Below are 121968 nucleotides of genomic sequence, written 5' to 3' on the forward strand. Positions count from 1 at the left end.
GTACTATCACAGTGGTCACGCATCCTAAATTCTAAGCTCAGGGCGACAGAATGAAACTAAAATAGTTTTTGACTTGACATACTCCACGTCGGTGCCAAGCAGCTATGCGAAAATGTCTATTTTTTATTAGCATCGATCTCAAAAAGATTTCTCTTGGTATACAGGTCTACGGCATGGACAAGCGGTATTCAAAATAGAAAATGACATTATAGCCGTCGCTTAAACCACGTCAAGAAATATCTAAAAAGGTACTATAAATGGGGAGCCGGGCCCCCTGACCACGTCGGTGCCAAGCAGCTATGTGAAAATGTTTCTTTTTTATTAGCATCTATCTCGAAAAGATGTTTCTTGGTATACAGGTCTATGGCATGGACAAACGGTATTCAAAATACAAAATGACATCCCGTCCCGTAAACCACCTGAAATAGTTGATAAGCATAAAGAGAACATCACGAGAGTGAAGATTGACACCAATGTATTTTTGCAATAAAAAGCAAAACCTCCAAATGTGTGTCAGTGGAATTCCAAATCTCCAAATGCATTAAACCACAAGAGAAATCAAACACACATCTGATATAGTTGAGGCCTTGTCCGATTACGCCCGTGCTGGCTTAAGAGATAATATTCAATTTCGCTCATGGATTCAAAGACCAAATGGGATTGTTCAGAGCTAAATTTTAAATTATTTTAAATAAGAACTCCATTAGAATTTTTATACAAATTCTAATAAAATTTGCCTATAATTATTTTAAAATTTCCTCTCCGAACACTTCAACATTGGCCACAAAGTTGTTGAAAAAAAAAGAAAAAAACTAAAATAAATTTTCAAAAGAAAATAACTAAACTTGTTTTAGATATATTGGTTTGTTTTTTTTTTTTCTCATTTATCCTTTATTATTATTTAGGATGATGTTAAAATTTTTTATTTTTGTGTTTCGCTTTGTTTAAATTTACATTTCTTGTTTCACGGGTGTTATGTGTTTTTGCTGGTGGTGGTGAAAACAAACAAGATTTGTTGTTTTGCGATATTTATATATATTTTTTTGCATTCAAGTCTAAACAAAAATGTTGATAATTGTTTTAACTCAAATGAATTTTAGATGTTTTTTTTTACATTTTCAATAGTTTTTTTGGGAGGGGCATAAAAAGAAGGCGAAATGGACACAAGATTTAAGAAAAAAAAAAAAAAACTAAGAAAAAAGAGAAAAAATAAATTAACAAATTTTGAAAATTTGCTAAATGTATAATAATAAACAAGTTGGTATATTTAAAAATAAAAAAAGATATCAGTAAATGAAATTTATACACTGAAAATCATATTTTTGTAAGCTAAGGTATTTCTCTGCAAATTTTCCTTTTTTTGGGGGGTGTTGGGTTTTTTGTTTTTGCTTTATACTGAGAAATTGTTGTTTTATAAACTACAAAGATTTTTAACATTTAAACAAAAACAAAAAATAAACAGAATAGTTTCAATATACATGGTGGAGAAAGGGGGTGAGCTAAGGATAAAAGGGGATGATGTATAATGAAATAAAGGTTTTCTTTTTTGAAGACAGGCGCATGAAAGAAATGGGGGATAGTGGTGTTGTAAACTTTTTTTGTAGCAATATTTTTTTTATAGTTTTTTTTTTTTTATTTTTTATTGTTTATCTAAACACACTGTTTGTTTTGAAATCTTTTTGGAAAATTGAATGTAAATGGGGATTATTGTCACAAGTGAGAGGGATAATGAGCAGGAGGAGTTTGGATTTATTCTGAATTTCAAACGGGAATATACATATATTTTTGCAAGTGTGTGTTCATTTTTTTTGTTAATTTTTTTAATATTTTTTTAAGGGGAATCTCAAAATTTTCTTCATTTTGTGTATTGGTTTCTTTGATTGAATTACATTTACATTTATTTTATAGTTTTGTTTTCCCTCTCAAACTTGTGCATTCATAACTTCTTCTTCTCTACTTCGTTTTTGTGGAAAATGGAATTTCACATTCATTTCATTTTTTTTTCTTTCTTTTGGAGTTTAGCGTGTAAGGGGCCGTGTCATCATGGTTACATGTTTCAATATTGAGGCATTTTTATCGATTAGACAAGAAAAGGTATTACCAAATGTGTTATCTTCCAACATGATACCTTCATCGTTTGTATCCTCATCGTATTGGGAGTTGGCGGTGGTCATTATATCTACTCCATCACTGCCATCTATGATAGTGGTTTTGTTTGCAGCGGCAGCCAATAGCATCATGGCTGCCGCAGCCGAATCCATAGAAGCCTGAGTGCCATTTGTGCTGGTAGTCCAATATTTGCAAGTGATAATGGTTTGCTTGGGAGTTGCCTCATTCTGGTTGGTGTGGCCAGTCAAAGGCATTTCGTTGGCTGCAATCATTTTCTCTTCGAATTTATAACGATTTAAATCGGTAATAGCATCATTGTTGTTATTGTTGCTATTGCTATTATGATTATTATTATTAGTGTGGAGACTGTGATTCTTGTAGAAATTCTGAGAAGCAGAATGGCGTCGCTTACGATTTGCTGCCAATTTCAATTTTGCGGCAGAACTATTTAAGAATTGTTGGACCCTTTTGTAGGCAGCTGAATTGTTTGTAGCCAATGTGGAAGATGCTGCTGATGATGGGGGTGTGGTATTATTGATATTTTGCAAGTTTTTCAAATTATTCTTTTCCACAAGACCTTGGCTTAGTTCAATATTCTCCTCTTCTTTCACTTCATGCTCAATGTTGTTACCTTCAACGGCACTAGTTTTGATTTCTTCATTTCCAGCTAGGCTTGTGGTTACCACTTCGTCTCTTTGCCATATTTTAGCTAAATGGTCATGTTCCCAATTCAATTTGTCTACATACAAATCCTCTTCGTTAAGAGAACCGCCAACTTGGCGCAATAGTTTCATGGGTTTAATGGCAACAAATTTCGAATTTTCTTTCTCCACATTTTCACTGGCATCATGTTGCCAAATATTGTGTAATGCTTGTGTTTGTTGATGGTTACCAACACCACCGCCACCAAAGTGCCAAGAGTTCGAATTATCCACAGCATCATCATCCACTGTCATTGGCCAATCATTATTGGCAGTTGGGACATTTTCAGCAAATGTTTGCTCTTCAAATTTCGCTCTAATTAATTTACCCGTTTGCTCGGGCCTTAACAAATCTTCGATTAATTGATTGACTTTTAGCAACATAATGGCCTGAACAGCACTATCGTTGGGATTCTGCAAATTTGCCACATTATAATCTTGCTGCTTCATTCCATCACCCAGTGATGTTTGATGTTTGTCTGCCTCGCGACGACCACCATCCACATTAGCATCATCACCATCGTTAACATTCTCGGCGACCGAATCACTCTCTCCAATATACAAGTCTTGCATGTAACGCAAATCGCTCATTATTTCATCGGCTTCCAATTTTAATTCATCGCGCAGTAAGCGATTGGCCGGCAAAGACTTTCCATAATCACAACTATTACAAACGGCACACATGCCCCACAGGGTATGTGAAGAGTTATCCAATGAACTATCCTCATTTCTATCCATGTCGACCCTGGCAAAATTTGCCCTTGGAGGAAGACGGCGTTTGTGGCATTGCTTTTCCACTTCCTGCATAGACCAAAATTGGCTAAGTTGCTTAGCCGATGCAGCCGTGGCACGACAAAAGTCGACTTCATCACTTAGCGAGGCCTCCTGCACCCATGATTGTGTGCACTCCGAGCGTGTGGCTGCTGGTACCCATGCTTGTGCTAGGCGGCCAGAGCTCTGATGAAGAGCTGTTGTATTTAAACCTTGATGTTCAGCAGCCGCTTTAGCAGCTGCTGCCACCGCCTGGGTTACTGCAGCCATGATGGCCTCATTATTGGCCTGTCTGCTAAGACTCAACGAATTGTCGAGAGAGAACATGGACATTTCCATGGAGTCGATGCCCGCCATTTGATGTTGATTGGACATTTTGGCTGTCGCCAACTGGAAGTCAATTTCTTCCGTTTGGCAGGCTATTTCTCCCGTACGCTTCAACTTGAACTTCAATACAAACATTTCCCTATTTTCTGGCTTTTCCTTTGCCGCATGAACCCTTCCATCGGCCACTTGAGAAGAAGCAGTGGCTGAGAAATTCATTAAATTTGTATTGGACACCTCCTCATCGGCCAGATATATATCGTTTCTTGTGTATTCCAAATACTCATTGGAATCATAGCACAAATAGCCGCTGGCACTACGCTCAAACTCAACACAATCCAAAGCACTGCTTATGTCGAAAGTGTAGCCATCTACATAGGTCTCGATGGGATGAAAATGAGTACGTTCAGAAGTCAAAAGATTCTCTTCCTCGCCACCTCGAAAATAGTCACTGGCCATGTTGTGGGTAACCTGTTGCGATTGCAATGGCTTAGTTTGGGGTTGGATCACACTGCCGCTTGCCTTGATGCGGGCATAGGCGATAAAACCGCTGGTAGCCGCACAATGATTGGGTAGGGTAATTTCTGGCCCAGATGCAACATAAATGGCTGACTCAGGGACATCTTGAGTAATGCTGTCACAAACATCACTGCCATACATTTCGGTCAAGGACACGGGGTTGGAGGCACACCAGGATTTCAAATCCGGTTGAGTATTTTGACCATATATGGGAGCTTCCCAATTTGCACCAGTTGAAGTAATTATGGCTGCTGAATTATAGGCAGCCGCATATTTACTTGCCTCACCACAACTATCTATGACATCCCCAGATGTGCCGGTGGTAACGACATTAGAACGTAGACTATTATATGCTGGGCCAGCATTTATGCCCTCGGACCATTTCAAGTTGTTGTAGGGAGTAAAACCTAGTTTAGCACCATTTCCTCCCTCTAACTGGCTGTCATTGCCTTTATGATATATAACAGAGGCACAATCTAAGTCCCCCACACTCTCAGCAATCTAAAATTATGAAGGAGAAATTATTAAGGGTCTCAAATAATTAGATGGCGAAATTTTCCTACCTTTTCATTTTTATTTTTGGCAGCCATATCTATCTGACTTAACTTCTTGTTTGAATGCCAAACTTTGTACAGGAAACTCTCATCAGTTTCACTGGCAGCACCCACAGCATCAACACAATCTCCCGACGAAGACCAAATCGAATTCTGCAAGAAAAGATTTATGGACGGTGTGTGTGCACCGCCACCACCACCAACGCCCCCAACACCCAGAGAAGCACCAGCTTCATTAATGCGACGCATTGCACCCACCGACTTATCGAAATCATCCAAATTACTGGGCATAGAGTAGTAATCACTTGAATTAGCAATATCGGCGCCAGCGCCAGAACTAGCGCTACTGTCGTCTAAACGTTGTGTTTTAGTCGTTGTAATCATGGATGATGTGGTATTGGAGTGGGTGTTGTTGGGGAATTTTGCCACTTGATCGTAGGCCGTTTGAGGCGGTTGATTGTTGTAGTTAGACCAGAAATTCCATAGGTCCTGCTTAAAGGGAGCCAAAGCATTTAGTGATGTTGTGGCATAGAATGCCGACGAAATGCCAATCGGAGTGACATCTGTGCCAGTTTTGACAGCACCCTCAAAGACAGTTTGTTGTTGTGGTGGTGCTGCAGCTGGCTCTACATCTTTCCACAGAGCTTCAACGCTGCTATTGAATTTTGCCTTAAAATTGGCAAAATCCAAATGATCAACTGATTCAGAACTATCGTCCAAATATCTATCCTCGCCAGTATTGCAAACTAGGAAAGGTCTTTGCAAAGTTCCCTCACGTTGATACAAACGTCGGGCATTGATGACATTGTTGCCACTGGCACTGGACAGCTCTTCTATGGAGGCCAGGGTATTATCATCATCATAATCCTCATCGACATAATCGACACCATCGTCTGTCACCACTTCATAGTGTTGGCGATCATCTGAATCGTCACAACAAAATGAAATGTCAACGTAGCGTTTCATCAGTGGCCGCTCAATGCCGCTGAGCAGTTCATCACGTTTTGGAATCTCACTAATCATTTTGTATTCATTGCGTGCATCGGCATCCATGCTATCCGAGTTGCTGCGACTACGTTTGGTGGCTGCTGCCGTTCCTTTTTGACGTGCCAAAAACTCCTTAATCAGATCGGGACCCATTTCCCAGCAGCCTTTAAAATCCGTATCCCAAGCAGGCGAAGTGTTGCGGTGATGTGTTGATTTACCAGTGTTCGAGTTGGAGTTGCCTGTAGCCGTTGTTATGGGTTTGCGTATATTTGGAATTTGCTTGCCTTTAGACAAAGCTGAAGATAAAATTTAAATTAAATGAAATAAAAGAAAATCGATTTTGTTGTGGATACCTACCTTGATTTCGGCGACGCTTAGATTTCTTTTTTGCACTTGCCGCTGCTCCTAACGATGTTACTATTGCTCCTTGTTGTTGTTGTTGCTGTTGTTGTACGTCACCACACAAACTAGATCCGGAACGGCCAATGGCACTATCTCCAGTGAATTCTGCTTTTAATTGATCAACCCCACCTCCTGATTTCGGTTTCTTTTCAACGCTTTTACTATCGGCAATAGACGATTCACTTGATGCTGTCGTGCTGTTATTAGAATTATCAGCAGCAGTACGATTTTGATTTTCAGTAACAATTAGCGACGAACGTCCCACAATTGGCCAAGTTAAAGATTTTGCATTACGACGCCATATGCGAAACGAGTCTTCCATTTCCTTTGACAAGGCAGGGAAAGCGCGAAAATAACGCTTCTTGGGATCGTTTTCGTTATCGTTTAAAGCATTTTCGTTAGCATGTGGCCCGGAACGACGTGAATGGTGGGAATCACAGTGAGAAGCCGAGGAAATAAGGTGCTGTTGTGCTGATGCAGAAGATGACGAAGTGGCGGAAGAGGATGCCGAGGATGATGATAATGATTGATTATGATATAAATTGTGATGGTGTTGTTGTTGTTGTTGCTGCTGATGATGATGATTATTGTTAACGCCAGTAGCAGTAGTAGCTGAACTAGATAGTGAATCAATTTTCAATTGTGTATCGATTAGAAAACGTTCTTCATCATTTAATTCTTGGCTACGTTTTTCGATGTCCTTTAATTTTTCACACAATTCATCAACAAGTCTTTCGATAGCAGCAGTCTAGACAAAGAAGAGAACCGAGAACATAATTATAACAACGAATATAAATAATCGCTCTAGACTTACCTCCTGTTCATTTGAAACAATCTCCCTTAAACACTGTACGGCATTTAGTTTCTTCAATGTCTCTGTATCGGAGGGCAAGTGGAAACGTTTGCTGTGGCCTCCTTTGCGATTGGCAAAAAATGCCTAAATTTGGAAAAATGAAAAAAATACGTTGTTAGAAATTGTCCTTAGATTTGTAAAACAAAAAAAATTGAAAACGTAAACAAATAATAAATACATGTATATACTAAAATATCGGAACATTAGAATTTTGAATTACTTCCAAGTTGCTGAATTCAATTGGATCGTTCACTTGAACTGACGATTGTAAGAGAGATAGTAGTAGTCTTGTATAGATCTGGGGTGATTCAACGCCTAATTGCTCCAAACGTGATACTAACCAATCAGAGATGGCGTTCACGGCACGAGGCGATACTAGTTGAGGATACTTCATACCTGTGTGAATGTGTTTTATTTTTTATGTTTTCATTTGTTTTTCGAAGATCATTTGTAAATGAAAAGAGCAGAAAGACACATAATAAGAAAAGTAAATCATTTTATTTCACATGTTGTCAATCAAAAAGGGAGTAAAAGGGTGTACAGAGGCGGGGAACATATGGTGTTGTAGTGTGTGATAAATTTTGGGAAACAAAGAGAAACAGAGATTTATTCTTTATATCGATCGAATCAACGTTACATAGAAAATGACGTTCAAAACAAAGTCGTAACAATGTTTACATAACAAATAGACCTATTGCTGTTTATTTTTAGTGAGAAGATGTCAGATTTTGAATAAAAGATTAGGTAAAAGGATGGATATGTCCATTGTCAAATAAATTGTTTCAATGCATTTGAAATTAAACCTCGAAATATGTTCCATTCCATTATTAGGGAATATAGATAGCAGAACTGTGGATGAACCCTCATCTATATAATGTATCAAAATGAGGAAAACGAACGTCTTAGGTTGCTCTACTAAATGCGATTCTCAATTTACAATCCCTGTATGGTTTACCCAAACATCGAGAAGTTCTTTGAGGCTCTGTGAATTTATATGAATGGATATGCCTGCATCCTGCAGAAGGCCTGTCTCCAAATAAAAGTTTAAAACGAATACCGCGTTTGACTAGAGGTGACACAGATGACTCAAATATAGACAACGCAACAGGCCAACTTTGTGTATGCTAAAGACTCTGGTATTGGTAAGAGAACAGACAGACCATAAAGGTCGGGCCTTCACGATCAATGTAGATAGAAGCCCTTAAGGCAACGAAGTTATTCTCCATATAATCTAGCACATTTAGCAGGTTTATAACTGCTTTGTAGGATAGTGAAAGGGTCATTAAATTGCGTAGGATACCAGAAAACTCCAATATCATGGGTAATGGAGTCAATGGAGGGTCAGGAGCCAGCACAACGGGGCTCTCTATCTACCGAGTAGAAAAAGGAGGATTGTGTTAAACCACCGCTCTGCTGTTATGCCAATAAAAATGATCTGGTGTGGTCAAGCTAGTATAATCGGTTCACTCCTTCTGGTATCTCCATGAAGCTCATAAAACGCCAAATTAACATCCGATTCCATTTAGACTTGGTACATCCCAATATTTCTATCAACACAAGGTCTGTTATAAAGATGGCGGAGATCAGACCATTCCTAGTGGTACCTCTCACACAAAGAGTCCAAGTTTTTAATAACCAAAACGATCATAAAATCCGAAATAAGTACCCGGTTCTCTTCATATTTCACGCATCCCATTATTTCTACGAATACAATATCTGCTATGAAGATTGGATGTATCGGTCCACTGCTTCTGGTACCTCCCCCCCACAAACAGTCAACATTTTGAATATCCATGAAGCTCATAAAACGCGAAATTAAGATCCGATTCTATTCAGACTTGGTTCGTCTTAATATTTCTATCAACACAAGATCTGTTGTAAATGAGTTAGAGATCGGACAATTTCTTTTGGTACCTCCCCAATATAGGGTTCAAGATTTTGAAAAACAAAACGCTCAAAGATAGCGAAATAAGCATTCAACTCTTTTCAAATTTCGAACATCCAAATAATTTTGCTAACGTAAGATCTCTTGTGAAGATGATATATATTTGCCAACCCCTTCTATGGTACCCACAAAGGGTCACAATTTCCAATCTGATGCATTTCCAATTCCCACAGTCTGGCAACCTATCTTCCGTAGTATTTATCATAACTTTGATATATGTTTTGAGAGACATTGCCATCATAACGTTGATTCAATACGAAACTAAAGAAAACATCATCCGATCGGCCAAAAAAATTGAAAACATAAAAATGAGTAATTAATAACAAGAAACAAAAACAAATCGATACACTTGAATACAACAAACATTTAGGTCCTTTGCAATTTATTCAAATTAAAATCCAGAAATATTTAACGAAAAACAAACCATCCTATCAACTCTTAACAATAGCCAAAGATCAAATGAAAGCAAAAACTTAGTTAAAACTTAATACAAAAAAACAATGTTACAATTTTGAAAACAAATTTTGCTTTAATAATATTTGATATCGGATTAGAAAAGCAAAATTCCAATTGTATTTTTGCTGGTTATTAGATTTTTAACATTACACGATTTTACAACCAAAAGTTCCAGACAAGTGGCAGTTAAAAAAATTAAGTTCACATATAAGGTCAGACAAGAAAACCACTTTTTGCGATGTGCAGAACATCCCTTTTGAGACTGGACTTAGAGGCAGAACCCGATTGAGTAGTCAGATCGAACACAGCAGTATGAGCTGCTACAACAACAACTTTTGACAAAAATTTGACAATAAATGGCCTGTTCCAGAACCAGCAAGAATCTACTAGTTTTACGATTTCTTAAAGGGAAAATCGGTTATCGTAGTTAAAAGTTTTACATTCTCGCAGTTCTGGAACAGCGCAATACTTAGTAGTTTTTGCACTATTGTGATTTGAATTTCAAATAATAATTACTTGTTTTTGACAGCAAACTTGGCTGCCAAATGAGCCTACTAGGCGAACTTATGTAGACCAAATAACATTTAAAATAAAAACATCAAAGAAAATTGTGTTTTTCTAAATTTACAATATTTTAAAAAAAGTTTTCAACGAATCCTGTCACTTGAATGGTAAAATAATTTTGGTTGCACCGTGTAATGCAATAATTTGGAAAAACAACAAATGGCAAAGGGGACCTTAAGTGTTTTTTTAGATTAGAATCACATTTTTAAGGATTAAATACAGAGGGAGATAAGTAAAAGACAAATAAGGATGTTGTGTTAGGAGGGGAGAACATAGGCGGATTGTAGTAACAATATTTACTATGGGCCAGCCAAAACTTACCGTTTTAGTTTAACTAGAATTGATGATATCGGGTGGTTGGTATTTTTCTACTGGTGCTGATGATATATAGATAGTAATAATGACTTTTTGTTACTTCTTCTTCTTCCACTTCTAACTAATACCACAAAAAAAGAACAATTAGCTGGTTGCATGCAACAAAATCATATGTTCCTGACGTTGCCACTCATTCGTCGTTGCAAGGTCATCTATGATTTTTTTTGTTCCTTCAACAAATTGTAGTTCTTTGGCGAGTGAAAAGTAGTAAAGGTGTACGATGAGGGCGGTGATGTGGGGGCGTTTTCTTTCTTCTTCCTTAATGATGTGAGTGTGTGTGGGTGGGGGGAGGATGTTATATTTATTAAATTGCACTAGATTTTCTTTTATTTCCTTTAAGGGGAGATTAATGGCTAATTTTTCTTTCTTTCTTTCTTTCCGCTTCTTCTGCGCTTTGCCTTTTCTTATTTGTTCGATGATCCACAATCCAGATGTAGAGGGATTTCTCCTTTATTTTTTAAAGAGTTTAAACTATATGTAGATGTAGTAGAGATGTTTTACACGTAGTTTTGGCTTTCAAATAAAACAAAACAAAAGAAAACTTTTACAGTTATATACAGTTTTACAGGATTGCGTTAATTCTGCTTCAAGGATGCTGTGGTTATTTGTTGTAATGTATTATTTTATATTTGATTTTTTTTGTTTCTTTATTTCCTCTTGTTTCCTCTTGGATACAATCGCTTTTTGATGTTGTTAATTTTCTTCTTCTTCTTCTTTTTGTTGTTGTTGTTTAATAGTATTCTTCTTTTATCGTTGAATGATGTTGTTCTTAATATTGTTGTTGTTGTTGTTGGCTTCTTATTGTTGATCTTGTTGAATGTTGTTGTGGACGCTGTTGTTAGCAACAATATCTGCAACACTTTGTGGAGCAACGGCAACACTTGTTGGCAGCAGGCGAGCTTTTGCCAAATGTAAAGCAGCAACACCAGCAGTCGGATTAGCCGATACAGTTACAGCTGCAGCAAAGCTGAACGATGGCCCAAAATCTATCGTTTCCATGTCGTTTAGCAAATCATTTTTCAAATTATGCGACAGCATTGTTCCTAGACATACAAAAGCAACAAATTGGCTTTTCTTCCCGAACGACTTTGAATATTCCTCTTGGATTGAATTGGATTTGCTGATGTGATTGTTGTTTGCCACCTGGTGCTGGGGTGTTGCCCAAAAACAAAAATAAAGATGGTGTTGTTGATTTTTAATTGAATTGCATTTGGAGAAATAAAAACTTGGGTTTGTTTCCCCTATCTGTTCTCAGGGGTTCTCAAGGGCCGGTTCAACAAAAAATTAGGGTTTCCAACAAAATAACAAATCAAGTGTAAATGAAACTTAGAACAAAAAACAAAAGTCTAAAGAAACAACAACATTTAACGTTATGTTTTTGTTGTGGTTGGCTGTTGTGTTTTGCTGTACATTGCTTGCTGGGAGTGTTGGCGGCAAACTGCTTTCTACAACTTCCTAGTTTTGTTGTACACCAATGTCTAGCTGACTGCTTCTTGGCTACTGCTGTTCAATTCTCAAGGTAAACCCCAAAAGAATAATTTATTTACTGCATGTGACTTTGGTGGTGTTTAGTTGAATTGGTTTCACAAATTTGTTGCCGGCTTTCAGGAAAAAACAAAAACCAATTATTGCTGTTGTTGTGTTGCTGTAGTTTTGTGTTGTATTTGCAAATTACTTGATGTTGTTGTTATGGGTTTTGCATTTGTTTAGAATCGTGTGTTGGTGTTTGTTAGTTAATAATTTCCATTTTCCATTAATTGTTGTTTGTTTTTTGCTTTTCTTAATTATCCATTTTTTGCTCGTGTTTTATTTTGTTTGTTTGTTTAACTCCTGAAGTTGTTTCCTTCTCTGGCTTTGATGTTGTAGTTGTTGTTGTTTTGTATCGCTTGTTGTATTCAGTATTGGATTAACTGAATTTCCCAAGAGTGTCTCTTCCAACTTCTATTTGATGGTTAATTCTTTTAGATTTCTGCAAATGAAAGAAGAAGAAAAAAGAAAATGAAGTTAATTAAATTGAACTTTTTGAAAATAGAAATGGGAAGATTTTAAGATTAGAAATTGAAGGATTTAAGAAAAATTGGATCGAAATTCTTTAATTTGGGAAGGGAAATAAAACTTTAAGCCAAATTAGTTTTGTTATGCAAACACATTAGAATTTGGACTTTTGGATCAAGAAAATATGAATTGGTGAAAATTGGCTACATAACAGGCATAATTGGCAGTCCATTGTTGTCTAAAGCTTAGGTCGTTTAGCAGGGTTAATCAAGAATCTAGATGTGTTTGGTCTTTGACTTTTCGGCAGTCTATTTACATAAAAAGGTAGTGAAATAACTGACTGACTGAGAGTCAACGTCCAGACGAAACGGTTAAAGCTAGAATCCTGAAATTTTGCACGAGGATCAGTCTTTGTGGGTAGGCGTGTGACAAAAATGGGTACGAAAATTTACTCAAAAGTAGAATATTTTATATTCCCAAAAGAAATGACCTTTAACAATTGCAATGAGAGTCACTGATGCAGTGCAGGATAGATGCACCAAAGGATTTTTGGAAATTCGAACCTTAAGGTTACGAAAAGTTCTTAAATGGTACTTAACTTCTAAAATGGTACCATTTTATGTTATGTGATCGAAAAGAGCTATATTTAGAAAACGAGTGCTAAGCTAAGTGTGGAAACTGTACTAAATGTATTAAATTTGGTACAATTAAGTTTTAGGGTGAACAGATGAGGCTAGAATTTGGACATTTTGTATTGGGCTCCTAGTTGGTGGTAGAGAGTTGTTTTTTTGGGGAAATGTGTACCACTAGTGCACGAAAAGTACTGAGCAGTCCTATATTTGGTTCAATTTGGCATTGGGTGAACAGATAGCGCTTGGAATCCTGAAATTTGGTATTAAGGTCGCTTTTCATGTGTATCGTGGGCATATACAGGGTTAGATGAAAAAACTGGAACCAACTGCTGTCATTTCTAAGCCACTTGACCGACAGCTGTAAAAATTATTCCAGTGACAGTGGCATTATATTGTTTACAAGCGTACAAAAGCATTTTGTTGAGAATTTTCCAGAAAAAAATTATTCCTGGCGGAATTAGAGCGTGATAGTGTGATTTATTTATATTTGGCCGGAAAACCACAAGTGGATATCGTTAGAGCACTCCAGCATTTAAATGTGAATAAATCTTTTGTGTCTCGTACCATCGCTCGTTACCGTGGGAAGTAAAGAAGCGACTTGATCGGAACCCGCGTCGCAGTGACCGAAAAATGGCTCGTGAGCTGAACATATCGCAATATTCCATTCGGCAAATATTGAAAAATGAGTTCGGGGTTAAGCCATTGAAATTCCAAAAAGTGCAAGAACCGCAACCGCACCGCAACAGAAAGAAAATAGACTTAAAAGAGCTAAAGAGTTGCTTCACTTGCTCTGAAAGTGGTGAACTGCCGAATTTGGTTTTCTCCGGTGAGAAAAAATTCGGTGTCCAGATGCGTGTAAACAAACAAAATGAACATGTGAACCATCGGTTTGCCACCAGAACTCAAGCGCCGGCCATGGTGATGGTGTGGGCCGCCATAACAGCCGATGGTCGCTCTCCGCTCGTATTAATCGACCGTGGCATCAGAATAAATGCCGAATATTATCGCGAAAATATTCTGGAGGGTGTATTAAAGCCTTGGGCACGCAAAAATTTCAGCCGCAGACCTTGGACATTCCAATAGGACTCAGCACCATCACACTCAGCACGCGCCACCCAAGAATGGTTGCAAAATGAGGTTCCTCGCTTAATTTCCAGCGCACAATGGCCACCAAAATCTTCGGATACCTATCCGTTGGACTATTGTGTCTGGAGTATTTTGGAAAGCAAGGTTGGCACTAAAAAATACCAAGGTGTCGGTCACCTCAAGCAAGCGCTTCGCCGGAAATGGGTCAAAATACCGCAGAGCAACATTCGGGCAGCGTGTGACGGTTTCATTGGCCGTTTGAATTCGAACAAATCTAAACTTATTCTAAAATTTGATGCCATTTCCGTATGTTTCCTTTCATTCAATAAAATTAAAAAAATGTAAAAATTATGGCGTTTGACTTTGTTGCAGTTTTTTATGTCACCCTGTATACTAGTTTGGGTTACCCTGAAAAATCTGGAAATTTCGATTGCCATGATATCATTTTCATTTCCCACAAGGTCTTACTTTTTTTTTTAATTGAAATGTGAAAACATTCTCAATGACGTAGGTAGTTATTATTACTTCTGTTGCCATTCCTAAAAATACCAACCCGAAACCATATGCAATTACCCATATTTGTGTGATAACCTATTTTTGTTTCTCTTATCAAAAAAAAAATAGAAGTTGACTTTGCAACATATCGAGAAAAAAATTCGAACTTGATACCAACACTTGAGAATACAATGCAATACCCAATACCGATACAGATACAGATACAATGCAATCTAATCTGTAAAGCAAACTATGGGCGTCATTATTGTTTGAAATTGAAAAAACCGAAAACGGAAAAAAATAAATGATCGACGTTAATTTATCAGCTTTTGTGGCAGGGCTTGTTGCTTTAATAAAAAACAAAAGCAAATATAAAATGTAAAACAACAACAACAGCAACATCATTAAAAATTATCATAACAATTTACAGCAACCACACAATGAGATTCTAATGTTTACAGAGCATGGCGATGATGTGAATGATGAGGATGACGGTGATGGCGAACGTCAAATGTAAACTAACATCATCGAAAACTTCAAATCGGCCTCTCTCCAAATTGCCGATTTCATTCAAAGGCCAAAGGTACTTCAAAACATTTTACTTTTGAGTTCAAATTCATTTTTTTGTTCATCATTATAATGGAAATGAATTGAAAATTAGGTTTTGAAAATAAATAAACGGAAGTAGGTAGACCTAACAAAGCGAAACGTTCAAACCGTTTAGTAAATCGAAACAAAATTGATGAATAATTTCAAAAATATTACATGGTACTTTTGTTTTGTGGGGCGGTGTGTTTTTTTTTTTAATGTTTTTAAAGGTGGTTTCGATGTTTATTATAATGAATGGGTTGTGGTATGCATGTAGTATTTTCGATATGGATGGTCAATTGGATAATTTCGACACTTGGGAAGTTTGAAATGAGATTCTGCGATCAGCTATGAACTTGAAATCGCTGATATCAGCCAATATGTGAGATGTACACGGGTAGGTGTAATCTGGCCCTTCAGTTCATTTGTGAAGAGTTTTGCCATTCTGATCATCTGTGAGGAATCTCCTATCAGTATTTCTGTGAAGACTCTCTGGCCAAGCTGTAAGGTCAGAGATTCTTCACAGAGAATTCTTCTATTTTTCAAAAAATGTAATAAATCATCCTCAGTCTATGGGGGCTTGTGTGGAGTACCTATTTTACGGTGCCCCCTGATTTTCGGTTTTTTTAATGTTCCAGCCACAACATCCAACTAAATGAGTTGTAATTACACATTTAGTGTTTCAAGCAAGTTTATTTGCACAAGATGTGTAGATAACAGCATATGCAGGACATACGGGAAAGACGATGAAACGTTGGAGTATATTCTCTGTCAATGCCCAGCGTTTCAGATGTTCAGAACTTGCTCTAATTTGGAAACTGTGATCCTCATTATATGGACTCACAGTAAGAAAAATTTTAAATATCGGTCCACATTTCAACATGACCCCATGTAGCATTAGCAAACGATTTTAAGTATTTTGGAGTTCCTGGATACGTTTTTGAGTTGTAGTGGTTATCATTAGTTACATATTTGGATATCTACCGATATCTTCGATAATTTAACATTAGTGTTTGCATACATCCAAATTTATTATAAATTAAATCATTTATTTTAAAATAATTTCTAAGAAAAAAAAAGAAATGAAATCACTTGACACAAATAGCTCAACACAAGTGTAACCGCAGATAAAAGATGATTTCATAAAATAAAATATTTTTAATACAACAAGCATCTTAGAGCATCCACATCATCGTTAGAAAATGTAAAACGTAAAACAGCATCCATCTTTGTTAATAAATCACACATCGTGATATGACGCATTTGTTGCATAACCTCAATTTTTATACCCTCAGCCATATGGCTAAAAAGGGTATATAGGCCATTTGATACGGCCAAAAACGTGTCTTATCGATATAACGGTTTTAGACCCTAGGTCTCTTTGGACCAAATCTATTTCAGGAAAGTTGGAGTCGATCGACCGTCTGTCTCTGCGTCTGCTTCCTGATGCGTACGATAACTCTCGAAGGCAGTATCCAATTTTGTCCAAACTTGATACATCGTAATATTATTATTAAACTTAGATCGAGTTCGGAGATGGACAATATCGGTCCACTCCTTATGGAACCTACCCCACAAAAGTTCGAAATTTTCCAAAAAAAAAAAAAAATATTTTGCTGAACAGAAAGAGAAGGGATAATCCGATTTTGTTCCAACTTTGCAAATCCTAATATTTGTATCAGAGCTAGGTCAGCTGCGAAAACGAACAATATCGGTCCACTTCATCAAGTAACACCCCACAAAGAGGGAAAAAAATTGAATAATTATAACTCTTATAAAATAGTCCGATTATCTTTAAATAATACACATCACAATATTCTTATAAGCCCAAGGTCTGGTGTTAAGATGGAATATATCGGTTTACTCCCTCTGGTACATCCCTCACAAAGGGTTAAAATTTGAATAAGCACGAAGTCCATAAAACGTGAAATTATGATCCGATTCCATTCTTCCTTTGGCACATCTCAATATTTCTACCATTCCTTCTGGCATCTCAAACACAAAAGGTCAACATTTCGAATAACCTAAACCTAAAATCCAAAAAAAAAAAAAAAAAAACATCCGGTTCTCTTCATATTTCACAAATCACAAAATTTCTACTAATACAAGATCTGCTGTGAAGATGGAATATTTCGGTTCACTACTTCTGGTACCTCCCCCATATAGAGTCAAAATTTTGAATATCCATAAAACTCATAAAACGCGAAATTAAAATCCGATTCCAATCAGACTTGAACATCTCAATATTTCCATCAATGCAAGATCTGCTTTCAAGGTGGTAGAGATCGGACCATTTCTTTTGCTACCTGCCCCACATAGGGTTCAAGGTTTTGAAAAACAAAAGCGAAATAACCATTCAACACTCTTCAAATTTCACACATACAAACATTTTTTACGAAACAAGTCAGCTATTCTTTACAACTTGCTATATCTAAATATTTCTCTCAGTCAGAAGCCTGAGATGAATATTGAATTTATGATTCCGCATAAAATGTTCGATTTTCTTGTAATTTTTCACATATCAATATTTTTACCTGTATTAGATGGGGTATGAAAATGAAATACCTCCATCGACTATATCTGGTACCACACGCACATTTCCTAAAAATTATCATATATCTCATATAAAGTCAATATAGTCCAAACCTGGCATATCGCAATATTGATATCATATTTATTTAGGTCCAATACGAAATTGACATATTGGCCCATTCCTTCGGAACGTACTGCATAGAGGGTCAACAATTTGAATAATCATAACAGAAGGCAAAATATGTTTAAATAATCGAACATTAGCTGAGGGTATACATCTGTCGGCAAACCCGACTGATACTTTTTAACATGTTGAATTAGACCTTTTACGATTTTTGAAACGAGTTATTAATGAAAATCCCCATTTGAGGTGAACTTAATCATAGACATATGTGTGTGTAATATATAAATGATATTGACATTTTTCTTTATAAATATCACAAAGCGAGATTGCATTATAATATAAGAAATCGTTAAAATTATCTAAATCCCAACACTATCAAAGAAGACCCTATTTTAACCCATATGTGCACATTTCGGCATAAAAATACATGATTTGAAAATCCATACTACTCAAGAGCTTTTAACAACATGAAAATTAAATTGAATTTCTTTGTTTCCTTTATCACATCAACAAATCAAATTTTATGCATCTATTTCATTATTTTATTTTAAAAAAAAAATATTTTAAGACAATATAAATACGTAAAAAGTTCATAAAACATTGAACAAAAATCAATTGTAGTCTTCCCTAAATAATCCCCTTTATGGATTTTCTATTCTCCTAACTATGAGGTTTAAAAGAGAACGCACGACAGAGAGAGAGAGAGAGAGAGAGCTAACACATCAAACAACTGTTATCAGCGGTGCCAGCGGCATAGACAAATTAAGATATAGACAACGAAAAGTTAGTTTGGTCTTTTTTTCCAGGTGGCTCTCATCATGTTTTGCATAGTCAACATGCTCATTTACGCATTCAAGCCACTCGACTTCGAAAACACATTTCATCGTTTTTCAAGAATTTCACTTGATTATTCCGGAATTTTTTGATGTCATCTCGTAATTTTCACATTTATTTTATTATGGAACAATTTCCAACTGACAAATATCCTACAGTTTTTGTTATTTTTAACGTTTTAGAATTGAGTGACTTCAATATTCCCACTCAAACCCCTGAAACGATATAGACGACATCTGCTGATTCGATTTTTTTCGAAGATAAACGGTGAGAGCATTTCGTTGTCTATATTTTCATTTGTCTATGCCAGCGGTGCCCAAAAAGAAATATCTCTTTTCATTCAAATTTCTCTTTTCTTATTTAAATCAAGAACAAAACAGTGTTAAGTCATTATTTATACAAATATTATTTATACATTTGCTTTATTAATTATTTTGGCAAACATTCGTGTTTAAAAACAATTAAATAGAACCGTAAAATATAAAGAAAAACAAAGTTTTAATTTTCTCTTAAATTATCTCTTTTTTCTCTTCATGTTCTAGAACACGGTTTTGAGCACCACTGACTGTTATACTCTTGCATACAATTTTCCAGCCACAAAATTTAATAATGGAAACACCCAAATAAACGAATGCATTTATGTTCCACTACGACGAAATTAGGCAGAGCAACAGACAAAAATACTATAAAACTACTACTACCAACTACAATAGCAACAACACCAACAACTAAAAACACAACAGAATAATAGTAGGTCGGCCGTAACAAATAATTTGGGTCAACTTGTGCAAAATCAAATCAACAGCAACTGCAACAGTAAAACAAACAAAAGATGAAAGGCGTCGAAACATTACAAAGCCTTTACCCCATATTGACACACCGAGTCACCCACCGACCGACCAGCCGACAAACTAATTGACAGCAAGCAGCTTGATTATTTTACTCATCAATAGAGGGTATGGACGAAGAGAATAATGTAAATGACTGGCAGTCTGTATTTGTCTTTTTTGCTACCTATTATCGGTTGAGAGAGAGGAAGAGGACGGACAACAGCGGAAAACAAGACTAATAACGGCATTTGCAATTTTCGTCTTCATCGTCGTCGTTATTGTTGTTATCAGTGTCACACAGACGAAATATGTACAAAAAAATTATTAGCAACAACAAAAAGATAATAAATTAAAATCAGCTGCTTTGGCTTGCCCGCTCATTGTTGAATCATTTGGCTTTTCTTTTTGCTTCCCTTAAAAATAGTTTGTGGAATCCAAAATGAAAATATTAAAGAAACATGGATAACAACTCTGACCAAAGTGCAGCAAGAACAAGAAACATGGCATTAAAATTGCATTACTCTTTGTTTGTGATAAAAGAGAACAAGAGAGAAAAACTGAACAGCTGATTTTCAAAGTCCCAAAAGTGCCAGGATGGAAGCAGAGAGCGTGTGTTAGAAACCACCAAGAAAAATAGAGCAAAGCGAAATTAAATTAAGAAAGTGTAGAAGGAAGGGTGGTAATAGAAAACCAAAAAAAAAAGAGAAGATTTCCGCCATCAAAAAGTGGGCTGGTTGGCTCTGTGATCTAGGAGGTGGCGGGCGGGTGAAACTAGGTGGCACATGTGCAATTTCCTAGCCGTGTACCCACCACAAACGAAGACAAACTCATGACACAAATATATTTTAAATAACAATAAATATAAATCAAATTATACTACAATAGAGATAGTACTTATGATGACATAGTCGTAGTCGTTGTCTTATAACAACAAAAACAACAACAGCACCAACTTTAACAAATACCAACTAATAATGAGAACATCAGGCAATGGCAGCAAGTGTAGAGAGAATGCAATGAAGGCATCAGAGATGGGAAAGTTAATGTAATTTAATTGATAAAAAGAATTGAGTGGTTAACTTATGAATGGGAATTAAAGGTGGTGATACATAAGCAAATTGGCATCATGGCTTGAGCATATTTATTGACATATTTAACTGATTGAACAAAATCGATTGAAGACATAAGTCAAAAGACTTATTTGGCCCATTGATCAAAATAAAATGATCTGAAATCGAAATCAATTTTAATCAGCTTAGTTTTGAATAATTAGAACTTTTAAAATGAGATGTAAGAGTCCGATTGTCCTTAAATTACACACCTCACAATTTTTTTTTATTAACCCAAGGTCTGGTGTGAAGATGGAATATATTAGTCCACTTCTTCCGGTACCTCCCCCACAAAGGGTAAAAATTTTGAATATCTATTAAGCTCATAAGAAATCAACATCCGATTCCATTCAGATTTGGCACATCTCAATATATCTATCAAGGCAAAGATCGAAGCATTCCTTCTGGTACCTCCCCCACAAAGAGTCAATGTTTTGAATAACCAAAACGATCATGAAATCCAAAATAAGCATCCGGTTCTCTACATATTTCACACATCCCATTATTTCTACGAACACAAGATTTGCTGTGGGATATATCGGTCCACTCCTTCTGGTTCCTCCCCCACAAGGGTTAAAATTTTGAATATCCATGATGCTCATACAGCACGAAATTAACATCCGATCCCAATCAGACTTGGTACATCTCAATATTTCCAAAAAAACAGGATCTTATATAAAGATGGTAAAGATCGGACCATTCCTTCTGGTATCTCCCTCACAAAGGGTCAAAGTTTTGAATTACCATAAAATCCCAAATAATCATCTGGTTCTTTTCTAATTACAAACATCACAAAATTTTTTAATCTGGTGTGGAAACGGGATATATCGGTCCACTCCTGGTACCTCCCCCCACAAAGGCCCAAAATGTTGAATATCTATTAAGCTCATAAGACTCGGTACATCTCAATATTTCCATCAACACAAGATCAGATATAAAGATGGTATGGATCGGGCCATTCCTTCTGGTACTTCCCACACATACAAAATGCTCGAAGAAAGCAAAATAAGCATCTAAATCTCTTCAAATTTAAGACATGCAAACATTTTTGCTCACACAAGATCTGTTGTGAAGGTGGTATATAATTGGAAACCCCTTTCTGGTACCTCACTCACAAAGGTTCACAATTTTCCAATACTTATATCTGTCATAGCTTCCGAAACAAGTCAGTGATTCTTTACAAATTGATTTATCTAAATATTTCTCTCAACTACAAATCTGATCTCAATATTCATTTTATCGAAATTTATTTCGATATTTATTTTTCACATAAAATTGGATATAAATGTCAAATTTTGCATGTACCAATATTTTTATCTGTATTTTCATACTTCATAATGGAATACTTCCGTCCGTTATATCTGTTACCCCAAGCATATTTCCACATTTTCCCAAAACTTGCATATATTTCATATAAAGCATAAGAAGTAGTCGATATTGTCCAAATCTGGCATGTTGTAATATTTATATCTGCTTCGGAAGGGTGAACAGTTGGGCAAACCCGGATGAACAGTTCGGTAAAACCGAATGATAGTATTTTACTTGTTTAAGAATCAATATATAAAATGAATAAATGATTGATTTGTTGCTGAATTAAAAAAAGTTTAAAGAAATTGGAGCTTAATAGCGAAAACAGCACTAATTATTATTGCACACAAGTTTGATTAGATGGGCAATAGATTAGTTTTAAGCTATGGAATATTTTAGGTATAGTATAGTATCTTTCTTCTGTGACAAAATACCTATATTGAATATAATCTCAATTTATTATTTGTTTTCGGATTATTATTTGTTTACGAAATATTCGTATAAAGGGACATTGTTTTATATTTTCACACCATTTTTGCAATTGCAAGTTTCCAACTCCGGGAAGTAGATTGTTGACAAATACTCGTGCCTGCTACGTTTATTTCCCTTTCTTCCTCTCCCAACTATCTATCTCTCACACATTTTCTGTGGGTACACATAATTTGCAATTTCTCACTGGCATTGTAGTTGTTTTTGTTGTTGTTAACAACACAAGTACTTGCATTGTAAATGCATGTTGCACGAGTATGACAAAAGGAAAAAAGCAAAAAACAACAACGGCAAACATTTTGCATTACATTTTCCAACAATAGAAAGAAAAACTGTAAAGAATAATTTGCAATAATTCAAAAATGGCATAAGAAAATTGCATAAAACAACGAAAGCGAAGAGTAAATGTGAAGCAGGTAAAGTAAGTGAAACTCAGTTTCCATTGTGGAAAGAAAAGAAACAACACAAACAAACAAAAAAATGGGGAAGTCCACAAAATCAAGAAGAAAAATAAAAGCAGTGAATTTTTACACGACATAATGTCATACATTTTAATTGCACTGGTGTGAGAAAGGAGGCTCATAAGAGGAGAGAGGGAAATGGAGGAAGAGACGGCGAAAGAAATAAATTCGAGTTCTACGTTTTAGCACACATATGATAAAATGGAATACTAGTGAGGCCACAGAGGGTTCTTCAGTTCGAACTCGTTAATCCTAGCTTATGTAAAAATGTAAGCAAGTTATTCTCTTAAAATCACACTCGATTTAACTTAATTATCGAAGATTATAATATGTTTACATTATAGCTTTTTTACTGGGTCAATCTTCTTTTTTGAGGATTTATCAATTGCCAATTTAAATTAACTGTAACATTCCATAACTTTGCATACACCCTATTATTATACTTATTATATAAATATATGTTCGTAGGTAGGTACAAACAAAAAATAATCGTCAATTTGTTAAAACAATTTATCTATGCTTTCAAAATTCCCCGATAAGATAGACCGCAAACAAATTTCATTCCGCCTAATTGATCCACAGTTGCTTTATTACGCCAATGACCTTGAATTTTTACGCTGAAGTAAAAGTAAACAACTTTTACAATAACGGTGTTTTCAGTTTAGTTTGGCTTTTTTGGGTCAATCATAAAATTGTTTGGTGGTATCATAAACCTGATGGGTATCTATCTGTCAGAAAAAATAAAGAAAGAGAACCCATTTTAAACAGCTGTTACTGGGGTGCTAAGCAGCTATTCTTTGTTTTCATTAGTAATAAACAAAATGAATCACAATTATTATTATCAAGTAATACCAATATAAAAAACACCACAAACCTACTAACAATTAACACCAATTCAATAAATCAAAATGATAACGAAGTGACTTTGTTGCAAACGAAGAGAAATTAAAGTATTTTGTGAATTTCAAAGAGAACGAGAGAGGCCGTACCACAAGGCCCAATCATTCTAAGGCAAATTATAAAAAACATTCAACAAGTTTTTAACAAAAAGAACTGAAATTAATAAGGTAAACAAATTAATTGTGTATAACAACAAAGGACAAACACAGTAAACAAAAATATCATAATAACATAATTCGATATTATAAATAATACAGAGAATATATTTGTTGAGAGAAAATATATAAATGAGATCATTATTCTCAAAATGAATTTGTATTGATTTACTAAGGCTTCTTTGTCAAATGGCAATACAAAAGAGTTGCCAAGTTATCATAAAAAATAACATTCTGAAAATATTTAAAAATGTATAATTTCGACAAGGGATGATCCCCAGGCCGCCCACCTGCTTCTATTGGTGGGGTTAAAGCATTAATAGAGATGAACAGGGGGAAAATACTTATTGGGAAAATAGCCGGTAAAACTGAAATCAAGGAAACAGTTAAAAACACCAGTAAAATTATATTAAAGGCCGACACCACTTTGCATATTTAGTAGAGCCTCACATAGCAAATAAGTTTTTATGGGGAATTTGTGAAAATTAAATCATACCAACTATGATTATAGTTATAATTTAATGTCCAAAAGAACTAATATGTGAGAGGACTATCCACCTCTGAATCGATTTCTACCAAATTTGCCGAGGCATTTGTGCCTTTTAAATTCGGACTTGTATTACCCATTTGGTGCACAATTAACTTGAAATCGGATAAAGATATGTATGGGAACTATATCCAAATCTGAACCTAATTATATAAAATTTGGCAAAGGTATTTTTGAGCTGTATTTGATATATTTCCCCGAATGTCGTTGTAACGGAGTGCATATTATGGCTGTGGAGAACATATATAACAAATCGGATGAACATTATATATGGTAGCTATAGCTTTATCTGAACCGATTTTCACCAAATTTGAAATACTTGTTTCTAGACTCAACTTGGTCGTAATTGCTAAATTCTATCAATTATATCTATAGTCTATCTCATTTCCTTTTGCCTGTATACAAACAAATGCACAAAGATCTATACCAAAACTTGGATCCATGCAAGCATGATTCCTAAATACTGGAACACATATTCCCAATTTACAGAAAATACGGTTTAACATTCCGACTATAACACTCAAAAAAATTCTACCAAAACTTCCCATTTTCATACCAGAAGATTGGTGCGGTTTATGGCCTGGCCGTATCTGCCAGAGAAAATAGTATGTATTACGAACTCTAAATACCAAATTTGAGATAACTTCATTGAAAATTTAGCTAAAATCATTAAAATGTCGCATATAGGGTAGGGTAGTGTTGTATGGGGGCTTTACGAAGGCGTGGATCTGCATTGGAATATTTTTGTCATAAGAGGTTGTGCCTATTACGAACTCCAAATACCAAATTTGAAACAAATCCGATGAAAAATGTGACACAAATCATAAAAATAACGAATATTTTTCAACAGACGGATATAATAAGAATTTTATGCGGATCAAGAATATATTCTGAGTAGGGGCTAAAATGTATACTTCGTGGTGTTACAAACGGAATGACAAACTTTATATGCCCTCCATATTTTGGTGGATTGTATAAAAAAGTAAATAAAAAAGAAATTAATAAAAATAAATAACAAAAAAAAATAAAAAAAAAATAAAATATAAATATAAATAAAAATAAATAGAAATATATAAAAATAAAAAATATATAAAAATAAAAAATATATAAAAATAATTTGCAAATAAATAAATGTAAATAAATAAAAATAAATGAATAAAAATAAAAATAAATAAATAAAAAATAGAACAATAGATTTTTTATTGAATTATTATTATTTTTTTTTTCTTACTAAACATATAACAAGTTATAATTTTGACGTAGCTCTAAATTTTAGAATCTGAAAATTTTGAGCTAATTTAAACATCCTGGCAAAATTTTCTCGACAAAGAGGCTGTGATTCGATTTTTAGAATTTCAAACTCCTCAACAAAACTTGCAATGTTGGTTTAGGCTTTAATAACGATGAGGCAGAAATGTTGGTATTTTTTTAGATATTTCAGCTTATTTTTATCAAACCTAAGCATTTTTATAGAAACTGTAATCAAGTTTTTTTTCCTTCAAACAGCACATATGTGCGAAAATTGTTTAATTTTTAAAATCTTAATCCCTCAGCCTGAGGTTTTCCAATTGGAAATTATTCTTTCATTCAAATATAAAGTTCGTCATTGATTCTGATTCTAATTGAGCAAAAATGGCAACACTTTGTATATTCCAATAACCAGTTTATTGGAATGTTTGATGTTTGCAGTGTGAATGAGAATACCAATTGCAAATATTTCTCAGAACTGATTAGTCACTTAGCTAAACAAACCGAAAAGCAATAGCATTGATTTTTAAAAGTTTCTGGCGACTTGTCAATGATAGAGGAACAGTATTATCAATAATGGAATGATATTTTTAAAGCCTATTTTCTTCGAAGAAATCCTAACTTAAATTTTTAATGGAAAATATTTTAATTGGTAGGGAAAAAGTAAATTTGCAAATTATTGAGGTATTTTCAGATGAAAATAATAAGATCTAACATTCAAACTGTGATTTGGCAACTCTGTTGTAGCTACCTATTAAAATCAAAGAGAATTCACAAATAAACTAACAGAAGAGAACAAATTGAAAAACTGAGTAAAATTGAATTTCGTTCCTAACTGGTTGTCATTTTTACTTTTGTTTTTGTTTTTGCTGCTATTATTCAAAAAAACAAAAACTATAAAAGAAAATCGGTAGTAGAAATGTAATCGGAATACTCTACTTACTCAACGCACTCTATTATCAGAACAAGAAAAGGAGAAGAGTAACAGTAACAAAAACAACAAGAACAATAAATAAAAACATAATTACATAATGGGGGAAAATTGAATTAGAAACGTAAGAAGACAAAAAAAAATAAATAAATGAAAACACGAAAAAATGAACTGAACATAAAGAAGAGAGAAAAAAAACACACAATTTTACACAACACATGGAAATTCAGTGTGAGGGACGGACGGATGGAGGGACGAGAGGTGAGATGAGGAGAGGAAGAAACACAACATCACACACGTCAATAAATGTTTAAAAATAATTAATATAGAAAAAAGAGGGAAAAATAGTAAGAGTAAATAGTGTGATAACATACATTTCATGTTCAGGAATAACAACAACAATAGAAATCTCTGTCGATTTTGTTGTGGTTAATAACAATTTAATTTTTTTTTTAATTTGTTGGTTAGTTTTCGTCGTTTGAATTTTTTTCGTCGTTTAAATTCTGTTTCGTTTTATTTTCATTTCTTTCATTCTTTTCGTTGAAAGTCGTTAAAGAAAAGTAAAATTTCCTTTTAATATCTTTTCTTTTTTTCTTAAAATTGGCACTTTTCTTTGCTTACATCAAATTGAAATGATTTAAATATTTTTTGTGATGAGCTCTAGGAAAGAAGAGAGAAAGAGAAAAAAAAGAACGGCAAGATAAATAAAAAATTAAATCACTTCACAAAACAAAAACACACATTTTGGGCTGAAAAGTGCAAGCCCTAATATGCAGTTTTCCAAAAAACAACCCTTCAAAACTGCAATCAACTTAATTAAGACCGGGACTTTTCAGCCAAAATAATTTTAATTTTTTTTTTTTTTTTTCAATTTTTATAAATTTCTTAAATATTTTTTCGATTCACTTGTTTGTTTGATTTGTTAATCAATCCCATTTTTTTCAAATTTTTTCCGAAGTTTTCTATTTTTATTACTAATTCAAAAAATAAATAAACACTATTTTTCTCAAACCTCGTTCAATTTGTTTAGATTCGTCGTGGTCGTTCAATTTGTTTAAATATTTGATATTTATTTATTTTTTTGGTGTGTGTTTTGTTTTTTCTAAAACAATAGAGCCGAGCAACAGAAAAAATCAAAATCATTTATTTGTTGTATTGAATATCTTTTTAATTTTTTTTGGTTGTGTGTGAGAGTGTGTTGTTGCTGTTGTTGTTTCTTTTTTTCACTCTATCAAAAAAGCTCCGCGTGCATGTTTTTTTTTCGTTACATTTTCTTTTAACAATTTTCTCGTGTTTTTTTTTTATTTGTTAAAAAAATCAAAAAATATTTAGACTAGTGAGCACACAATTAATAGTAGAGCAATAATAATAGTTAAGTGAGTGAGCGAGCAGCGGGCGGGCGGGCGAACAAACGGAGCGAGCGCAGTGTGAGTGCATGCACCACAGCACAACTGAATTGAAATTGATTTTCAAAAACAGAACGCAACTACTCTACACGACTCGAACACGAGACTGAGACTATCCCTATCGCGATGGCAATGGTTGTCGTTGGTGTTGTCTTCGTTGGCGACTACATAATACGCGCGCACATGCACACACACACAGTCATATACATTGTCAGATATTTTCATTTTCTCTTCAATTGACACACACACAGATACTCGACACTGAGTTTCAGATACGCGTTTTCATTGTTGGTATTGGTGTTGTGAGATTTCAATTTTATATTGGTGTAAGTGCATTGTTTTTTATTTGTTTTTCTTTTTGGATCAATTTCAATTTGCTTTCCCCTACTCATTCTTCTTGTTCAGCTGTGTTTCGTAATTTATACGAGAAAACATAGGCCGATGGCCACACCACATTGTAGAAGTCATGTTCGCCTCCTCTCTTTGGCCAATTGGTTGTATTACTTTTACTCTCTTCTAAGTTTTTATTTATCAAAACAATGGTTGTAGGGTTGCCAAGCGGCGTACAAAATGTGTGATTTTTTTGGGAAATCATTTCGTGATGGGGAAATCATCATTTGAGAGACTAGCCGAGCTCCTCTGTGGAATAATGGAACTTAAATAAAATAAATTGGCACCTTTAAATAGGAGAAATATTTATTTATTTAGAAATTTAATTTGTCCGCGTTAAATGGATTATTGGATTAAAAATAAAAAAATATAAAACATTTATATATTACGCTTTCCCTAAAAAAGTTGGTATGCCGACTATATGAACATATCATGCCGGCAATTGAACAGTAGTGTCAAAAACCACAATTTTATTTAATTTAAACAAGTAAATTAGTATCAGTCGGTTTTGCCGACCTCCAGCCTCGAGTTATGATTATTCAAACTGTTTTCCCTTTATGGGGGGGGGGAGTTTTCGAAGCAGTTGGACAATATTGACCAATACTGATAAAAATATTACAACGTGCCTTATCGACTATATCGTCTTTTCCAATACTTTATATAAGATATGTGAAATTTTTGGAAAATGCGGGAAAATGCGTGAGGTAACAGGTATAGCGGACCGAAGTATTCCATTTACATACTTCATCTAATACAGATAAAAATATTGATATTTGCAAAATTTGAAGGAAATCCATATCCAATTTTATGCGTAATCATAAATTCCATATTTATCTCAGGTTTTTGATTGAGGGAAAAATTTAGACATAGCAAGTTGTAAAGAATCAACGACTTTTTTCGCAAGTTATGACAGATATAAATATTGGAAATTGTGACCCTTTGTGGGTATGGTACCAGAAGGGCTTGGCAGATATCTATCATATTCACAACAGATTTTGCGTTAGCAAAAATGTTTGGATTTGCAAAATTTAAAGACAGTTGGATGCTGATTTCGCGTTTTATGAGCATTTTGTTTTTCAAAATTTTGCATCCTTTGTGGGGAAAGTAATTTTCACAACACATCTTAAGTTGGGAAAAATATTGGCATGTGTGGAATTTGTAGAGAAGCGGATTTTTATTTAGGATTTTATGATCGTTTTGGTTATTAAAAATGTTGACCCTTTGTGGGGGATTTTACAATCGTGTTAGTTATTCAAAACTTCGACCCTTTGGGGGGAGGTACCAGAAGAAATGGTCCCATCTCTACCATCTTTATAATAGATCTTGTGTTGACGGAGATATTGAGATGTACCATGTCTGAATGGAATGTTAATTTCGCGTATTATGAGCTTTATGCTGTTGCTTCAAAATGTTGATCCTTTTTGGGGGAGGTACCAGAAGGAGTTTAGAATTGGTTGAAACGTTTTTGCGACCATTGTTTTGGAAAATGTGGCTAGGTGTTCTTGCAATACCTTCATTGAAAATGGCGCTCAATTTTTTTTGTGGACTCCTTCCAGAGATTCTGGAATCTTTTTATACCCTGCGCCATCATTTGGAGGGTATTTTAAGTTTGTACTTCCCTTTGTAACAGCTCGAAATATACATTTAGGACCCCAGCATCGACCAGCATACAATGCTACGTCGAGTTGGCGATGTCCATCCATCTGTGAAAATAACTCTAGCTTCTGCTCCTGCAGATATTTTGTTTCCCGCAGAACGGTACACCCCCCCCCCCCCCCCAGCATTCGATATTTTGACGTTTTTAGCTACACTTCTCACCGGAATTATTTTAAATTTGCAATATGGTGTTCGGAGTTGGGGCAGAAAATTGCCCTGTAGATCTACGTCTTCGGTGGTGTTTGGAGTTCGTAATAGACACCACCTTTTCAGGGGGATAACTGACTGTAGAGCATAGCACCATATAAATGTAACACCATATGTTCGGCATTTTTTTAAATTAAAACGTTTTTTTAACTATTTTTTTATATTTTAGTGGAAGGTATTTATATATTTTGGTGAAGGGTATTAAAAGTTCTTCTCGGTCGAAATTAACTCTTTATACCCTACACCACATAGTGGTAAGGGTATTATGTCTTTGTGCAGCATTTGTTGGTATCATTAACAAGGAAGCAAGATAGACCCATAGTTACTTTTGAGGATCTTCATAGAATCACATTCTGAGTAGATTTATGCATGTCGGTCCGTCTGTCCGGCCGTCTGTCCATGTATTATTGTGAACAAAATGCAGATCGCATTTATTATCCGATTGAGATTAAATTTTTTAAACAATATTTGTTTGCCCTTAAGTACGAACCCTATTGAAATTGGTGATAATCGGATCAGATTTAAATGTAGCTCCTAATATATCTTCAACAGATTTTGGGTTAATTGTGTACCAAATGGAGAACATCAGTCCAAATGACCTGAATTTTGGCACATTCGTCCGAATTTAATATAGAAGCAAGTACTTAAAAATTGTTGAAAATCGGTTCAAATATAGCCATAGCTCCCATATTTATGTCTTATCCGTAATATGCATTAGACAACAATGATATTTAGTACTAGATATTTTATAGAGCTCGGAAATACATTTGCCAAATTTTATCGAGATCGGTTAAGGTTTGGATATAACTTATATATACTTAATCCGATTTATTCGGATATATTAGTCGGAAACGCACTCTTTGTGCCACCGTTAAGATTTGCCTGGTAATGAGAAAAATAAGTTATTTTGTTTTGTATTTTTTAGGAAATAACTAATTATTTTCATTCTTCTTGTAAGGCAAAATGTATTTTATTGGCATTACATTGTAATAAGTTTTTCGACTAAATGGCTCACATTTTTTGCGGCATTTTAATATAAAAATACTATCCCACTTTACAACTTCTGCACATGGCAACACTGTATTTTCTCCTCTCCGAATGCTCTCAATAACGTGGTACACAGCAACAATCATAGAGTCGGGTGGCAAGAAACTTTTTTGGCATAAACGGAAGAAAACACCAATAAATTGCATTTGAAAAACATTAGTTTGTTTTTGAAATGACTAAAATTCAGCTGCTCTTCTCCCTCCTCTACCTTCCAACACTTCCTCACTAACCAAAAATCATAAACCCCTCAAAATAGTGAGCAATAACAAATGAATATGACAACAATAGAACAGATACGAATGTAAAAGTTGACTACCACCAAAAAGGTAGGTAATCGAAAATAAAATTATAGCAAAAACAACAACTACTTGCCCAAAAATAGCAAAAACAACAGTGACACGAGAAGCAGCAGCAGCTACACACAGCAACAACAACAACACCACCATAATACATCTCAAGGACGTTTCTACTACACCAGAGTAAGGTGAGCTAAGCCGTTCGTACTAGTCGTAACCATCGTAAACATACTATCTATCGTCATAGTTGTTGGTTTTGTTGCCGCTTGCTGGTTATGATGTTGTTGTTGCTGTGGTGTCGTCGTCATCATCATCGTCATTGGTTATTATGAATAACATAATAATGTTCATCTGTTGTTGCTATCATCATCGTTTTTACTATGTTTTCCATGTGCATATTAGAATAATTACAATACAAGTAAAGAGAGGAGGAGAGAAAGAGAGTATTTCTCTTTTATAAATTTAAAATTAAAGAGCATAACAAGAGTTTCATTATGATTGCATGCCCCGCTAGCAATGTGGACTAGTTCGGCACCGTATACTCGTCGATTCTTAGGGTTACAGTAACTAGTTCCACTTAAGACCCCTCACAGTGCAAACAACTGTAAACTTTAACATGGGGATGTCATACGAGGTAACCAATTGACTCCTTTTGCATTACCTGTAGATGGTACTGTACCAGTTCCAGGTTTACAGTCATATACCAGAGACAAAAGACTAACCCCTAACTATTCAAAGTGATTCTTGTTCGTAGAGATCTCATTCAAATGTTCGTTTAACTTGTCTGTTGGTTGGTTTTTTGGTGTTGGTTTTTTATTTATGCACAACTGTCGCCTCTTCGTTTACTTGGGGACGAAAAGGTGTCAATTGGTTCCATTCGCATTACTTGGGGACACATTTGGTACTAGTACGGCTTATAACTAGTACAAGACTGACGAAATTTAGTTAATTGGAATTTTCATTGCTAGCGGGGCATAAGACGACGTCAGAAACATTGCATTATTATTTTTTATTGGATATTCTTCCTTGGTGCTTGTGCTTATGTCTGTCCGTCTGGTGTGTGTGGTGGTCTGTCAAATTGTTGTTTTTGGAATTGTTGTTTTGGTTAGTGGTAATGGGATGCGATGGGATAATAAACAGGATTTGTGGAAACACGTGGTTGTCAATGGTAACAACAGCAACAATAACAACAACAACTAAGTATGCGTCGTTCTTATCACATATTATGACTGCCACGGAACGAAGAGAATGAGAGATACTAAATTTACTCTTAAGGAAATTGAATTTGTGTGTGATAAAAATCCACAAAAAGGTTAAATATTTCAAAGATAACAATAAAATTTCCACAAGTGTTGAGGCGATTTTGTAATGGCATAGAAGTCAAAAGGAAGGATGTCCCATTTTTTATTATTTTAAATAAAAAAATCAATAGATACGTTTCTATCTCTATCATCAATATTTTCGTTTTGCTAATGTCAAAAGGAAAGGAAGGCGAATGCGATTTAGTAATTAGATAGAAATAAAATTGAAATTTTTATTTAATAAGAAACCCGATTCTAATCAAACCAGTAGGTGACCTCATTACCTATGATAAAATCGTATCTACCCAACAAAAATTTGGTAGTCCCATGTGACACTTTTCGCATTTGTTTTCGTGATTTTATTTCACTGTCAAACATTTTCAGTTTGGTCTACGATTTAACCATGCATCGTCTTGTGAACAAACAATGCTTGCAAATAATTGAATTTTACTATCAAATATCACTTTTACTATGAACTTAAAATTATATGTTTTTTAAACTTGCCTTAACTCTTAAAAAATTATCCTTTTTTACATAGACTTTAACTCAATATATAGCTTACCTGAAAAGAGAGAGAGAGAGAAATGTTTGATTAAAAATCGATGTAAATATTTTTTTGATTTATAATGAAATCAGATATTCCACTTTCTAGGTAACTTATCGTGAAATTTGATTAAGAATATTTTTGTCTTTGACGTCATCTTTTTAAGATGAGCTTTCCTGGAGATTTTTTATAAACTCAAATAACAAAAATCTGTTTTAATATCTTATCCAATAATAATAATAATAATATATATCCAAAAATTTGCGATATAAACGTCGATACACGCGTTTTCTTTTTATACCATCAGTCATATGGGTATACATGGTGAGAAAAAAACTGCAACAAAGTCAAACATCATAATGTCGGAAATAGCATCAAATTTTAGAATATGTTTAGATTTGTCCATCAAACGGCCTATGAAACCGAATTTTGCTCTGCGTATTTTGACCCACTTCCGGCGAAGCGCTTGCTTGAGGCGAACTTCAATTGCTTTAACCCGAGCTCATTTTTCAATATTTGCCGAATTTGGCCCTTTCTCGGCCACAGCGACGAGGGTTTCATCAAGTCGCTCCTTTACTTTTCAAACCATTTCTGCTGATATTGCTGTCGGGCTACGCGGTAACGGTAACGAGCGATGATACGAGTCACAAAAGATTTGATGCTGGAGTGCTCTAACGATAGCCACTTGTGGTTTTCCAGCCAGATATAAAGGAATCACACTATCACGCTTGAATTCCATCACGAATAACTTTTTTTTTGGAAAATTCTCACCAAAGTGCTTTTGTACGCTTGTAAACAATATAATGAGCTGTCACTGGAATAATTTTAACAGATGCAGGGCGAGTGGCTCAGAAATGATAGCATCTCACCCTGTATATCATTTGATACGGTCAAAACGTGTATCATCGAAATAACGGTGTTTGACCTTAGGTCTCTTTGTACCTAATGCGCTTCAGGACATTTGGAGCCGATCTAGCTATGTCCGTTCGTCTGTCTGTCTGGCTGGTGCGCACGATAACTCTCGAAGGAAGCATTCGATTTGATCCAAATTTGGTACATCGTAATATTATTATCAAACGAAGATGGAGTTCGGAGATGGGCAATATCGGTCCACTCCTTCTGGTACTTCCCCCACAAAATATCAACATTTTCAAAGAAAATAATTTACCGCACAAAAGGAAAGAGGATAATCCGATTTTGCCCCAACTTTGCAAAATCTTATATTTGCATCAGTGCTACGTCAGGTGCGAAAATGGACAACATCGGTCCACGCCATCCAGTACAACCCCACAAAGGGTAACAATTATGAATAATTATAACTTTTATAAAATGTGATGTAAGTGTCCGATTGTCTTCAAATTACACACATCACAATACATAATACATCAAACCACTCCTACTGGCACCTCCCCCACAATGGGCCAAAATTTTGAATGTTCATAAAGCTCATAAAACACGGAAGTAACATCCGATTCCATTTAGACTTGGCACATCTCAATATTTCCATAAACACAAGATCTTATATAAAAATAGTAGAGATCGGACTTTTCCTTCAGGTACCTCCCCACAAAAGTTCAAAGTTTTGTATAACAAAAACGATCATAAAATCCGAAATAAGCGTACGATTCTCTTCAAGTTACACACATCACAATATTTTTATTGACCCAAGGTCTGGTGTGAAGATGAGATAAATCGGCCACCCCTTCTGATACCTCCCCCACAAAGGGTCAAAATTTTGATTATCCATGAAGCTCATAAAACGGGAATTAACATCCGACTCTATTCAAACTTAGTACATTACAATATTTCATTCAACACAAGAACTATTATAAAGATGGTAGAGATCGGACCAATTCTTCTGATACCTCCCCCACACATAGGCTTAAAGATTTTGAAAAAATAACAAAACGCTCAAAAAAGCGAAATAAGCATCCAACTCTCCTCCAATTTCACACATCGCAACATCTATTATGAAGATTTGTATATATCTGTAAACCCCTCATGGTACCTCCCCCACGAAGGGTCACAATTTCCAATGCTTATATCATAAATTGCCATAACTTGCGAAACAAGTCGGCGATTCTTTACAACTTGTTTTATCTACATATGTCTCTTAACCAGAAATGTGATATGAATATGTTATTTATCGAAATTTATGATTTCGCATAAAATTGAATATAAATGTTACATTTCCTTAAAATTTTGCACATACCAATATTTTAATCTGAATTAGATGAAATATGAAAATGAAATACTTCTGTTCGCTATATTGTTACTGTCACCTCACGCATTTTTCCACATTTTGCACATATCTCATATAAGGTATCGGAAGTGGTCGGTATAGTCCAAACCTGGCACGTTGTAATATATATATCAGCCTTAGGTGAGATACGAATTGGTCAATATTGCCCAACTTAGGAACCTCCTCCATAAAGTGTCAACAGTTTGAATAATCATAGCTCAAGGCTGGGGGTATACGTCTGTCGGCAAAACCGACCGATACAATTTTAATTGTTTTCTCCAGAAATCATAAAAAATTCTAATAAAATAATAATCTTTATCAATTCACAACCACACCAAGGCCAAACCTACTGATCCAATTTTGAAAGTTTTTTTTTTTTTTGATGACAAAAATGTGCACTTTTTTCCTCAATTTCATGTTAAATATCTCAAATATATGTCATTATTTATTTTCAAAACAAGTGTTTTTCCTCTGTGAAAACTTCTAATCGCATGTCTTGAAAAGCAAACGATTAATTTTCTTTAAAACAGCTGCCATCTGAAAACAAAAAAAAAAATCAGGAAATTTCACAAAGCCATGATGAAAGCATACGGCAGCAAGCAACATATGAAAAATCATATGACTTTGTTAATTACACCTCTCTTCTGCAACCCCTACCCCCACCCACCCACTCGATGCATTGATTATTACTCATACAAAATCTATATTTCGCATCTTCTTATTTGAAATCACACCAATCGTAATAAATATTTCAAGGTTCTGTTCTGTGCTTGGGGCTTGTGTACGCGGCGATGGCGATGGTGACGACTACAAAAACAATGAGTATAACAACAACAACAAAACCAGCAATGATTTTGATGATGTAGCGATGACGGTTGCAAAAAAAAAAAGTTCTACAAAAAAACCATAACCGAAAATAAGTTATGGTAGTTATCATCAGATAGTTTTTTTTGTAGATTGCATCCTCACGCGCTGGATGGAGGGATGACATGCTCCCGAAGTTCTGATGGGGATTTTATGACCACAATTTTGTTGTTGAGTTTTAACAATTGCAAATAAATATAATTTGCACTTCCTTTCCTAAACCGCAACATGTCACACGCAAGCAAATTCACGGCGACTCAATGGCTCTCCCGCTTTTCAATCCCTAACCGCATATGTCAAAATAAAATAAAAAAATATTTATTCTATTTTTTGAGTGACCGCGCCAACGCCTTCGCACAGTTAAGATAATTCTCTGTGCCAGTAGCTAATGAAATGAAAAACAACAAGAAATCACAAGTTGTAGTGAAACATTAGAGACATGCATGCAATTTGGATTTTTTTTATGACATTGGCAATGAAATGAAGCATTAAATGCTCAAAACTGGTTGGTCGGTAGAGGAAATTGAAATGATTGGAAACGATTCTTAGAACATGGAATCGATAGAAATATTTGAGAAATGTGACATTTTTACCAGATCGAAAAATCGTGTTTAATTGTTCAATTCCTAATTTCTCAGAAACTACTCACTCACATCAGGTAAAGTCATTATTAAACGACGAATTCAGGCAAATCCAGAATTTTTAATTTAAATATAATACGACTGCATAGGAGTTAATTGATTGAAGATATCAAATTGGCATTTATATACTAGAGCACAGATTTGTTCGTTTAACTCGGGAGTGAAACTTGTTCGAGAGCGGAATTGCTCGAAGAGAGGGAGTTTCAAACGGAGTTTACACTTCTCTTCATAGATTTATGTGGGAGCGCTCCCGACTCACTCCTCTCTAAAAATTAGAGAGGCAGCGGAATCGCTCGAAATAGAATCGGAATTGCTCGAATAAGATTGAAATCGAGTGGAAAAAAATTTTTTGTTTGCTGATTTGTGTGTAACAGCAAATCGGCTTTTATGTTGCTGTGAACTGAGGAAGATGGTGGTGAACGTGTAGACCCCCAGCCTTGAGTTATGATTATTCAAACTGTCGACCCTCCGAGGGTTATCGTGAGCACCAGCCAGACAGCCAGACGGGCGGACGGGCGGACATCGCTAGATCGACTCCAAATGGTCTGAAACGGATTTGTCCCAAGAGACCTAGGGTCTAAAACCTTTATACCGACTAGGCACGTTTTGATCCTTTTATCAAATTATATATACCCTCTCTAGCCATATGGCTAAGGTTATAAAAGCAGTAGAAACAAGGAGCCGGTGGATTTTGGGTACAAAGCTGTGGTTTGAGAAAATACAAATAGTCTGCAAGAGTAGAATCTGCTCGTTTTCGAACGAATTTTGCTCCCACTCTAAAACAAGCAAAGTATGTTCGCTCTTATACGAGCATAGGGGTAGGTGTGAGATAGGGTTCGGTTTTTGGAAATTCGGACTAGGAGTGTACTAAAAGACTAAAAAGCACCTGATTTTGTACCTTTGGGTATTTTGTGAGCGGCTGCAGCTAAAATCGTGATATTTGGTATAAAAATTATGTTTGGGAAATAAAATGGGCACAATTTGGTTTTGGTTGAACTGATTGATCTGAAGGTTTAAAATGTTGGTACATTTGGTATTTGGGTAAGGGATGGTGTTGAAAGTCTAAAATATGACATTGGGATACCTACGTTCTGAAAAGAACCAAAAGTGCTAAATAGTAGCTGAAAATCTGAATTTTGGACTAAGAGTCTTTGATGTTTTGTTGGATAGGCAAACTTAAGTTTTTTTTCTAAATTCGAAAAAAAGTGTGCCAAAAGTACTAAAATGAACTAAATTTGTTGAAATCGGGTTAAGTGAAAGGATGGAGATAACAATTTTGAAATTTGGTATGAGAAACAAGTCTGGGGAAACAGGGTTGATGTATGGAGATGGGTTTGAAAATGTGTACTAAGTGTAAGAACTGTACTAAATGGTACTGAATTTAGTACATTTCCGTTTTCGGAAGAAGCTGATAATTTGAAATGTTAATATTTGTGTCCCTGTTGATGGTAGGATTATGATAAAGAGGTGGTTTATGGAATATTTACTACATTTGGTACAATTTAGTATTGGGTGAATAGATAGTGGATGAAATCCTAAAATTTGGTATTAGCCTGGAGGTGGTTTCGGGAATGTGTCCCATAAATGTGCCAAAAGCACTGAATGGTCCTATATTTGGTATTGGATGAAGGGATAGAGATAAAATCTGAAATTTGATATTGGGATTACTGATGGTATCTGTATTTGAGATTTGGCGGTGGTTTAGAAATGCGTCCTATATTTGTACGAAAAGTACTAAATGAGGTAGTCGGTAAAGGAAAGATATTGGATATTGAGGTCACTGTTGGTTTCTAGGATTTATATATGAACACGTTGAAGTCGTTTGGATATGGGTCAATTGCGTCATGACAAATTATCCTTTTGAATACTAAAATTGCCTAACACGAACTGTTGGAACGAATGGAACTTTTAGTTGACGAAGTCGTTAGTTCAAAATAAAGGCACTTCTAGGGGGAATGTACTTTCGCCACTGACCAAAGTCTGAGGCAGATCTAACGTTGCACGAAGTTTCAATCAAAGGGGACACTCGTTGTGCGATAAGGTTCCGATTGAATGGAATATTGATTTTGAAGGTTTACAATTTATTTTTGATTTATCACAGCATATTTATATCAAATCAAATATTGATCTCTATGGCCAGGAAATATATGGAGTTCTTTTACTAACAAATCTATCCTTCCAAAATTTTTTAAAACAAATATTAGCAAAGAACTCAATTTATAACTCCAAACAATCAAACTTTGTTTCAATGTCAATTGGAGATATTTATTATTTTAAAATTCTGTCTACCAATCACCCAACCACACACACAATTTCTCTCCGTGTACTTGTTGTATCACACTCGAAAATCTCTTCCTGATTTTTTCATTTGTATGTTTGCCATTCGACAAAAAAAAACATTCTAAATGGCATAATTAGAACTGGACCGGACGGACTACATTCGTTGACATTCAGCTACAGGTGGTTCGGTCAGTGGAGGTCCCCCCAAATACTGCTATAGTTCTCAATTTTTGCATTTGTCTCTCACTCAGTCGCTGCTCTTCCACTAAATACATGGTTGATTTAGCTGCTGCTCTACTTGTGTTTGATGTTGAGACGATATGTTTGCGGAAAAAACAGAAAACACAACAAATAGAATGCAGAAAGAGATTTTGGAGAGAGAGAGAGAGAGTGAGAGGGAATGCAAACAATAATAAATAAAACAAACACAAAATATAGGTACGTACCCAAATGACAAATACAAAAATGTTTGCTGCAACAACAAATGAATGATATCTAAAAATAAAGAATTTCGTATCGACTGAAATGTTTTTAATAGCCACAACCAACCAATGAAGTGTCAACAACAACAGTCGAGTGTGCTGATGACAAGACGTTGGCGGTGTTGGCGGGGTATGTTTTGCGAGAGAGGTACGTGATCTCACATCGCCAGCGTTTGGTTGGTTGCTTGGTTAACAAGCTAAAACAACAGAAAATGAAAACACCGCGCCAAATCGAGAACAAGACAAGAAAAATGATTAATTTGATGAACACTACTGTCGCTGCTGTCTCGTTAATGGTTCGTTTGTTCGTTGGTTGTTCGGTCGTTTTTATTGTTTCTATTATTATATTTATTATTGTTTATTTTTATATAGCTGCTGATGTTATTTTAATTTTCTATTTATTGTTACAGTATCGAACAAAACAAAATAACTACTGGAATATGGGTTAGTGCTACCCTCATTATTGGAGAATTTCCATGAGTAAGAGAGAAATACAATGAAAAACGTTTTGGGATTAAGTTAAAACTGGATTCCATTGTGGCAATATGGAGAATATATGGGAAGTTTTACTACGGCCCATAATATTCGATAGATGTTTTGTTTAACATCCTATTCAATAGTTTTACACTAGTTTCGTGGTTTATTTTCCATATAAATGTTCTCATATTTGCTCAACACTGTAATATTAGGTTTGTCTGCTTACTTATCATAAAAAAAAAAATTATTCAGCTACTTTTTTCTCAGAGAGTATGATAGTTATAATCTCTCAACATGCAAGCAATCAGCTGATAGAAAGAAACAGAACCCGCATGTATTTTATTAAGAGTAAAAATAAAATAAAAAACAAACAGGCATAGGTTTGCGATTTAAATAACAAAAATGTTTTCGTGTCGACTTTCAATTAACCGATTATTCGGCTTTTGGCATTAAAAAGTAGAGATCTTAAAATTGCAGAAACGAATTCTTCTAATCGATTTTTAGATGACAAAATCAGTTAAATATTCTACTAAATTCTTAAAAATACCGAATATAGCCGTTATTGGGGTCTATACAAAGACGTGGACCTGCCTAGGCAACTTTTGACATATACTATTAAAATATTCAAGTACGAAACTTGAAGAAAAAAATATTGCTAAAATCATGAAAATACGGAATATAGGGAGACACCGTAATATCGGGGCTATACGAAGACCTGACCTTCATAGACAATTTTCTCTCACATGCTGTAGTACCACCTATTAGGAACTTCAAATACGACATTTCAAACAATTTCGGTGAATATTGTACCTAAAATCATCGAATATAGGGAGGTACTGATGTATGGGGCCTATATATAGGATCAGGACCTGCACAGACAATTTTTGGCTGTAGTTCCCATTACGAACTCTACATTCGAAATTTGAAACAACTCCGGTGAATAATGTCGCTAAAATCATCAAAATACAGAATATTGGGAGGTACCCTCCACACTAAGTATGGTATAGGGTATAAAAATTTGGTTGTTATACGTGTGTCTTCCAGCATTTTTGCTATAGACAACAACAAACCTTCTTCATTCCCAGCTGGTAAAAATAACGACTATTACTTATCCTCTGCATTACCAGGAAGCTAGAAAATAATGAGTTATTTCAAAAACAATAAAATAACTTTTTTTAACGCCTGACCCTGAAGGGTCTATGTTAAAGCAAATGTCCATAAAGACGAGCACGATTTAAATGTTTAAAAGAGTGCAGTCGCTTTCAACAGCTGCATGAAGTAATCTTCAAACTTTGGATATGGGCCGTACTATCAATTCAAATAAAGATTTAATGTTTTTATACTTCACCATAGTATATAGGGTATATTAAGTTTGTCATTCCGTTTGTTACACCTCGAAATGTCTACAGGACTTTTGGTATTGAAAATGGGCCATGTAGGTCCACGTTTCCATATAATGGTACCTTCCTATTTTCGGTATTTTGGTGATTTGAGCGTCATTATTCACTAGATTTGTTTCAAATTTGATATTCGAAGTTCGTAATGGATAATACAGCCTATGACAGAAAATTGTCTGTGCTGGTCCAAGCCTTCGTATAGCCCCCATACAACGACACCTCCAGATATTCGATATTTTGATAATTTCAGCGACTTTATTCACCGAAAGTGTTTCAATTTTGATATTTGAAGTTCGTAATGGATACTACAGCCTAAGACAGAAAATTGTCTTTATAGGTCCACATTTTTATATAGCCCCCATATTATGGTACCTACCTATATTCAGTATTTTGATGATTTTAGCTACATTATTCTTCGGATTTTTTTCAAGCCTTATATTTGAATATTCTAATGGTTTATGACAAAAGTTGCGTATGCAGGTTGACGTCTTCGTATAGACAGCAATATAAACGGTACATTCGGTATTTTTGAGATCTTAACAGAATTTTTAACTGATTTTATTGATTTACTTATTTTATTTTTTAATTTTATTTATTTATTTATTTATTTTTTTTTTTTTTTTTTTGAAAATTACCAAATTCGTTGCAAATGGTGGAGCGTATTAATAGTTCGGCCGGGACGAACTTACTGCTTTTTACTTGTTATTTTTAAATTTTACCACAGCTCTCAAACAACACCCTTTAATTTCAGCAAACTGCTAGTCAACCTCGCTGACTTCCTCAACCAGCATTTGATTGTTTCAATATTTATTTTCAAATTATATTTTTGTAGAACTGTTTATTTATTGAAATTTAATGCAATTCAAATTAATTTTCTCGCTCTGTGTGTTTATATTTTATCATCTTCACTCATACATATACCCAAGCACCTACAAATGTGAACCTAAAAGTCGTGAAAACTCATCAAATTTCATTCATTTATTCATTCGTTTGAGTAGTAGGCATCACTCATACGCACAGAGAACACAACACACACATGTACTGTTCTCCCACTCACTCACTCATTCGCTCTCACATACAATAATATTGTACACAACAGTTTACAATAAAAGAAAGGTCCTTGACTTTTGTTCAACAAATAAAATAATAATTCAATTCAACTTCCACACCAACAAAAACAACTACAGCACAGCAGATATGTATGTTCTCGTGAATCACTAATTTACATTTACACAGACAGACGAGCAACAACAACAAGAATGTAAATTTATTATTCACGATAAATTCACAATTGAATGTTACATAGGTTTCAACAGGCGACCGTACCGGACCGGCCCGAAAACACACACAACCAGCAGCATTGCATATATCAGCAGCTCCCACTTACTTCCTCCGTTCTCTCTTTGTCTGCCGACTGCCCGCCCGCTATTGTAATTTCATTGACAGGACCTCTTTTGTTGGTTATCTTCATCAATACTTATCAGCATCACAAAGTTTTATCACACATTTCTTCTTCTTCTTTCATTGTTCAACAAAATGAGTGACGACATTGGTTGGCATTCAGTACGGGATGCTACACATACACAACGCATACATTCATGTCCACATATGTATAAATTTGTGTTAGTGTGTTTTTAATCGTATTTTAATATTGATACCAAATAGATTGTGGTTTAGTTTATCAAACAAACAATTTAAATTTGTAATATATGAAGAGAGAGAGAAGCCACAGAGAAAAAGAGAGAGTGAGAAATTCATTTTGTGTTACATTACCATTATTATGGAAATATTTGTTGTTGTTGTTACTTTTTGTTATTTATGGAAAAATAACATATAGCAAAACAAATAAAAAACACGGCAACAAGTTTATCTGCGGAAACATCCGTCGAATGGTTAGTTAACAGCCACAGAGAGTAAGCGATACTGAGCCAGTCAGCCATATAGAAAACACCAACAAAGCACACAAAAGCAAAAGCACCAACGATGCTGCCGTAGAGTAGAGCGTGTGTTGTGTGTTTCCGAGTTCCAAGTCTAACAAAAGATATTAGTAATAATTCGTATTCGAGAGGAAAAAAAGTAATAATAACAATAATAATCTCACATGAATGAATGAAAAATATTATTGAATTCTATAGAGAGGCAGAAGAGCAGAGACATATGAGAATGTCATCAGGGTTGGGAGGTGTGATCTCAACGATTTTTACTTGACAAAAATATGTGATTTACACATAATTGATGTAATACACCCAAGCAAAAGCTGGGGAGCTGCATAAACCGAATAAAACATTAAAAAATAAAGTAAATAAACTACCTTCTGCATTACCGGTTTTGCCTTCAGTTTTAAACCCCCAGCCTCAAACTCAAACTGTTAACCCTTTTATGGGCGAGGTTCCGAAGCAGTTGGCCAATATTGACCAACTCGTATCTGACCTAAGACAGATATAAATATTACAATGTGCCAGATTTGAACTATATCGACTACTTCCCATACTTTATTTGAGATATGTGCAAATTTTTGGAAAATGTGGAAATATGCGTAAAGTAACAAATATAGCGGACAGAAGCATTCCATTTTCATACTTCATCTAATGTACAAAAATTTGAAGGAAAATATCTAATTTTTTGCGAAATCATAAATTCCGATAAGTGGAGTGGAGTGGACCGATATATCTTATCATCACCCAATGTCTTGATTTAGTAGAAATAATGAGACGGGTGATATGAAGAGAACCGGATGTTTTTTTCGGACTTTATGATCGTTTAGGTTATTCAAACCTTTGACCCTTTGTGGAGGAGGTAACAGAAGGAATGGTTCGATATCTACCATCCTTATAACAGATCTTGTGCTGATGGAAATATTGAGATGTACCAAGTCTGAATTGAATCGGATGTTAATTTTGCGTTTTATGAGCTTCATGCATACCCAAAATTTTGAACCTTTATGGGGGAGGTACCAGAAGGAGTGGACGGATATATCCCATTCTTACACCAGACCTTGGGTTAATAAAAATATTGTGAGGTGTGAAATATAAATAGAACCGGATGCTTATTTCGGATATTATGATAGTTTTGGTTATTCAAAACTTTGACCCATTGTCGGTCGGAGAGGATGGTCCGATCTCTACCATCTTTATAACAGATCTTGTGCTAATGGAAATATTGAGATGTACCAAGTCTGAATTGAATCGGATGTTAATTCTAGGTTTTATGAGCTTCATGGGTATTCAAAATTGTGAGCCTTTGTGGGGGAGGTACCAGAAGGAGTGGACCGATATGTTCCATCTTCAGATCAGATCTTGTGTTAGTAGAAATAATTGGATGTGTGAAATATGTAGAGTACCGGATACTTATTTCCGATTTTATAATCGTTTTGGTTATTCAAAACTTTGACTCTTTGTGAGCGAAGTTCCGGAAGAAATGGTCCTATCACTCCCATCTTTTTAACAGATCTTGTGCTAATGTAAATATTGAGATGTACCAAATCTGAATTGAATCGGATGTTAATTCTACGTTTTATGAGCTTCATGGGTATTCAAAATTGAACCTTTGCGTTGGAGGGACAAGAGGGACTGGACCGGTATATCCCATGTTTACATCAGACCTTGGATCAATAACAATATTGTGATGTGTGTAATTTGAAGACAATCAGGCTCGTACATTACATTTTATAAAGTTTGAAATTATTCAAAATGTTAACCCTTTGTGGGGTAGGTACTGGATGGAGTGGACCGATTATCGTCCATTTTCTGACATAGCATTGATGCAAATATAAGGATTAGCAAAGTTGGATCAAAATCGGATTATCCTTTCTCTTTCTGTGCAGTAAAATATTTGTTTTTGAAAATTTCGAACTTTTATGGGGGAGGTGGAAGAAGATTTGGACCGATATTGCTCATCTCCAAACTCGATCTAAGTTTGACAATAATATTACGATGTACCAAGTTTGGATCAAATCGGATACTCCCTTCGAGAGTTATCGTGCACAATAGCCAGCCAGACAGGTGGACTGACATCTTTAGATCGACTCCAAATATCCTGAAACGGATTTGTCCCAAAGAGACCTAGTGTCTAAAGCGTTTTGTCGTTTGGGATCTTCAGGCTTATTTCTTAAAACAAAACCTTTTAAAGAGTGCTCTATTTCAAATAATTCCAACTATCCATCTCTGCAAATAAGATCTAATTCGAATTGTGAGAACACACAATACAAAAAAAAGACAATCAAAAAACAAACGAAGGAGAGTAAAAGTTAGTTATTCATACAGTTGCATTTGCAAAAACAAAAAAACAAAATTGTGATCAAATTTTTTTTTATAAGAGCGAAGAATATTAAGGGAGTTAGATGGGTGGAGCGACGCACACGGGGGCAGACTAAATTAATTTATATTTCGATCACATAACAGCAGCATAGCAGTAGTGCATACCACACATGACAACATGTCTTGTCGATACTACACCTCAATTACTCGCTCCCTGCTCATACATCACTTTGTTTCTTTTTTTTTTGTTGCTGCAGATTTCATTGATTCGAGTGGGAGGAGGGGAAACCAAACACGTCAGATAAAACAGTAGTGTCAACTACAAATAAATTTATTTATGCAAATATATGTAATCTATTTACGAGAAAGGCAGTTTAGACAAATTGACAGCAAACAACACAGCCGGGTGTAAAGAACAGGTGAACTACTTTCTAGGTTAGGGCCGCCATCAATCATAGTTACAGTTATTTTATTTTTCTATAGAAAATAGTAATAATTGTTAAAAAAAATACTGTTTAAATAATATTAAGCGAATTCTCCTCTCCTCTATTGCTTTTCAGATGGGAGCATATCGATTTAAAACCACCTCGAACCTATTGGTAAAAACAAAAAAAATAATAAAAATAAATGTCATTTTCAGTTTCACTGATAATGAATTCTGTGACACATTTTCTATGGAATTTTGTCAATGAAATTTCAAATAAAGGGGAAATCCCATTACATTTCCCGCATTCTAGAAAAACCAAACAAATACTTATTAACAAAGTGTTTTTGTGTATTTGTTTAGAAGTATCAAATAACAAGTAAAATAGTATCAGTCGGTTTTGCCGACAGAAGTATACCCCTAGCCTTGAATTATGATTATTCAAAATCCTAACCCTTTATGGGTGAGGTTCCGATGCAGTTGGCCAATATCGACCAATTCGTATACGACCTAAGACTGATATAAATATAAATATTACAACGTGTCAGATTTGGACTATATTGACTACCTTCTGTACTTTATATGAGATATGTGCGAATTTTTGGTAAATGTGGAAATATACGTAAAGTAACCATATAGAGCGGAACGAAGTATTCCATTCTTATACTTAATCTAATACAGATAAAAATATTGGTACGTGCAAAGTTTGAAGGAAATCGAACATGTATATCCAATTCAATGCGAAATTATAAATTCCGATAAATTATCAAATTTCTGGTTAAGAGAAATATGTAGATATAGTAAGTTGTAGAGGACCGCGGACTTGTTTTGCAAGTTATGACAGATAAAAGTATTGGAAATTGTGACCCTTTGTGGGTGAGGTACCAGAAGGGGTTGGCAGATGTGAATCATCTCCACAACAGATCTTGCGTTAGCAAAAAGGTTTGCATGTGTGAAATTTGAAGAGAGTTGGATGCTTATTTCGCTTTCTTTAAGCGTTCTGTTTTTCAAAATCTTGAACTCTATGTAGGGAAGGTAAAAGAAGAAATGGTGCGATGTCTACCATCTTTATAACATATCTTGTGTTGATGGAAATATTGAGATGGAATCGGACGTTATTTTCGCGATTATTGAACTTCATGGATACTCAAAATGTTGACCCTTGTGGGGGAGTTACCAGAAGGAGTGGACCGATATATCCCATTTTAAGACCAGACCTTGGGTTAATAAAAATATTGCAATGTGTGTAATATGAATAGAACCGGATTTTTTTTTTCGGATTTTATTATCGTTTTGATTTTTCAAAATTTTGAACGTTGTAGTGGAAGTACCTGTAGGAATGGTCCGATCTCTACTAACTTTACAACAGATCTTGTGTTGATGGAGATATTCGAGATGTGTCAAGTCTGAATGGAATCGGATGTTAATTTCGTGTTTTATGAGCCTAATGAATATTCAAAATATTGACCCTTTGTGAGGGAGGTACCCGATGGAGTGGACCGATATATCCCACATCCACACCTAACCTCGGGTTAATAAATATAATGTGATGTGTGTAATTTGAAGACAATCGGACTCTTACATTAAAATTTAATAGAGTCATAATTATTCCAAATTCTGACCCTTTGTGGGGGAGGTACTTGATTGAGTGTACCCATATTGTCAATTTTCGCACCTGTCCTAGCACTAATGCAAATGTTAGGATGCGTTTGAGCAAAATCGAATTATCCTTTCTCTTTCTGTGCAGTAAATTATTTTCTTTGAAAATATTGACATTTTGACATTTTGAGTGGACCGATATTGCCCATCTCCGAACTCGATCTAATTTTGACAATGATATTACGATGTACCAAATTTGGATCAAATCGGATATTTCATTCGAGAGTGCGTGAGCACTATCCAGCGAGACAGACGGATGGACGCACATCACTAGATCGATTCCAAATGGCCTGAAACGGATTTGGTTCAAAGAGACCTAGAGTCTAAAACCGTTATTCCTATGAGGCACGTTTTGGCCGTATTAAATGATAAATACCCTCTGTAGCCAAATGGCTGAAGGCATAAACCGTTTTAATAAGATCAAGGATGGGAGGAGTAATGCGATAAGGAATAAAATTCGAAGTAAAAGAAAATAAATAAAATTAAGAGTTTAATATTTTGGATACTGAAAAAGCCGTTGTTGACAATTTGAGTATTTCGAGGAGTTATAAAAACGGAATGACAAACTTAAATACCGTCCATAGTATGGTGGAGGGTATAAAAAGCTGCAGACGACATAGTATAAAATAAACGCAGCATGAAAATAGCGTGCGGACTCAATCCCTACTTCATTACGTCTGAAGAACTTCGAAAGAATGGACAATAGGTGGAAATTTTAGCCCAACTACGTTCAGGGTAATAAAAATCTCAAGTCGGATTCGTAGCGGTTCAATAGTTTATTCAATGTTCGGTGCTAGGTACAGAAAATGTAGCATCATTTCAATTGTTATGAGTTTACCCATTACTTGGTAATAAGAAAAGGTAGCTTGTTTAAATTACCTTGTGATGAGCAATTCGTCTCATGTAGCCAAAAATGTTTGGTATTAGTGCTGAAAGCGCAAATTCGCCTACTAAATTTTTCCTGGGATATTTGGTTCGAATTCTTGATTTCGACTATATATGGGTCAAACAATGTCCGGTTAATTACAAAAAAAACTCAAATATATTTGCATGAACACAATTTCTCCACTGTAATCGGTAATACCTATGTAACCATTCACAAAATCAAATCTTATTGAGAATTTAATTGAAGGGAAACACATCGCACATTGTTGAAGTGGGCGTTTTCACAAAGGCGACTTTGTTGTAAAAAGAAAGAACAAAAGCCCCTGCCTCATTGTTTGTTTTTTTCTACCATTATTCTCCACTGAGCTGCCTGTACTTTCATTGTCGTCATTTATTGTCGCCGAGACATTAAATACTCGATATCTGAAAAAATATATCGAAAAGGAAAACACAAGACATAATAGCGAACAGCGAGCGATAATATAGAGGCAAAAAGAAAGATCACCCGCAAAACAACACAGAATTCGAACAGAACATAGAAGATATCGATCGCCGCCAGCACATTTTTGTTTGTTTGCCGCCCGTTTTCTCTCTCGCGGCACTTCTGGCACCGAGTAGAACCGGCAGCAACAGGGTGTCAATTTTATCAACAAATTTAAATTGCCGCCTCCTCTTTTGCTGTTTTCTGCCTTCCCTTTCCTACTAACGCATCATACGTTTGTATGTACGTTTATTTTACGATCATGGCTACACGTGGCAACATTTGCCCGTTGACGTTCAACATCATTCACAGCATTTACACAGACGTTTATTTAGTTTTTCGCTTCCATCCATTATTTATTTACATTTGACATGAGCAGAGAAAGAGAAGCACAGACACTCACTCTCAAACTCAAATGAACAAGAATGTGTACAAAACGCACGAAAAGAAAAATTACCGCTATAAACGGAAGTAAAACGAAGAGACACACATACCTACTAACACTGTTGTAAACATTGTCCTCTTCCCAGTGATCTCTCCTTCAATAGATGCCGTTACACATATGTAGCATTGCAGAGAAAAAGAGAACCAATCTCAAATGCATGAAACCAAGGTAGTTGATACCTTTAAAGGAATCAATTGCAATCGGAGAATACATTACTTCAGGATGAGTTTAATTATGGATTCACCCCAAATTGTGGAAGGTCATTGTACTTCTCCTCATTCTCCATAGCTACTACTCGCACACGTAAAATAAACATTTACACACGTGATATATGAAATACAGCAACAGATGCCTTTTGGGTGGGTGATCGACCAAAAATGTTGTTTAAATACATTTTTGTTTAAATTACCCCAAACGAACAAGGGGGGAGAGACACACCACCCAACAAGAGCAGGGGGAATTTATACACAATTTTTAAGAATTTTAGATTATGACTTCAAGGTTTAAGAGACCCTTTCAGCATCTATGTACGTAATATTGACGATGAATTAAAATTTTTACGCGTGATAGTGTGATTTCTTTATATTTGGCTGGAAAACCACAAGTGGCTATCGTTAGAGCACTCCAGCATTTAAATGTGAATAACTCTTTTGTGTCTCCTACCATTGCTCGTTAACGTGATACTGGTAGCGTATCCCAACGTCAAGGAAGTGGACGGAAGAAAACAGCAACATCAGCAAAAATGTAAAGAGGCGACTTGATCGAAACCCGCGTTGCAGTGGCCGAAAAATGGCTCGTGACCTGAACATATCGCAACATTCGAAACCCGCGTTGCAGTGGCCGAAAAATGGCTCGTGACCTGAACATATCGCAACATTCCATTCAGCAAATATTGAAAAATGAGCCTGGAGGTAATGCCATTGTAATTCCAAGGACTTCAAGGACTTACACCGCAACGGAAAGAAAATAGACTCAAAAGAGCTAAAGAGTTGCTTCGTTTGGCCGAAAGTGGTGAACTGCCGAATTTGGATTTCTCCTATGAGAAAACATTTGTTGTCCAGCAGTTTGTAAACAAACAAAATGATCGTGTTTACTTGCCAAAGAGGTCAGCTGAAAATGAGCACCTTCGGATGGCCACCAGAACTCAAACGCCGGCCATGGTGATGGTGTGAGCCGCCACAACAGCCGATGATCGCTCTCCGCTCGTATTAATCGACCGTGGCATCAGCAAAAATGGCGAATATTATCGCGAAAATATTCTGGAGGGTGTATTAAAGCCTTGGGCAAGCAAACATTTTGGCCGCAGATCTTGGATATTCCAACAGAACTCAGCACCATCGCGCTCAGTACGCGCCACCCAAGAATAGTTACAAAATGAGGTTCCTCGCTTCATTTCCAGCGCACAATGTCCACCAAAATCTCCGGATGCCAATCCGTTGGACTATTGTTTCTAGAGTATTTTGGAAAGCAATCACCTTAAGCAAGCGCTTCTCCAGGAAGGGTCAAAATACCGCAGAGCAACATTCGGGCTGCGTGTGACGGTTTCATTGGCCGTTTGAAGGTCATAATTCGTGCCAAAGGTGACCAATTCGATCAAAGCTAAACTTATTCTAAAATTTGATGCTATTTCGGACATTTTTAGCTTTCATTCAATAAAATTTAAAATAAAAATGTAAAAATTATTGTGTTTGACTTTGTTGCCGTTTTTTTATCTCACCCTTTACTTCGGCCTGCTACATCTTTTACATCACACATTTTCCATAAATTTGTGTATATCTCATATAAGGTATAAGAATTAGTCGATATAGTCCAAATCCTGCACGTTGCAATATTTTTATCAATCTTGAGTCAGATATGAATTGGTCAATATTGGCCAACTGCTTCGGAACCTCTCCCATAAAGGGTCAACAGTTTGAATAATCATAACTTAAGGCTGGGGGTATAAATCTGTCGGCAAACCCGACTGTTACTATTTTACTTGTTATTCCAGAACTCGACGTAGGAGTAGTGACCACACATTCAATTCACAATCCAGCTTTTCTAATTTGTCCGAGAGGTAGCTTTAAGATTTTCCCGCACGGTGTGCGTGGCTGACTTTATCAACGTTTTTCAACAACTCATTCAATCCTGTAGCTTCATCATTAAATCCTCAATATGGAGGGTCACGCAATGGAAAAACAATATCTTGTCATGGGTAGGGGTAATGAATTTAGTACTGGCGACAAACGGCATATCGGCCTATATAGTTCACCTTTGCTGATATCCTTAACTGACTTTAGAACCAGGTATTATGTTCAAAGTTTTGAAAGGCCAGGCCATTAACGACTTTGTTTCTAGGCTCAACCATTTTAATATTATGCTTGTTGGTGCTCAACGCCATAAATGACAACGACAGGTTATACGCAAATTTGGTCAGCCACCAGAATCAATTTGAAATTAGCACAAGTTTGACGTTTTTAAGAATCCTTAAATGCTGACTTCACCGTAAACAATGCCCATTTAGCTCAAAATAAGAAATTTCTGAAGTCATTATTAGACTTTTCCATAAATAAATACCTCCATGTCTTCCGATACATTGGTACAGTTTTGTAGTTCTTCTTAGTTTGGTTCTTACCTGAAAGAAAGAAAAAGAGAAAATTATTTAGATTATGATCATCTTCTTTAAGTATAAAAATATATCACTTGAGAGAGTGTGACTTTTAATAATTGTGGAAGCTGTACTTATCAAAAACAACAAACCAAAACAAAATTTTAAAATTAATGAAAACCAAATTCAACCCCCCAAATTTCCCTTGTTGTCAAGAGCCCCACCTATAAAGCGGGATGTCACAAAAACAAAACAAAGTAACATCGACAATTCCATCACACGTGCTAACATTTGTTACATGACATTCAACAGCTACTCCACTCAGGAAGAAAAATTTCATAAACAAACCCCCACGACAACAACATTCAAAGGAAATGTGACAAAAAGGTCAAACAAAATGTGAATCTGATGCCTAGAAGTAAAGAGAAGTGGCGGAACAAACACGTCGGTTGTGATTAGTTACATTCAATTACTCGTTTCCTCCCCCAAAAAACGCACACATTCCTCCTTCGCTACCCCACAAAATTTACACTGTCGAGCTAATCTCAAACAACACCTTAGAAATTTAAAACCTAGACGACAAAGGCTCAATTCAATGGCGTGTCATTATTCTTTCAATTTAATTAGTTTGTTTAAGGATCTTCAAGTTGGAGACATGTAAGAGAAGATGATGATAGTCCTATCATGATGGGGGGAGGAAAGGTCATTGCACCGACAAAGACAAACAAAGACAGGGAACAATTACACACGTGATGCGTTAAACAAAGACATCCCCCCAATCCTCACAAAAAAAAAAAAAAAAAAAAAACAACAACTGCAATGGAAATGGAAAACTGAATCACCAATTCTTTGTATTTCCAATTGAAATACGGTGTCTTTATCCTCATCCTCTTTTATGGGGAAAAACTCTGTCTCTCTCTTCAGGCATCCGTAAAATATACAATAACCGTCCGAACATGACAGGCGGACATAAAGTGATGTATGATCATAAACATACACACGCACACCACAAAAATCGTTAAAGACTTCTTTGTTTTGTGGATGATGCACCACTCAAAGACAACTTAAATGAGGTGCGACCAGAAATTGGACCACACCAAATAAATATTAAATCAAAAAATCTGAAAATCTTCATAAATTTGGCCAAACAAAAGATAAAGGTTTAATTCTGTAATTTAGTCATAGATGAATACATTCATTCATCGTCACTACCATGGCTTTTGGTGATAAATGGTATATTAAAGGATCTGGAACGAAAGTCGTGGCATATGCAGAGGACGTGGTTGCGTTGATTGCAGGAAAATCCGAGCAAACTTTCTCAGATCAGGGCACAGATTTGCTCGAATTCGTGAGTGAGTTTCTATCTTTGAACAAATTCGAGTGAGTTTTTCGGTGGCTTGTCTCAGATCGAATGCAAGGAGCTTTTGTTAAGCTATCAAGGTGGACACATGGCAACGGCTTACGTGTGAACGCATCAACCGAGCACGTCCTCTTCATGAGCAAATGAAAACTTTCCGATTTTTCGCCACCTATGTTAGATGGAGCCATGTTAAGCCTATCTTCGGAAACCAAATATCTCGGCACTTTTCTCGACTAACTACGAATTTGCAACAAAATTATGGTGGAGTGTGCAAAGAGGGACTTAATCGCACTCCATTCTTGCAAGGACCCTATAAGTAAGAGCTGAGAGCTAAAACCGCATATAATTGAAAATGTAATGGATGTATGAGTCAATTGTATGTCCGATTCTAATATAAGAAGCTCTTGTTTGGTGGCATTCGTTAGGGAAAAACATTTTACAAGAGAAACAGCAATAAGGTTCAAAGAGAAGCATGTCTTCTGATTACGGGTGCATTTGGGAGTTAACCCCCTAACATAAATGACTTAAGTCTATTTGTAGAGGAACAGGCAGCTAGGCAAACCTCCGAAAAACTCGCTCGAATGAAACCCATTTAAATAGGAGCGAATGCGCTCCTGGGAGCAGAAAAAATCGAACAAACTCAACTTTTAGCTCGAATATGAGTGAGCACGTTGTCCTCATTATTCAGTGAGAGCAAAACTAGTTCAAAATCGGGCAGACTCTACTCTTGCCGAACACTCTTAGTTTTTGTTACACAGTTGTTGTAATTCTATGTACATGTCGACCCTCCTATCCCTCTTCCCACCTTGGCAAGTCGTGGAGCCGAGTCAACCGATTTGGAGATTGACAACTCGGTGAAACACTTGTGTAACTTCTTCTGAAGGATATACAGGGGGTGAGATAAAAAAAGTGCCACAAAGGCAAACGCCATAATTTTTACATTTTTTTGAATTTCATTAAATGAAAACAAAAAATGTCGGAAATAGCATCAAATTCTAGAATAAGTTTAGATCTGTTCGAATTGGTCACCTTTGGCATGAATTGTGGCCTTCAAACGGCCAATGAAACCGTCATACGCTGCCCGAATGTTGCTCTGCGCTGTTTTGGCCCATTCCCGGGGAAGCGCTTGCTTTAGGTGATTGACACTTTGGTATTTTTTAGTGCAAACCTTGCTTTCCAAAATACTCCAGACACAATAGTCCAACGGATTGGTATCCGGAGATTTTGGTCGCCATTGTGCGCTGGAAATTAAGGGAGGAATCTCATTTTGTAACCATTCTTGGGTGGCGCGTGCTGAGTGCGATGGTGCTGAGTCCTGTTGGAATGTCCAAGGTCTGCGGCCAAAATGTTTGCGTGTCCAAGTCTTTAATACAACCTCCAGAATATTTTCGCGATAATATTCGGCATTTATTCTGATGCCACGGTCGATTAATACGAGCGGAGAGCGGCCATCGGCTGTTATGGCGGTCCACATCATGGCCGGCGCTTGAGTTCTGGTGGCCAACCGAAGGTTGACATTTTCAGCTGACCTCTTTGGCAAGTAAACACGATCATTTTGTTTGTTTACAAACTGCTGGACAACTAATGTTTTCTCATCGAAGCGGAGAAAACCAAATTCGGCAGTTAACCACTCTCGGCCAAGCGAAGCAACTCTTTAGCTCTTTTGAGTCTATTTTTTTCTGTTGCGGTGTAAGTTCTTGCACTTTTTGGAATTTCAATGGCTCTACCCCGAGCTATTTTTTTAATATTTGCCGAATGGAATATTGCGATATGTTCTGCTCACGAGCCATTTTTCGGACACTGTGACGCGGGTTTCTATCAAGTCACTTCTTTACTTTTCGAACCATTTCTGCTGATGTTGCTGTTTTCTTCCGTCCAGTTACTTCCTTGACGTCGGGCTACGCTAACAGTTTCACGGTAACGAGCGATGGTACGAGACACAAAAGATTTGTTCACATTTAAATGGAATGCTCTACCAATAGCCACTTGTGGTTTTCCAGCCAAATATAAAGAAATCACACTATCACCCTTGAATTCCATCACGAATAACCTTTTTTTCTGAAAAATTCTTACCAAAATGCCTTTGTACGCTTGTTAACAATATAATGAGCTGTCACTGGAATAATTTCAACATTTGTCGGACGAGTGGCTTAGAAATGACCGCCAATACAAACTTTCAAAATTCCAACTTCATCCGTTCAAATTTAACCTAACTGTTCTAAATATAGTACCATTTAGTACACGTCGCACACTTAGTACACATTTCCAAAAGCTCTATAATATATCAAATTTATTTTCCATCTTTGGTTCTTATACCAAAATTCAAGTGTTTACCTCTATTTGTTCACATAATGTCAAATGGTACCATTTTTGAAGTTAAGTACCATTTTAGAAGTTTTCATAGCTTTAAAGTCCGAATTTCCCAAAATCCTTTGGTACATCTATCCTGCACTCTATCAGTGACTCTCATTCCAAATTTCAGAATTCTAGCTCTTTCCGTTTGTTCAATACAAATATTAAATTATTAGTACATTTTCATACTTTTCGTATCATTTCCCCTTATCACATGCCTACACACCAAGGCTTACCTTCGTACACAATTTTCTCACAATTCTAGCTTCAGCCGTTTCGTCTGGGCGTTGATTCTCAGTCACTATTCTTTTAGATATAGATTATTTTACAATTTCACTTTTGTGAAATAAAATTACGTTCAAAATCCATATTTTCGAAGAGAATGTTACAACCCGCCTCTCTGCAATTTAACCATTTACATCACTGAGAAATCTTACACGCACACATAGTTAAAATAACGTAATTCACTCGAAACACATTCATCACTTTCGCAGAATTCGGCAAAACCTCACAAACATACATACGCACACACACATTCACAAATTTTCGTAATAACAATAACAACAACGACGGCAACAAGTAAAAAGGTCATTGGCTATTTGCGAATACAAAAATGAAATTTTCAGAAATGGGTGAGGAGAGAAGTTTCGTCTGTTTAAATTTGATATTATTGCTCACAGGTCGGTCCGTCCCAAGCCCCCCGCCGTCCCACCAAAGTCTGGTTGATTGTCTGGCCGACTTGTAAGACTGGAAGGCAACAACAGACTTTGTATGTCTGCGAAATACGCAGCGCATTTAAGAGCGAGACAGTGTTGAGTGGCTGTGTGTGTGTGTGTCGCGGCATGCGTCTGCTGTTGATTTGAGTTGATTGGACTCACAACAGTTTCGGCTTAGTAAAAGTGCGGATTCTCCCAGACGTGCGAGCAAACGAAATGAAATGAATGAAAGTGTAACTTTTTTATGAATATTCACAACAACAGCAATAACCTTTAGAGCCAGTCAGCCAACCAACCAGCCAGTAGCAAAAAGCCAGTCAACGAACGGCCCATTAAACTCCCAAACCAAAAGGAAGAACCCAATTTTCATTTCTGAAATGTAACAACGAAACAATTGAACCAGGCTAGCAGCAGTGGTTCACTGACATATCCCCCAAATTCAGTTCACTAAACCCATTTCTCAAACAAACAGCAACAATAACAGCAACAAAAATGTCATAAAAAGGAAAAGTTCAGACGAGAAGATAGCCAAAATAAAACAACAGCAACAAGGTCTTTGTTCTATTTTCTACAACTATTCCTTGGAAAATTTTTATGGAGAACTTTGCAATGCAATGATTGTTGGTTGGGTTTTCTTTTTTCCAAAAATATCCAGCGGGCTAACTTCCTTTGTTGTCGTTGCATTAATCGCAGGATTTGTTTGTGGGAAGGAGGAGAGAAGAAGGACCACCACACACCATTAAATCAGGCCACACACACTCCAAAGGCAAATGCATGGCATGGCATCGAAAAGGCACGGCAAATAAGTTTAACGACACCTAACAAGGAGCAGCATTTCATTCAGAATGGTTACGGGTTCAATAAACCTCCCACACACACACACACACATCAGAGAGCAAGAGAGCTTTCCCGAAAAAATCAAAGACCTCATTTATATATTTTGCCGGCTGAATTAAATGTACAATGATTCCAAAGCCAATAACCTGCAACGAGAGGTTGTGTCAAGCTAAACACACATTTCGTAATATATAAAAGATTATTTACACTTCTAAGGGAAGGGGAGGTTTCCATTTTTTTGGTTGAATCTATATTACATTTTCGATGTGTTTGTATGTGTGTGTTTGTAAGGTCATTTGGGTTTGAGACATGAATAAATTTTCGAAACTCCCACAAGAAAAGCTTTGAACTCATCCAAAAGAGGTCAAACAGTTTGAAGATTTACAATTTTTTGACAATGTTAGATGATGTTACATTGGAGTTAATTGATGGTGTTCTGAGGTTATCAGGTGTCCCTAAATTAGCTAAATTTACATAAGGTAACGGTGACAAAATAGGATGGGATTAATGGTGGTTTAGTATAATCAACATGTTGATATTGACTAGAACATTGTTTATACTAAACAGATATTACAAGATATTTACCCTCAGCATTTAGTCATTAATGTATATCCTCTTCGGCGTAGAATCGATTATAAAACATTTGGGCCCTTTGGGGGTGTGGTACCAGAAGAAGTAGACCAACTCATATTTATTCAATATCTAATGGTATCTTCCTAGAATATACTAAACTTGAAGAAAAATTGCCACTAGTAACACAAGTCTATAACGGATCAAGTTCAAATTATATGAGGTACTCCACTTTTTATATCATATATATATTCTTGATCAGCAAAAAAATCCTATGTCGATTTAGCGATGTCCGTCCGTCTGCCTGTCGGTTCGTCTATCCGTCTGTGGAAATCGCTCTAGCTTCCGAATGAAATGAAGTAATTTGATAAAAATTTTACTCCAACGTATATTATGTCTGCAGGACTTTTGGTATTGAAAATGGGTCATGTAGGTCTACATTTTGGTATAGCCCCCATATAATGGTACCTCGCCCATTTTCGGTATTTCGGTGATTTAACTGACATTATTCACCGGAAATGTTTCAAATTTTGGTATTTGAAGTACGTAATGGATACTACAGCCTTTGACCAAAAACTGTCTTGCAGGTCCACGTCTTCGTATGGCCCCCCTATAACGGTACATTCCGATATGATGATTTTAGCGACATTATTCACCGGGAATGTGTAAAATTTTGGTATTTAAAATTCGTAATGGATGCTACAGCCAAATTGTCTGTGCAGATCCATGTCTTCGTATAGCCTCCATACAACGGTACCTCGATATTCCGTATTTTGATGATTTTAGAAAAATTATTCACCGGAAATGTTTCAAATATTGGTATTTGAAGTTCGTAATGGATACTACAAACTTAGACAGAAAATTGTCTGTGCAGATCCACGTCTTCGTATAGCCCCCATATAACGATAACTCTCGATATTCGGTATTTTAAGGATTTTAGCGTCATTATTCTCCGGAATTGTTTCAAGTTTCGCATTTGAATATTGTAATGGCTTATGAACGGAATTTTTAACGGATTTTATTTTTTTGAAAATTGCCAAATTCGTTCCAAATGGTGAAGGGTATTCAAAGTTCGGCCCTGCCGAACTTACAGCTTTTTTACTTGTTTATATGAGAAATTTTTGTATCAGATTAGCAAGTGCACGCTTTTCAGCGAAAATGCAATTTAAAGATTTAGATTTATTTCCACAGGTCGTGTTAGGCCTTTTTATAACCTTAGCCATATGGCTAGAGAGGGTATATATGCCATTTAATACGGTCAAAAGGTGCCTCATCGGAAAGAGAAAGGATAAACGGATTTTGCTCCAACTTTGCAAATCCTAATATTTGCGTCAGTGCTAGGTCAGGTGCGAAAATGGACAATATCGGTCCACTTCACTCAAAACGGCTCGTGAGCTGAACATATCACAATATTCTATTCGTCAAATATTGAAAAATAAACTCGGGGTAAAGCTATTAAAACTCCAAAAAATGCAAGAACTTACACCGCAACAGAAAGAAAATAGACTCAAAAGGGCTAAAGAATTGCTTCGCTTGACCGGAATTTGGTTTTCTTCGATGAGAAAACATTCGTTGTCCAACAGTTTGTAAACAAACCAAATGTTCGTGTTTACTTGGGAAAGAGGTCGGCTGAAAATGTGCACCTTCGGTTGGCCACCAAGCGCCTTCGGAACTCATTTTGGAACTGGAGTATTTTGGAAAGCACTAAAAAATATCAAAGTGTCGACCACCTCAAGTAAGCGCTTCGCCGGGAATGGGCCAAAATACCGCAGAGCAACATTCGGGCAGCGTGTGGCGGTTTCATTGGCCGTTTGGTAGCCATAATTCGTGCCAAAGGTGACCAATTTGAAATCAATTTTGTATTTTTGATCCCTCCTCACAGGTAAAAAAGTAACTATCTGACAAACAAATTCATTTTTAATTACAACAGGCTGTCGAACGGACTTCTTTCAAACGATATTGAATGGTATTTTAATCAAAAAAGTATATCCGTTACCAGGTTTTCCAAGAATTTTCATTTTTTGGAGGAGGGCATAAAACGCAAGCACATTATGGAAAGCTCCAAAGATATGGTCACTTTTTCACACACATTTCAAATCATTAATAATAAAACAATTGTTACTCTCCTAGAAAGTGTGATTACAAAAACAAAATTTAACTTCCTAACCTAAAAAATAATACCTACCTACAAAACAAACAAAAAACTGAAAAACAATCCAAAAATGACTGATTACAGACAGTTGCAGTTCAAAAATGTTTGCACGCCTCTATCATTCGCTCACTTATTATGCATCATTGTTCGTTGGTTCCACTGAGGTTTTTAACCCCCGACAAGGTCGTATGCAGATACGCAGAGTATATCTCCGTAGGAAATACAACACAACAACAAGTCGAAGACACTCAACTAAAGCCGTAATGGAACGGTAATGGAAATGGTGACTGGTAAAATGGTTGGTGAAAAGCAAACCAAAAACAAACAGAAGGAGAGAGAGAGCGACCGGCAACAGTTGGAAGGCCAACATTTCTCTTCACCTGCTGCTGCTTTCTATCGATTGATCTCTGCAGAAAAACAGAAAAATTCGCATTGATTTGGAAAATATCTCTAAAAATAGATCTTTTTTGCTTTGGGAAAAATAAAGGTGGAAAAGAAGAAACACAACACAACAAAAAAACGAATCATAGGAGAAACAAAAACAGCTAACAACCGAATGCAGTTATTGTCCGGGGTCCGTTGGCCAGACTGCCAACCATTGATGACTGGAATTTTAAACAAGACAAAAAAAGGAAAAGAAAATTGAGAGTGAGAGAGAAGTTATTTTAGAGGTGACCATTGGCATTTGTATGTGTGTAGCTTGGTGCCAAGACTCCCAAATAAAATCAGAGTGATCGGCAAGTAACGCTAGCTCAACCTCAAAAATTTGCAAGAGATAAAACCTAGAAAAGCAATAAAAAAAATTAACAGATAAAACGACAAGTCCAGAAAGAGAGTGAGAGAGAGACGAGTGTTGCAGAGGCGAGACCATTCACAACAGACCAATCAACTAACGAACCCAGCAGCAATCGTTGCAGGACAATGACCGCGAAATTGCAAAGGAATGCATATAATATGACGACGACGACGATGATGATGCTGAACGAACGAAATGGTTACATGGCGGCGGGTGAAGAAAGCAAGCAGGCGGTAGCATGGTGGTAATGATGAGATTGCGTTGCATCTATTGCTGCATAGACTTCCACCAAATCGACTTTACCGCCACCAGACACATTGAGGCATTTAAGGCACTAAACCGGAGAAATAGTTATGTGTTAGTCGCGTTTTGTTTTTCTTTCTTTCTTTTCGTTATGGTCACTGTGATTTTCCCTAATCACCTAATGCTCAGTGTAACGGTATAGGTAACAGATGCAAAAAAAAGGTGGGGGGAAAATGGAATAATATAATCTGCCTAGATTGAAGTAGGCATCAAATTATTTAGAGGAAATAAACAAATTTTTACTACTGCAAAAATAATTCGGTAATACTAGATATTACACAGATATCTCGTCAGAATTGCTCCTTAAAGTGTGATGAATAAGAAAGAAAATACAAAGATTTTCAGTATAAACTCAATGGACCTTTGATTTTAAGAAAACGAACTATTCCGACTAAAAACTTAATCTGAATTAGATTTGAAGGCGTTGAAAAAGCTTTATAGAGGATAGATAGGTAATATGGGTGCCTCTGAGTTTGGTTCTCCAGTCGAATTTCATCTCTTCAAAATGATGCCGTGGATGAGAGGGAGGGTTCAGTCTACTTGGGTCCCACTGGCAGAGGGGTCAAATCTAACATCTTTCCAATGCAAATTATGTCCTGACGTTGGACCTGCAACACGACGTTAGAGAAAGACCCTCCTATTTTCATTTGAGGGTGTTTTCCACACTTGCCTCCTTGGCAGATGGAATGTTTCTTTCGGAACACCACCTTGAGTGTAATCTTCATGAGGATTATAATATTGAAGAATTTTATGCAGAATTATGGACTTTCTGTAAAATGTCACCAATTTTTAAAGGAACTTCATGATGTTGCCTCCTTGATATCGACACAGTCGGAGGCAGTGGGCGAATAGTGTCAAAGGTATACTCCTTCAGTTTTTCAACCCCAATGGCAGTTTACAATTGGAAAACGGATTTACACATGCGTCCTTAAGAGCATATGGGTTGAGATGAAAAAAACTGCAATCAATTTCAGACTGCTGTCATTTCTAAGCCACTCGTCCGACAGCTGTTAAAATTATTCCAGTGACAGCTCATTACATCGTTTACAAGCGTACGAAAGCATTTTGATGAGAATTTTCCAGAAAAAAAAGTTATTTGTGATGGAATTCAAGCGTGATAGTGTGATTTCTTTATATTTGCCCGGAAAACCACAAGTGGCTAACGTTAGAGCACTCCAGCATTTAAATGTGAATAAATCTTTTGTGTCTCGTACCATCGCTCGTTACCGTGATACTGGTAGCGTAGCCCGACGTCAAGGAAGTGGACGGAAGAAAACACCAACATCAGCAGAAATGGTTCGAAAAGTAAAGAAGCGACTTGATTGAAACCCGCATCGCATTGGCCCGTGAGCTGAACATATCGCAATATTTCATTCGGTAAATATTGAAAAATGAGCTCGGGGTAAAGCCATTGAAATTCCAAAAAGTGCAAGAAATTACACCGCAACAGAAAGAAAATAGTCTCAAAAGAGGTAAAGAGTTGCTTCGCTTGGCCGAAAGTGGTGAACTACCGATGAGAAAAGATTCGCTGTCCAACAGTTTGTAAACAAACAAAATGATCGTGTTTACTTGCCAAAGAGGTCAGCTGAAAATGTGCACCTTCGGTTGGCCACCAGATCTCAAGCGCCGGCCATGGTGATGGTGTAGGCCGCCGATGGTCGAATCAGAATAGATACCGAATATTATTACGAAAAAAAGCCTTGGGCACGCAAACATTTTGGCCGCAGATCTTGGACATTCCAACAGGACTCTATCTAGCATCATCGCACTCAGCACGTGCCACCCAAGAATGGTTACAAAATGCGGTTCCACGCTTCATTTCCAGCGCACAATGGCCACCAAAATCTCCGGATACCAATCCGCTGGACTGTTGGGTCTGGAGTATTTTGGAAAACAATGTACTAAAAAATACCAAAGTGTCGATCACCTCAAGCAAGCGCTTCGCCGGGAATGGGCCAAAATACCGCAGAGAAACATTCGGGCATCGTGTGACGGTTTCATTGGCCGTTTGAAGGCCATAATTCGTGCCAAAGGTGACCAATTCGAACATATCTAAACTTATTCTAAAATTTGATGCTTTTTCCGACATTTTTTGTTTTAATTCAAAAAAATTTTAAAAAAAAATGTAAAAATTATGACGTTTAACTTTGTTGCAGTTTTTTATCTCACCCTGTATTTTTATTCCATAAAAAAATATTCTTCGATAACTAATATATTTGACTCGTTTTGATTTTAATCGCCATCAAATTCAGAAGCCAATTTTTTTTCCAATATGTTTTGTTTTCTTTTCAAACACCTCACAATGGGTTAATATAGGCTGCTTTGATTCTTATTACCCAAAACAAGCAATGCAAAAATTTACTACGCCAAATAAAAATGACCAGTGATGGATGAACGAAAATTGAGAGAATCATGCATGAACATACACACATTGTATGTATGTGTAAATATGTTTGTGTAGTGATGGACATGGATCATGAATGAATGAATTTCACAATTAATTGGAATTTTACAAAAACAAAAAATAATTTCAATTAAGGCATGTTTATGGAGACCACACAAAGGAGCTGGCGGGGGCAAGGAGGTTCTTTTTTTGGGAAATATTCATTCACCTTATTGTAATCTAAACTGGACAAGTGCAACAACGCATTTCATCACATCTGAAGTAAAATTCAAGTGGTGGTGTTGTTGTTGATGTTTTTGGTAGTGTTTATATTTATGTTTTTTTTTTTTTTTTTTCAAAAATACTACAATATTCTATTGTTGTCTTTGTTTTTGCAACTATGTATGCCTTTTCCAGTCACTTAATTAACACAACACAGTTAACACATTTAACATTTGTCAACCACAAAATAGTTATGTTTATTTTTTTAATGTTTTTTCGCTCTCTGTTGAGTAGGTAGTTTTTTTTTTATTTTAGTTAATTTTGTTTTATTATTTTTTCGTTAGTTTTGCATCCAAACCGTCTTCACAACTGCGTTATAATGAAATTAAAGACAACAAAGAGAAACTCAAAATCCCTCACAAAAAATAACGCAAAAAATTGCAAAGAAAATAAACAAAACACACAATGAAAATAATAATGGACAACAACAACAACGATAAAAAAATAAACAGCCAGCCAATGCAAAAAAAAAAAAAAATAATAATGAAAATCACAACAACTTTGGAAACTGCAAAAAGTCACGAGTGGAAGAGAAGAAAGGAAACAGCACAAGTAAAATACAACAAAAGCAACAAAGACCCATTTAAATCCAAAGGCCAACAGAAAAAAACATTAGCGCGAACGAGTACAGTGGGTTGGTTGGTCGCTCGGTTTGGATACCAACCCACCAGCAACACAACCACGATGAGTGTTGGCGAGGAAACATGAGGGGGACAATGGAAATGCATTGCTATGTCATGCAACTACAGCTGGTGTTAGATGGTGCTCTCTCCATCACATAAATGTGGTTCTCAAATAAAGCCATTCAGAGAGTGGCAAATAAACAACCCCCCTTATTTTGTGTTTGTGTTTTGAGAGCCATGCAAATTTTGCCGAGAGAGCCCGAGAGATGGAGAACAATATGTGGCTAGCAATGACATATCTCGAATGATTTTGCAAATTTTGTTTTCAAAACAAAAACAGAAAAAACAACGATAAAATTTAGGAAACATTCTCGTACATTGACTAGACGAATGGTCGTTTGGTCGGCCGTTCGTCGTTGATACGAATGACCAGACAGACATACAATTATTGCAAAATATCTATTGCAAGCCTGAACATAAACTTGGAAAGAGGAAGACGTGTTATGGCCACATAAAAAAGCAAAAACAAAAAACGACAACAACAACGGTACCGAGAGAAACTCACTTGCCTTGCGAATTGTACGACTGCCAAAACAAACCAGTCACTTAGTCAGTCAGTCACTTGCACATTTTATTTTCTAGTTGCATCAACATGTCGAAAGCGAAAATCACAAGTGGTGAACAACAACGATGCAAGCACACACACAGACACAAATGAACATACCTACACATATACTATTATTTTACAAATGCAGAAAATAATAAGCTTGCAAAAGTTGTATAGTGGGACAGAGTTGCCATTTCCCTTTTCTATTCTTTTAAAGTAGCACAGCAAGAGATACATTACAATATAATGTAAACAAGCAACCCTCTGCATTTTCAAGTTTCAATCAAATCAGTTGGCAAAATAGCTTGTATCCCCCATCGAAGAGATTGTTGAGTGTTACACCAAACTAGGCTAAATTTGGACCGACCATAGGTAAGGAAGCCTTTCGGTCCAGCAAAAAATTGGTTAGGAAATGTTACCCATTCAACTTTACTAGTACTAGAGGTTACTTTCAAAAAAATATTCTTTTAATTATCTTGTAATGAAATTAGTTAATTTATATATTTTTTTTTTTTTTTTTTTTTTTTGAGATAGAGTTCTTTCGTAATGCGAGTATTAAACCGCTTCAAGACGCGATAGTAGAGTAGAAGCGATCGACTCACGGCAAGATAATCACAAAAGAGAATATATATGTTCAGAATTGTAAATAAGGATGCCCCTACCCGACTGTGTCGCAGTATGCCAGACTTAAGCAGTCTGTTTAGCAAATGACGTCAAATCGCTTGGGCCAGAACATCTCTCCATTATTGTATCCATAAGTTCGTCTAATTTCATAAACTCCGCACTTTTCTAACCACCGTTTCGGAAAAATTGCCCAACCCTTTCTATGTTTGTGTAGCAGAGAGGATATTTCTAGACATCATGAAAGCTGCAGCCGATCGTTATATAATATACCTGCCGGTCGATTACCCGAAATATTACCAAATTCACCAACAGGGATAGTAGGACTAGGGAATAAGGAAGATTCTAACCCTACTGATCTCAATGTCAGGTTGGTACAAGAACACAAGGGGAAAAAGTGGCTAGACCATCTGAAGTAACCGGTGTGACCAACGGTTAAATAGCTCTCGAACCCTGGAGAAAAAGGCTGATAGGACCGCGATCACGTTTAACGACGTAAGAGTGACTAACCCGAAGCAGTGCACTGGCCAGAGAGAGAGAGAGAGTAATAGGGCGAACAAAGGAGTATTGCGGTACATAAGATCGCTCGATAAGGCACCACCAATAAAAGCGCCGTAACAACATTAAAATCATTGACCAGTTACTGAATCCAGAAAGGGATACAAGCAAAGGCGGTTCATACAGGCCAATTGTATTTTTGTCGCCATTAGCGAAGGCTGTTGAGGTTTTACTCATCGCCATCCTTAAAGGAAGCGAGTTGCGAACAAATCAACATGGATTCAGTATACAACATGGTTCCAACATATTTACATGTCATATTAACACATATTAGTCGAAGAATAAACGCAGAAAAAGCAGTGTCATTGAACAGTGTTAGTAGTCCTTGACCTATCAAAGGCATTTGATACAGTCACAGATAATAGTAGAAACAAGGTCCTCAAAGCGCTAGCCGACAGCATTTGGATCGCGGAAAAAAGACGATGTAGGGAGAACCTGTATGATCTAAAAAGGGAGGTCCAACGTTATAACAAAGAAAAGATTTTTTTAAATTTAGACTTAGAGGAAGAACCAGATTAGCAGAATTCAACAGGAAGCATTTATTGTTGTCCCAACGTCAACATAAGTTGATATTTTAAAATATGGGGAGTTAAAACAATGCCATTGGAAAAATGCTCAGCCTTATCCCACTTTTAGCGTTTTAAATATCCCAACCACACTCTCCAAATAAATGGTCTTAAAATTGTAACCCATTGTATAATAAGGAGGTAGAACAGCTTCGTAAAACTACAGAAATACAGCCCTGAGGCTATGCCCCCTTCCTGTCAGACTCATACAACTCATTTTTTTCATATTTGTATGAAATGAAAATATGATCTAAACTATCATATCATTCAATTTCATGGCTAAACTGGTTAATAGCTCTAATGCGCGAGCCGCAATTTAAGTGTCTTCCAATCATTGGTTTTGAAAATATTTTGTTTTCATTTTTTTTTTTTTTCAAAACAATAAATACATACACAAAATTGACAGAAGTCGGGCACACTTAGAAAAAAACTTGTAATCAGCTGGTAGCTCTACCTTACCTTCTTATTGTACCATGTTGTAACCTAAAAATTTATCAGCCAAAATATTTTAACTTAGGTCTGTGGTGTGGAATGGAATTTTTTTTTTACATTTTGTGCCCATTCATTTTTGTGTGTTAACAAACTTTTTAATCCTAAATCTAATAAAAAAGCGAAATATTTCATTCGCTTTGAGACAACTCGTTTGCCCAGAAAGTACAGGATCATAAATCTAGTAAAAATGTCAACATTTGATGGCTACTAATTTTTATTCGAACAAATTCACCTAGGAAACGGTTTTAGAAAATAACGCCATATTGCCTGCTAGTTTTCTTAGTTTGTGCGCTAACGGGTTTCACGTAAAAAATCACGTAAAACTAGACAATATAGTACTATATTGCAAGTTCTGGAACACAAGTCATATTTCATTCTTTGTCCGATTATTCATGTCCCGATCACGCTTTTTCAATTTTAGATAGATGTGAATTGGATTAATTGCGTTTTATCGTTCCATCAAACTACATGGTTTATGAACTGCACAAGTCTGCCATGTTCCCGCACCTTTTTTCGGAATTATTTTGTAATTTCAGTTTTTTTTTGAGGAATCAAGTATTAAAAAGCTTTGAGTCGCATTTATCAATCAACTGGAAATAAATGGTCCAAAGCTTCGTAGTCAATTGTTTAATTTAAAGACCGATGGTAACTCTGTAAACGACGCTATCAAAAAGAGTGCCATATGCAACAAACGACACGAGAATCGCAAATACAGAAAAAAAATCCATGTTGAAAGAAAATCAAATTGCGCGCGCAATAATACATCACCATCATTCAACGAAAAACAACAACGCAACACTTTTATGTATGTATGTATGTGCTGCATATAAAGAAGAAGACTACATAGTTGTAGTTGATGAACAAAATGAAGGTAAAATATTGAAAAATCAAAAAATAGCAACAATACCGAAACATACACTCGCAATAACGAAAAACGTAAAATAAGAAATACGCCAAGTAAAAGATTTGAACAAAACAAAAGACCGCCACAATATTGTGCTGCACATTGCACACACACGTTAGGTCCATATATACGTCCATATGTATTTGGGGGGATGGACGGACATGCCTTCGGTATTGGCGAATGACTTTTTTTGTGTATTAGCAGTATGTCGGAAGTCTATTCGTCGCTGTCGCCAGCGTCGTAGTAAAGTCATTTGCTATGGAGGTAGTAATTGTGATTATTACTGTGAAAACATGTATCTACGGCAGCAGCAGCGACAGCAAGCAGTGGCTTACACTCGTAGACATGTTGCGCGATGCAACGAAAACGTATCTACATGATGATGACAAACTTATTACGATGTTTGAAATCCGATTCACGAATGCATACTACTACGCATCAGCCAGCCAGTCAATGTGGTGATGCGTACGAAGTTATTTCATTTTCGCTTGTGCATTCACAGATGAGGTGTTCTTGTTGTTGTTTGTGCAAAAGAGTGTGAGTTGCATTCCTCTACTACAGAGAGCGCGAGAGAGAGAGGGAAATAAAATCTGTACAGCATAGCCAGTGTGACCGCTGGAAATTTTCAAAAAGTATCACAAAAAGTATCACTTCTTAAAAAAAGTGGCACATATCACTTTAAATGGTGGCACAGAAAGTGGCACAATTTATTTCACATTTTATTTAAAAATTATTATTTATTATTTATAAAAAAATTTGGCAATTTTCACAAAAAAAAAAAAAAAAAAAATAAATAAATAAAATAAAATCGGTTAAAAATGCTGTTAAAATCTTAAAAATACCGAATGTAACCGTATATTAGGGTCTATACGACAACGTGGACCTGCATAGGCAAATTTTGTCATAAGACAATTTTCCGGCATAGGCTGTAGTATCCATTACGAAGTTCAAATACAGAATTTGAAATAGTTCCCGTAAATAATGTCGCTAAAATCATCAAAATACCGAATATCGGGGTAGCGTTGTATAGGGGCTATAAGAAGACGTGAACCTACACAAACAATCTCCTGTCATATGCTTTACTATCTATTACGAACTTCAAATACCAAGTTTGAAACAATTCCGATAAAAAATGTCTCTAAAATCATCCAAATGCCGAATATCGGGGGTACCTTTATATGGGGGTTATACGAAGACGTAGACCTGCACTTACTTCAACTTACTTCATTTCGTTCGGAAGCTAGAGTGATTTCCACAGACGGACAGACAGATAGACGGACGGACATTGATAAATCGCCCAAAAAAAGTGGCAAAATTGATACTTTAGTGGCATAACGGTCACGCTGAGCATAGCTTTGTTAACTTTTGAAATTCAAAAGTTTTTTTGCTTTGCAGTCTTGTTGGCGCTTAACTGACTTACACTGCCTTTACACGGTGCAATTTTTAGCTGGCACTTTTATCAATTCTCTTTTAAAATTTCTGCGTAAATCTTCGCGCCTTTACACGGTGGCATTTTACGGTAATAGTGCTTGGCATTTTTTCTGACATTTTATTTTATTCAGTATTTCGTATAGAGCTAATTGTTTGTAACAGATATTTATAAAGAAGTGATTTAAAATTAAATGTGTGAATCTAAAGAAGAAATGATGGAAAAAGTTATTGAGGTGTTAAATATTGCATTATTAACTTTCTTTTTTTACTTTTTAATACTTCCAATTAATTTTCATATAATTCACTATACATTTCAATCACTAAAAACATAACATCACAATAAAAGAAACGCATCAAAAATTACAATAAAGAAATGATATGAAATGTCAAAATCATAAAAAATTCGGAAGAAGCAAAAAGAGAAATGCAAAGAAAATGGCATGTAACCCTGTGCGTTGGCTTATCGTGCCATTTTTTCTTCTATCCTTGTCTCTCTACACCTTTTACCAACAAAAAAAATGGCATGGGTAAAAATGTCACCGTGTAAAGGCAGTGTTAGATTTCAATTGAGAGCAGCAGGTATTAGCTCTCAATAGAAATCCACCTGCGTGCAGCCAGAGGCTAATGCATTAGTGATAAGATCGAATAATATTTATCATAAATTATGAATACTCAGAAACAGTATGTCAGAAATAACTTTATACGCATTTGAATTAAATCAGGTGCACGCATTTTCGTAGTTAACAGTACAGAAGATAGGAAGAAACCTAAAATAAAACAAGTTAAAAAACATTAAGTTAGGCAAGGCCGAACTTTGAATACCCTCCACCATTGGGTAAAGAAAACATTTTCACATAAAAGTATCTGATTTGAAGAGAGAGTTCCGCTTTAAACTACACACACCAGTAAGGCCGTAAGACAAATCCATGGAAAATGAGGCAAAAATAACCAAAATACCGAATATAGGAGGGATCTTTATATGGGAGCTATACGAAAACGAGGACTATTACATACAATGTTCCGCTACCGGAGCTAAAACCCATTATGACCTAAATATTCCATACATATAAGACAAATCCATGGAAAATGTGGCGAAAATCATCAAGATACCGAATATCGGGAGGTACCGTTATATGGCGGCTATACCAAAACCTGGACCGATATATCTCATTTTCAATACCAACCATCCTAGATACAATACAAATTGTTATGCCAAATTTTGAAGCTCTACGTCAAATAATATGGGCTGTATCGTGATTTCAACAGACAGACATACGGACATCGTTAAATCGACTTAGAATATTTTGCTGATCATGAATATATGTATATATACTTTTATGGGGTCTATGACTAGTATTTACGGATGTTACACACGAAATGACGAAGTTAATATACCCTCCTTTCAAGGTGGAGGCTATGAAGAGGCTGGTCCATACATCCTTGTTGGGGTAATATGCAAAGCGACTTTTCCACATTTTTGTAGCATAATTTTAGGCGTACATGCATTTATTTTAATATACGGTCGATCATCGTTAAGCCGACTTAGAACTTTATGCTGATGCCGAATGTAGTTTATGGGGTTAACGACGAACATTTCGAGATGTTGTAAAGGGAATGAAAAAAAGTCTATAGTTATAAATCCCATATAAAGTGAAGGAAGAATCGGATTTGGTAAATCGAAATTTTCTTTTTCGGGAGCGAAAATTAACAACTTCGGCCTACTGCTTTATCCCAGAATTTTCAATATTCACTCTAATAAAATATGAAACTAGTATCTCATTCAAATTTTGAAATATTTCCGCCAAGATTGGACATGATGTCGTATACCGCAACTTCAAAGGCCAACATTTTGAAAAATCATAACGGAATCATTCATAAAAGGTTAAAATTTTGAGAAGTGAGAAGTTTTTCAAGGTATTAAAGCTCTTGAAATGTCAGCGTCGAAGCTCCTTTTTGGCTCAATCGGGACGTAATTAAGCAAATTTGGCGATTTTGGACTCAAGATCAGCCAGAAGTGTTGTAAAAGCAACCAATTCGTGTATATAAAGTTACAGTTTGGTGGTGTTTATGCGCTGGTGGCAAAATTGGACCGTACTTCTTCTGCGAATAGTAAAGAAACTTTCAATGGAGAGCGCTGCCGAGATATGATATCCAACATTGTTTTGCCCAAAAATGCAAGGTATTGACTTGCATGACATATGGATTCAACAGGAACTTCTCTCAAGGTACACAGAACTCGTAACAACGGATTTATTGGAAGGCAAGTTCGTTGACCGAGATTTAAAGCTTAGAAGACAACATTGAAGAATTTATGCGGGAGTTACCGGCCGAAAGGTTGGGAAGAATATGGCATAATTGTACATAACCAATCAACCGGGTCCAAACGATTTAAGGTGTTTTGAGAGTTCCAGCCAATTTTTTTTTCTTTCAGAAATGGCTAGCTCTTCGCAATAAATTCAATACAGGTTCGAATTTTAGAATGACTTCCACTTTAAGATTCGTATTTTTATGGTATTGGTATTTTAAAGGTATCCTGGTAAAGTTTTCCAACCGAATGGGATATATAATTTGATATTCTTGATTCGTGGGCATTTTTCAAAAAGTTACCATATGTCGGAGTCCTCATGCATATTTTTTCATGGTTTGGTATATTATAAACCAAACTTGGACTTCATGGATTTTTTGACAATTTTTTGTTGTTATTCGGGTATTTTTAGAAAATGTTCAATCATTTTAAAGAAGGACGAAAAGGACAATTTATATGGATATAATATTATTAAACCCTACAATACTGCGTGTGGGTATTATAAGTTTGATTTGGCCAAAAAGTTTGTAACCTTGGTCCTAGACCCGCGATGTTACATATCGATCTTTTTATCTTGCCGAGCTGAGTCTGAGTATGTATCCGTCCGTCTGTAAAGGTTGCAATTGTGGTAGGATCCTCGCTATTAGATGTAGGGTTAGATATTAAAAGAATAAAATGGCCTACAAACCGATTTTTTTGTATTCGTCCTATAGGTCACTGTTGTAGGCCAATTGAAGCGTAATTTTGCGTGGGATTTTAATTTAGGACACGGAATAAGTGTGTCTTTAGGGGACGCTCATCGGATAAAAATTATCCGATAAATATACAACATTTCCATTCAATCACGAATATTTTTAATACCTAATATCACTCTTCGACGAAATCTGAAATTAAAAAAGGATGAATGAATCAACATTTTCCAATGTTTCAGATCTACGGAAACTTTACCGTAAATTTGTATGTTGTAGGGTATCCCGGTCCCGCTCGACTGTAGCCTTTGTTAAGCTCGTCCATCAAACTGTGTTGGGTTTAAGGCTATTGTAATATTCTAGGTACTGAGACAGCAGATGAATTAGCAAGGCTGGATTTCGAATCAATTGACATTGAAGTCGAGGGTTACGCATGGTCGTTCCCACTGCAGCCTTTGTTAAGCTCGTCAATCATACTGTGTTGGGTTTAGGCCATTGCAATATTCTTGGTAATGAAGCTGCAGATGAATTAGCAAGACTGGATTGCGAATCGATTGACATTGAAGTCGAGAACTCGGTTAGACCACTTTTGTGCCGATGACTAGATGAAAGGGGATGTAATGTCCCTAAGAAAATTTGGTCCTTAATCTCAGGGAGGAGAACAAGTTCGCTCATCCACAAGATGAAACCTGACCTAAAAATTGTGATGGATATCATCACAGGTCACTGCAGCGTGACTTCTAAGTGGATTGACAATGATACTAGTATCCTATTCTAATTCTAATATGAGACACAGGCTTATGGGAGAGCAAATCACACACGATCTGGCTTCATTCTCTAAAAACATATCCATAATTCTTCAGTTAGCCAGAAGATTCAAGCGGTTGAAGACGGCACAATAAATTCTGGATTACAATTTTTTTTAAATATATTTCTTTCGTTTCTCCTTTTTTCAAATTTAGGAATTACATTGTGTTCCAGCAGTTCTCCGATTGTAGCGGATATTTTGTTAGCAAAATCATAAAATAAGTATTAATGTTCATTTTTGCAGTACGTACTTTAATTATTCAATTGCAATGTCTTTTTCGTGCAAAAACGTTATGTTACTATAACTTACATATCTCCAGTGTTCCAAAGACATTCGCGACAGACTGCATTGTGCGGGGAAGGAAAACCCGAATAACTTGACAAGTTAAGTTTAATTTTTATTGAGCGGAATTAAAATTGTTAAATCGTTGTACATGTTAACGTTATAATGTTTCGAATTTATGTTTACCAGACCAAAGTGCCAAAATAATAAACAATTTTATTTTATGGAATGTCTAGTGTTTTGAAACTTTACGCCATGATATTTCACATAAGTGTATTTTGAGGTAGAAAGCAAAAAAATGTTAAGTTCGATTGCATGTTATTTGTTAGAGCCTTCAATAAGAGGAAAAATAATGCAAAATATTAGTGGTGGGTGCCCGATAAGTGGGAAAATTTCAAAATAAGCATTCCAATTTTTCAAGTCTTTGCAAGTGTCTCCAACGCAGGTTTAACCATACGTTCGTCGATGAAACAGAAGCCTGGAATTATTTGTAAGGGTCATTCTAAAATAAACGATCGCTGGGGAATCAACCTATTTTGTGACTTAGAATTTCATGTAAATTAGCGGCCAATCTAAACTCCTTTAGAGATGGAATGACACTTTCACGTCATAGGTATTCCTGGCCATGAAAATCACATTTATTTCAGCCAGATTTGTATACATATATAGGGTGAGATGAAAAAATTGCAACCTACTTCAGACTGCTGTAATTTCTAAGCTATTCGTCCGACAGCTGTTAAAATTATTCCAGTGACAGTTCATTATATTGTTTACAAGCGTACAAAAGCATTTTGGTGAGAATTTTTCAGAAAAAATGTTATTCGTGATGGAATTCAAGCGTGATAGTGTGATTTCTTCATATTTGGCTGGAAAAACCACAAGTGGCCATCGTTAGAGCACTCCAACATTTAAATGTGAATAAATAGTTTGTGTCTCGTACCATCGCTCGTTACCGTGATACTAGTAGCGTAACCCGACGTCAAGGAAGTGGACGGAAGAAAACAGCAACATCAGGAGAAATGGTTCGAAAAGAAATGGTTCGAAACCCGCGTCGCAGTGGCCGAAAAATGGCTCGTGAGCTGAACATATCGCAATATCCCATTCGGCAAATATTGAAAAATAATCTCGGGGTAAAGCCATTCAGTCCAAGAACTTTCACCGCGACTGAAAGAAAATAGCCTCAAAAGAGCTAGAGCTGCTTCGCTTGGCCGAAAGTGGTGAACTGCCGAATTCGGGTTTCTCCGATGAGAAAACATTCGTTGTCCAGCAGTTTGTAAACAAACAAAATGATCGTGTTTACTTGCCAAAGAGGTCAGCTGAAAATGTGCATCTTCGGTTGGCCACCAGAACTCAAGCGCCAGCCATGGTGATGGCGTGGGCCGTTATAACAACCGATGGTCGTTCTCCGCTCGTATTAATTGATCGTGGCATCAGAATAAGTGCCGAATATTAGCGCGAAAATATTCTGGAGGGATTATTAAATCCTTGAGCACGCAAACATTTTGGCCGCAGACCTTGGACATTCCAACAGGACTCAGCACGCGCCATCCAAGAATGGTTACAAAATGAGGTTCCTCGCTTCATTTCCAGGCCACAATGACCACCAAAATCTCCGGATACCAATCCGTTGGACTATTGTGTCTGGAGTATTTTGGAAAGAAAGGTTGGCAATACAAATTCCAAAGTGTCGATCACCTCAAGCAAGCACTTCGCCGGGAATGACCAAAATACCGCAAAGTAACATTCGGGCAATGTGTGACGCTTTCATTGGCTGTTTGAAGGTTAAATTTCGTACCAAAGGTGACCAATTCGAATATCATTTAAACTTATTTTAAAATTGGATGCTATTTCCGAATTTTTTTGCTTTCATTCCATAAAATTAAAAAAAAGATTGTAAAAATTCGACTTTGTTGCAGTTTTTATCTCACCTTGTATTAATGGTGGGTGCCCAATATGTGGGAAAATTTCAATAAGCATTACAATTTGTGAAGTCGTTACAAGTGCTTTAACCAATATAACAGAAGGCTGGAGTCATTTGTAACGGTCATTCTAAAATTAAGATCGCTGCAGACTTAAGATTCAACCTATCTTAGAATTCCATGTAAATTAATGAGCTATCTAAACTTCTTTAGACTCGGGACCTACAAAATGATGGAATGACATTTTCACGTCAAAGGTATCCCTGGCAAAGAGAAACTTATTTCATTCATTACAACTACAACAAAAACTAAGTAGCTCTAATGTAGATGAAAAAATCCATAAACCAAACATTAACACTGTAAATTTCAACTCCGCGGCCAAAGTCGAAGAAAGGTAAACCAAACGAAAGGGAGATTAATATTGACATCTGTCCATTGTAAAATTCTTAAAAATTGCACACGGAAAATTATGACGTGTGCCAAAAAAGGGAGTAACAGATGTGACTCATAAACAGTCACGTCGTAGTACATACAAAATTGCATGTACACAAAGACACACCCAAATATACTTGCACGTGCATCTCAATACAAACTGCACATACTACACAGAACTAAAATTAAGAAAACCAAAAAAAAAAAAAAAAAACACGAAAGACCACATTCTTAAGCATCCCAAATTGAAACGGCCAACCAGATGCACCATTGCAGGCAAAGATGCTGCAGCCACCAGTTTGCCCGCCTGATTGCCTGCTTGCAAACACACACACACACATTATTAGCAGTCATTCACCAACAACAACAGCAACACCACAGCAGATAACTCCAACAACAAGAACCCGCAACAAGAAACATAAAAAAGGCCTTGAAAGGAATTTCAAAAATGTCATCTAATAAAAATGAAAGAAGTGGCCAAAAGAATACAACGACAAAAGAAAACCAGTAAGGAAAGCTCAAAAGTCGGGCGGGGCCGACTATATGATACCCTACACCACTATGCATATTTAGTAGAGCTCTCGTAAAAAGGTTTATATAGGGCATTTCAGAGCTCTATGAGATATTTGGTACAAAATCAAAATCTATCTAATTCTATCGTGCATTTTACGAACTATAGCTATCTCTTAACCGGGTTTCTCCAAATTTTACGTATTAGCTTCTAGACTGGTGATTTGGGCTGATATTGACCATTTAGTGCACATTTAACCCGAAATCGGATGAAGATATATATGAGAGCTATATCCAAATCTGAACCGATTTCGATAAAATTTAAAACAGCTATTTCTGTGCTCCATCTAATACCTGGTACCAAATATCACGGTTGTGGAGTGAATATTACGAATGTATGGGACTAAAACTCTAAATCGGATGAAACATATATATGGTTGCTATATCTATATCTAAACCGATTTTCACTAAATTTGATATACTTGCTTCTAGGCTGAATTTGGTCCGATGTACTAAAATTCAGTCCATTTGAACTTATATCGGCCATTTGGTGCACAATTAACCCGAAATCGTATGAAGATATATATGGGAGCTATATCCAAATCTGAACCGATTTCGATAAAATTACAAACATCCATTTCTGGGCTGCATCTTATATCTGGTACCAAATATCATTCTTGTGGAGTGCATATTACGAATGTGAGAGGCTTAAACACCATGGGAGCTATAGCTATATCTGAACCGATTTTCTCCAAATTTGATATACTTGCTTCTAGGCCGAACTCGGTTGGGTGTGCCAAAATTCAGGTAATTTGGACTGATAGTGGACATTTGGTGCACATTTAACCCGAAATCGGATGAAGATATATATGGGAGCTATAGCTGTTTCTGAACCGATTTTCTCCAAATTTGTTGTATATGCTTTAAGGCTAATCTCGGTCACATGTGCCAAAATTCGGGCCATTTGGGCTGATATTGGTCATTTGGTGGTCAATTAACCCGAAATCGGATGAAGATATATATGGGAGCTATATCCAAATCTGAACCGATTTCAATAAAATTTAAAACAGCTATTTCTGTGCTCCATCTAATACCTGGTACCAAATAACACGGTTGTGGAGTGCATAGTAGGAATGTGAGGAACTTAAAGATCAAATCGGATGAAAGATATATATGGGAGCTATAGCTATATCTGAACCGATTTTCTCCAAATTTGATATACTTGCTTCTAGGCCGAACTCGGTTGGGTGTGGCAAAATTCAGGTAATTTGGACTGATAGTGGATATTTGGTGCACATTTAACCCGAAATCGGATGAAGATATATATGGGAGCTATATCTAAATTTGATCCGATTCTCACCAATTTCAATAGGGTTCGTCCTTGGGCCAAAAAAATATTGTTTGGAAAATTTCATCTCAATCGGATAATAAATGCGACCTGCATTTTGTTCACAAGAATACATGGACAGACGGACGGACATGCATAAATCGACTCAGAAAGTGATTCTATGAAGGTTCTCAAAAGTAACTATGGGTCTATCTCGTTTCCTTCTCCATGTTACAAACAAATGCACAAAGACATAATACCCTTACCACTATGTGGTGTAGGGTATAAAAAAAAAAAACAATATTTAAGAATGAAACAAGAAAAACATGAATTCAATCAATAAATGTTGGTCCAAACCGAGAGAAACTTTCCGGTTATGATGGCATAGAACATTCGAGTGATGTTGGACATCTAGATTTCGGCTAATACAATTTTGTTACACTTTTTATAGGTAGGTGATAGTGTTCTGCTTTGCAAAAGATTTTGAAAATTACAATTATAAAATGAGGTCGAAATTAAAAATAAAATTTGGAAGTTATGGTGATGTGAGACAATAATGGTTAGAGAACTCCTATCATGTTTTGAAAGAAATTTCTGAGTTGTAGCACAGAGACTATTTTAGTAAAGACAAGTAAAAAATCAACTAAGAAGAAACCTTTGAAAAATTTAGCGTCGAGATCAAGTTCTCATTCCCTTTAAAAATTAAACTTCAGAGATACTTCCAAGTGTAGTATTGGGGCGACACAACAGAAAGGATCTTTTTATGGAGGCCTGGCTTCTAATTTTTGAAAAAAAAAATAATTGAAATTGATTTGAAAAATTGAATTCATTTAAAAAAATACTGGACAGTACCACTGTATTAAGGCCATATCAAAATTTCCAACATTTTTCGTACGGAGTTGACGTATACAATCTTTTTTTCGCGGGGCGATGTTATGAATCCAGAGAGCGACTCCGGTTAAACCCGGTTGCTAGACTACAGCTAAAGGATTACGTTGGAACGTACTGCAAAAACGTGGTTCCAAACACGCCAGAGTAAAACTCTCCAGAATCATCCTCTGAGGCTTTGTCGACGATGTAGGATCTTCCCCGTAGTTCCTGAACAACAGCCTCGCATCTCACGCCTCATATTGCGTGACTCTGTATCATATTTGCAATTCAATCGCAACAGCCTCCGAGTTAAGATAGTTGATTTAATGATGCATCAACTTAATCAGGAAGAACCCCGCCAGAAATGGAGATGAGGGGTTATATATATATATATATATATATATATATAAGGAGGAAGGACGTCATGGTTTTGTTGCCGCTTTGTTGACCAAGACCCAGTCGATACCGCATAAAATGAATCACGGGATCTTACCTTGATCATATCGACATCAGCGGTTTTTCTTTTGAACAATTTTAAAAAACACATGCTTCCATAAGCAATGTAAGTATGGAAGTCACGAAATAGAGTCTGCACATGACACGTTCTAATAAATCCGTGACGATAGAAAGTAGTACTTTTCCTGCAGAAATTGTCCAGCAACATCTTTCTGAGAGAGAAAGGTAGTTTTATTCTCTTTTGCAAGGAAATTGCGAAAAGTAAACAGACGGTATTCCTGCAGAAGCTTGCAACTAATCAGCTGATTTGTCAAAACAATCCATTTTGTCCCCCATTAAAAAAAATTAAACGGAAGGAACCACCACCAATTTCACAAGTTTTATAAATAAAAAGGAAATTGAAAATAAAATAAAAATATGAGCAATAAAAGGAAGATAGATATGATGTGTTCCGCAGAATCTTTTAAACCTGTTGCTAATGGCATTTGTCTAAAAATGTTGGAAATAGTCTTTTATTTTCTTATTACATATTAATATTTATGTTTTTCACATTTTGTAAAGTTGTTCTCCAAAAACAATTAGTCTTGCTAATTCCAAAATAATATTTTCAAATTAAAATCACAAAAAGAAATAAATAAACAATAGAAAACATCTGATTGAATGTCGATGAATGAGAAGAAGAAGAGTTGCAAGAGATTGCAAGAAGAAATTTGTCCAGCAAGAATTTGCAAACTCTCACTGAAAGAACTGTCAAAATTTCTCTCTCCAACCGCTCTCTTTTGCACAACTTTTGGGTTAACAGACGACTTCCAGTAACAATTTGTAACAATTGTTACAAATTTTAGGGTAACCAGACACACCTAATAGTAACTCACTTCCAAACGCTTGCTATTATAGCGGCTTTTAAGCCGATTCTTATTTTGCTTGTGTTATAAATATGCAACGTGGGTTTCAGAATTTAGCAGCTTGCGTAAATAGGTGTGTCTGGTTACTTTTCCTGCAGGAATTGTCCAGTAACTTCTTTCTGAGAGAGTAAGGTAGTTTTATTCTCTTTTGCAAGGAAAATGCGAAAAGTAAACAGACGGTATTCCTGCAGAAGCTTGCAACTAATCAGCTGATCAAATCAAAACAAACCAATTTGTCCCCCATAAGGAGAATTAAAACAAAGGAAGCAATACTAATTTTACAAGTTTTTTAAATAAAAATGTTAGAAATAGTCTTTTATTTTCTTATTACATATTAACATTTACGTTTTTCACATTTTGTAAAGTTTTTCTCCAAAAACTATTAGTCTTGCTAATTCCAAAAAAAAGTTTTCAAATTGAAAGCACAAAAATAAATAAACAAACAATAGAAAACATCTGATTGAATGTCGATGAATGAGAAGAAGAAGAGTTGCAAGTGATTGCAAGAAGAAATTTTTCCAGCAAGAATTTGCAAACTCTCGCTGAAAGAACTGTCAAAATTTCTCTCTCCAACCGCTCTCTTTTGCAGAACTTTTGGGTTAACAGACGACTTCCAGTAACAATTTGTAACAATTGTTACAAATTTTAGGGTAACCAGACACACCTAATATCGTAAAAGCGTATTGGAACAGGATGCCAGTCGAACTTCTGATTATAAACATTAACGATTATAAACATAATCGAAAGTCATTTATTGTATTTTTATTTAGCCGAGTGTATTTGAGAAAGTATTGATATTTTTTTCTCAATATCAATCAATATTTCAGAAAATCAAAACTAAAACCCAGCAAAAAAAACCACAACATGGCTCTTATGATTCAATTGTTTAAACATGAATGAACAACACAACAAAAACAATCAAAACATCAACATACCATGCCATGTTGTGATGTGATGATGCGTGTGTGAAATCAAAAACAAACCAAAAACTGTTAACAAAGAACAGGTGAAGCGTAGAATGGAAATTAGGTTAAATTATGATTATCCAAATGATGTTAATCAACCTGCTGCCGCTGCTCGCATCGTATACAGTCGTAGTTGTAAATTTTTATTTGGATTCCCCCCAAAAAACCGTATTCGGCATCGTTTTAAGTCATAACAATTTTTGTTTTGTCCAATCTCTTCAGATTAAGGAATTTAACATCGACTACGACAAACCAACACAACACAACCCAACCCAATACAAATCGTACACCACCATCGCATGAACGAACGAGCCAACGAACGTAGTCATCAGTTCAAAAACAAGTTTTGAGTTAGCATCACAACGAAAAAGCTTCGAATACTCTGCCAAAATGACAGCATATCATTATAAAATTCCATTGTAAGTGGGCAGAAGGGAGGTGGACGCCATACACAGAGGGAATCGATGATGGCCTGTCATAAAATCCATTAAAAGATGTTGGTATGATGATCATATTTACACAGATGTGTTTAATAAAGTAGCATGGATCTATTAGACTTGGAAGATAAATGGCGTTAAGAAGTAATGGACTGAACTTTTTAGCCTTTCTAAAATAAGAAAAATTAGAGATCGATAAGATCAAGAATATGTCGCAATATATTTGATTTATTTGTAGATGGAAATTTTTTCAAATTTCAATTTCCAGAACTACCTTGTTAAATTTCAGTATGCATTATAGTCGGCAACTGCTTAACTCTCGGACCATTGATACATTGTGTTCATCCAAAGAAAAATTAGTTACGATAGGAGAAATACAGGGTGAGATAAAAAACTGTAACCAACTTCAGACTGCTGTCATATCTAAGCAACTCATCCGACAGATGTTACAATTATTCCAGTGACAGCTCATTGTTTAAAAGCATACAGAAGCATTTTGGTAAGAATTTTCCAGAAAAAGAGTTATTCGTGATGGAATTCAAGCGTGGTAGTGTGATTTCTTTATATTTGGCTGGCAAACCACAAGTGGCTATCGTTGGAGCACTCCACTATTGCATCGGCATCGGGCATCGTGTGACGGTTTTATTGGCCGTTTAAAGGCCAAAATTCTTGCCTAACTTATTTGAAAATTTGATGCTATTTTGGACATTTTTTGCTTTCATTCAATAAAATTAAAAAATTAAAAATTATGGCGTTTGACTTTGTTGCAGTTTTTTTCTCACCCTGTATAAATAGGGAAAGATAGAAGAGATAGAGTTATTTAGTTATGCGTATTCTTGGCCAACAGCAATATGCTTTAGCAAGGTGTTGATGATAATGGGATCTACGTCTAAGAAGAACGTCAGACGAGTGCTTTCTCATGACACCAGTGAACCATCTGCATGATAAGGCCAAGGTCTTTCCTGTGGATCAACATAACCATATGCTTTCCTTGCAGTGCATGTTTGGGTTCTATCGTGCGAGCCATCCAAACCATATCGTGCATAAAACTCTTTGCCAAGGCATGTTGGGAAGAACGTAGAGGGCCAAGGGTGATCAAAAAGCCTATGAGGCAGACCTGAGTGTCATTCATTCTGATGCACAGTCACTGGTGCCACCAACAAGTACAGTATAAATGCCGTCCAGAATTTTTTACTTTTACTCAGCATTTGTCCCAAACATTTTTTTAATAAGTTTGAAACTTGTATTATATTTCGATATTCTGTTGTTTCAATCGACCTAACATTGGAAAGCACTGTCGCTCTTTCCATTTTTGATTTGTTCTGAAATTGGCCTTCTCAGTAAATTTTCCTCAATTACATTTCCATATCTGATGCAATTGGGGACTGCTACTTTTTTGGTCCCTCATGCAGGCGGCCAATGAATTTAGCTCAGCTGACGACTTTCGGATGGAATTTTATTAAATTCCAAACATGCCAAGCTTAAATACACATATACATATACAATGAATCTCGGTCGGCGTCTTAATACTTCTCCACTCGAATCTACAAATATTTAAATAGCATCAAACAATAAATGATTCAAATTCAAATAAAATTGCTATACTTGTTCATTTTGTTTTTGCCAAAAATTTGGGCTGGAGTAAACAAAGGCCGCCAGGTCACCGTACTTGACACAACAACCCTTGTAAAGTTCCAGAATTTTTGGATGCAAAAATTTTGTCACTTTCAATGAGCAAAACGCACCACCACCATCGCCAACACATTTATCCATCCACCCAAAAAAATATTGGCACCGTTTTCTCCCAATTCTTCTTCTTTTCATCATTTTCGTCTTCTTTTTATTCGTCATTGTTCCCTTTCAAAACTAAAAACAAACGTTTTCGCTGTACTGTTTTTTTTCCTCACATTCTCACTTTACATTGACTTTCGTATGCTAACGCTACTCGTTGCTGTTTGGTTGGCTACTCGCTACTATGTTTTTCTTGTTACTTTGGCAATTTCCAATAAAAGCGCGCCTACCAGCCAACCAATGGAGAGAAAAAAACATAGTTTGTGTATGAGAATGGAGTGTGAATAGGAAAACAAGTATAAAGCACAACGAATGGAAAGAGAGAAACAGTAGCTGCTGCAGCACCACGTACAATAACCTTGTACCTATAACACACAAAATAGCAAACACTCAAAAAATAGGAAAAACACCAAAAATGCACAAAACACCCAATTCCGCAAACTTAATTCTTGGCGTTCATCGTAGGGTTCAAAAATGATCTTTCTTATCCAATTCATGTTCTCTGAAGATTGCATCAATTTATTCAACACAAAACCACCTTCACCATCATCATCAATAAACATTTTTTCTTCCTTTTTCCCAGTTGGAACGACGCGATTCACTTGTATCAGGTGAAAATGTTCCTCCACAATTCTTGTATATCTCGTACACTGACACACGCACACACACTGTACAACGCTAAACAAGCAGAACGACACCAAGTTTGGGAAATTTTTCACCATCTATTTTTGCACATTTAACCTTTAACAATTTCATGAAATTCAAGTTTGTCCATTTCTATACGTTAGTTTGTCCATGGTTTTATTGAATAATTACCTTTTAAACACAAAAAAATAATAAATTTCTACGCGATCGATTTGTGAATCGCGACTCCCGATTGCATAGTCGAGCAAATTATAACGAATGAAGAGAAAAATCCATTTATTTTGCCAATAAGAAAAAATTCACAACAACGAGTGAGAAACGCTGCGATGCCAGATGGGAATGTTATGGTAGCAGTGGTGCCAACTACATCGATTTCGTGTGAATGAGTGGCAACATTGAACAGAGTTGCACCAAGGTCGTTTTTAACTGCATGACTTTAAATTCATTAAGCAGCTTTACACCAAAAATTTTAAATCGTTTTGTTTCGCGAAATCTTATAAGTAATTTTAAGCGACAATCAGCGGATTTTTGTTTTTATTTGTTCGCGCACACTAATGCTTCCATTATTTTAAATGAATACGAAATTATAATCATAGCAATAAATATAAACGCAAATTATGGCACCAGGGACTGGATTCCAGTTCTATAAAAACCTTTACAAAGGAGAGTTACGTAAATTGAAACATTTAAGAAAGGCAATATTTTTAATTTTAAATTTTTATAAAACAAGTACTTTTTATGACTAGATATGTAAACAACATCTTTACCATTTCTGCATTTTGTTATTTCATTAGACACACGATGACACCGAAATTGTTTCACATTTCGTATTTGTAGTTTGTTGTGGGTACTACAGTCTGTGACAGGAAATTGACTATGCGGGTCCACGTCTTTGTGTAGCCCCCATATAACGATATCGGTTCGTTATTTTGATAAGTTTTGATTATTATTCATCGGAATTGTTTCAAATTTCGAATTTGCATTTCGTATCAAATATTATCAAATATAGTGATATTTAGTACTTTTCGTGCAATTGTTGTACACATTTTCAAAACCACATCTTTATCACAAAATCAACTACCAACAGAAACCACAATACAAAATTTCAGCTTCATCCGTTCACCATAAACCAAACTGTTTCAAATTTGGTACTACACTTAGTTCACACACTTAAGGTGAGAATACATAAAACGCTTTTCCGACTGGCTTAAGTCATCGGCTGGCTTCTTCGGATAAGAACAAATGAGCCTAGGGCCGAAATCGAATTAAGTCAACCTAAAACTTCTTTGACAAAGAAGCCAGCTGATGACATAAGCCAGTCAGAAATGCCTTTTATGTACTTTCACCTTTAGTGCACATTTCCAAAACGATCTTCCTGTGTCAAACTTACTTTCCAACCTTGACTCTCATACCAAGTTCTTACCTCTATCTGTTCATATAATACCAAATGGTACCATTTTAGAAGTTTAATACCATTTTAGAACTTTAATGTTCGATTTTAACAAAAGCCCTTTGGTACATCTATCCTGCACTCCATCAATTGCTCTCATTCTAAATTTCAAATGTCATTCTAGATCATTTCGTTTTATCAAATACAAAGTATTCAATTTTTAGTAAATTTTAGTACATTTCGTACCCCTTTTGTACGAATTTCCAAAAACGCAGCCTTATCACACGTGTACGCACAAAAAAAGTATTATCAAACAATTTCTAACGTATTGGTAGGGCTATTAAGGACAATTTTTTATACCCTCAACCTTGGAAAAGAAGGGTATATAAACTTTGTGATTTGGTTTGTAATGCCATGTTTACGTTAGAACTTTTTGTAGGGTTAACCTACTTTGAGAGGATTTATTTGAAGTAAAAGTAATGGATATGACAATTTAAATCCAAATCTAGTGGGTTAACCCTCATATATATAAACGTACTTTAATATCCCTAAATATTCATGATCAGCATAAAATTCTAAATCGATTTAATCATGGCAAAATTACATAAAATTTTTTTTCTTTTGCTGTCTTTATTCTGTCAAAACATGTACACATTTTGTGTATGTGTGTGTATTGTTTTAAATAATTTTGTGGAATAGCCCCAAAATTTCAATCTTGTTTCGCGGATTTTTCCCAAAAAAGAATTTTGTTAAAAAATGAAAAATAAACCAAATCAACGGTTGCATATTTAAAAGTCTATTTGACACTATAAGACTCTAGCACAGAGTTGCATTTTTCTACTTTCTTTGAAGTTGAGCAACCTTTCTTATTGAGCCATGGATTTAACGATGCCCATCTGTTTGTCTACCTGTCTGCACAAAAATTAGTTTTGTGTCTAGGATGGCTACTATTGAAACTGAGATATATCCGTCCACCTTTTCGTATAGGCCCCATATAACGTTACCATAATACGTTCTAGCTCCGGTGTCAGAATATTGAATAATAAGGTTCACGTTTTCCTATAGCGCAAATATAACTTACCCATCGATATTCTGTTTTTTTTTTTTTCATGGCAGAAGAATACAGGTGGATGCATCAACGCTTGGGAGCATTGATATGTCAAATTGAATTAACAAATGTTTTTTCAAATAAAAGTAGGATTTTTATATGTTTTCTTATACTAGTCGGAGGCTATTGTAATTCGCGTTTTCCAACAATTTTTTTTTCAAATTTAAATAAATTTTGTTCAATATTTTCAATTCCAAAATTGGTTTCACATTTCATTGTTCCAGCAGCTGCGTCGACGCGTCTACCTATATTATTCTACCATGGTATTTTTATAATCCTAGTCACATTTACACACGAAATAGTTTCAAATTTGGCATTGAAGAAGATATGGTATGTGACAATCCTTGAAGTATAAAATTGTCTATATCGATATTTTGGTATGGCCCCCAATAACGGGCTTACCCTCTTTATGTTTTTTTTGCAATGCATTATCAAAACGGACCACATTTGAAATCAGATTATTTTATATGAAATGTTTCTCTTTACCCAAATGGTGGAGGTTATTAAACGTACGGCCCGGCTGAACTTAATGGTTTTTAAATGTTTTGTTTTAAAGCACAACCTATGTGAATATTATAAATACATCTGTATTCTTACTATGTGTGTACACATATGTACTAAAAACCATCGACAATTTTATTTCCTTATTTGCCAACAATACTTCCTTTGGTTCCTACATTCTTACCTACGTACATCCATCCATATGTATTTCGAATGTGTGTCATAGGAGACACTGGCATCCCTCTGAGTTGTGTCACACTTGAAAATTTACCACAAATTTGATCAATAAATTGTAGTTAACATGCTTAAATCATGTGGGTTTGTTTTCTAAAAAATAAACATTGGAAAATCCTAAGTTACTATAAGGCGCCAGTTAGACAATGGGAAACCAACTCTATGGGCACAGTATATGTAATATGCATTTTAGCCGAACAAAACACACAGTTTGTATAAAATGTCATTTGCTGTGAAAAATCCTTTAACGCCTGCCATTTCGATTGACAAGGAAGTAAATACATAAACAAAAACACACACACCAACACTACCAAAGGAAAATGAGACAAGATTACACAAGGCCTTAATTTTTAAAATGATCTATCTAATTATAAAGCAGTTTAGAAAAAATATTCAAAATGTTTATTTATAACAGCCTGTTTTTGGAAATTTGCCAAAAAAAGATGGGTGGATGCATGGTACAACAAAAAGGTAAGGTAGAGCTACCAGCTGATTACAATTTTTTTTCTAAGTGTGCCCGACTTCTACCAATTTTTGTGTATGTATTTATTGTTTTGAAAAAGAAAAACAAAATATTTTCAAAATCAATGATTGGAAGAAATATTTATGAGTTCGGATCATAGTTCCGAAAGAAAATCCACGCATTTAACTAATTTTCGCGCCATTTAACTCATACTACAAATGAGGAAAAATACAAAATAAACTGAAAACAAATTGTTGCATATTATTTTGAATAATTCTGACAGGAAGTGGACATAGACTCAGTGCTGTATATCTATAGTTTTACGAAACTGTTTTACCTGTTGTACTATGGGTGGATGAGCTTTGTTTTGAACAGAAATTGGCCCTTTGAATCATGTAAAAATTGTATGTGTATGATAGGGAATTAACATATGAACTATTTTAACACATCAAGACTTTGCTGGCGCACCTTGCTCGTTCATATTCTTCAAATGTTTTCTCGACGTTTTTCAATTTTATTTCACATTTTTTTTTAATAAATTTTGAATTTAACATTTCAAAAAAAATGGTTATGGAACACTGACATATCAAAGTTTTTCGAGAGTAGACGAGAGCTTCCAAAATATTGTATTGTGTCTAGGACGGTTGGTATTGAAAATGATATATATCGGTCCACGTTTTGGTATATATATACATTGTATGTATAGGTCCACGTTTTGGCATATCTCCCATATAACGGTATCTCCCGATATTCGATACTTTGATGGTTTTTGCCACATTTTCTCACAGATTTGTCTACAAATTGGTATTTATTGGTCATAATAGATCCTAGCTCCGGTGGCGAAACATTTCATATTTTTATGATATTAGCGATATTATTCACCGGAATTGATTCAAATCTCGTACTTGAAAATCTTAATGGGTACTACAGCTTTATTACGGGTTTCATTTGAGTGGTATTTTTCAGAATTTTTTGAAAATTTTCAAGTCTCTTCCAAATGGTGGAGGGTATTGCTGTTTTACTTGTTCTGGTTGATCTCAGAATTTGGATGAAGCGCGTCCTTTTGAAAGTGTACATCCACCACACTTTTGGAACCTTTCTGATTAAGAACCCTCGGATTCCGAGCATTTAAGGTGTACAGTGTCTTTGGCGACATTCCAGATAAAAATATTTTGGTCGAAAATTTTAACCCTGAAGTAAGTCAACATATGGATCTTTCTGGTCCTTTTTATACCCTACACCACATAGTGGTAAGGATCCGTCCATCCGTCTATGTATTTTTTTGAGATGAAATTTTCTAATCAATATTTGTTAGGCCCAAGGACGAACCCTTTTGAAATTGGTGAGAATCGGTTCAAATTTAAATATAGCTCTCATATATATCTTCAACCGATTTCTGGTTGATTGTGAACAAAATAGACAATATCAGTCACATCCGACCGAATTCAGTCTAGAAGCAAGTACATCAAATTTGGTTAAAATCGGTTCAGATATAACTATTGCTCCCATATACAGGGTGAGATAAAAAAAACTGCAACCAAGTCAAACGCCATAATTTCTACATTTGTTTTACATTTTATTGAATGAAAGCGAAAAATGTCGGAAATAGCATCAAATTTTAGAATAAGTTCAGATTTGTTCGAATTGGTCACCTTTGGCACGAATTATGGTCTTCAAACGGCCAACAAAACCACCACATGCTGCCCGAATCTTGCTCTGCGGTATTTTGGCCCAATCCCGGCGAAGCGCTTGCTTGAGTTGATCGACAATTTGGTATTTTTTAGTGCGAACCTTGCTTTCCAAAATACTCCAGACACAATAGTCCAACGGATTGATATCCGCAGATTTTGGTGGCCATTATCCGCTGGAAATGAAGCGAGGAACCTCATTTTGTAACCATTCTTGGATGGCGCGTGCTGAGTCATGTTTGAATGTAAACGCTCTGTAGCCAAAATGTCTATTTTCTTTCTGTTGCGGTGTAAGTTCTTGCACTTTTTGGAATTTCAATGGCTTTACCCCGAGCTCATTTCTCGATATTTGCCGAATGGAATATTGCGATATGTACAGCTCACGAGCTATTTTTCGGTCACTGCGACGCGGGTTTCGATCAAGTCGCTTTTTTATTCTCCGAACCATTTCTGTTGATGTTGCTGTTTAGAAATCACAGCAGTCTGAATTTGGTTGCAGTTTTTTCATCTCACCCTGTACTTCAAATTTGGTGAAAATCGGTTCAGATATAGCTTTAGCTCCCATATATAGATTTCATCCGATTTGGTGTTTAAGCCCCTCACATTCGCAATATGCATTTGACAACAATGATATTTGGTACCAGATATCTTATAGATCTCCGAAATACATTTGCCAAATTTTATCGAGATCGTCTAAGATTTGGACATAGCTCCAATCCGATTTTAGGTTTATTGTAGTGAATTTTGGGTCGTATGTTTCCATAAGGAGGTAGAACAGCTTCGTAAAGCTGCAGAAATACAGCCCTGTAGGGTCGCCCAACTTTTGACTTTTCATTACTGGTTTTCTCTCTGAGTTTGTTATAAAGAACGTCCCGCCTTAATATTGTTACAAATTCTTAGGCGGAAAATCCATCCGAACAAAAAAATGCGAAACCATAATGAAAACAAAAACAAGAAAAAGATAGTAAATTTAAACAAGTGAAAACAAAAACAACAAATCTACACACAAATGGAATGATCAGACCAAACAATGACCACTGTGTGCTGTGTTGGGCCCTCGGCGTTTGTGTTTTCTGAGAAAGAGTTTATTTTTTGTATCTGTATCTGAGAGATAGAAAACATACACATATTGGTTTTGAAGAGACAAGTTCGGTTGTGGCTGGGTTTGGCTGCGAGCATGAGTTCCAGATACTTTACAACTGGATAAACTGATCGATGGATAGATGAATTGCTTGAATGGCTGGTTGGTTGGCTGGCTGGCTGACTGATGGTTGTTCGTTATAGAGTTGAGAATTGTTTTGTGGTTACTCTCCTCAGTTTATTACTGGACCTTTGTGAGAGATGCACGTTTACCATGCATTTAGCGGATAAAATATTAAACGTTCGGTGCTTCTTCAATCGATAATCGCATAAAGCAAAAAAAATATAGTTATTGTAATTTAAAACGCAGAAAAATAAATATATTCTCTATCAAGTGCGGAAAAAGTTTTCGGAAGAAATGCTAAAGAAAAAATAAGAAAAATCTCAGAAAATATTCGGCATATGTACCTACATCAGTGCGAAAAAAATATAAAACCAGTTTGTTCTCGAAGTTATTGAAAACAAAAAAAAAAAAAAAAACAAAAAGAGTCGAGAAGAAAAAAGTCGCTTAAAAAACTAAAACGCAAACAAGTAAAGCTCTTCTTGTTTCAAATATTCTGCATGCCTTGGTTTGGAGAGGCTGCAATTGTGTCTTTTGTTTTTTTGAAGAATGACGATCGACTAAAGAGCATAGCAGTTGGAAAAAGAGCCATAGAAAGAGAAAAGATACCAACTTTTATTTATTAACGAAAAAAATCTTAAAGCATTTCATTTAATTGAAGAAATAAATTAAGCTGATCAAACCTAATTAAACACGCGCACTTACACGTTGTATCTGTCGATTTTGACTAGTCCAGTCCGTCCCGCAACCCCCATTTGCGGAGAGGCAATGCTGAATGAATATTCGAGACAATAAAAATTGTTTACAAAACGCTGTAAACAGAAGTAAATTAAATTGAATTAAATTCTGTAATATTGGCAAGCCACGCGCACGAACACAACTTACCGACCCTGCCAGCCATAGGTACCTATAGGAAATTCGAAATTTGGATAATTTTTTTATTCAAATTCATCAGTCGGCGACGGCGGCCTTGACGTTTCTTAGAACAACCCATCACAACTAGATTTTGGGGCTTGCCGCCTGCATCAACTATCTATCAATCCAGCCACAGGGGCAGAATTTCTTCCCTACCCTGCAGTGGTATTTGGCTTAGCGTGAAACGTGTGAAGAATTTATGAAGAGTTCGTAATTGAAAGGCCATAAATACTGTGCGATTTCTAAACAAATACCGACAGACGGACAACATAACAACAAATAAAATACTCACCCACAAATAGATACGTGCAAAAATCGAAAAGAAAAGGAAAGAACAATCATCGGCAGCAGCAACAACACAAACGCATTCAAATGTAAACATTCAATCCCATAGAACCGGATAATCCAGCCGCAGATACAAAATTCAAAAGCAGCTACTTAAGTGTTGGCGCCTTGCTTCGCTCTCCTCCCATATCATTGGCGCCTCTTCCTCACCCCCACAACAGCAACGATATCCATATCTGTACAATACGAACCCTACAATTTATTTAATTAAGAAAAGAATTCAGGAGCAAAAAGACAACAAAATATCAGCTATTTTCCAAAAACTAAAGAGAGTGATATCGGAGTAAACCTTGAATTTAATGCCTAGCTCCCCAGGAAAATAGAAACCCAAACAATTGCAAAAATGTTGTATTACAATAAACTTGCCAATTTTATAAACAGTTTCTGGCCTTTACGTCGAAAATATACCGCCATAGTATCTTCATCAAAACCACCCATATGCCTTTCAACACTCCTTGTGGCATTTGCGATGACAGTACTACTTGATTGCATTGCCATGAATCCTTCGGAGACATCTTCCTCCAGTATTATGGTGAGTGCCACTCAATCCGGCATCTATGTCGACAATGGTCGCGGTCAAACCGAAATTCATCACGTTCTCGACGAAGACGAGAGAATGGCAGCAGCCTATGATATTCTTGAATTTTTGGGTTTACCCGAACGCCCAAAGAGGAAACATGGTCATTTATCCTTGAGGTAAGTAGAAGACTTGGAGCTTTTGCCATTATTTTAAAACAGTTTTTAAAATAATTGTTCTTTATACCCTCCACCATAGTATGGAGGGTATATTAAGTTTGTCATTCCGTTTGTAACACCTCGAATTATACATTTGGGGTCTAACCCCACAAAGTATTTATATTTTTGATCAGCATAAAATTCTATGTCGATTTAGCGATGTCCGTCCGTCTGTGGAAATCACTCTAGCTTCCGAACGAAATGAAGTAGGTTGATGGAATTTTAATCAAATGTGTATTATGTCTGCAGGACTTTTAGTATTGAAAATTTAAGATTTTTTGGCCATAAGAGTCCTTTATCAATGCATTAAGGAGGAAATATTTGGTACTAAAAAATACCAAAGTCTCGATCACCTCAAGCAAGCGCTTCGCCGGAAATGGGCCAAAATACCGCAGAGCAACATTCGGGTAGCGTGTGACAGTTTCATTGGCCGTTTGAAGGCCATAATTCGTGCCAAAGGTGACCAATTCGACCAAATCTAAACTTATTCTAAAATTTGATGTTATTTCCGACATTTTTGCTTTCATTCAATAAAATTTAAAAACAAATGTAAAGAAGTGAAAAAGCTGTAAGTTCGACCGGGCCGAACTTTGAATACCCTCCACCATTTGGAACGAATTCGGCAATTCTCAAAAACAATAAAATCCGTTTAAAATTCTGTTAAAATCTTAAAAATAGCGAATGTAGCTGTTATAATAGGGTCTATACGACGACATGGACCTGCATAGGTAACATCTGTCATAAGTCATTACAATATTCAAATGCGAAACTTAAAAAAAATCGGTGAATAATGTAGATAAAATCATCAAAATACCGAATATCGGAAGGTACCGTTACATGGGGGCAATACGAAGACGTGGACCTACACAGACAATTTTATGTCTTAGGCTGTAGTATCCATTACGAACTTGAAATACCAAATTTGAAACAATTCCAGTGAATAAATTCGCTAAAATCATCATAATACCGAATATCGGGAGTTACCGTTATATGGGGGCTATACGACGACGTGGACCTGCAGAGACAATTTTCTGTCTTAGGCTGTAGTATCCATAACGAACTTGAAATGCTAAATTTGAAACAATTCCGGTAAATAATGTCTCTAAAATCATTAAAATACCGATTATCGGGAGGTATCGTTATATGGGGACTATACGAAGACGTGGACCTGCACAGACAATTTTCTGTCTTAGGCTGTAGTATCCATAACGAACTTCAAATACCAAATTGGAAACAATTCCGGTGAATAATGTCGCTAAAATCAACAAAGAACCGAACATCCGGAGGTACCGTTATATGGGGGCTATACCAAACGTGGACCTACATGGCCCATTTTCAATACCAAAAGTCCTACAGACATAACAGACATTTGAATAAAATATTATCCACCTACTTCAATTCGTTCGGAAGCTAGAGTGATTTCCACAGACGGACGGACATTGCTAAAAGGACATAGAATTATATGCTGATCAAGAATAATATACTTTTTGGGGTCTAAAATGTATATTTCGAGGTGTTACAAACGGAAAGGCAATTATAATATACCCTCCATACTATGGCGGAGGGTATAAAATATGTCGTTTAACTTTGTAGCAGTTCTTTTTTATCTCACCCTGTATAACCCAATATCGTATCCCAGGAACATGTCACCAAATTTTTGATGACCTTCTGCATTTTTGCAAAATACCGCTAAAGAGTAATACTATACAACAAGCACATTGCAAAATTACAACATTTTAAATATATTAAATAACAACAAAAACTCATTCGTTTGCAAAATGTTTAAATAAAACAAGCATCATATTTTTTTTGATTCGTAGACAAAATGGAGCCACAATACAAGTGAATTTCTATTTCTATAACCTGAAATAATGTTAATTAGTCAATAATGAAAGAACACAAAAAAGAAAAAAAAAAAAAAAAGTGTAGCTATAAATAAATATTTGCATACACGTAGCATAAATTAACATTTCTTGAATATATTTTTGTAGATAAAACTGATATTGTATGCGGCCTTAGTTTAGTTTGTATGTCAACTGGATTTTTTTAAGAGATATCTATGAAATATTTCCGAGGGCTGAACAATAAGCGTTTATTCTGTTTGGCATTCTTGGGCAAATCTTTACGAATTTTTCGGTCAAGAAGATGCCAAAGGATATTTGCTATATTTGTTCGAAGACTCAGAAGTATAAAGCAAAGCAAAGACATAAAACTATAAAAACCGGACCATATAAGGTCGGCCAGTTAGCCCATCTGGCAACCAAGTTTGCCGTTAAAAGACATATTGTCAGAGTCAAATAACAATAGTGCCAAAACAACTAAGTTTTTTTATACCCTCCACCATAGTATGGAGGGTATATTAAGTTTGTCATTCCGTTTGTAATACCTCGAAATATACATTTTAGACTCCACAAAGTACATATATTCTTGATCAGCATAAAATTCTATGTCGATTTATCGATATCCGTCCGTCTACCGTCTGTGGAAATCACTCTAGCTTCCGAACGAATTGAAGTAGATTGATAAAATTTTACTCAAATGTATGTTATGTCTGCAGGACTTTTGGTATTGAAAATGGACTATTTAGGTCCATGTTTTGGTATAACCCCCATATAACGGTACCCCCCGATATTCGGTATTTTTTACCGGAATTGTTTCAAATTTCACATTTGAAGTTCATAATGGCAGAAAAATTTTTGTGCAGGTCCACGTCATCGTATAGCCCCATATAACGGTCCCGATATTCGGTGTTTTGATGATTTTAGCTCCATTATTCACCGATTTTTCTTTTTTGTTAAGTTTCGCATTTGAATATGACAAAAGTTACCTATGCAGGTCCATGTCGTCGTGTAGGCCCTAATGTAACAAGTACATTCGGTATTTTTAAGATTTTAACAGAATTGTTAACGGATTTTATTGTTTTTGAGAATTGCCAAATTCGTTCCAAATGGTGGATGGTATTTAAAGTTCCCACCGGCCGAACTTACAGCCATTTTACTGTTTTTTTTATAAAATTGTTATCAAAAGTAGTCTTCTTGGCCGACCTTAATGATTCGATCAGGTAATAGATGACATGAGAAAAATGCACTAGAAACAAAACAGAAATATAATATTCCGAAATCGTTAAAAAATGACGGAAAATTGTAAAAAATGTCCTATCTTTAAAAACAAGATAGGAGATAATATGATGACATTATCATCTCCAACAGAACTAACATTTTCCTTTTTATACCCTCAGCCATATGGCTAGAGAGGGTATATATCATTTGATACGTTCATAACGTGTCTAGTCGATATAAGTCGCACGATAATTCTCGAAGGGAGTATCCGATTCGGCCCAAACTTGGTACATCGTAATATTTTTGTCAAACTTAGATCGAGTTCGGAGATGGACAATCGGTCCACTCCTTCTGGTACGTCCTCCACAAAAGGTCGAAATTTTCAAAAAATATATTTTCTGCACAGAAAGAGAAACAATAATCCGATTTTGCTCCAACTTTGCAAATCCTAATATTTGCATCAGTGCTAGATCAGGTGTGAAAATTGACAATATCGATCCACTCCAACAAGTGCTTCCCCCACAAAGGGTCACAATTTTGAATAATTATAACTCTTATAAAATGTGATGTAAAAATCCGATTGTCTTAAATTTTCACTCATTTCAATATTTTTATCTACTCAAGATCTGGTGTGAAGATGAAGTATATCGATTCACTCTTTCTGGTACCTCCCCCACAAATATTCACGGAGTTCAGAAAACACGAAATTAACATCCGATTCCACTCTGACTATATATTCAAAATTTTGAATAACCAAAACTATCATAAAATAGATAAGCATCCCGTTTTCTTCAGATCATCCAATATTTTTATTAACCAACGGTCTGTTGTAAAGATGGGATATATCGGTCTACTCCTTCTAGCACCTTATAAGGTGGGGTAATGGAATACTTCGGTTGATTATATGTGGCACCTCGCGCAATCTTTTAACATTTTCTAAAAATTAACACATACCTCACACGAAGTAAGCAGTCGATATAGTCCAAACCTGTCGCGTCACAATATTTATATCATATTTATTTAGGTCCGATACGAAATGGACAATATTGGCACATTCCTTCGGAACCTACTCCATAGAGGGCCAACAATTTGAGTAATCATAACAGAAGTAAAAATATATTTAAATAATCGAACATTGGCTGATGGTATACATCTGTCGGCAAAACCGACTGATATTTTCTAACTTGTTCGCTTAAATGTACAAGGAAATGCTCTGGCATATACCTGTATGTCTTTGCCTCTGTTCCCCATAGTTTATAACAATTTATAAATAAATCGAACGACAGATGTTTCCCGGCTTATATGTGAAGGAAGAGCAACCTGCCCAAGGCTCGAAATGTAATTCGAAAATGGCAAAAATGCATGAACAAGGTTTTAAATTTGGACATCGTCCGCAATATTACTCGAATTTAGTCGCCCCAGAACATTTCCAAACAATTTTTTGAAAGAGAATAATATAAGCAAATAGTCTCAACATTTATCAGCTGCCAATTAACAAATGATAATCTCTTACATTGGTTTTTAAATCAGAAAATAATTTTGCTCTGTTTTAATTTCTAGGAAATCTGCACCCCAGTTTCTTTTGGATGTCTATCATCGTCTCAAGGAAGAGGAAAACGACGATGAACCACCGGCATCTGTTCGTTCAAAACGTGATCTTCAAGAACAGGAAAACTTCATAACAGATCTCGATAAGAGAGCAATCGAAGAAAGTGACATTATAATGACATTTCTCAATAAAAGTAAGTATGGCCATAGAATTAAATTAAAATACCCAAGATAGACAGTACAAACAGAGGAATGGCCGGATAGTGTCTATTAGTACGTAGACTGAAGAAGAGAGTCAACTAAAATTATTAAGCCGGGCAAAATGGCTCTCTTTCTCTCTCTCTCAGTAACTTCTTACTGTGAAAATGTTACTGGGACAGTAAACGAACAAACCTTTTATACCACCAATTGTTTTTTTTAGACAAATTAAAAAGTCGGTTTTGCCAACAGATGTATTTATAAATGTTATTCTGTTATGATTATAAAAATTGTTGACCCTCTATAGAGTATTTTCCGAAGGAATAGGCCAATATTGTCCAAATGCGACGATTCGACTATATTGCTTACTTCCTTAAATTTATATGAGATATATGTGATAATTTTTAGTAAAATCGCTGACTTGACAGAATTGGAAATGGTTTGTGGTGGGTGAGGCACCAGAAGGAGTTAGCAGATATATATCATGTGTGAAATTTGAAGAGAGTTTCATACTTATTTCGATTTCTTTGAGCGTTTTGTTTTTCAAAATATTGAACCCTATATGGAGGACGTACCTGAAGAAATGGTGCGATCTTTACCATCTTTATAACAGATCTTGTGTTGATGGAAATATTGCGATGTACCAAGTCTGAATAGAATCAGATATCAATTTCGCGTTTTATTCACTTCATGGATATTCAAAATTTTGACCCTTTATGTGAGAGGTACTACATGGAGTGGACTGATACGTTCCATCTTTACACCACACCTTGGGTTAATAAAAATATTGTGATGTGTGAAATTTAAAGAGAACTGGATGCTTATTTCGGATTTTATAACATATCTTTTGTTGATGGGAATATTGAGATTTGTCAAGTCTGAGTGGAATCAGATGTTAATTTATCGTTATATGACCTTCACGGATATTCAAAATTTTGACACTTTGTTGCTGAGGTACCAGAAGGAGTGGATCGATATATCTCATCCTTACACCAGACCTTGTGTTAATAAAAATTTTGTGATGTGGGTAATTTGAAGACAATCTGCCTCTTACATCAGATTTTATAAGAGTTATAAGGTTCAAAATTTTGAACCTTATGGGGGATGTACTTGATGGAGTGTACTGATATTGTCCATCTTCGTACTTGACCTTGCACTGATGCAAATATTAGAATTTGCAAAGTTGGTGCAAAATCGGATTAACCTTTCTCCTTCTGTGCAATAAAATATATAGTAATTTTTTAAATTTCGACCTCGGAGGAGGTACCAGAAGTAGTGCACCGATATTGCCCATCTCCGAACTCGGTCTAAGTTTGATAATAATATTACAATGTACCAAGTTTGGCCCAAATTGGAAACTCCCTTCGTGAATTATCGTGCGCATCAGCCAGACAGACGGACGGACGGACGGATCTTATACCGTTATTTCGATGAGGCACGTTTTGGCAGTATCAAATAATATATACTCTTTCTAGGCAATTAGCTGAGGGTATAAAGATATATTCTTAGGTCATTTTTATGGAGGAAATCCATTATCACGTGGAATGCCAAATGGCGCCCAACGTGAATAATGGTTGTGATTATTCAGAATGTTGACCCATTGTGGGGGAGTTACACAATGAAGTGTGTCAATGTTGTCCATTTTTGCACCTGGTATAGCAGTGATTCTTTCTTGCTCTATGAGGTAAAATATTTTCAGTGAACATTTTCACCTTTGGTGGGGGAGGTACCAAAAGGAGTGGACCGATGTTGCCAGTCTCCGAACTCGATCTACGTTTGGTAAAAATATTAAAATGTTTGCATCAAAGGCAGCCGGCTTGACAGACCTAGGGTGTAAAACCGTTATGTGGATGAGGCACGTTTTGGCCGTATCAAATGATTTATACCCTTTCTAGCCATATGGCTGAGGGTATAATAATTTGAAAATGATTTTACTGAACGTGTTAGAGAAAAATCTCATTTCAACTTATTCAGTCATTTTTATTGGGGAAGTTATTGTACATACCTAAGGTCTGAGTGGTTACCCTAAAATCTATAACATAAAAGTTCTGCAAAAGAGAGCGATTCCAGGGAGAAATCTTGATAGTTCTTTTATTGAGAGTTTGCCTACTTTTGCTGGACAGATTTCTGGTTGCGATTACTTGCAACTCTTCTTCTTCCATTTTGAGTTTTTGAGTATCCTGTTATATACACTTTTATATTGCAATTCGGAAGCATAATAAGAAAGGTTCAATAAGAAAGGTTGATCAACTTCAAAGAATCTAGAATAGTGCAATTCTGTAACGGAGTGTTATAGTGTCAAATAGACTTTTAAATATGCAACAGTTGGTTTTGTTTATTTTTGAGTTTTTTACATAATTATTATATTGGGGAAACCAATACAGATTCATGCCCCGGGCAATTTTTAGTGTTTCAAAAAACCCGATCCTATTTTCGGCCAGAGGTTTTAATCTGTGAGTTAAAACCCTAAATAAAATAGCACATATATTAAAAATGATACATCTACATCTAAGCATAGTCCTATACTTATAATTATATGAAAGAATGTGTTGTTCTTTCTAAAATCTCAAATTAACAACATATGAGGAATTTGCAAGAGGCTTTATCTTTTTTTTTTTTGAGTTTTGGGCCTCTGAATTGATAGTATTTTCAAAATGGAAATTTAATATGCGTCTTTCAAACTTTGCACAGGCTTTTATATTATTCTTAGGATGATTGACGTTACAAAAGGTATATATTTGTTCTCACATAATATTATCTCCTAATATTGGTCGACCAAATGTGTTCTAATTTAGCTGATTTGAGCTGTTTTAAAGGGCTCAAAAGCATTTTCGAGATTATAAATCATTTGTCAAAAAAACTACAACAAAAGTCCACTTTATAATTTATTTTCTATTCCTCTGTACCTTTTTATATTCGTTATAACATCGTATTTAATTAAATTTTCAAACCTCAATTATCAGTATTATAAAGGTCTTAGTAATATTTTCCAAGTAAATTTCAAAAGTAATTTTGAATTCGTAACTTCTGGAAGACCATGTTGTAAGGTATTTAGTTTTTACCGATAAAACCGAATATCTTCATTATTTAGCAAATATAAAGATTTTAGATAAATCGGAATAGAGGGCGTAAAAGTAGGCGTGGGTAATATTTTTTTTTATTTTTTTATGCAAATCGGTTTAATTATGCAAATCGGTCCAGCCGTTGTCAACTGATTCCATTACAAACAAACAACAATTGATTTGTATATATACAGATTCCATTTTGTTAAATGGTAAAATACAGCACAGGATAATATTGAAAACGATACAGACACACACATCATACCCTAATTACAACTTATTTCTGCTAATGACTTAATTAAAAACACTAAAAATAATCGTCATCATCATAATCAGACCAGAAGATACTAAATGGAGAGCAGATTTGATTGTAAGGCATCAGGTAAAAATATCTGACTGGCAAGAGTAGATGAGATGCGAGCGTATTAGGCCTGTGATGTCCGAGCAAAAAAAAAAAAAAAAAACAAAACTTAAGTGCACTGGCGCCTTACTTGCTGGGCCAATGAAATTTGTTGTTTTCTACCTGAGTATGTCGTCTGCCAATGATGTTTCCATGAACCAGACATAAACGGAATGTCGGAAGATTCAATTTTTAAACACAGCTTGAACCAGTTTCATTTGCTTTGCCTCTTCGCATACAAAAAAAAAATTGTCCGACAAAGAGTCTGATTTCGGGTTTTATTGTGAGACCGACCGCCTACTCGATTGATTTTTTTTGTGGACAGAAAACCAAACGTTGTGCATTCCTTTCATTTCAAGCAATGAAGCCTTTTGTTCTTAACCTGCCAGGCTATTATCATTCGTTGGTATTTCTTATGAACTAATTTTTTGTGATCCTTTGCTGTTCTTTTTACTAGACCACCATGTCGAAGAGGTGCGCCATGAACATGGACGTCGTTTGTGGTTTGATGTTTCCGATGTGGCCGAAGATAATTATTTGATGATGGCCGAACTGCGCATCTATCAGAATCCTGCGCAGGGCAAATGGGCAACAAGTGGCCGAGAATTCACCATCAATGTGTATTCCATAGTCAAGACAAATGGCCACGATGTACAATTACAAATTTTATCCTCCGTTAATACCACAGCCGATTATCAAGGGTGGTTGGAATTGAATGTCACAGAAGGTTTGAGTTCGTGGCTACATCAACCCAAGGAAAATAAAGGATTATATGTTGGAGCACATCCCACAAATAAACCGGAAAGAGAAATTAAGCTAGACGACATTGGCTTGGTACATCCCAAGGGTGATGATGAACATCAACCGTTTATGGTTGGATTCTTCCGTGGACCTGAGGTGAGTGTTTCTTTTTTTATACAAAACGTAAAAAGTTTTATGGATAATTATGATTCTATTGTAGCTGATAAAACAAGTCAAACATCATAGCCGCAGGAAACGTGATACCCATACACGTCGCAGAAAGAAGTCCGACATTGGTAATCCGCTGATGGATGGTCCCGGTGAGGGTTCGCGCAGTTGTCAAATGCAAACACTGTACATTGCCTTTAAGGACCTCGGATGGCGGGTAAGTAGATTAGGAATATTAATTTGAAAAATCACCCTCTCCAATTTGGACGACTCTCCTATTAGCAGTTGGAAGGTATCTGAAAAGAGGTCCTTCGCAGACCAGAAGATTATATTCTTAAAGCAGGCTTGGGCCAAATTCAAATGAATTGTCAGAGTTGAAACATCACCCAAGAGGTCTGAAATCTACCAACGATGTCTGGGGAGCGGTGAATGTTGTCACAAGTAGCCTTCGTTCAAGCTATGAAAGATCTTGTCCATCATCTAACCTGGGAGAAATTCCCATCCGGTTTGGTGGACTAGCGACCTTGCTATTCATCGGAACAGCAAGGAGGTCTTATAACAGGTCCAGTAATACTTAAACTTAAGGTGATTATACATAAAGCGCCTTTTTGACTGGCTTAAGTCATCGGTTGGTTTCTTCGTAGATGAACAAAGGAGTTTTAGGTTGACCTTTGGTCGATTTTGGGTCTATGCTTCTTTGTTCTTTTCCGAAAAAGCCAGCCGATGACTTAAGCCAGTCAGAAAAAAGCGTTTTATGTATTCTCACCTTTAGTCCTAATTAGAACGCCTATAAGGTAGACTTCAATAAATGCAAAACTAAGTTACAGAAGGCTGAACATAGATCTTGGATCAGTTTTTGCGAATCTATAAAGGGATTGTATAATTCTGTCAAATTTCGCAAAAGGCATTATAAAGCGACATGAAGGCACCCACTTTCCTGGTTGTAGGATGCAGGTGGTAGTGACCAAAAACCAACAACCTCTCTACATTCTACAGCGGAAGATGAGAGGCCCATAGAAAGGAAAAAAAGCTAACCCAAGATTATATGGGTGTTTAACAGCTGTCAACCCTTAGAATTTCCAAATCATGATGGCATTATACGGGCAATGTTGCAGCATGCATCAGAGTTGGTGTTGGCTATCTTGCAGAAGATTTTTTAGTGCCAACCTTGCTTTCCAAAATACTCCAGACACAATAGTCCAACGGATTGGAATCCGGAGATTTTGGTGACCATTGTGCGCTGGAAATTAAGCGTGGAACCTCATTTTGTAACCATTCTTGGGTGGCGCGTGCTGAGTGTGATGATGCTGAGTCCTGTTGGAATGTCCAAGTTCTGCGGCCAAAATATTTGCAAGCCCAAGGGTTTAATACGCCCTCCAGAATATTTTCACGATAATATTCGGCATTTATTCTAATGCCACGGTAGATTAATACGAGCGGAGAGCGAGCATCTGCTGCTATGGCGGCTCACACCATCACCATGGACGGCGCTTGAGTTCTGGTGACCAACCGAAGGTGCACATTTTTAGCTGACCTCTTTGGCAAGTAAACACGATCATTTTGTTTGTTTACAAACTGCTGGACAACGAATGTTTTCTCATCGGAGCGGAGAAAACCAAATTCGGCAGTTCACCACTTTTGGTCAAACGAAGCAACTCTTTAGCTCCTTTGAGTCTATTTTCTTTCTGTTGCGGTGTAAGTTCTTGCACTTTTTGGAATATCAATGGCTTTCCCCGAGCTCATTTTTCAATATTTGCCGAATGGAATATTGCGATACGTTCAGCTCACGAGCCATTTTTCGATCAAATCGCTTCTTTACTTTTCGAACCATTTCTGCTGATGTTGGTGTTTTTTTCCGTCATTCTTCTTGACGTCGGGCTACGCTACCAGTTTCACGGAAACGAGCAATGGTGCGAGACACAAAAGATTTATTCACATTTAAATGCTGGTGTGCTCTAACGATAGCCACTTGTGGTTTTCCAGCCAAATATCAAGAAATCACACTATCACGCTTGAATTCTATCACGAATAGCTTTTTTCTGGAAAATTCTCACTAAAATGCTTTTATTCCCTTGTATCGTCACTGGACGATAATTTTAACAGCTGTCGGACGAGTGGCTTAGAAATGCCAGCAGTCTGAATTTGGTTGCAGTTTTTTCATCTCACCCTGTATTTGAACAAATGTTTTGATGTTTGTGTTCCCTCTACACATGCACTTTTGCCTGTTCTATTATTGGTCATCCCTGGTGTTAATTTTTGTTGTGGCACCATGTTGATGATGATACCAATTGCAATGCTTCCGATGATATGAAGGGGTAACATTTAAAGAGTTCACACTACTTGCGACAAAAGTTCTATGGGTTTGATCTAACTTTTCGGCATTTATCGGCTTTATTATTATCGTGACTTTGGTGAGGAACTCGACGATCTAGCGGTCAAGGAAACCCATTCCCCTTTGTTAGGATCAGCTACCGTTTTGCCATTAAACGTGTTTGAGGTGTTTTTTTCCAAAATTCCAGAGCGATATAACCGTTTACTCATATCTGTTCTAATTCTGTCCAGGCATATTTCCCAATGTCTGGAAGTTTTCATATCGTTGTTCAGAAAAGGTTCACAATGACGTTTTCTCATGCATTTTCAATAGCTAAGATATTGAAATAATTGAAAGCGCTTAAGGTCAAAGCTTAAATCGTAAATAGGTCGTACGTTGGACAGACCTTGTTCGATTGTTTTCACAACTTTGTGTAGGGCTGTATTTGTGGAGCGTCTGTGGTGTCATGCTGTTAATCATAGATTCGAGTTCTAATAATTTTAAAACATTTTTTTATCAAAGTTCACCTAAAAAAATTATATACAAAAGATTTAAATACTATTTATTTGATTACAGGACTGGATCATTGCTCCGGACGGTTATGGCGCCTATTATTGCAGCGGTGAATGCAATTTCCCGCTCAACGCCCACATGAATGCCACTAATCATGCCATTGTTCAAACCCTGGTACACCTGTTGGAACGTAGCAAAGTGCCCAAACCCTGTTGTGCTCCAACACGACTTGGTGCGCTGCCAGTACTCTATCATTTGGACGAACAACATGTCAATTTGAAAAAATACAAAAATATGATTGTCAAGAGCTGCGGCTGCCATTAAATGAAAGAATGAATTTGCCACCGAAAAAAACTACTTTACTGAGATTAAATTTAAGCCATAATTTTTATGTAAAATTCTTTAGTGATCTTTTAATGTTTAATTTTACTTAAAAGAAGTATTTGTCGAATATTTTGTATGATTGTATTAAATGGATAAATTAAAAAGAAATCATATAATTTTAAAGTTAAACGTGAGGTTCGGGGACAGCCTTTTTCACATTTTGGGTAAGTTAGAGGATGGTCTTACAGAAAAATGTGGCAATATTACATACCATATATATTGGTACAGTTTTTAATTAAGTGAATCGTTTTAATTGTTCATTTGTTGGTCTGTTCCAGAACTGCAAGAATGTAAAGGTTTTTCCTTTATGATATCCAAATAAAATGCAAAACTAGTAGATTCTTGCTGGTACTGGAACAGGGCATGTATTTTCTTTCATGAATTTGTTGTTCTAACTTTGCATGTATCGCCATCTAGATATGAATTAAAATTGTTATAGAACAGGGTAACACAGAAATATTATTAATTTATACCCTGAGCTACCTGTTACTTTTATGAAACATTGACCAGCTTCGTTGATATTTAACAAATACTTTTATATTGACAGAAATTTTTGTTGATTCTGGGAAAGATAAAAAATTGGGCTTTTTAATTAAAAATAATAATAAATAAATTAGAGAAATGCAAAACTTGTTAAAATATATAAAAAAAGATTTAAAAATGTTGACACATCAATGTCCCAAGCGTTGATGCATTTCCAATAAGACAGTCGATAACTTAAGCCAGTCAAAAAGGCGTTTTATATATTCTTATCTTAAGGTACAACAGAACTGCACTATAAAGAAAATATATAAGAATAGGCCATAATTTATCTAGTATATTTTCCTTAAAATTTAGAAAATTGTTTGCAGCACCTAAAAATATACTTTAAAAATATACACAATGTAATATGTAAAAAAAATCACTTTAATTGTGACTCTAACATGATGCGTAAATTGGCCTGAACCTGTTTTGCTAATACACGCCTACACATTGAACTCATTATCTACTTATATTTCATTAGGTAGTAAATTATTGTAACTAACAGGTTGTGCAATATCTTAGACCAATAATTGGTAGCCTTGTATTTCCTATTCGTTTGCGACAATTAAACATAATACACAATATTTGCGGTTATATATGTACATTTGTTTGTACTTAGTGTATAAAGGAAAACACGCTGACACGCATGTGAAATTAGTCGGCCTACTGCTTATACACGTTCCTATTGTGTAAGCAAGAACACCTGAACGTCCGGTGTAGAAGAAAATGTAAACATTACAGTTACAGTTCCCAGCGAACATGATTTAATTCAAACATTACACAGTGCAACATTTTCATCAGGAAAATATTTAATCGATTGCTACAATATGATTTCCTATGTATATAAAAGTTCCAAGCATGGTACAATAAGGAAGAAGAACAGCTTCGTAAAATGACAGAGGTACAGCCCTGAGTCTATGCCCGCTTCCTGTCAGAATTATTCAAAATAATATGCAACAAGTTGTTTTTATTTATTTAATATTTTCTTCATTTGAAAATAGCTCAAAAAATGAATGAAATGCGGATTTTTTTTTTTTTTTCAAAAATATGATCCAAACTGCCCAATCTTTTAATTTCATGGCGAAGCTAAAAGATTTTCCAATCATTGATTTTTAAAATATTGTGTTCTTATTTTTCAAAACAATAGTTATATACAAAAAAATGGAAGAAGTGATACACACTTAAGGTTAGCATACATAAAACGTTTTTTGAATGCCTTAAGTCATCTGCTGGCTTCTTCGGAAAAGATCAGGGACGAAGGGACAAAAATTGAACTAAGTCAACCTAAAACTCCTTGGTTCCTCTACGAAGAAGCCAGCCGATGACTTAAGCCACTCCGAAAAGCCTTTTATGTACTCTCACCTTTGAAAAAAACCTTACCTTACCTTACCTTTTTTTTGTACCAATGTTCCAAGTTGTTTTTATAAAGCAACTAAAACGAGATTAAGGGTTGGAATACATTAAGCGCTTATTTGATTTGCTTAAGTCATCGGCTGGCTTCTTGGTAGAGGAACAAATGAATTTCAGGTTGACTTAGTTCGATTTTGGCCCTAGGCTCCCTTGTTCATTTCCGAAGAAGCCAGCCAAATAAGCGCTTTATGTATACCCACCTTAAGACCGATTGTTTCGAAAAAAAAAAAACAAAACAAAATTCTTATATTTTTGTAATTGTTATGACGAAATGACAACTAGTTATAGATGGTACCTACATCGATTGCTGGGTGTTCCACATATGTTTATTATATACGGACATATATGTAACAGCGTAGTATCATAAAAACAGACACAGCAGAACATTGAACTTGTGAGAAGGATTAGCGGCCGTGTAAAAAAACATCAAACAACGAGTCATCAAACGTAACTGTCATGTAAGACAGACAGAGGTTTAAGACCCTATGCATATACATATGAACATCGGAAAATTGTTTATCGATTGTAAAATAACACCTAGATGCACATTGTCTGCGTCACAGTTTTTCATGAAAACTGAAATTGCGTGACATAATGAGAGAGATAATGGAAAACGCATCAAATGAGACAATATTAGCATGTCACATTTAAGTTGATGCAAAATTGTCAGGCTTAATTCCATTATTGTTGTTGCAATAGCAAGTTTATACAGGGTAAGATAAAAAAAACTGCAATAAAGTCAACTGCCATCATTTTTACATTTTTTTAATGTTATTGAATGAAAGCAAAAAATATCGGAAATGGCATCAAATTTTAGAATAAGTTTTGATTTGTTCGAATTGGACACCTTTGGCACGTATTATGGCCTTCAAACGGCCAATGAAACCGTCACACGCTGCCCGAATGTTGCTCTGCAGTATTTTGGCCCATTCCCGACAAAGCGCTTGCTTGAGGTGATCGACTCTTTGGTATTTTTTAGTACCAACATTGCTTTCCAAAATACTCCAGACACAATAGTTCAACGGATTGGAGTCCAGAGATTTTGGTGGCCATTGTTCGCTGGAAATGAAGCGAGGAACCTCATTTTATAAACATTCTCGGATGGCGCGTGCTGAATGCGATGGTGCTGATTCCTGTTGGAATGTCCAAGGTCTGCGGCCAAAATGTTTGCGTGCCCAAGGCTTTAATACACCCTCCAGAATATTTTCGCGATAATATTCGGCATTTGTTCTGATGCCACGGTCGATTAATACGAGCGGAGAGCGACCATCGGCTGTTATGGCGGCCCACACCATCACCATGGCCGGCGCTTGAGTTATGGTGGCCAAACAAAGGTGCATATTTTCAGCTGACCTCTTTGGCATTTAAATACAATAATTTTGTTTGTTTACAAACTGCTGGACAACGAATGTTTTCTGATCGGAGAAAACCAAATTCGGCAGTTCATCACATTCGGCGAAGTAACTCTTTAGCCTTTTGAGTCTATTTTCTTTCCGTTGCGGTGTAAGTTCTTGCACTTTTTGGAATTTCATTGGCTTAACCCCGAGCTCATTTTTCAATATTTGCCGAATGGAATTTTGCGATATGTTCAGCTCACGAGCCATTTTTCGCCACTGCGACGCGGGTTTCGATCAAGTATTTACTTTTGATGGTTAACCCATTGGCTTAAATAGATCTGGTGTGCCGCTCAGCTGATTTTTGTTTACGAATACATACATAGCCAAAAGAGAGTGCAAAATATAGACAAGAATGATGGAGAGATAAACTTAATAAATAAATCCAATTTATGTTCGAAAGCGCATATTGGCTAGTCAATTTAAATCGACTCGATTTCTAAATATATAAGTGTTAAAGTCTTACTTGTTTTGGCAAGTTTAAAATGGTATAAAATGTCAATCAGCTGATCTTTGTTTAGGAATACATAAAACGCTTTTTTGACTGGCTTAAGTCATCGTCTGGTGTCTTTGCAGGGGAACCATGGTAGAAGTAATAGGTAGACGCATCGACACAGCTGTTGGGACAATGAACTGTCAAAGCAATTTTGGAATTGAAAATGTTGAATGAGAAATTATTTAAATTTGTAAAAATTGTTGAAAAACGCGAATTATAATAGCCTCCGAATGACTTAGTATAAGAAAACATATAAAAATCTACTTATCTACTTGAAAAAACATTTAAATTTTTTTGACATATCAATGCTTCCAAGCGTTGATGCATCTACCTGTATTCTTCTGCCATGAGAGGAACAAAGGAGTTTTAGGTTGACTTAGTTCGATTTTGGCCCTATGCTCCTTTGTTCTTTGTGAAGTCATCTCACGCCATGTATTCTCACATTTGATTACTTAATACAGTCAAAAAAGCGTAAGGTGAGAACCTTTATGAAAAAATTGTAATCAACTGGTGGCTCTACCTTACCTTTTTATCATACCGTTGTTACCTCATAGTAGAATTAAGAAGGTAAAGTCATGCAAACATATATTTTAATTTTTTTTTTTCAAAATTATTCATTTGACAACATCTTATTGTCAAAATTTGTATTTACAAATTCTTGTATACACAGAAATCAGAAATGTGAACCTTTTCTATTCAGTGAAATTTGGCAAGGTAAATTACAGAAAATGCAGGGAAGGATAGTCGTATTTTAAATAAATTTACCTTTTTCATTTTACAATTGGTTACCTGTAGCTTTTTAAACATCTAATGAGATATCCTAATACAAATCTCAGACAAACAATTTTGCTTTTAGTATCAAGTGCTGTCATAATTGTTGTTCTCACATATGTACAAATTTATATTGTAACCAGTATATTTGTGTAAAATATCAAATATTAATTACAGTGACAACAACAACAACAAAACAGCATTTCATTCTATATAATCACAGACGCGTATTAGTTTTCAAGTTTAAACATTTCAAATGATTTTTTAAATGTGCTAAGTGCATACTGAACACACACATGTATTCATCTAAACACATCAACATGTGACAGCAGCATGAAATAAAATATCGCTCATTTACTTGAAGAGTGGCATGCGTTTTTTGAGTTAGCAATTGCAATTCTTTCAAATTTTCATGATATCTATAGAGATAGATAAGGTGGTAGATAGTACATACATTTTTTGTCTGGCTTAAGTCAGCGACTGGCTTCTTCGTAGAGGAACGAAGAAGTTTTAGGTTGACTTAGTTCGATGTGGCCCTACACTTCTTTCTCACCTTAATGGTGAGAATACATAAAACGCTTTTTGAATGGCTTAAGTCAATGGCTGGATTCTTCGGAAATGAACAACGGAGCCTAGGGTCAAAATCGAACTAAAACTCCTTTGTCCTCTACCAAGGTAGATCTACTAGGTAGTCACATCACCCCAGCTGACGGCACCTTAAATGTCAAAACAAGTTGTTGTAATGCTGTATTCACCCTAAATGAATGCAACACAAAAACAAAGAGCAAGTTTAGAGTGAATTACCAGCAACCAATGAAACGTGAGAATTGTCCATGGCTTGGAGCTATATTCCAGAATCACTGTAATCAAAGGTTTCTTCATTTAGAAAATCTTTGGTGGCATCCAAGCCGCTGTAACGAAGGCTTGCAGCAGTGTATGGGTCCATGCAACCTCTTTACGGCCTGACTCTGTTGTATAGCCTTTTTACTTTACTACTCCAACTTTTCACGAGAGCTATGACTCAGTTGGTCTTATCCAAAATTCCACTAGCCGCAGCTCCACCAGCCTTCTGTTGTCTGTGAAAACTCTTTTTATGGTTTAGGGAATTTGCACAACAAAAGTTACTTTGTTGTAGCAATTCGCCGATGCGGTTACCTGTTAAATCTACCTTGTACTCTACGAAGAAGCCAGTCGATGACTTAAGCCAGCCAAATAAGCGCTTAAGGTGCAAGTACATAAAAATCTTGAAATCATTGAAATAATGGAAAATGATGGCAGGGTTTAAGTAAGTTTAAGTAATAGTAATTCGTTTATGAAATGTCACAAAATATGCCTAGCCATAACTTCAAGCTTCTTATGTACTTACACCTTTAATGTATTCCCACCTCTAGAGCTTTTTTCCGAGGTAACCTTCATTTGGAATATTTATTTGAGGTATATACAATGGAATTGATAATTTAAACCGACTGGGATTTTTAAATCGTTTACAACGTAAACGTACTATTAAATACCTTGCACGGAAATTTTCTACCCTCCACCATTTTATGGAGGGTATACTAAGTTCGTCATTCCGTTTGTAACTCATCGAAATTATCATTTTAGACCCAACAAGGTATATATATTCTTGATCAGCGTAAAATTCTAAGACAATTTAGATGTCCGTCTGTCTGTTGTAATAACGCCATCTTTCGAACGAATTGAGACCACGTTTTCGTATAGCCCAATATAATGGTACCTCCCGATATTCAGTATTTTCATGATTTTAGCGTCATTATACACCAGAATTGTTTCATCTTTGGTATTTGATGTTCGTAATGGATACTACAGCCTAAGACAGAAAATTGTCTATGCAGGTCTAGGTCTTCGTATAGGCCCCATACATCATATATTCGGTATTTTGATGATTTTAGCGACTTTATTCATCGGAGCCGTAGATCATACTCTATAACTCTATCTTCTATCTTCACTCCCTTCTATCAACCATTCCTTCCTTTTTTCTTACTATTCTTTCTAGGATGAACACAATGGACCTATAGGTCTCCGAGTGGACGGGTACCAAACGGTAGCTGTGAGTTCTTTAACCTAACCTAACTTTATTCACCGGAGATGTTTCAAATTTCGTATTTAGAGTTCGTAATGGGAACTACAGTCTATGACAGAAAATTGTCTATGCAGGTCCAGGTCTTCGTATAGCTCCGATATAACGGTACCACCCTATACACGGTATTTCGATGATTATTTTAGCGTCATTATTCACCGTTTATTTCAAGTTTCGAATTTGAATATGGCGTTGCCTATGTAGGTCCACGTCGCATAGACCCTAATATAACGATTGTATTCGGTATTTTTAGATTTTAACAGAATTTTTAACGGATTTTATTTTTTGAAAATTAGTTCCAAATGGTGAAGGGTATTCAAAGTTCGGCCCGGTCGAACTTACTGCTTTTTAACTTGTTCAAAATAATTTTTTTTAAATTCCTTACCCAAATATACATCACTAGAAGGAGAAGAAGGAGAGTTGTAAGTGATTGTCTATGTTAACAGACGACTTCCAGTATCGGTTTTCAACAATTGTTATACATTATAGGGTAACCAGACACATCTATTAAATATTTTTTTACGTTTTCTTTACCTCATGTTGGAAGGTATTAAAAGTTCGGCCCAGCCAAACTTAACACTTTTTGCTTGTTAAAGTTATTTTATTTTTAAAATTGCCAAGATTTATGGCTATATATCGCAAATAAAATCTAAAAACGTTAATAGAACGTGTTCATACACACGTACATGGATATATTTCGTTAAAAACAGGGACCAATTTCCAACACTCTAACAATGAGGAACACGAATAGTGTTATAATAAACTTGACATGTTCATATCTTTGTATTTTGAAACCAATTAAAACAACGTTCTCGAAAACAAATTGAACGCAGTATTAACATTAACGCCAATCGTAGAAACAGACTGCAATTCGCTCAAATGGCAAATATCAGATTGAATAAAAAGCAATTATAATATTTATAGTATATCAAAGATGAATGACCGATAGCTGACTTTTAAAACTTTTAATTTTTAGTTGTAATTTTTTTCAAGTGTGGGCCAAAAATTTGTAATACACAGAAATAGATGACTATTACCTCAGGTTCTATAATACAGAAATTAAAACCACAGATCTTGATACTAAAAATACTTTATGTCAGATTCTTAACCCTTAGTACATGTTCCTTAGCCACGAGTGAAATAATGGTCTGATATCACAAAAGATAATAATATCAAACATAAAAAATGTTTACAGTATCCTTAAAATATTGAGAAATAACCTGTTCTCACATTATTTAACTAATATTAAGTGGAATCAAGATGATTGGCGCTGGAGAAGAAGAGTCTCAATTGTGAATAAAACACCTTTGCTCTGATCCAGAACCTGCAAGAATAAAAAAATGTCACAACGATAACAAATTTTTCCTTTATGATATCGAGAAGTTTGGCAAAACTTTTAGACATTTGGATTCGATCTAGCGATTTCCATTCGTCTGTCTGGCTGGTGCGCACAATAACTCTCGAAGGGAGTATCGTAATATTATTGTCAAACTTAGATAGAGTTCGGAGATGGGCAATATTGATCCACTCCTTCTGGTACCTCAGCAACAAAATAGGTGTGTCTGGTTACTTTTCCTGCAGGAATTGTCCAGCAACTTCTTTCTGAGAGAGTAAGGAGGTTTTATTCTCTTTTGCAAGAAAACTGTGAAAAGTAAACAGACGGAATCCCTGCAAAAACTTGCAAGCAATCAGCTGATTTGTCAAAACAAACCAATTTGTCCCCCATCAAAAGAATTGAAAGAAAGAAAACACTACCAATTTTATAATTTTAGAAATAAAAAAGGAAATTAGCAATAAAACAATAACATGAACAGTAAAAGAAAGATAGATTTGAAGGGTTTGAAGGGAGACTTTAAACGTGTTGCTAATGGCGTTTGTCTAAAAATGTTGGAAATAGTCTTTTATTTTCTTATTACATACTAATACTTAAGTTTTTCTCATATTGTAAAGTTGTTCTCCAAAAATTAGTCTTGCTAATTCCAAAAAAAAAATTTTCAAAATAAAAGCACAAAAATTAAAACAACATTAGAAAACATCTGATTGAATTTCGATGAATGAGAAGAAGAAGAGTTGCAAGTGATTGCAAGAAGAAATTTGAGAAATTTGTCCAGCAAGAATTTGCAAACTCTCATTGAAAAAACTGTCAAAATTTCTCTCTCCAACCCCTCTCTTTTGCAGAACTTTCGGGTTAACAGACGACTTCCAGTAACAATTTGTAACAATTGTTATAAATTTTAGGGTAACCAGACACACCTAATGAGAACATTTTCAAAGAAAATAAATTACTGCACAGGAAGAGAGAGGATAATCAAATTTTTCTACAAGTTTGCACATCCTAATATTTGCATCAGTGCTATGTCAAGTGTGAATATGGACAATATTGGTCAACTCCATCACGTACCTGCCCCTGAATGTTCAGGTCGAGGTTAATCTAATACCGACCACGAACTACCCCAAGATTCTTGGGGTAACGTTCGACAGCATGTTCAAGTGGTCCGCGCAAGCCACAGCTATCTGCGACAAGATGAAAAGTAGGAACAAGGTCCTCAAGGCGCTAACCGGCAGCTCTTGGGGTGCGGACAAAGAAACCTTGTTGACCTCTTATAACGCGATAGGTCGGTCTGTGGTCAACTATGCGGCTCCAGTGTGGTCTGCGAATACTAGTGCTACGCAGTGGAAGAATATCCAGACCTGCCAGAACGCTGCCCTGAGAACTGCGACAGGGTGCCTCCTCATGACACCAGTGGACCATCTACATGAGGAGGCGAAAGTCCTTCCCTTACGTCAGCATAATCATATGCTTTCTTTGCAGTACCTGCTTGGGTGATACCGTGAGAGTCATCCCAACCGTCATATGGTGGATAACTCTCCCCCACCCAGGCGTGTCAGGAAGGACATACATGATCTAGAGAGGGAGGTCCAGCGCTACAAGAGAGAGCCTCTAGATCAAGAAGCCTATTAGGCAGGTCTGAGTGGCATTCACACCGATGCAGTCGCGGATGCTATTAGCAGTTATAAAGTGAATGCCGTCCTCGGAGTCCACCCCCATCCATTGCAGCCGAAGAACGTCAGCTGCCTAGACAAACCAGGGTAGTTTTGGCGCAATTACGTTCAGGATGGTGTAGTCGCCTCAATTCGTATTGGGCACGAATTGATGAAGATGTGCGTGACGCCTGCCCGGCGTGCGATACAGGCCCGCACAATACGCTACACCTTTTTAATTGCTCAGCCAAACCTACCCAACTCACTCCAGAGGATCTCTGGCTACAGCCCGTTAAAGTAGCCGAATTTCTAAACCTGGAGCTCGAACCAGATTAGCAGAACACAAACACACACATGTACTACTGCTACAACAACAACAACAAAGGGTCAGAATTTTGAATAATTATAACTCTTATTAATTGTGATGTAAGAGTCCGTTTGTCCTCAAATTACAAACATCATAATATTTTTATTAACCCAAGGATTGGTGTGAAGATGGAATATATCGGTGAACTCCTTCTGGTACCTCCCCCTCGAAGCGTTAAAATTTTAAATTTTCATAAAATTCAAAAAACGCAGAAATTAAAATCAGATTCCATTCAGACTTGGCACATTTAAATATTTCCATTAACACAAGTTCTGTTACAAAGATGGTAGAGATCGAACATTTTGCCATGCCAGAGTAAAGCAGATTGCCATCATGGCTAGGAATATTAATGTCAAATTATATGGAGAAACGAAGGCAGGATTCGAGTGTGGTTTTGGCATCCCTTAATGATCTCCTTATGATATGTCACAAAATATGACATGCGAATACTTCAAGCTGCTTATGTACTCACACCTCTACCGATTCAGTTTCCATTCCATTTTGATTTCCCCATGGAGATGAGCTACCTTGATCGCTTTTCAGAGAGCACTGCCCATATTTTCTTATAGACAGTACAACGCCTTCATTTATACCGGAATAATGTTTATATATCATTCGGAAGAAGTGACAAAATGTTGGCTTCACCGATTTGTCGATAACCAAATCGATTGACTCGGATCCACATATTGTCAATTCATCTGTTCAACAATGGTTATGGACGACTTAAACTTTTCCAGTGTATTCCTAGACCCCAAAACTGCCATAGATTTAATGGTACATGAATATAGCGTTTCTGGGCTGCTTGACTATCGATATATATAGTCACCGGATGTTTTTTTATAAATTCTTCGTCAAAGCCAACCAAAAAAGCGTTTTATGTGTTTTCGCCTTTAAGAGATTCATGTTATGTAGGGTAATTGAGAAATTCTATGTAAAACTTCCTACAACATGTGTTCTGTTCCAGAACCTGCAAGAATCTACTAGTTTCTTTATTTATTTATTATTATTATTTTTTTTTAATATCAACAAGTTTTACATTCTTTCAGTTCTGAATTTCTTAATCAAGCTTTGGTTTTGTTTATTTTTCATCTTTTAACAAAATTCTTAAATGGGGGAAAACCCGCGAAACAAGATTGGAATTTTGGGGTTGTTCCATAAGCTTGAATTTAAAATAGTAGGATTATACAGTTTTATCCCAAAAATTTTCAATGTGTTGCCCATTAATTCCAGAGGTAGGTATTTTTATCCTGATTCCGGGTCCGTCTTCCAGATTTTTGACCCGAAAGTCCGGGTTCAAGACGAATTTGAAACAATTTAAAATTATTTTATTTTTTTATTTTTTTTGTGTGTGTATTGCACACATACACGAAATGTATATATGTTTTGACAGAATAAGGGCACCAAAAGAAAAAAATGTAATTGTGCCATGGAACAGAGCATTTATTGTCAAATTGTATTTAGGGGGTAGCTATGGTACAATAATATCAGGGTAGGGCTATGATACCATATGATTTCAATTTTTTTATTTTCTTGACTTAATATGTCATCTTTATTTGTTTATGTATATGTTTTCTTTTCAATAACAAAAAAATTGTTCAGAAAACATTCAAATTCTGATGTTTTCAAAATGTTTATTTCATTGTATGCATCGCAAAATCTAGAGTTTTTGTAGCGAAATAATCCTTTAGAGATATATAGAACCTGGTTTTGAAAAGAAGTGTTGACCTTTCATTCAGTTTTCGCGGTTTTCAATTATTTATTCAAAATAAATGCAACAAGTTGTTTGATTTTTTTTATTGTTTTGATACTAATGTTGACATTACAAGCCAAACAGGTAGACCTCTATACTTGCAATTTTTTCAAAGTTGGCCTACCTTCTCTTCATTGTACCATGGGATAAGCCTTGTTCCACCTTCTGTAATTGTGCCATGTCAAATTGTTGCCAAAATAACCCTTCTTTATGTAGGTCTTGATTTGACTCCATTTGAATTTCAAATTACATTTTGTCTTCTAACAGCAAACTTAGTTGTCTGATGGGCTTACTGGTCATTGGTTATCTTTTGCCGTCAGGGGCGAAGCATCTTGATATTGATGCAATACGTTTGCTTCATGATTTCTAAAGAAAGCCCCGATATACCCATAAATTCGTTACGAGAAACAATCTGTTAAATTTTAACAGTAGAGAAGTCTAGATTGCCCCCCCTCCCCCTCTCTCTTAGCGGATTTATATCTCACGGTAAGTATATAAAAATATGACCCTGGTTAATCAACATGAGTAAATTTAGAGAAAATACGAATCTTACAATCTGTTTTCATTATTTCAATCGCCGCAATACTTATGAGACTGTGTGCATAATGTTCTTGTGTAATCTTTATCTGAATATTAATGCCCGTGTTGATTAAACTTTGGACCCATTACAAATAATAATAAGGCAATACGTTGTTTATTATTCAAAGGTTATTGTTTAGTGGAGCATTCAGATGCTATTGTTTCATATTTGTTTGAGCGACATTTGTGGTTGTAGATTTAGAAGATTTTAAATAGAAATGTATGGTAATGCTTTTATTATTTAATATTTATTTTCATATTCGCTTATGCTAGAATAAATAGTATGACCCCTCTTGTAAAACATGTGAGTTTTCAGATATGCAAGATCACTCTAACTCCAAAATAGTGCTGTTTGAGTGTCGTAAGTATTGTTATCGTCTCAAATAACAAAATACAATTCGTATTGAATGAGTCAGTGATTTGCAATACTCGCATTGCAAATATGCAAGTGTCAATATGACAATCACTTGTAAAGTCGATATGCTTCTTACTGTTTCCGCTTACAAATTCATATGGAATGAATTTCGAGGAAAACTTGTACATGTTATAAATAATTATAATACTCTCATATTTGTGAGGATAAACACCCCTTTGAAAGATCTGACACAATGCTTAGCCAGCCAAACAAATGAAAAAAGAATAACACATATTTAATTGTTTCATCATACATTTTATTTAATATTCATAGTTGTATTTTCAATTTATATAGAAAACAATAGAGGAGAAATATCATTTTTAATTTCAAAAGAAAATAATGTATACCTACAAACGCTCAAGATGAATACAAAGAAAAAATCTGGCGTCTATGTACTCTTAAACAATAATATGAAAAAAAAAAAATCTGTTCACATTCTCAGTTACTGTTATCAGCTTATATTAGTCATTTCCAATTGTTATTTATTTGTTATAAAAAATTCAAAATAATTAATTTATATATATAAATTGAGTTCAGATAATGAGATTTCATATTTTTCCATACAAAAAAAAAAAACAATTCGATTTGTCGTTAGCTTAAATATAAGATTCTCAAAGAAGACTAATGGAAATTATTCAGTTATTATGCAGATAGTAACTATGTTCACGTAATAGTAATTATTTATTTGTTTACAGCATTATTGTTGTAAAATAGAATTGAATATATTTGATTTTTTTTTATCATAAATTTAGCTCATGCTTTTTTGTTTTGTTTAAATTAAGTAAACTTTGATACTTATTCATCTATGTACTATAATTATTATTACTTTAATGCGACCAAAAAGGGGAAGAGGGGAACACTCACTAACAATACGCTATGGCTCGTCAAAATACACACAAATTCAAATTCATAGGCAAGGTGCAAGGTCTATATTTAAATTGTTTTTTAATTAAATTCAAAATTTTGGAATTGTATGTGTGATGTGGTTTTAATTTGTATTTTTTATGGTCCACCAAAATGTTATTCGATAAGGAATTGGAGATTCTTTTGTTGCATTGCTTATTTATTATAATGCGTTTTAACAAGGGCCCAAGTTATGTTACTGGCGAGAGAGATTTAGTATTTAAGTAATAGATTTTTGTCAGGTTTCAAGAGAAATTCCTATTTCTATACGAATATTGCAGCCACAAGCGGAATACCTATCCTTAGTTAGCGAATTTACAAAATTTAGCCTTGTCACTCGTGTCGGGTGGGATCAATATCGTAGATGTCATGCATAATTGTCTCTTAATCTATATTATTATCTAGAACCATAGCTTTCTGTATACTACCCCTCTAGCTAGCTTATACCTATACCTTTATAATTGCTCGTTCGTTCTATTTTTATTTTCAGTAACTACATTTTAAACCGAATTTAACCCGATATTACGAAAGAATGAAATGAAATGAGTACAACACTTTGTCAGCTAGAAAAAAAAAACATAAAAGGCAAATAAACCTACATTTTAGACGACAATTTGCTTACGTTTCAAGTACGTTACTACTGTAACGAACATAGTAGGAAAATTGCGTGTAGACTTAAAGTACCAGCATTGTGAGCGCCGCTGTTGCCTGTCTGCTTGTGGCTTTGGCTGTGCGACAAATGGTCTCGTTCTTAATGAAACGGAACATAGATTCGGCAATGTTGGCTGGTGTCGTGTCATTGCAGGTTTCCAATTTTCGAACAATACATGTTTCCAGTTGTTCGATATCTTCGCATTGTTGGGCACCCATAACCAGCTTCGGCAGGGTCTTTACATTGTCAATGCCTTCAGCGGGTAAATAGCCGGAAAAAGTACTGTTGATACAATTCTGTATGCCTTCCTTGTTGGCTTCCAAGCACTCGGGTCCCTTTTCGGCAATGAAAGAGCGATTTGATCGCCACCCTGTGACACACAAAATTCAAGAGACTTTTGATGATGCGCATGAAAACATCCTGGCTCTCGCGTTCTTCATCATCCAAACAGGGGGTCAATTTGAAATTAAAGGCCTCAACACAACCATGGCCTCGGGCCGTTTTAAACAATATTTGTTGAAAACCATATCCAAATCGCCATTGGGGGAAGCAATTGTGATTTCTTCCTGAATGGCAGTATAATTTATTATGCCGTTCACACATTCGGCCAAGGTCATCGTTGCCGTTTCGATTTCATTGAAGGCTTTGGTACCATTTTCCTCGCCAGCCTGCTTAATGCACTTGTCCTTGATCAAGGTTTTAGCATCGTCCAATGTTAGATTGGTTTTTGTAATTCACCTGGTAGCTGGCTTTGCAAGTCATTCATATTAATGTTGCTAAGATTACTTAAATCAAGATCCGTTGTTTTAGCTGCTGCGGCCGTGCATATAAGCACCGCTAGCGCCGCCAAACACCTGATCACAAACATATTAGTAATTCTAGTTCTTCTTTAATGTATTCTATAGTCAAGTGATAGTTCGAAGTGATTCACTTTGATTTTTATTGCAATTGTTGGCTGTTGTTTCTAGAAGCGCACTGATTTTAGAAGGTTTTCACTTTCACTGGTTGGTTTGGCAATGGGTTTCGAGAGAATTTTATTTATATTTTGCAACAATGTGTGTCTATATTGCTCATGGATCTTAATTTGGCACTTCTCTTTGTTTGGCGTTGTTTTATCACAAACGACGACCACCGACTTTTTGCTTTGCTGCATCTGCCTCTAAAAAATTTAATTATAGTCTAGTCGAATACTCGACTTTCGAATAATCGACTTTTAGTACTCAAAGTTCTGAGTTGTAGTCGACTATGACTGTGGTGAAAATCGATTAATCGACTATTCATAATCGACTGTTAAAATGAGAGCATTTATGGAAAAAAAATTATGACATTTCAAAACTCAAAATAGAAAAAAATAAGAAATTTTAAATTTTTTTTCAGGGAGACTTAAAACTATGAATAAAAGATATAATGTTGAATGGCGGTTGTGCATTCAAATGAAAGCAATTTAGTTTTTATATTTTCAATATTTTCTTATACGATGCCGTTCAGAGATTGATATGATACGTAATTTTCAAATTGAATAATTTTTCATTCAAAACTTCAGGTGAGAATACATAAAACGCTTTTTTTGACTGGCTTAAGACATCGGTTGTCTTCTTGTAAATGAACAGAAGAATTTTAGGTTGTCTTAGTTCAAATTCGCCCATAATTTATATGATGATTATGATCACTCCACGCTCCATGATTATGATCACTCACGCTCCTTTGTTCTTTTTTTCAATGAAACCATTCAAAATACATTTTATGTATTTTCACCTTCAAAATTTCAAAATGTTGACAGTTCATCTGTACCACGACTACTGTAAATTTTTAACAGTCGATTAATCGATTTTCACCAAAGTCCATAGTCGACTTCAACCGTCAGAACTCTGAGTACTAAAAGTCTTCCGCCTTGAAAAAGGTAGGTTTTTTTAATTAACTTTTTCATTCCGTTTGTAACATCCCCAAATATGGCCGTAGTGTATATGCTCATGATCAACA

General features: G+C 35.8%; 2 protein-coding genes and 1 pseudogene across 10 annotated transcripts; 1 reads left to right on the top strand and 2 right to left on the bottom strand.

The window, feature by feature from the left end:
* Positions 1-1961: 1961 nt before the first annotated feature.
* LOC101899481 (uncharacterized) lies at positions 1962-85005 on the bottom strand. Of its 9 annotated transcripts, none has more exons than XM_059127184.1 (8): positions 84857-84991; positions 27199-27484; positions 10507-12529; positions 7441-7616; positions 7182-7304; positions 6323-7115; positions 4988-6261; positions 1962-4925 (listed from the first exon to the last, which is right to left on the bottom strand). In XM_059127184.1, exons 4-8 carry the CDS (start codon positions 7612-7614, stop codon positions 2019-2021), a joined length of 5271 nt encoding a protein of 1756 aa, XP_058983167.1. In that variant the 5' UTR covers positions 7615-7616; positions 10507-12529; positions 27199-27484; positions 84857-84991; the 3' UTR covers positions 1962-2018. The 9 variants fall into 9 exon arrangements, with proteins under 9 accessions (XP_058983167.1, XP_058983166.1, XP_058983165.1 ...); XM_059127183.1 differs by lacking the exon at positions 84857-84991 and adding an exon at positions 28093-28513; XM_059127182.1 differs by lacking the exon at positions 84857-84991 and adding an exon at positions 27837-28513.
* A 6375-nt stretch (positions 85006-91380) lies between these two features.
* On the top strand, positions 91381-105778 carry LOC131804393 (protein 60A-like). The gene is made up of 5 exons (XM_059127233.1): positions 91381-93226; positions 97885-98066; positions 101990-102429; positions 102494-102658; positions 105329-105778. The coding sequence occupies exons 1-5, from the start codon at positions 92874-92876 to the stop codon at positions 105587-105589; spliced, it is 1401 nt and encodes a 466-aa protein (XP_058983216.1). The 5' UTR covers positions 91381-92873; the 3' UTR covers positions 105590-105778.
* Positions 105779-120011: 14233 nt separating this feature from the next.
* On the bottom strand, positions 120012-121019 carry LOC131804385 (27 kDa hemolymph protein-like; annotated as a pseudogene).
* Between the last annotated feature and the right edge of the window lie 949 nt (positions 121020-121968).

This window comes from Musca domestica, unplaced genomic scaffold, assembly GCF_030504385.1.
Source record: "Musca domestica strain aabys unplaced genomic scaffold, Musca_domestica.polishedcontigs.V.1.1 43, whole genome shotgun sequence".
NCBI lineage: Eukaryota > Metazoa > Arthropoda > Insecta > Diptera > Muscidae > Musca > Musca domestica.

Excerpts from the sequence above, each read along its gene's own strand:
- LOC101899481 (XM_059127188.1), bottom strand. The coding sequence starts at position 7,614 with ATGAAGTATCCTCAACTAGTATCGCCTCGTGCCGTGAACGCCATCTCT. Across the intron at positions 7,116-7,181 it reads TTGTTTCAAATGAACAGGAG|ACTGCTGCTATCGAAAGACT; the intron begins GTAAGTCTAGAG and ends TTCTTTGTCTAG. Across the intron at positions 6,262-6,322 it reads TAAGCGTCGCCGAAATCAAG|CTTTGTCTAAAGGCAAGCAA; the intron begins GTAGGTATCCAC and ends TTTTATCTTCAG.
- LOC131804393 (XM_059127233.1), top strand. The coding sequence starts at position 92,874 with ATGTTGTATTACAATAAACTTGCCAATTTTATAAACAGTTTCTGGCCT. Across the intron at positions 93,227-97,884 it reads CATGGTCATTTATCCTTGAG|GAAATCTGCACCCCAGTTTC; the intron begins GTAAGTAGAAGA and ends TTTAATTTCTAG. Across the intron at positions 102,659-105,328 it reads TTAAGGACCTCGGATGGCGG|GACTGGATCATTGCTCCGGA; the intron begins GTAAGTAGATTA and ends ATTTGATTACAG.